General features: G+C 38.3%; 4 protein-coding genes across 17 annotated transcripts in view; 1 reads left to right on the forward strand and 3 right to left on the reverse strand.

Moving 5' to 3' along the window:
• amotl2a (angiomotin like 2a) overlaps positions 1-1,309 on the reverse strand; it is a 9,240-nt gene extending 7,931 nt beyond the window's left edge. Inside the window, exons 1-2 of the mRNA XM_081381123.1 lie at positions 1,089-1,309; positions 1-458 (exon numbers count right to left, since the gene is read on the reverse strand). The exon at positions 1-458 is cut by the window's left edge and continues 333 nt beyond it. Coding sequence (XP_081237249.1) covers positions 1-392 — 392 coding nt within the window. The 5' untranslated portion in view covers positions 393-458; positions 1,089-1,309. The remainder of the gene's footprint in view (positions 459-1,088) is intronic.
• A 39,497-nt stretch (positions 1,310-40,806) lies between these two features.
• cep63 (centrosomal protein 63) lies at positions 40,807-54,174 on the reverse strand. 14 transcript variants are annotated; one of them, XM_081381100.1, is made up of 16 exons: positions 54,029-54,174; positions 53,384-53,476; positions 53,049-53,226; positions 49,179-49,274; positions 48,092-48,187; positions 47,826-47,948; positions 47,596-47,709; positions 46,179-46,370; positions 45,058-45,203; positions 44,790-44,936; positions 44,580-44,682; positions 44,200-44,397; positions 44,004-44,090; positions 43,179-43,381; positions 41,765-42,065; positions 40,807-41,475 (listed from the first exon to the last, which is right to left on the reverse strand). In XM_081381100.1, the coding sequence occupies exons 2-16, from the start codon at positions 53,422-53,424 to the stop codon at positions 41,299-41,301; spliced, it is 2,202 nt and encodes a 733-aa protein (XP_081237226.1). In that variant the 5' UTR covers positions 53,425-53,476; positions 54,029-54,174; the 3' UTR covers positions 40,807-41,298. The 14 variants fall into 14 exon arrangements, with proteins under 14 accessions (XP_081237226.1, XP_081237228.1, XP_081237227.1 ...); XM_081381102.1 differs by having other exon boundaries at positions 46,215-46,370; positions 54,029-54,161; XM_081381101.1 differs by having other exon boundaries at positions 41,744-42,065; positions 46,215-46,370; positions 54,029-54,161.
• Positions 54,175-58,420: 4,246 nt separating this feature from the next.
• Positions 58,421-60,734, forward strand: LOC308699332 (uncharacterized protein). The gene is made up of 3 exons (XM_081380054.1): positions 58,421-58,843; positions 59,936-60,040; positions 60,248-60,734. The coding sequence occupies exons 1-3, from the start codon at positions 58,500-58,502 to the stop codon at positions 60,291-60,293; spliced, it is 495 nt and encodes a 164-aa protein (XP_081236180.1). The 5' UTR covers positions 58,421-58,499; the 3' UTR covers positions 60,294-60,734.
• A 5,860-nt stretch (positions 60,735-66,594) lies between these two features.
• rab6ba (RAB6B, member RAS oncogene family a) lies at positions 66,595-116,844 on the reverse strand. Its single transcript, XM_081380618.1, has 7 exons — positions 116,792-116,844; positions 95,151-95,204; positions 94,658-94,763; positions 89,197-89,308; positions 76,481-76,574; positions 71,507-71,573; positions 66,595-68,570 (listed from the first exon to the last, which is right to left on the reverse strand). The coding sequence occupies exons 1-7, from the start codon at positions 116,819-116,821 to the stop codon at positions 68,506-68,508; spliced, it is 528 nt and encodes a 175-aa protein (XP_081236744.1). The 5' UTR covers positions 116,822-116,844; the 3' UTR covers positions 66,595-68,505.
• Between the last annotated feature and the right edge of the window lie 27,335 nt (positions 116,845-144,179).

Genomic DNA, 144,179 nt, shown 5'->3' on the forward strand with positions numbered 1-144,179 from the left:
CCGGGGTTCTCCAGGCTGCAGTGCTGAAGCCCTACCTGACCTCTCTGGTAGGCCAGGTACTGTGAGTGTGCTTTTGCTTCCTCATAAGTTGGCAGCTCCTCTGTGTGGAGCTGATAGAGGTGGCAGACTGGACTCTCTAAATGCTGGTAGTCCCCCTGGTGCTCTTGGCCCTGGGGCTCCTGTCGGGTGGACAACTGGGGAGAAAGTGATTCCTCTTGCGTTAGGCTTTCCAGAGATGAACGAGGGCTTCCTGCACCTCCTCCACTGCTGCCTCCACGCAGTGCCTGCTGCTGGATAGCCAACAGAGTAGGGTCAGTAGGGTTCCCATAACGGAGCTGCTCTTGAATCAGTCGGTGCAGCACAGTGCCTGACGAATCCTCTGCTGTTCTCATTTCAGTCTATGTTTTGCAGACAACAATAAATGATAGTGTGTTATGAGACTTTTCTGGACTGTGAACCTGATGGAAAAAAAAGAGAGAATTAAATGACTTAAAATTCAAATCCTTTTAATTGCTCATCTATAGGGCAACACTCTACAACAGCAAACACTGAGTGTGGTGCCTCACTCCTCATGCTTCTAGGCTGACTGCCTTTACCCATAGCAACACCACGTTTACCCAAAATACCACTGGCACCATCCTACAACACCCACCATGCACTGTGTTTCTTCTTAAGTTTATAATCTTGATAAGAATTAGAAGTGAACAAAAATGGGGTAGGATCAAATAACTTTCCAAAGTTGCGAAAATGATTTCCTGACAGACACAAATTCCTTTCCAGTGGGTCACCTTTGTTTTACAACCACAACTGTAGCAATGCATTTAAACATGCCAAAGTGAGCATGGAAACAAAAAGATATTATGAATGTTAGAGCTAGTTCCTCATTCTTTTCTAGTTAAGCCACAATGCTACGTAGTTTATTCCACCAAAATATTCAAATTCATGTAAAACCTGTTGGATTAACAAATACAGCCTACAAAGAAAACCCTATCGTTCACATACAGTATCAAAAGCATCAAGAAACTAAGCATGTGACATAAAAATCAGTTTAAAACAACAAGATACTTTAAAACTCTTTAACAACTCACCGATTCACAGTAGCATTACGAATAAAAAATACGGACGATATATCTGTTTAACGATATAATCCTTAAGGAAATTCTTTGAGTACGGCTTTTATTTCCATGCGTATATTTGAGTTGCGTGCGCGTCTGGAGAGCTCCTCCAGCAGACTGAGATCAGGAGGGGAGGGGCTCTGCTAATAAATGACCGAGCTCCGATTGTTCACTGCCTTTGGAATGCGCGGAATGCGAAGGCTGCAGTCCCTCGGGGATCAAAAGCAGTTCCGCTTTTCGCTCGCCCCGCCCCCTCTCGGGGAGCGCAGGGAGAACCGCTCGACCCAAGCGGAGCGCGCTGCTGACAGGGGGCGGGGAGCGCGCTGCTAAAGGGGGCGGGCAGTGCGCGCGACCAGCGGAACTGCATTCACTCTCAGCCCCGTGCGCATTTGCCCTGCTTCTGGAAGGCGCTTTTGTTTTTAACGGTGAGAGGAATGCAGTAAAAGTCGCAGAGATCTGTAACCGTTGTTGTTCTGCTTTACTACACTTTCTTGTGAAGTTTCAGCGCGCTCAATTAAGCCAATAAATGCATAATGTACACAAAAACATGGGGAATTATTGGTTTTATAATAGTTTTTTGGATGTTTCTTTGACATAGAGATGATGTTCTACCGGCACTCACTTCCTATATTGTAATATTTGACTGATTTGCATTCACAATATAGTTCATTAAAGGGATAGCCTATATTATTTACTCACCCTCATGTTGTTCCAAACCTGTATGACTTTCTTCTGTGGAACACAAAAGATGTTAGGCAGAATTGTCGGAACTGACAGCCTCAGTCACAATTCACCTGCATTGTATCAAAAAAAAAGAAGAAAGAAAAATGTAAAGTGAATTGTGACCGAGGCTTTCATTCTCCTATTGTGTTCCATGGAAGAAAGAAAGTCATACATGAGCGTGTGTTTTTTTCTTCTTTTTATTTGGGGGTGGGTGCTGTGGTAATGTGTATGTGCTAAGCAGGAGAAAGAATCAAAAAGACAAATGCACAAGTGAAATATAGACCATGAGCCATTAGAGAATCGATTTGAAGGTCTTTTGTTTGCTCTGGGCTGGTGAATATTTAAGCCGTGGCCCGTGTCAGTTAATTGCTGAGTGTGTCTGTGTGGATGATGGGGAGGGGGTGTCCGTATGTGTGTTTGAGGCATGCTGCCAACCAGCTGTCCGTGGAGAGCAATCCTCTTCCACCCCTTAATCATGCCTCAGAAAGAGAGACGTATTGTTCTCTCTCAAGCAGACATTACAGGGGAGAGGTCTACCATCTGCTCGTATACCCTACACCTCCCTTACACACTTTGCACAAACACTCTATTCACAAACACACACGCCTGACCCCATCACACAACGCAAACCCTCGTTTTATCACACATCTGACACATTTATTAATCATAGCTCCTATTTTGGTGTACAGACAGATATTTACAGGCAATGAAAAAGCGGGATAAAGAAGACAGCCGTAATGCTGTAGATGACAGATCTGTTAATAAAGAAAGATATGTAAGGTTGCCAACTTTTGAAGAATTAATTGGATAAATCTATGACACACAGTTGTGCATTTATTATTGAAATGTCAGTTTGTTATTGTGAATTTGCAAATTTCAAGTTTCCAATATTTAGTTTGAATAGAGGTAGAGCTCACATTCAAGTGTTTTTTTGTTTAGAAACTTTTACTCTCTATTATTACAAAATGGTTTCTGTTCTACTGCTTTTTAATTTACTCTCATCTCTCATTATTCACTAAACAATAACAGTTTATTTTTTCTTTGATTTTATTTAAATAATGTTCGAAATGTATTTATTCAAACTCCATAGAATCAGCATTGATCTATGTTTGTTAAAAAGTATGAACATATAAATATTAAATATTCAGAAACCTATTGCGCATTTATAACACATTTGTTTCATTAGTAATATTTCACCTCAATCTTGTTTCATTTTTGTATGACAGACAGAATTTAGTTAATTAGTTTATGTTTATTAGTGTATGTTAAAACGAAATGAAAGGACATTTTTGAAAACACATAATCTTAAATATAATTTTTACGACTATGTATTGAATACACCACCTGCTCTGGAGAAGACGCATTGGAAAGTAAGAAAGTCCCTGCCTTTTGTGAGTGGCAGCTGTGTGTAGAAATCAAGCCTGCACTTGTTGAGCAGACATTTGGACTCATATCATCATATCATGTTCCTTTTTGTATGTCAGTATTCAAACACATATACAAACGTTTTATTTAGAAAGGTACAACTATAGTTAATTAGCATGGCAGTTATCTTTACATTTGCCATTCAGCTTATGTTGCAGATATCAATCTCCAATGAATTCTTTTGCAAGCTCCTGTATAAGTGCAGCTATAAAATGAGAATGCTTTGCTATTTTAAATCTTATATTTATAATAAGAAAACAAATAACTATTGAAGTTCCACTGTGGGCTTTTAATGTGAGCTATCACAGTTTCTTCTCTAATTATGCAATTAGGTTTTAAAAATAGCATTGCTTGTTCCATCATAAAGGTGAATGTGTAATATAGAGAGGCATTTTTCAGGAGAACAAGACTGAAGGTTATAAGGAGAGGGGGGAAGACCGTCTCTGCATTGATTCTCTTTGTCTTCCTAGAGAGGGAGGAAATGGCCGCATTCCACACATTAGCATGTGCATTGGGGCCAGTGTGGCGGCCAGTATGGGTGGGAAAAGAGGGTTGAGGAGGGGTTTTCTACTTCTACTTAATTAGCCTTTTCTTTAAAAACAACATGTCTACACACATGAGCTACTGCATGTACACAAGATAAAGTTAGCTCTGTGTGTGCCACTCAAAAATGTCCGTGTGTGCTTTTTTAGACTTTGAACAAATAGTATCAGGATCATGGGTTTTTCATTTTATTTTTAAAACATTAAACAGATTGACCTAAATTTCAGAAACACAAAATTGCTTTATTTGATTAGACATTTGCAGAAAATGACAGACAGACAGGTCTATAGACCCAAAATGCACTTGCCTAACATGCGATGCATGGGGATTCGAGGTGAGCTCATTTGTTTGAACTAATAGTTTAACATTATGCATGTATTATTAACAAACTTTATAACCTTTTTTTTGTGTTATGTACTTTACCCCACAGCCCCATATATAAGAAGTTTGTTTCTTTATTGTTCTCATAAACTACGGATAAAACAGACTCAGAAAGAAGTTTCCTCTCAAACTGAAGCAGTCAAAGAAAAAGAAAAAAAATCTGTTATCTATACAGCAAAATCAGCAGTTTTTCTGGATTTACTATTTATATTTATGTGTATAAGTTAAAATTATTTGAAGAATAATTGTTTTCAGACCTCGAATAATGCAAAAACAAGTTTATGTTAATTTTCAAAAAAACACAATACTAATGTTTTAATTTCAATTAAGTTCAGAAATCAATATTTTATAAACAATATGGAATAACTCTGATTTTCAAAAAAGTTCCTTTCCGTTCCGTAGCCTATAATACGGAATCGTCCCGTATTTGACACATAAAAGTCTTGTTCCGTATTGAACTGATACGGAACGCACTTTGTTCCAGAGCAAATCCATGACAGACACATAGCTTCTTATATATGTCAGACTATAAACAAAGACATTTGTAGGCGATGATAAGAAAAAAAAAAACGTTTTTAATAGCTTGGAACATCATCAGAGAATGCCCTTTTAATTGGTCGTTTCAGTCATTGTGAGTCACGTATCGTAGCAACGATGACGACAAGTGACAACAGCGGGAAATGTAAAAATGACTACCACCGAGCAGCCGGCGAAAAAGAAAAGAGCACAAAAATATAGAATTGAATGGGAAAATGACTACCATAGTAGTAATTGTATCATATGCTTCTGTTTGTCACGGCGGAGTGTGTGATATTGGGCACAGGAGGGAGTGACCGATGATAGCCTTTATATTTCACATCTATGTGGTTCAGTCTTGTATATTGATTAGGCTTTGCTATTCTATTCTATTTAGGCCTAATAAGTTGTATAATAATATGCTATAATGTATGAAATATATTCCCCCCGCTCACTGTTCCTTATTTACATTTCAGAAAGTTGGCAAACCTACTCGGCGGCCATCTTTGAAACGCCTCTCGGGCATCTATTTCAGTCATGCAAGTGCAGCTCTTTGAGTAGGAAAACATCAAATTCTCCAAAGCTGTACACCGAGCTTACGATTAAATTTCATATTTGAAATCATCAATGAAATCTGACAACCACTATCTCATAAATGTTGTTTATTATGCTCAAATAGCATTAAAAAAAAATATTTTTCAGGCTAGACCATGCAGCCGCGGCGCATGTGCGTCTCCGAAACTCTGACTGTTCTATAGCAACCGGAGATTCTAACGGCAGCTGCGGTGACACAGTGACTAATTCCGCCATATTGGGCGTTGCACTTTCTTCCATTCATAGTAACACGAGTGCACCATCTTTGTATATCTAAAGTCTTTGTTTCCAACCACAGCTTTCATGTGTCTAGGCATTCTCTCGAGCAGTCGGTCACATTGCTGTTGGGTGACTTTATGCCACTCCTGGCACAAAAATTCAAGCAGCTCGGCTTTGTTTGATGAATTGTGACATTGTGTGACATCCTTCCTCTTGATCACATTCCAGAGGTTTTCAATGAGGTTCAGGTCTGGAGTTTGGGCTGGCCATGACAAGAGTCTTGATCTGGTGGTCCTCCATCCAGTCTGGCTGTGTTGCATTGAGCATTGTCCTGTGGGAAAAAACAATCCTTCGAGTTGGGGAACATTGTCAGAGCAGAAGAAAGCTCATTTTCTTCCAGGATGACCTTGTACGTGGCTTGAGTCACACATCGGATGTGCCTGATTCTGATCTTCTGATGAGTTCAGTTTTCAGCTTTGCCCAACACTTGGTCCTCTAATAGATAGATAGAGACCTGGAGAAGCATACAACCCACTGTGAAATTTGGTGGAGGATTGGAGATGATCTGGTGGTTCTTCAGTAAGGCTGGAATCAGGCTAATCCGTTAATCTGTTTTATGCTTAATAAAATCACAATATTTCAATCAAAGCATCCCCTTAAACTGGGATTTCAGATAAAACAGCTAGAGGTAGTAAGCACATTTTTGCTTACTATATCTATAACCCAACACATAGATTATCTGGGTCTTTCTAATGTCGAAGTGCAGCTGCCGGGGCGGTGATCTCTATCTCTCTCATCACCTCTGCCATATTTCAACCAGCCCTTTTGGCCTTTCATTTGCCTAACCAAATCCATCCTGGCCTGAGGGCCAGTAGTCCACTAATGACCCCTTAACCCCTTTCAAAAAAATCCCTTCCTCATGCAAAGGACAGCTGCTCACATCTTAAAATTACTGTTGAAAATGTGTACTGTCCATGACCATTGGAATATTATCTACGACAGGTGAGGCCAGGCGCTCGTTTCAGCCCTCTGGGCGTCATCTAAATCTTCCCGTCGTTCACTGGAGTGACAGAGGTTTCTTTCAGGTGATTCTGTTGACATCAGGGAATGGATCTTTTTGGTATTTGATGACTAAATGTTCCACAACACATATTGAAAAGAATCACTTTTCTAGGTATCCAGGTGTGCATTGAGTGTAATAGTGGGGGTCAAGACCCAGGACGCTGTCACACGCTTGTGACGTCTGCTCTTTGACCGCTCCTTTGAGCTCCAAATGTCTCACTGACAGTGGCCTTCAAAGGCAGGTTGCAATTTTCTTCTCTACTTCACAGAACACAATGAAAGCTTTGGCCAGCACATCAGAGTCCACACAAAGAACAAAGGGCTGTTCATGTGCCTAAAGCACTGGACTACAATACAAACCTGACATTTACACACACACACACACACACACGAATCACTGTTTGATTTTAAATTTCACAGCACACTTCAGCAATTCCTTAATGTGTCACATTATAAAATGATGTTGAGGGATTAAAATAAATTAAAGGCAGTTTATTTTTAAAATGTGTATCAATGTATAATGGACACTATAACACACACAAATTTTGTTTTACCCTTTTGCCTTTATGTTCATTTTAAATTATCCTGCGTAGTGCTTTTTTATGATCATTTATATACTATTTATAAATATTTTTGAGATTTTCTCGCTATACTTTTAAAGTTTTCATTCATTTTAGTTCAAGATTGAGTAATTTTGTTTTTTTCATTTTCTATTAGTTTCTTTTAAATCATTAAATTATTTTTATTTCAGTTTTAGTAATTTTCAGTAATTTCTTCATTTATTTTATTTCAAACAGTTCCCATGGCAATATTTCTATTGTATTTACATTTTATATACATAAAATTAACAAAAACATTTTTAAAACGTTTTAGCAAGCAAAAACAGGGGACAAAAAGTAGTATCTCAATTAATATGAGGTTATAAACTACTCGGTTACTATCGTAACCTCAGTTCCCTGAGATAGGGAACGAGTATTGCGTAGCTATACGCAGTGGAAAACTCCTTTTCCTCGATTTACTGAAGCTTTTATTTAAAACGCATTTGCAGCTGCACAGCTAGCACATTGAGCATGGCTCGCTCATAGGCTGTGCTGCAGCAACTGCTTAAACCAATGGCGCGGGCGCCTCAGACAGGCCACCAATGAACAACATTGTACGTCAGAGCTCCCAAAGGGGGCGTGGCCTTAGTCTATATCAGAGCCCCGCATTCGCCATTATAGCAGGTTCCACGACTGAAGCGACAACTCACCAGGTTACTATAGTGCGGCCGGCTACGCAATACTCGTTCCCTATCTCAGGTTCCCTTTCGAACGCAGTGGGGACGCCATGCAAAACGCTGCACCAACAGTAACTGGTTGCCACTGAACTCAGGACCCCTGAGCTCAACAAGTCCGAACCATTATAATATATATTTTTATATATAGACCAGACACCGTCGGGCCTTATAAAATATATGTGTCAGTAACAATACCAACCCAATATACTAATGAACCCAGACACCGTCGGGGCTATTTAGTAAATTAGAAAATAACCAGCAAGCGGGTTTTATATATGTATGTGAATGATTATGCACAGTACACTGTAGAGAAGACCGGGCACTGCCGGGTCTTCATCATACTCAAAGCACCTTCGCATGCAGAGAAGGAACTTCCATATTATAAAATTTCATAAATGTGGAAGGCGAGGACCAGCCGGCCGCATCACAAATATCCTGAATAGGAAAACCAGATGACCAAGCCCACGATGAAGCCATGCCTCTAGTCGAGTGGGCTTTAATACCTATGGGGCAAACCTGACCCATTGAAGTATAAGCCATAGATATAGCATCCACAATCCATCTAGACAGCCTTTGCTTGGTGACTGGATCGCCTTTGGATCGGCCACCAAAGCAGACTGCCTGACTGTTCTGACTGCCTGAAAGACGCAGAACGCTCCAGATAAATTCTCAGTGCTCTGACAGGACACAGAAAATTCACCTCCCCATCCTCGGCAGAGGGGGGAAGGGCTAATAACGTAATGACCTGTGCTTTAAACGGAGTTGAAAGCACTTTAGGCACATAACCATGTCTGGGTTTGAGGACGACCTTAGAGTCACCTGGGCCAAACTCCAAACATGAAGGGCTCACTGAGAGCGCCTGCAGATCCCCTACTCGCTTGATAGATGCCAGTGCCAGCAGGAGAGCAGTCTTTAGCGAGAGAGGTTTCAAATCAACCGACTGTAGCGGTTCAAATGGTGGGCCCTTTAAGGCCCCCAGGACCCTGGAGAGGTCCCAGAGGGGCACAGAAGGGGGTCTGGAGGGGTTAATCCTCCTAGCACCCTTCAAAAACCGCACCACCAAATCATCCCTTCCTATCGACTGGCCAGCTATCAGGGCATGATGCGCTGCAATAGCTGCCACATACACTTTGAGCGTGGACGGGGAGCGGCCCGCATCCAACAGCTCCTGCAGGAAGGATAATATTGCATCTACCTCACATGACTCTGGGTCCAAACAGTTTTTCGAGCACCAGCTGGAAAACACTGACCATTTCAAAGCATATAGGCGCCTAGTAGACGGGGCCCTAGCTTCAGAGATAGTGTTTAGGACCTTCCTTGGAAGGTCCCCGGGTACCCGTTTAGGGGCCACACATGGAGGGCCCATAAATCGGGTCGCGGATGCCATATCGTTCCTTTCGCCTGGGAGAGGAGGTCTTTCCTCATCGGAACAGGCCAAGGGACTGTGTCTGATAGCTGAATCAGCTCCGGAAACCACGGTCTGGATCTCCAGAGAGGGGCCACCAGCAGGACTGGGCACCCGCTCTCCCTGACCCTCTTTATGACTTGTGGAATCATCGAGACAGGGGGAAAAGCATAGAGGGGGCGATTGGGCCAACGATGGGTCAACGCATCCCTGCTCTTCGAGAAGAACATCTTGCAATGAGTGTTGGATCTCGAGGCAAAAAGGTCTATTTCGGCCTCTCCGAACACACTCCATATCAGACGAACCGTCTGAGGGTTTAAGGACCACTCGCCTGGGGGAGTGTTGCCCCGTGAGAGCATATCCGCGCCCAGATTCTGAACGCCCGGGATATGCATTGCTCTCAAAGAGCGCAGATTGCTCTGTGCCCATATAAGGAGTTCTCTCGCTAGGGCATACAGGCTGCCTGACCTGATGCCGCCTTGGCGATTTATATAGGCCACCACTGACATGTTGTCCGTGCGGACCAGGACATGGTGGCCTTTTAGGTTTGTTAGTAATGCTTTCAGGGACAAACCAACCGCTTTCATTTCCAGACAGTTGATGTGTAAGCTCTGCTCCGTGCTCGACCAGAGGCCGGAGACAGGCTTGCCCTCGTGCAGAGCACCCCAACCTAGGTTGGATGCATCTGTAAACACTACTTTCCTTCTGGAAACTACTCCCATGGTCACACCCTTGATGTACCAGTCCTGAGCTCGCCAGGGAATCAGGGCTCTTATACAACCGTGATTCACCATGATGCGCAGGCTGCCGGACTGCCATGCATAGGTTGGCACACGGCGTTTCAGCCAGTGTTGCAGCGGCGCATGCACAGTAATCCCATACAGAGTACTGGCGATGCTGCTGCCATGAGGCCGAGAAGTTTCTGAAATTTTTTCAGGGGTGCGCGCTCGCGCGCTCTGAACGAGGCTGCTAGCGTCTGCACTGCGAGCGCGCGCTCTCGTGTGAGCCGCGCTGTCATCTCCACTGAGTCTAAAACTGTGCCCAGAAAAACTACAGTCTGGCTGGGTGTCAGTTTGCTTTTGGCAACATTGATTGTGAGACCCAGGCATTTCAAATGGCCGAGAATCAAATCTCTGTGAGCTATCAGCTCTGCTCTCGATTGTGCTAGCACCAGCCAGTCGTCGAGATAATTCAGCACGCGCACTCCCTGATGTCTCAGGGGAGAGAGCGCTGCCTCCATACACTTCGTGAATGTACGGGGTGCCAGGGACAGGCCGAAGGGCAGGACCGTGTACTGATAGGCTTGACCCTCGAAGGCGAATCTCAAAAATGGCCTGTGACGAGGGTTTATCTGAATATGAAAGTACGCGTCTTTCAGATCCATTGTTACAAACCAGTCTCCCGGGCGAATTTGCGCTAGGATGTGTTTGATAGTCAACATTTTGAACGGCCGTCTCATGAGAGCTTTGTTTAAATGTCTCAAATCTAGTATGGGTCTGAGACCGCCGTCTTTTTTCGGAATTAGAAAATAACGGCTGTAAAACCCTGAATATGTTTGCGCTGGAGGGATTAATTCTATCGCCCCTTTTGCTAACAAATTCTGTACTTCGGCGCGAAGCACGTGACCCACGCTGCTTCTCACTGAAGACTCGACTACCGCCTGAAATTTTGGGGGTCTGCGAGCGAATTGGAGCGAGTAACCTCGCTTTATAATGTTTATGACCCAACTCGACACACCGGGGATGGCTTGCCAGGCCTGCACCCGTGTGGCTAGGGATTGAACCACTGAATGGGATGAGTCGCCTACACTGTGGGGACTCACTACCTTTACATTGTGATTTGTGCACATATCGAGTGTTTGAGTGACTGTACCAGCTTTTGCCTGTGGGGAAGTCATTCTTACAACATGGAGGGGGCCACCTAGTGTAGGGGGACCGTGAAACCATGGGTTGTGTTTGTGAAACATGCTCTTTTTGTGCTTTATTTGGGTCGCCGTGAAAACGGCGTTTGTTTGTAGAGGCGCGCTCACTGCTGCGGGCCTGTTTACAGTAATAAAATCCCCAGCCGCCTGAACTAAACAGGGAGCTGCGGGAAGTATAGCGGGTCTTTTTGAGGGTGGTCCGGCTAGTGCGAGACACGAGCCCTCTCTCTTCATCCTTGCTAGGATGACTTCGGCAGAACCGGTTCACTCACACCGCTGGGCCGCGGGCCTTGGCGCCGGGGCATCGGGTAGCGCTTTGTCGGTCTCGGCTGGCGGAAGGTATCAGCCGCAGGGCGGGGCTGAGATACCTGCTTTGCCGGTCTGACCGGGTGCGGCGAAGAGGCTGGCTTGGTCTTGGACGCCGAGCTAGAGCGTTTCGGCAGGAAGTGTCGCATTGCCTGGGACGCCTTCTGTGCCTCGGTGAATCTCTCCGAAAACCCTTTGACCGCCGGGCCGAAGAGGCCGGAGCTGGACACGGGGGCGTCGAGAAAACGTGTCTTGTCCGTCTCCCTGATCTCCGTCAGATTCAGCCAAAGGTGGCGCTCTAACACTACCAAGCTAGCCATACTCTTACCTATGGCCTGTGCTGTAGCCTTCGTAGCACGCAAGGCTAGGTCCGTAGCGCTCCTCAGATCGCTGAAGGCTTCCGGATCCGGGCCAGTCTCGTCCATGGACTGGAGGAGCTTGGCCTGGTAAACTTGAAGCACGGCCATGGTGTGTAGAGCCGATGCAGCCTGGCCAGAGGCGGAATACGCGCGTCCGGCGAGGGCTGATGTAGCTTTACATAGGGCTGTTTTCGACTAAGGATTTTCATAGTCGAATCTGATTCGTTAGATTTTGCCGTAGTCGACTGATAGTCGAACCTTTTTTTTTTCTTTTTTTTTAGCAGCTAGATTTTTTCCATTTCAAACAAAAGAGCTAAAAAACACATATATATCACACATATATCATAACATTTCATAAACATGAGGAGCAATATGAGAGAGAAATTTGGTGATGGTTGTTTAGGTACATTAAACCACGTAAAGCTTTTTCACGCCCATGAGAACCGCGTGGAGTCAACTCACAGCCGCTCCGCTGCCCTGCTGAAAATGTGAAGCAGAAACGCTTAATATCAGATAACGTCCATGGACTCTGGGTTCGATTTTTTGACCATTTTCAGTGGTTATGAGGAGCAATATGAGAGGGAAATTTGGTAATCGTTGTTTAGGTACATTAAACAACGTAAAGCTTTTTAACGCACATGAGAACCGTGTGGAGTCAGCTTTTTAACGCACATGAGAACCGTGTGGAGTCAACTCACAGCCGCTCCGCAGCCCTGCTGAAAATGTGAAGCAGATTTTTGAATACATTTTTATTTATTTACATTAGTAAGCTACAGGACATCGTCTTTCAAAACATGACCTGAAAAAATAAAATAAAAATGGTACCCAGCCCTTCTGAAAATGCGAATGCGTCTCTGTCCCCAGCACATTTCAAACCAAACTGACGCCCATGTATTCGACTATGAGGTTCATAGTCGAATCAGACCTCTCCGAATCGAATCGTCGAATCCTCGACTATTAGAAGTCAGCCCTAGCTTTACACGGCTTGTTGGGGTGGGTAGCTCTAGCTCGCCAGCTAGCCGCCGTGTTCGGGCACAAATGAGCTGCCACAGCCTCCTCGAGGGGCGGCAAAGACTCATAGCCCTTTTCCGCTGCACCGTCCACTGAAGAGAGTGTCGCGGAAACAGATGAACCCACCCGTGCTGAGTAGGGTGCTCGCCACGCCTTAGTCAGCTCCTCGTGGACCTCGGGGAAAAATGGCGCTGGTTTGTGACGTGGGGCCTGTTGGCGCCCCGAGAGAAACCAGCCATCCAGCCGACTACGGGGCGGCTCCTCAGGCGAGGCCCACTCGAGGTCGAGGTCCGTGACAGCCTTTGTCAGGATCCGAAGCATTTCGGCGTCGGAGTTAGTCCTGGTCGCTGAAAAACTGCCTGATGCCTCAGAAGCTTTGGCGGGGTCGAGAGAGCCCGGCCATTCCTCCTCAGACGCAGTAATCGACAGGCTGTCGTCTTGTTCGCCCGATCCCCCGAAGGAGACAAGGCCCGCCACGTGGCGGGGGGGCTCAGTCTCCCTCGAAGAAAACCGGTGAGGGCGTTGTCTCCGGAGAAGGCGGGGTACGCGGGGACACGGCCGGCGTGCTTTCGCTTATCTCCATGGTCTCGGGGGGCCTTTGGCTGCGGCGCTTCTTCTTCCGCGGCTTAAGTAGTGCCGCGAAGGGAAGGGTGGGTGACGCGGCCTCGCCGTCTCGTAAGAGAGCTAGCCGGGTGCGCAACACGGAGATCGGCATGCTTTCGCAGGCCTCACATCCGCCGGCGGAGAGCGCATTTTCCGCGTGGGCAGCTCCCAGGCAAGAAATGCAGCTCGCGTGTCCATCAGCCTCGTGCAGCTTGAGTCCGCACGTGGCGCAGGATGAAACAGGCATAATTATTTAAAAGGAAATGTCGTCGTCGTCGCCGGATAGCCACAGGTGAGACGGCGTCAGGGGGAAAACGGCTTGAGTGCGTAGTCCGCTGAAAATGCTCGCTCAGGCTGAAGGGCTTGTTCTACGGCGAAGCTTGCAGTATCGGTCAGAGACATGCAGTTGTCGCTGAAGGAGTAAAATCTGCTATAATGGCGAATGCGGGGCTCTGATATAGACTAAGGCCACGCCCCCTTTGGGAGCTCTGACGTACAATGTTGTTCATTGGTGGCCTGTCTGAGGCGCCCGCGCCATTGGTTTAAGCAGTTGCTGCAGCACAGCCTATGAGCGAGCCACGCTCAATGTGCTAGCTGTGCAGCTGCAAATGCGTTTTAAATAAAAGCTTCAGTAAATCGAGGAAAAGGAGTTTCCCACTGCGTATAGCTACGCAATACGAAGTGACCGTTCGAAAGGGAACAGGGTCGCATATGCGTGGTAAAAATAAACAATGTGCACCAGAAAACGTGGGGAGGGGAGCGCTTTTGAGTACCAACATTTTTGAGGACAGGGACATGTTAACTTACTGGAGTAGGATTTTTCTCCATCTCTGGGGTAAGATAGCAGTCATGATGATAAGTGTGTTCATTAATGCCCCACCCCTTCCGTGATCCGTACGGAACAGGCCCCACGGTTCGGCACGCAACGCATGTGATTCGCGGATTAACTGCTAAGTTTAACCAAGACAGAGTGAAAGTTTATCATTTGGACATGTTTTGTCTCGCCAATTTACACATTCAAACGATTTTAAGCGCGGAAGAAGAGGCGAAAATCGGGACGGCCTGCACACAGCCTCACACACCTGAAGCGCGTGTACATAGAGAGAGAGAGAGAGAGAGAGAGAGAGAGAGAGAGAGAGAGAGAGAGAGGCGTTTCAGACAGTGCTCGAACACCGAATGATTCACCTTTTCGCTTTTACTTGTGCTTGAATGGACACATAGACACAAAATGATGTAAAAAAAAAAAAAAAAAAAATTATTCTCATGTCATAAGTGTACAGTTGAGAAAGAAACCGGATGTGTGTCAGTATATTCGGTCCGTGCATTCAGTCTTAAAGTGACAGCAGCCTAATATTCCTGCTGTTGTATGTGTCATTAATGCTAATAAAAAAAATAAAAAAAATCATCATCATCATCTACCATGTTAGAGAGAAAAGAAGATAGTAAGGAGAGCAGTCAGGAGGGAAGTGATGATGACAGCTTGTATAAGTGCACCACGTAAAGTGTGAGTAGCCTACCAAGCAGCAAAAAAAAAACCAGACCAAAAAAGCTGCACCCCTGCTTATAAGATCAGCTTGCCTAATAGGGAACACTTTAACCCCTTAGCTGTCACCCCCCTTTTTGAGAATGGACATTAAAATGCACTATTCAAGTTTAAATGGTTGTAATTCAAGAATGCTTTGGAGTATAGACCTAAGTTTGGTCTTGTATTAAAGGTAAAAAATAGCAGATTATATCAAATATAATTTATTTAATATTTTTATTTTATATAAAATATATATTTTACAAAATATGTTTTACAAAAAAATTACTATAAAATCAAAGCCAAATATCTAACCAAGTTGTGTTCCAAATTTGAAGTTGATATCACAAAAAATAAAGTTCCCATGAGATTTTGTTTAGGCGTATTACCAAAAATAGCCACCGGGTGTCATTGAATTCCATTGAATTTTACTGTATGCATTCTACCATAACAAATTAATAAATTTCTGTCCAAATATCACTTCTGTCACAAAATATGGAATCTTGAGACTCAGACCTTTCTGACAATATGTGTTTTGTCAAGATTAGAAAATATTCTGATCATAAATGATGAAACATAAGGATGCCCAAAAGGGGAGGAGCCTGATAAAATAATTTAGAGTACCGTTTCTATGGTAACACAATGTCCAATTTCAAAACAGTTTTCACGGGATGAATTCTGAGATCATAAGCTTTCAAATGATACCTTATTTATGATAACTAATAAAATATGTAATATAATAAAAAAGCGATAAAAAAATATAATACAATATTTTAGAGGATAATATATATATTATACTTTTTAGAAGATAATATTATTTTATATTTTTTTATTGACAAATACTAGATTATATATTTTCTAATGAAATTTTAGCATAAAAACCAACATATCAATTATTAAAAGTGTGTGCGTCAACTTTTTGTGACCAAGGTCAGAACTCCTGTTATTACGTCGATTTTTTGAGGTGCACTCTTGTCATAAATTCATCTATTTATGTTCCTACATAATTTATAACAAAAAAAAGTCCTAAATATCTATTTAGGAGTCTTAGAACTTTCCAACGATATATAGTTTGTCATAATTAGATTAGGATAAAATAGTAATATAGGGAAGTAAAGTTAGGCGTGCCGTATACGGTACGGTGACCGTTAAGGGGTTAAATAAAGTTCTGTTCGTTAGGTTTAATAACATTAGTTATCATGAACTAGCAATGAACAACAGCATTTATTAATCTAGGTCAATGTTTGTTTATAAATGTACTATTGTTCATTATTATTTTATGGTTAGTTCGTTATTTTTCTTTTAAACAAACTGAAATGATTAAATGTATTAGTATATGTGGAAATTAAAATTAACCAAGATTAATAAATGCTTCAAAAGCACTGTTCATTGTTATGTCACTATAGTATCAGAGTTACAGTGGAACAATCTAGAAAAAGGGTAAGAAAAAGCAATGTCAAAACCTGCCCTTGTGCCTAGCAGACGGTCAGACATTCCGTGATACCACTGTTGCGGAAAACTATTCCAATTTTCTGTGGACCCAATTCCCCTGTTTATGGCACTCAGAAGAAAAACAAAGCTTGTTTATACCATAAACACACTCTCTTTAGCATGCACCAGATTCCACTTCACTGTTTTTGCTGATAATATTTAACCCTCATCGTGCACTGTTTAGTAAACACGTGGGGCAATTTAAATTTTCTTTAACTTTTTATTGTATACTCTTAAAAATTATTATTATTTGATGGTTCCATGAATAACCTTTAAAATCCATGGAACATTTCCATTGCACAAAAGGTTCTTTATAGTGGGAAAAGATTTTTCATATTATTGAAATATTCTTCACACTAAGAATTTGTTATAACTTCTATTGCAAAAATCCCCTTTACTTTTAAGAGTGATAACGAAGGAGCATATCAATTAATCATGCAACATTTGTAGATATATATAAACATTTTATACATGAAAACAACTAGGCCTATATGATTAAATATGATTTCTGTTTGATTTTGCTGTTGCATGTAAACAAAGCCTGAGGAACTCAGTAGCAGATGCACCTGTCACACGAACACCATATGGCACATCTGAGAAGAGTGCATTCACTCTTCAAACCCCCTCTGCTTCCTTTCAAACACAAACACATACAGGGAAACACTCTCTAAATGTATTCACTTGTGCATGGAAAGACCCCCCCCCCCATGAAACCCATTGGACAAATATTACTGAAGCTTTTCCCCTCTGTTTTCACCAGTCACTTATACATGTTTTTCTTTTTTCAAGGAGGATATTTAAAAAGTTTCCAAAGCAACATCGTAATGCAATGTTACATATATTTTCTTACATATATAGATACACATATATCTTAAAAGTGAGTTTAAACACATTTTTCAGGAACTTCTTTTGATGGTGACTGTTTAGCAATCATCATGGCCTCTTCTGTTCCGAAATCCCTTAATGTGTTTACCAACAGTCCCGCCATGCGCTGAAAGGTCCCCCCCCCCCCCCCCCCGACAGCACCTGTCCCCCCTCAGAGCAGTTTTATGAATAAGAGGTATTCTCTTACTTTCTCTCCGCATTCCACACGGCTATTATGATGAGAGCAGGTGTAAACCAGTCTGGACTGGATAGCGTTTCAGCTTCACATCAGGAGAGTCTTTCAGCCATCATAAGGGGCAATTGTTAATGAGGTCTTCCACAGTGTGAACCTAACCTACCATATATATTATTTATTAGGTGGATGTATGTGTGTTTCTTTCTTTCACAGAAAAACATCTTACTGACACCACACATTAAAGCATATGTAATATGCATAAATGTTTCACATTGTTGGCAAATGATATATAATTCTGTACTTGTATTTCATTTGCCAACAATGATAGTATATATCATTTGCTAACAATGTCAAACCTTTATGCGTATTACATATGCGTTATAAATATCGGTTGTGGCAAATGAAGTTTACTTGGAGTACTTGACAATTATGAACGTACCATCGTTTGTCGCACATCGTCATTCTTGTAGGCTATTCATCGTCTATCCTTTTCTTATTTAGCGAAAAACATAGTTGTGTTTTAAATAAAACGAAACGTGTTGTAATGTTGTCGTTCACTCAAGCTCTTATTTAAGATTACAGCAAACGGCTTAAATTAAAACAATAACAAAATCAGCATTCCATACGTTTCTTCCGTATCCGGGAATCCCCCATTGACCCCAATGCCGAAGCAAAGGAAAATAACAGCAAATCACAACTATTATAACTATCAGTTTGACTGCGGCGATAAAGAGGCGGGGCTAAAGGGGCAATGACGTAGGCACTGATCTTCTGCAGAGGTGGTCTTTCGTCCCACTATGACATAATAATGTGACAAAATCTGAAACGACTCGTTTTTTAACTCTTTTTGGACTAATAAGGAAGATTGGAGCTTTTTTTAATACTATGACCTCTTATGTCAAAAGATCAAGGAAATTTGATTTCTCAATTCATGACCCCTTTAAACTGAATAAGAAATGTTCCTTCAGCACAAAATCAGATTAGAATGAGGAATCATGTGACTCTGAAGACTGCGGTGATGGCAGTTATTTTAAACTGTAATAAAAGTTCACAATACTACATTTTTTTACTGTATTTTTGATCAAATAAACAGCCTTGTTTAACATGAGAGATTTTTTTCAAAGACATTTTTACTGACCTCAAACTTTTCAATGGTGTATATATTACCTTTTACATGTTTGTCGTTTTATACAGTGAGCATTGAAACCTTCAGCAAGTTTTCAATCGGATCCTTTTCTGTTGTTTAATTAATCCCAGAGCTCATATATATGACAGTCGTAGTAAACTCAACGTTCATTGCTGATACAGCATTTAGCATTTTTTTCAGTATGTGATAACGATCTAAACGGATCAGGTCTCATGTACACCAGGACGCTAGAGCAGATGGTCTGGAAACCTCCCCCACCAGCTCTGATAAAGTTGTCTCTCTAGGCCATTTTGACTGGGGATCCATGGGTTGTCTCGTCAACCATTGAAATTAGATGGATGCTTCTAAGCCTGAAGCCTAGTGACAAGACTCACACACGGAGACACGCATAGGCCAGGTGGCGAAGAGCAGGACTAAAGGGATAGGGCTGGGCTGTGTATCTCACTGTCCAGCTGCTGAGTGGAATCTCACAGTATTGTTGCAGCATGATTGTTGTGGCGCCTTCTGCTTCTTTCTTTGTCTGCATATGGTGCCGGATGAAGTTATTTCCATAATTTGGCTTCAAAAGCTGTTTCCTTAAAAATGCTGAATGCTTATTTAAAAAAAACAAAAAAACAAAAAAAAAACAGATCTGTATTGATCTGTAGTGATTGTATAAATCTGTATGTTTTCTATGACTCCTTTTATGATACCAATATGTATATTTTCGGAGTAAACAATACTCATCTATAGAGTCTGTAAAGGTCAGTTTAGAATTTAAAGTTAAGATTCAAATATAGATAGATGATCAAGTGTCTCCATGAGAAAATTCCCATCCATACATTTCAACATGAATAAATCCTAAAATGTGACTCAGTAATTTTTTTAGTGTCATTAAATAATTAATAGATAGATGTGACAGAACACCAGTTCATAAAGCAAATATCAGTCAAACCTGTTCTTTATTAATTCAGTCAGTTTGGTTATATAATGTGGAATGTGGCACTGTAACAGTCAGAAGGCAAGTTAAAGTTGAACCCATGTACATCTTATTTTAATAAACATGAATAGATACAAATAAACAGAACCAGACAGTCACTTGACATAAACTTGACCATACATTGAAACAAAGACTCACCAACAGCAGGTTATTAACAAAGACCAGGCACAATGGAAACATGAGGGCTATATATATATATATATATATATATATATATATATATATATATATATATATATATATATATATATATATATATATATATATATATGAAGAGTTCAGATGCAAAAGCCTCTAAATGCCATCTGAAATTTTATTATAGAATGATCATTTTTATCAAGCTCGTATATTTAAATTCAATAATTTCACTTAAATGGCAATGAAGATTAATTGTCATTTAAGTGAAATTACTGAACTTAAATATACAAGCTTGATAAAAATGATCATTCTAGAAGAAAATTTCAGATGGCATTTAGAGGCTTTTGCATCTGAACTCTTCATATATGTATACTAACAAGATACAGATGTGAATAATTAAGACGATAAACCAATGACAAGACAGAACTGATGAAACAACCAAAAAGAATGTGACGCATGAAACAGGATAGCCAATCAGAACATGACACAAGAACAGGGGACGCACATGACAGGATCACACCAGCGAAACAGGGAATCACATGACATAACCAGGAACTAAGACTGTGAGCATGATTAACTAAATAAAATACACAAACAAAACCCAAAATCAATGTTACAGGCACTTTCTTTTTATTAGAAAGATGGTTCTGTTGTGTGTGAACAGAACCATGTTTAACACTCTAAAACGCATTCAACTGACACATTACATAGGAAACTGACAAGTTTGATCTTTTGCACAACAAAAGAGTAACACGACATTGCATACAACTGACAATGACAAAACCTTTTGTGTAAAGCAAAGAAGTGCATAGCTGCTTAGCTTAGTCATTTAGGGACCAATGAATTCTAAGCTGCATCAGATAATAGTACAGCATAATCTACAACAAAAGATGTTGCAACATGATAATGATCCAATAATATAAGGCCAAGTAAACAATAGATTGTAGACTGTTCATGCTAGACAACAAAAATACACATGAATACTTTAGAATTAGACTAAACCCTTCCCAAACGAATCTGATCAATTAAATCAAGTTTATTGCCATTACCCTTACCTAATTTAATTGAAGAAAGTTTTCTAAACATAATTTAATTCAGTTCATTCAAAATAAATCAGTTTAAATGAGTCAGCACAATTTAGTTGGCTTAGGTCAAATTAATTTACTAAGCCAGTTTCTTAGTATGTGTAACTTTTACATTTGTCAAACTAAATTTTCCTATGTTGGTCCAACTTTTTTAAAAATTAATTTACTGAAGTTCAAATAAGTTTCTTGTTTAAACAGGCAGTTTCATTCATCATTATACACAATGTGTTTTCAGCAGCCATTACTCCAGTCTATAGAGTCACATGTTCCTCCAGAAATAATTATTATATTCTAATTTGCTGATTTTGTGCTCAAGAAACATTTCTTATTATTATCAACGATGAACAGTTGTACTGCTTAATAGTTTTGTGGAAACGTGAAACATTTTTACAGGATACTTTAATGAGTTCAAAAGAACAACATTTATTTGATCTTTTTGATCTGAATTTAATCTGTCCTTGCTGAATAGATGTATTATTTTCTCTCTCGTTAATTTTGAATGGGAGTGTATTGAGTGTTTAAGGAATGACTTTAACAATTAACTAAAAAGACATGAGAAAAACAAATATCCAAGCAGAATGTGAGAGAATAGAATGGCTTTGAGTAGTTTTATTATAAAAAATAGCTTGTATATTTTTCCATGTAGGTGCATCATTATCAATTAATTATTTAATTTTTTTTGTAAGAGAGAAAATGTATTTTTCTATAAACAGACGGTTCCAAAAGTCTGGGATGACTAGTGTAAATTATTCTGAAAATGAAAATCTTAATGCAATACTTATTTGTAAAGACAACGTTTTTGGTATCGCCTGTAAATAACCACCATTGCTTGTGTTATGCAAGCATTGGTTTGTTGAATTAGGGTAGGAGGGCAAGGGGAATAGACTTTGGATACCCCTGGCTGCCCCCAGCTCTGTCCTGCCTGTCTGTCTGCCTGTTTCTGGCACTCTGCTCCCATTGTCAGGCACTTCCTGATGGGAGGTGCTTGGGGAGAGAGCGCTCAGTCAACTGCAAAGGAATGCAAGCAGAAATTACGGATGTTTCCTGGGATTTCAAAATGCAATTCCTGCTATTTTCCAGCCTGGCGTCTGGAGCGAGTGCTTCCGGCTATACACGCATTTAACACACAACACACAGAGCCTGAACCCTGAAACCGTGTCGCTGGAAGTGAAGCAGACGCCTTTTAAAAAGAGGACATGGGGGGGGGGGAGACTCATGGCAACAATGTACGTGCCTGGAACCTCACATGGAAGAGGAAGAGGAGGAGGGTACAAAACTCTTCAAAAAAGCATCAAAAATATAGTGTTGCAAAATTGTATGCTCAAACTAAGTGTGATTCATAAGCAACATTTATACACTAATGAAAGAAAAATGATTGTGTGTCACTGTGGGTTGTGTAACTGTTTTGAATATGTGGACTGCAAAATCCTAGTCATCCAACTTCATTCCATAATGACACTGGCATGAATATGACAATACATGACATACTTAAACACCCATCCAAGGGTAACATGAGACGCATGGACCCATTTAATAGCCCTCCTTTACTTCCTTCCATTATAGGCACATCACAAAAGTTGAAGTACGAAAGCCGACTCACCTTTTAACATTAAAGAGTGTAATTACCATTTGACTGGGCAAGAGGAAATGGGGCTCCATACCCAGAGGCTGTGTTAAACTAGCCCAGCCAAAACCACATAAAGCCAAAAAGGGGAATAAGAGAAGGAGCGTAATGGCCCCATACAGCAGCCATGGAAAGACTCAACAACCAGGCCTTCACTTCCACTCAGTTACCTGAGACCACAGCTCACTCCTACTGCCATTCCGAACAATGTGCTACCAAAGACACAAAGAGAGCGGGAGGAAATGTGTGGGAAAGAACGAACAGAAACGGTGAGAGAAACACGAGTTGGAATCAGAAAGTCATGTTCATTCCAGCACGCTGAAAAGCTTTCATCCAGTCTACAGTATGAGGCCACATTAAAGATCTGGGGGAAATTAAGCTGAAAATAAACGGTTTTATGATTTCGAAATGTTATGATCTTCAGTGGATCAAATGGAAAAATTCCTATGTAACATTCTTTATTCTCTACTGTTCTAAATTCAGCAAGATTTTGTAATGTTTTTAAAGAAGTCTCTTATGCTCACCAAGGCTGCAATTAAATCTTACTATAATTTAATATAACTGTTTTCTATTGTAATTCATTTTAAAATGTAATTTAATCCTGCGATGGCAAAGCAGTATATTCAGCAGCCATTACTCCAGTCTGATGCTGATTTACTGTTAAAGAAATATTTGTTTTTATTATCAATGTTGAAAACCGTTGTGCTGTTTAATGTTTTTGTGGAAACCGTGATACTTTTTTGGGGGATTTATTTAAATTTCAAAAGAACACCATTTATTTTTGTAACAATGTAATGCTACTTTGGATTTATTGCATCCTGGCTGGAAAATAAATAAATAAATAAATAAATCTTGCCAAGACAAGAATGCGGAAATTCAGGTTTGGAAATTCAACCAAAAAAACTACAACAACAAAAACAGTTCCAAAGAACTCTTTGTAAGTATACAGGTGATCGACTAATTCTTGCCAACATGAAGATCTCTGTTTCTCCCACTTTCTGGACTACCTTTATCCAAACCTGATTTTCCACATTCTTGTCTTGGCACCTATCTGTTGCTCTTCTACTTTAGCTAGTGTGTAAACTGAGACACGAGTGGAGCTCAGTTAGAGTGTGAATGCAAGAGAGACAAAAGAGAGAGAGAGAAAAAAGAAAGGAAACAGGAAAATAAGAAAAGGATAGATTAGAGAGAGAGAGAGAGAGAGAGAGAGAGACTTAGATTATATCTAATTTTCCTAACACTATTTTTATAGTGACTATTTCTGCATTTCCCAACATTCCAGTGAAGCATTACAGAGCTAAACAGGGAAGTCTGGAGTTGTAGACAAGAAGACTGCTTGTTTACTACCCTTTACTGGGTTCTGCTCCAGGGCATATAAAAAAAATGCAGAAAATTTGTCAGGTGAGCATCTTTACATAATCAAAATTCCTTTCCACATGTGATCTCAATGACATATGATAACATGTCAGTAAACATGGTGTAAGATCATATATTTTTCTAGCAGTATCTCAAATTCAGTCTTTTTATATGAGCTAATCAAGTAAATGCTGCACATATATACACACACTACACAAACAAATATATTGACATTTAAAAAAATTATAAGGTGAAATAAATAAAGAAGTGTGAATTAAGGGGGGAAAAAGAAAGCCATTTGAATTAATACATTTAAAAATACATTTGAATGAATCTATATAAATGAAAATAAAAATACATATATTTAAAATAAAATAAAATATGTCTACAAAAAAACTGAACAATCATGGCAACATGGGCAATCACATTCAATAATAAGAATAAAAAAAAACATTACTAGATGATAAAATTGGATTACTGTTTTCTTTTGTCAAAAATCAACAAACATTCATTGGCATGCTATTCATATACACCAAATATATGTATATTTGTATATGTAAACTAAATACAAATACAAATACATATATATATATATATATATATATATAGACACACACACACACACACACACACACACACACACACACACACACAAATTAAAATAAATAAAATAAAACTAAATATATTTCACTACAAATATAAAATAATATAAAACATTTTTTATAAATTATCCCCACAAACAAACATTGCCAGAATGGGCAATCAAATTTAGATAAAGAAAAAAATGATATTGCTAGATGATAAATTATTTCGATTTTAAGTTTGAGTATTGCAATGGTACTTTAGTTTGACAGTCTCTCTAAGCCACCTCTTTTTTTTCCTGATGAGTCTTTGACCCGCATAGCCATAGGTTACAGCCTGAGAAAACATATGGAGCCAACTGAACAAACATCTTACTACTGACCACGGGAATGCTCCGACTGACCCACCTCACCACGCTGCCAGTGCAGCTAAAGATGACATACCAGAGACACGGCGCAGATGAGCGGTCAGTGATGATCGGAATGAGGAAACACACACACACAGACACACACACATGTCTGGTTCACTATCTTTGTGGGGACTCTCCATAGACTTAATGGTTTTTATACTGTACAAACTGTATATTCTATCTCCTTACACTAACCCTACCCCTAAACCTACCCATCACAGAAAATTTTCTGCATTTTTACATTTTCAAAAAAATATAATTTAGTATGTTTATTAACCCATTTCCAGCCAGTGGTCCCCACAATGGTGGTGATCTCAGGTTTTACTATCCTTGTGGGGACATTTGGTTCCCACAATGTAATATAAACCAAACACACACACACACACACACACACACACACACACACACACACACACACACACACACACACACACACACACACACACACACACACACACGTAAGAGGACTCATGGTAGGGCAGGACCTGTTACATCCTCCCATTGTATGTGTGTGCTGATCATTAAGGATGGGAGGGACATTTGACCTGCCGATAGCCCTCGCCAGACGTGCAATGGAGCGGTTAATGTCATGCACAGACCCGGAGCTTTCTCAGGACATGGATGAGAGCAGACGAGATAAGATCGACCTCACACCTGCTCTTCAGACACGAGAAAGTCTTTATCACTAAACTTACGCTCATTATCACTATTTTTTGTCTTTTTCATCTTTGGTTAAGGTTTTTTCACAAGTAGTTAATCGTAGTAATTGCTACTTTCTTTTTACGTTTATTCTTAGTTTGTAGTCACTTTATTTTATACACTGCTGTTCAAAAGTTTGGGCTCAGTGATATATATTTTTAAAAGAATTAGTGACAGTAAAAACGGTCTTCTTTTGAACGGTTCTATTCATCAAAAAATGAACAGCATAAGTAACAACAGTTTTCAACTGTGAAAATATTAAGTGCTTGAGTAAATGACATTTTAAAACATTATATATCAATAAAAACTGCTTAAATGTAATAATATTAAATAATATTACTGTGTTTTCTAAATATCAAAAATACAGTAAAAACAGTAATATTCTGAAACAGAGCTATTTACTGATGCTAGCTCCGCTGCAAATGCTCTGGCAATACAAATGTACGGTTTTCATTGTTTCGGTGAAGCGCACTAAAATTAAACAATAAGAAGAAGACAAAAAGTCAGAGAGAACAAAACATGTCAGGAATGAGGCAACTTTGGAGAAGGGCCTCAAATATGAGGAAAAACACATCTCTGTCTCCTCAATGGAATGTGCTTCACCCCGCTGCTATTTTACAATGAGCGCTCTGAATTTCAAAACTGTGAATGGTATACGGATACAAGTATCAAGACGGCATGAAAAACACTGCATAAATTCAAATGAGCCCATCTGTTGTTGCATTATAAAAGATCAAACAAGGCTGAATGGAAGAGAATCTGATTGCCCATTAACTCAGTAGGAGTTCACAGGCTTTGCTCTATGCCTGTAAGCACACATTAACATTTTCACTCCTATTGTATGGCCTCCTGCTGTCATGCTGGATTCCACAAATGCCTCCATTTCTCCCTGTGGATCCACAGAGGCAGTGTTATCATTTCCTGCTTTTAGATGGATGAGATAAGAGTGCGTGTGAGCCCCTGACCTCTTTTCCATCATAACGGTGTAATTAATGAGGAGCGTCGATTCAGATCTGAGGGCCGATATGCTTTGCCAGATTCACTGTAATAGGCAACATTCTTGGTTTGTTTACCCATCGGTAGACCAAATCTTGCACAATTTTTTTTATTTTCTGCCAAGATTATGGGAATTCTGTGGACTTAAGTTAATTACGGTAAAATCTGATAAATGGAGCTTATTACTAGCTGAAAGTATTTTCAAAGTATCCACACTATTTCTCTATGCGCGCAGTATGGAAGAATATAGAATTTTGCAGAGCAGATTTTGTGAATAATTCCCAGGCTAAAAACAGAACAGGCAAAACTTTTTTTATTCCAGTTTTAACTGTTTACTATGCAGAACTTTTCTTTTTTCTTGCATTTCAAGCATATAATTCAGCATTAGCACAGTATCCTCCATAATTGTATTTATTTTTTAAATAGCTGCTGCAACAGTGATTGACCACATACCAGGTGTGACAATTCTACAGCAATAAAATACTGGGCAACAGGGCTGATTATGATTATAGGCTCACTCTGCTGTTTTCACAATAGTAATCCTATACTATTAAGGAAGTAACCCTCCAACATGGGAGACACCTTAAATAAATATCATCATAATGTGCTTGTACAACTTCTTGTGTTACTGTAACAACACCATTTACGGGAATTAAAGGGAGATTAGTTGGATTGTTTAACAAAAGAATTATATTTAACAAAAATTACTCTATCTGTAACTTGAGTTTTAATTGAGAGTTGGTTTACACCAGTTCCCTCACAACATGACGACTTTAAATTGAATTGTTAAACTAAACCATCGTAATGTTGGCTGGGTAAATAGCTGATGTGCTAGAACCTGCTACTAAACAGTCTTTGGATGCGTAGTCAGAGCCAGAAGTGGAGGGACTGTGACGTGAATGGCTTCACTTAAGAATTCTAACATCTCACTGTCCCACCACTGACTACCTTCGCAGCTGTCTTCCATATTCACTGAGTGGCCAAAGAACTACTGGTATGTAAAATCTTTGGAGTGCAAAATTTGGACGAATGTCAACGTTGATCAAGAGTGATACAAAAGATTGAATTCCGATTACATGACTGTTCAGACTGAAGGCCTGTTCACACCAAGACGAATTATTCGGGTCAAATATTTAATAATGAATGAATGCCTGTTAATGCATCTGTTCAGGCTGACACGAACATTCACATGCGGTGACATGAGGTGTTCCAATAAGCATTGCACTGTAAAGAAAACCGGTCAACTAATTTATACATTGGTCTTAACAGACAAAATCGCACGCGAAAATTGGATCAAATATCATTTGTGTTGGTCGCACTGCCGACAAACAGAACTGTATCTGATTTAGGACCACATATGAAAGTGGCCCACATCAGAATCCAAAAGATCAGATTGCATGTGGTTTGTGCTGTTCACACTGTTATGGGAAAACAAACTGGAGTCACAAAAATGTATTTGGGTCACTTTTGCCTGCAGGCTGAAGTAAAAAATGCAAAACAATTCATGAAAGAGCAAAACTGTAAAAGGTAAAGCATAAAAATATCAAACCAATGTTTGACTTACATTTATAAAATTTGAATGTGACAATTTACCCCCAACCTGACATTTATTAAAAATGATGATACTGTCATTTTATTTGGAGGAATTCCTAGCTACAGACCTGTGACAACTAGCCCCGGTCTCCCATAAGCTGAGAAAGCAAGTTGGGATGAGGATGAAAATTGCTATTTGTTTTCACATCACCGTCTGACTGCCTTGTGGAGTCAAGTCTACACCACAGGCCCAAATAAGAACAAATCTAGAGCAGTCATTTTCTCACACGCTGAAGCAAATCCACAAATTCTCAAAACACCCCTCAACAAATTTCTAAGGGGACTTCAAAACCCAAATATTTTCGGAGTTTGCGTCAATCCTCCAAGTAAGAATGTAAACAGGCAATCCCTCCTGAAAGACCCTGTCGTCAGTACAGCAAGAGCACATGAAGAAATCAGACTCCCGTATGTACAATGTGCCTCGGTTATGACCCTCCAAAGTTGGCACACCCTCTCCCTGCACATTTCACATTCCTTAAACACAATCACACTTCCCCTCCACCTCTGCAGTTCTAAGAAAACAGCAAACGAGAATCCAGCACAATCAACAGCTGAAAGGAATGTCAGCTTATGTTGGCAGGTCCAGATAAGAAGCACTAAGCTGCTACTGCATAATAATGTAAACCATTTAGAGGTAAAAAGGTCTATTTTGTCGATAAAAGCATGGAGTTGAATTCTCTACAGGAAAAAGCTGTGAAGAAAAACAGTCAAATACACTGATATGCAAAAGATAAAAATCGCTTCAAGGCCGTTAGCTATTGCGGTGCAAGAATTTAGGAATGAGGAATATTTCACAATCATAAACATCAACATAAACAAACATACACACACTAAGGGATAGTTCACCCAAAAGTGAAACTTCTGTCATTATTTACTCACCCTCATTACGTTCCATACCCATAATGTATTTCTTTCTTTTAAGAAGCACTAATGGAGATATTTAGAAAGAATTTATGGTTGCTCTTTTCTATGCACAATGAATGGAGCTTTCAAAAGACAAAAAAGGACACAAAAGCACTATTAAATTAGTCTACAAACTTTCGAAGAAAGAAAGTCATATGGGTTTGGAACGTCATGAGGGTGAGTAAATGATGCCAGGGCTAAGGCTTTTCGCACTGAGCTTAACCCCGGGCTAGCATAGTGTGAACGTAATGTAGAATCTGGGTTAGAACCCCTTTTTACCTGGGGTTATAAAACTCCAGAGCAGGGTTTGCATCGCGTTTGCGATGTTAACCCCGCACTGTGGTGTCAAACTTGTACAGTGTGAAACTATGCGGAGTTAGAATATGTGGTAGATGTTGGTGAGCCTGGGTCAGGTCTAATGGCCGTTATGTATCTGCGTATCCCCTTTTTGTGTTAAAGGAGAACTCCGGTCAATTTTAACATTGAGCTCATTTTTTTGTAAATTTGGAGTGCTGTCAGTACAGAGAACAACGACAAAAATCGGTGTTGCCTACACCGTGTTATCCTGTTTTTAAAATTTGCACCCTGTTGACTTTTGAAGTTTTAAACCTGCTTTTAGCCTCTTAATATCCTTGATGTGTCATTACAAGTGCACAGGTCATGTGAGTGATTCCTTCGGGGTGAACGCGGGTTAATCTGACTGCAGTAGATGTGTAAGATATGAATAAAAATTATGTTTATTCAGCCTGTATTTTCTTCCTGTTTTCGGTCGAAGGCCATAGTAATCGATTGTCGAGTTCACGCGCATAGGTTTAGTACCTATGATCACGCGCGTGAACTCGACAATCGACTACTGTGGACTTTGACCGAAAACAGGAAGAAAATACAGGTATGTGCGCTGGCTGAAATAAACATCATTTTTATTCATATCTTTCACATCTACTGCAGTCAGATTCACCCGTGTTCACTCTGAAGGAATCATCTAACATGGCTGTGCACTTGTAATGACACATCAAGGATGTTAACCCTTATGTGCTGTTGGAGATGTTTTCATCCACTATGGGGTATTTTTGAGTCTAAATTTGGCCATAACTTTTTCTGTGTTTCAGCAAATGGAATGATTTTTGGTGACAAATCTTATTTTGACACATATTTTGGGAAAATGCTTTGAAATTTTTCAAAAACTCAACAGTACACTGTGGGCAAATTTACTACCCTTTCGTTATGTTTGTGGCTGAAAACAGCCACTACTTTAAACTGCTGTAAAAATTTATCAGATAAATATTTTTTTCAAATTTCTTTGCATAAATCTATTAATCAACCTCAGTCCTGCTCAAAAATACTAAATGTTTAAAAAAAATTCAGGATTTTAACTCTTTAATTGCCAAATTTGTAAATGATGTCACTGATTTGGGAAAAAAACACACACAAAATGACTCATTTTCAATATAAAATGTGATTGTGGACTGGATTTTTTTTTACCTTTTATCACAGTCTTGGACATGTCAAAGATTAGAAACAACATTGGTTTTGATGCATTGTTAGTTTTTGTGCAGCATCAGATTTTAACTTTTTCTCCCTCATTTACTGTTCGTGGCTGTTTTTGCCCCATTGACTTCCATTATAACCACATTTTTTGATTGCAAAGCCATGACACCATATAATCATGCATTTTTGATTGTTGGTGGTTTTCCCTGTTGGGAAGAGGTAAAATTTGTAATTTTTACTGTTGATAACCGGGTGGCACCATTAACCCTTTAGATAGGCCTGTGCCAAAAAAAGCTTAGTTTCTGGCTTTTACATGGAGTTATATGGAGTATAACAGCATAATAAAGTGTGTGTGTGTGTGTGTGTGTGTGTGTGTGTGTGTGTGTGTGTGTGTGTGTGTGTGTGTGTGTGAACTCACCTTGATGCGTCTGAGAAAATCAAAATATGCACCTCAGCTCTCAGAACTGCATGGAGTAAACAAAAACAAAGTAAGTGTATTTATGCACCTGCTGCCTTTTGATGGTGAGAAATGCAGACTAAACAAAAACAAAGCAAGTGGATTTAAACGCGTGCATGCAAGCCTGCTGGTCATTTGATGGTGAGAAGAGCAGCAAGCAACATGAGAAAGGGCTTGACTTGTAGTGAAGTTTTAGAGATGATTATGCAGCCTGACCCTTCCAGCGAGCTGCAGGATGTATCGTGTTCTCCCTCTGACACCACAGACTCAGGAGAGTCAGATCCTGATTTGGATGTGGCACCCTCATCATCCTCTCTAGCTTCCACTGAAGGCGAGGAGGATTCGGAGGATCCTGGATCTGGGTGGATTGGGAGAAACGGCGAAGTGTGGTTTTCCACCAACGCGGAGACAACTCCCTTTCTTCAGCCTGCCAGAGGCGTGACTCCAGGGCCGACGCGCTATGCCATCACAAGGCATAGTCATACATGTTTGTATGACTGTACAAACATGTATGTGATAGAGAATATTATGGCTAAAATTGTTTTCACATGCTTTGGACAGTGATGGAAACACATTGCATGTATATATACACACAGTAATTTCAGCGTTTGAGGGGAAATGGAGAAAATGGCGAAAGAAAGCGTGAATTGGAGTGAAGAAGAGTTTTATGCTTATATTTATAGTCCAAAAAGTCTATTCAGGAAAGGTTTGCAGGTACAGGGCAATATATAGTAGGAGGATGCGCAATGCTAAAATGCAACTCTTATTTAAACGGGTCGCTTGGAATGTTCATTCAATCAATGACACTGACACTGCAAATATGAACGTTAACCCAAGGTGTAGAAATGTACAGTGTGAAACATTAGCTTATGAATAGCCAGGATTGATTATTAACCCCAGGTAAAGTACAATGTGAAAAAAAAAAAAAAAAAACAGTATTCCATTTACCCTATGTTTAGAATGACCCAGCTGTTTCAAGTGCGAAAAAAACGTTGTGTAAACTATTCCTTTAAAGAGCTTTAGAGTAACTAAGGGCGTTTTCACAACTGCCTCGTTTGGGCCGTTTGTTTTAAGACCTGGCATGTTTTCTCTCTTTGTTTGGTTAGTTAATATTTACATAAATGACACCAGAAATAGTTCTCAGATCCTCACCAAAATAATCAGCCCGAGATCGCCTGAATGAGGTGGTCTCTACCCAAATGAAAATGTGAATATATTTGCTCGCGTATCACTTGCTTTGACAAATTTTGCTACGCTACGCCTTGTGAAAGTGAACCGAACCAAGAAGAAAATGCAATATTGTATCTTTTAAGTCCCTGTTTTGTAACAAAGCAAATGACTTACAGGTCTGAAAACTCTTATTCTTGGACTTTACAGTTAAACCATTTACCAAAATATGACTTAAACTCAATAAAACTAAATAACAGGCTCAAACTTTTCAGTTTGATTTCTCCCTGGAAAGACAACAGTTATGAAAGGGTTTGAATATGAATGATTGTCTTCACCTCAGGCCCTAAGAGCTGCCATTGATTCACAAATGAAGGTGTTCTAATCCTCATCTTCTGCTTTTGTCATTCCTAAATGGGACAAAGGACACACACACAAGGACACACAAATTCAAGTCTATTGCTATACCAACACAACAGAATTACACCCAAAATGGATGCATACACACCCTGGGGTGTGTGTCCATTCTATTACATAAAATCTTAAGAGGTGGAAAAGCTGAAAGATGGGCAAAGCAGTGATTGAATGTTCCGCATACAGGGCAACCCAATCTAATTATGACCATTTTCCAAATGGCTGCCCTCATTAGTGGTTACACTATACGCTTATGGTGAGCCTACATCATAAAGTCCTACCTAAAGACAGAACGGAGGGAAGAAAATATTCTGCGATAAAATTAGAGCTTGGTGTTAATATTTCTGGATTCTTCTCTGTTCTGCTACTGACAAGTGAAGGCCAAGTATGGTAACCCATTCTCGGAATTTGTCTTCTGCATTTAACCAACCCATCCAAGTTGGTGCACACACATTAGGAGCAGTGAGTAATATTGTAACCTGAGTGTTTGTAGTTTGCGGCACTCGTCAAAAAATTTAAATAAGATTAATTTGTTGAGTCAAAATAGCCCAAGAGTTTTAGGATTTAATTAGACATTTATTCAATTTAAAGGTCAGCTTTATGTGAAAAAATGGCTTTTCTCAGCTGATCGCATGCTTAAAGCTGCAATCCGTAGTTTTTCCTCTTTGTCGCCATCTCTGTTTGAAATCTGCAATTGCAGTTATTCGCGGAATTATCAACTTAACGTGGGTTGTGCCTTGGCACGGCACAGCGAGGGTGAATTAATGTTTTGAGGAGAATGTGCGGCTGTCAGTCTCTGTGCCGGTATGGATACTGTCATTCGGAATCACAGATTCTACTTTTGGAAGTATGACCAACATAAGACTTTTCACCGGAAAATGTAGTCTGAACAAATAAGTAACATCCACTTTTGTTCTGACCAACTAAGGAAAAAAATAGCATTGCAGTAAATCGCACTGATTAAATCTAACGGTCACTTACCAGCAAAAAAAAAAGCCGTCTCTGTGTCTGTTTTGAACCGCTTCAAAACACAGAGTTCACGCCACCTGTCAAAAGCCCTTCCGTTATTTATCCTTGTTTTCGCATGGGCCCGGTTGCAGTCTCTTTTTTCCGTAGCCACTCCAAAGTCTGAAGTCTTTTGCATTTTACAACGGGTGAATCTCCAGTTGTCACTGGTGATTGTCGTTTGAACCTTTCTGGATCCGCCATCAAATTGATAAGTTTTAATTATATCAAGTGGTATGAGAAAAGGCTATAAATATCCACCTCCAACATCCTCACACGCAATATAGCCTACTGGCCGAGACACCTTCTTTATGTGTACAGATGTGACGAAATGACGCAAAGACATGCTCAAATTTCCCGCAGAAATCCACCAGTACCACTGGAATTAAAAACATTATTACAAGCTCACCGTTTTGAATACCGTTTTAGTTTCATTCATAAAAAATAAAATAATAATAATAATAATAACATTTTATATATATATATATATATATATATATATATATATATATATATATATATATATATATATATATATATATATATATATATATATATATAAATATGTAGGACGGGACTCGAGTTTGTTCATCATGGTTTACTATTGCTGCAATCTGACAGTGACAGGTTGTCCAGCCCTCATGCCAGTAAACACTTCATCAGTGTGTCGTTGCAAAGGGGAGGGGATATTATTTTTATTAAAAAAATTACGAGAGTACATGAATTTGATGTGCACAGAAACAAGTAATAAAAACTCTGTGAGTGTTTTAGCGCAATTTTCTCACCTCATGGGATCACAACACTAAGAGATAGTAAATCTTTTCTTGTTTTTTTTTTTGTGCGTTCCCGAGATTAGACCTTCCTTAACATAATGCCAAAAACCCGAAGTCTCTAGGTGGTCTGGTTGAGGAGTAGATAGAAGTGCAAGATTGGTGCGCACAGACGCACAGAACAGAAATCATGAGTTAACAAGCGCAATTTTGTCTGGTGGAAAATTGCGCTAAAAACATTTATAATAAATACATCAATATCTCATGAAAAATAAGAATAGTCAATTTTAATTTAATGGTGACTTTAAACAAAAAAAATACAAAAAGTGCCAAGACTTTTACTAGTGCCTCCTCCTTCTCCTAAACAACAACAACAACAACAACAACAACGAAAAAACCTTTACATATAAAGGTGCATGATGCCTCGGCCCCACACATGCCAGTCCCATTGCCATATTCATTATGTGCAGGCACCAAAATAACCCAGTTTCTTTCTACCTCACACACTGCTATACAGATACACATGCCACAGCCTGTTTCCACTGAATTTAGATCAGATAGTTGACCAATCGCATGAAAGTTTCCATCTGGCTGCTATATAAGACAGTGGCGGCCCTCTTTAAACACCTATCAGGTTGAGACGGCACCTCAGTGTGGCACCATATCAGGACCAAAACAGGAACTGGCTCTTTTCCATGAATGAATGCTAAATAGACATGTTTTAAACATGGCTAAAAATGTTTGATTGCTTTGTCCATTGACTGCTTTATGAAATGCGTAAAGAATTCACTATCTCTGTTACACGCTGAACCTAGATAAGAGCGAGCAGTCAGTGCTGAATAACTTCCCCATGGACAAACTGATAAGGCAAATATTGCTTTATTCAGGGCAAAGGAGACTAGTCTAGAATGAATTGACCATGGCACATGAATGCTTGAATGGAGGTGCTCATAAGCAAGCTGTTTGTTCAGAGGATCCTTGGCATTGTTCCTCGCACATTGAATCATGCTGATAAAACCCACCCCACATCTGTCCACGAGACATTCTGAGAATCCTGAGGGCGTTTGGAGCAGTTTAATGTGAGGCCTTGCCAGCCAGGCCTTTATTCACTTTTATGACAGAGATGAACAATGAGCTCCTCCATACACAATCATGTACACAAACACACAGACTGTGGGCTGGAAGTGAGGCACGCTGCCCCCCGGAGGTTTCACCAGACTCTGGAATGTTAGATAAAGGCGTAAGCACTGTATGGTCAGCAACAGCAATCGTGGGAAAGTGTCTCTTACTCCTCTTATCTAGTCTAGGAATGCAAGCTATCTGAGAACAGCAATGCAACAGATGCTTCCTGAAAAGAGAAAGGAAGAAAGAATCCTACTTTTGCAAGTAATTTTTACATGAAGGTTATTTCCAAGAACAAAAGCAAACAAGGGACGGTGAACTGGGTTTTATTCTAGTCATGCAGTTGTATTTTAGGAGGAAGTTTACTATCAAATACACTAGGCTAATTGGTGTAGAAACAATTTTACAGATTACCCCATATGGATCAATCCCAGAGATATGGAGATCTTAATGTGGTTCCATGAGTAAATTGGAAAATATGATATATTTTTTTATGGCCAAAAACCAAATGTGGGTCACTTTGCATACAACTGATACTTATTGCATTTAAAGGGGAATGCCTGAACAATAAATAATGTTGAAACTAGAAATGTATCTTGTTTCCCTCTATCAAAACAATTGCCTACAACACATCTCTCTGAGTGCCAAAATACACTGACATTGTCAAGTTGAGGCACATTAACTTGCTCTCAAAAGTTTATTTATAAGAATCTATATTTGAATCAGTTTGTAAGAAGAGATTTGTTCATTTTAACAGCTTCTGAAGCTACCAAGTGTTCTAATACGCAGTATCGTTACAACATGTTACAGCACTGACATCCCTATATCAATGAGATTGAACCATATAGGGCCTTAAAAATTAAGATTCCAAAAGAAAACTGTATTAATAATTAGAATCTAGAAGGATTAAGATATCTTTAATACTGTTAAACTTTGGAAAAATAATATTTATGGCACTCAAACCAAAAAAAAAAACAGATACATTGCTAGTTTCAACATTATTTGTTGTTCAAATATTCCTCTTTAAAGGCACACTATGCAGTTTCCGTTTTTCTCAAACAGAAACCCCTAGAGCCGTCTCTGCTTTTTCGTCGACTCAGCCATGATTCACGTCTGAAATGCGTGCTAGAGTCTTCCATAGAGGCTGCTTCATAGGTTGTTGATGTAGCCTATGTGACGTCGTGCCGTAAAGCAAGACGTGATTCTCGTGAGATTCGTCGGGGCGCCACCTCTCAAACTTGCATTGCTGGTTTTGCCAGTGGTGTCCTCTAATTAAATTTAAGTATTTCTTTCACCAGAAAAAACAATCAAATTCAAGAATTTTTAGCCGGGGACCTCTGGTTGAGTTGACACGGAATGACCCTATACATAATGCATATATTCTCTTGCATTTATATATAGTGGTAGCTCTGGTAGCTCTGTAGCTCTCCTTTTCACCTCTTCAGTTACAAAGCAATATCAAATCCTGTGCTGGCAGAAATGGCATTTCACTCCTTTAAAGAAGCTATTATTACACTAAATGTACGGAATGTGGTGTATGTATAAAGATACAACACATACACCTGTTAGTCACATTAGAAGCTCAGATATGCAAGCAAGCTACATTCAGGAATGAGATAAAGACGTCATGGTTCTAAACACTTTAAGTGGAGATGCTGCAAGCACATGAACAGTGTTGTTTGTCTGTTTGCTCTGGCTCCAGTTCTTATATTAAAGATTATCTGGCATTACGATATGTGCATTTTTAAGGCCAGCAATGACTTCACCTCTGCAGTTTTACAAGCCTATGGTTACACCTCTCATTTGCGCATGTTTGTCTATTGGAAGCTATGTAGTGGAACATTTTCTTGCTGAGGGTCAGGTCATGTTTGTAATACTTCTGCCTCTGAGGGCACATGGCTTCAACTGATCCAATAGCTTAGGAGAACATGCAATTGGTTGGAACATTCATGACATCTCTATCTCATTGCACAACAAAGCATGTTTCATGCAAACTGTTCTTAGTAACCAGGATGAATAATGGTTGGTGGAATATGCAGCGATTAAAGGCATAGTTCAGCCAAAAAATGTATTTACTCTCATGTCTTTTCAAACAACTATGCAGTTTTTTTTCTGTGGAATTCAAAAACTGATATTTTTGAAAAATGTCTCTTTTTTTTAAAATGTGTGTGTGTGTGTGTGTGTGTGTGTGTGTGTGTGTGTGTGTGTGTGTGTGTGTGTGTGTGTTTGAGTGTTTTTAGAATGGAACTCGATGAGGAGTAGTGATGTTTTGGACCCCAGTGGGTTTCATTGTACGAGCAAGATTAGAATATCTTCTTTTGTGTTCTGCAGAAGAAACAATGTCATAAAGGTTTGGAACGACATGACGGGGAGACAGAATTTTCATTTTTGGGTGAACTATCCCTTTACCACAACCACAATTTTTAAAATAAAATATTAATTAAAAAACAAACTATTTCACACTTAATGTGTAAATCCGAGAAGATTATGTGTGTTTTGTGGACTACTAGAGTGCATTGCGGATACCTTTAGCAAGTTTCTGTGTGTGTATGTATGCAAGACAAGTCTGTCTTATTTTGGAAGTGCTTGATGGAAAATGTTAGTGTTCTTGTTATTTAAAGAAGTGGATTGAACCACTAGTCACAACTGGTGCCATGAATTAGGCCTACAACTGAATCAGCCTCTTCACTATGGATAAGGGCCATTATGGTCTCGTGCAAAAGAATGAAAGAGATTAATACCATAACAGGCCTGCTGGGCTACAAATGCTAGTTTTAAAAGGGGTCCTATTATGCCCTTTTACGCAGTCTTGATTTTGGGGAGATTGATTGGGGTGTACTAGAATATGTTTTCATGCTTGATTGTTCAGAATTTTTACATTATTACAGCACCTCTCTCCCCAGTCTGGCTCAAACACGCAGATTTCGATGAAGCCCCTCCTTCCGAAATACAAAATGTGCTGTGATTGGTTACTGAGCCCAGTGTGCTGTGATTGGCAGCGCTTAACAAGTGTTCCGGAAATGTCCCTCCCCAGTCCCCTCAAAACAAGCTGTTCTCCATAAAATGTGAAGCGCACAGATAAATATTGGGGTTATAATGTTCAGGAACAGTGTTTAAAATAAATTTTAACCAAGTTCGTCAGCCTTAGGAAGGTCAAGCAAATGATTTTTGACACCGTTATGGAAAAAACAGTGTCTCTTTAACATAGCGACAACACTGTCTTCTCTAATGCAGCACAACCAGGCCTCGTTCCCTTTTAGCGTATTCCGTAGGCCCGATTATTGTTAAATGTTGTAGTCAAACGATTTTTACAGATTACACCTTTATAAAGTGTCGTTGTTACAGAGTAAATACAAATACTGTGTATCTAATAGGATTAAGGTTAAGAGTTTGGTTTAGGCTGGGTAAGTTGCGTATAATTATGCGCAAGTTTCTGTTATTATTAAACAAGTAACGTATAACAACAACAATGTAAAATAAAGTGCTACCATTGTAACTAACTTGTAAAAAAATACTCATTACAAATGTTACAGAATGAGAGTAAATACATTGAGAATCGTGCTTGCGCCATCTACTGGGTTGTAAAGGTAAAATGAATTTACTCACCCTTCCAATGTAGGTGTCTTTTTTCTTCAGAAGAATTGTAAAGGTTTTTAGCTAAACAGTGGTCCTATATATATATATATATATATATATATATATATATATATATATATATATATATATATATATATATATATATATATAACTCATATTGCAAGTCAACGGCTAACGTTACCGTCACTTTAAGAGTAAAAAAAAAAAAGCATAAACATATACAGTCAAAACAAAATTAAAACATGTGGCTGACGATACATTCAGGTCTTACGAAGAGAAACGAAACAGAAACAGAACATTATTTACAACATTATTACCTGTAATCCACAGCCTCAGCAAAACGGCCTGAACACGATCATGGAAGTCTTGAGCACGAGCTTCCTGTCGCATAATGACGTGACCAAACCTACTCACACGTGAGCCGATGCTGTGTTTGTTTACAAAGATATATTGTTCATCAAAGTGGCCCTTACTCGTGGTTTTCCTGAACGTCGCAACCTATATAAAAATTAAGATTACGTTCCCTCTGTCATCATTTCATCACCCTCCTTACGTTCCAAACCTGTATGAACTGCAGAACGTCGGGGGTCTAAACAACATTAAACTCCACAGAGTGCAATAACTGGACAAAAAACTTTTCAAGAAAGATTTTCTTTCAAATATTTTTTGTTTTCCACAGAAAAAAAAGTACATACAGATGGTGACAGAATTTTTGTCTTTAGGTTTGAAGCTAGTCTCACTTTACTAGGGTTTTATGGCTGGGTTCCATATTACATAGTCAAAAAGTCCATAAAGTAAAAAAGTAAAAAAAAAATAAAGTATTACATTCTGAAAGTTTTGACCTTTTAAAGTAACAGTTTCAAAACAAAATTATCTGATACATTCTTGGCCTCTGTTCAACCAGTCAAGCAAGTTAAGTGTTGATTAATCTCAGTTTGCCCTTGACTTTGTCCAGGGCCTCAAGATTCATAAGGCCCATGCAAATAAAAAAATGCTTTTCCTCTGCAAGCAAAAGAGTAAACTTCCACACTGCCAAATTCCTCAGCGCTGTTTGTTGAGCTTTGCAGGCCTGGTAACCAAGGTTATGGAATTCCGATCGCAAAACCGCTGGAACGGAGCCCGGCAAAACATATTTCCAGCACTTGGTAAGCTAAGGAAGGGAAGAAGGGGAGAGAGGGAGAGGGAGAGGGAGAGAGCGAGAGCGAGAGAGAGAGAGACATTCCAAAGCAAATTAGATTTAGGATATTCCTATTCCCCCCATTTTTTAAAGTGAGGGAGCACGTCTCCCACTCAGGATCACTCCGTTGGTAAAATATGAGTCTTTCCCCTCTGTGCTAAATAACAGCCTTTGGCTATTTCCATGTGCAGGAGGATGACATTAACATTCCATGAGCGTTCTCATGTCGAACGTGTGTGTTTGCTGTAGTTTGCATTCGTGTCTGTGTGTGTGCGCGCGCTGTAAACTGTCAGGCCTGGCACAGTCCGTGCATTCTTGGGGTGAAACTTTACTAAATCATTACAGCGGTCTGTTATAGGCCACTTAACATAGGTGGAGACTCGAGAGAAAGCTTGTGTGTTTGACGTCAATTTCATATCTCTGCTGTGCAACCCTGCTAAAGGATACGACCCCAGAGAATGTATCTGATCCCATCACATGTCCAAACAGCCTTTTGCTTGAAACACAAAATGACAAAGAAATAAAACCATTCACACAGACTCATCCACTCCCATAACAAACATGGCTATGAAAACAAGCTCTTTTAATTCAACCCTTAAAACACACGTTCTTCACAATCATGTCAGTTAGGTTTACAAAAAAGACACTGTATATAAATATTGATGATATAATAAAGCGAGAAAAAGGCACAGCAAAAACAGTATAGATATGTCTAAAGTGCTCAAACAGATGATAACGGTAGACGCAAGAGGCCATTTGAAAGATCAAAGGTCAAGGTACAGTGAAAAAGGGAGCGTGCACATGGTCTTTCCTTCACTAGTGCAATAAACTTGGGAGGTATTCAGCACTTTTGGGACTAAAGTTTTGGCACTGCTTTGGTATCATTTTTTTGTTGAGCTGCCCTGGTGTAACAAGGGTCTTGTCCAATCATCTCGCAGCAACTATGAATCCCAACTAGCTGCCAAAACCCATTCTCCCCCTCAAATAAAAATGGCCATGCGGAGATGTCCTCATGACCTGTATATATCTCCACAGGTACAGGTCAAGGCACTCCTGACTCAGTGATCGTTTTGAGGGCTGCTGTCCTCGCCCAGGTATTTGCAGACGGTGTTGGCGTTTTCCTGCTCCATGCTCTGAATGTGACCTTCCAGTTTCTGAAGCAGCTCTTGAGACCGTAGTGCTTCCTCCTCTAGAAACCGTTTGGTCACTGAGCCATTTGGAGATACAGTGGAGTCCTGGAGGAAGAGGGAGGAATTGACCGTTAAGGATGTTGTGCAGTGCCACAGTATTACACAGCTTGTCTTAAGAGAATGTAAAGGAGGGGTGACAGAAAAAGATTCGTGGGCCATGCCCCTCAAACGAGTTACTGTGCCAATTGCATCACCCTGACATTTTTGACATTATCCCCCAAAAACCATGCCAAATGAATTTTAATGTATACATTTTTTTAATAAATTAATAGATGGGGACAAAAAAAAAATGACCCATATCTCTACTACTGACCAAAGGCAGAAAGTTGTCTACCGAGCTGGAAGCTTGAGCGTCTTCTCCGTTAACCGCTGCACTGAGCAGAGCTGCCATCCTATGAGCTTTGCGAGTTGAAGATGAGGATGAGGCAGATGATGCAGACGAGTGGACTGGAGACACAGCCATCCTGGTCTCTTGTGATTGGCCATAGGGGTGATGAGGGGAAGTTCGTGCCAGGTTCTCAAGCTGTTTGAGGAGAGTCTGTATTTGGTCCTCGTATTGCAAGGCTCTTTCCTGCATCCGAGTCTCCATGGCCTGCAGCTCCTCCTGGTGTCTGCGCTGTACATCCTCATCAAATCTATGACAGCACATTACAGAACTGCATTATACACTTATACTCACTAGTGTTAAACACTATAAAGAAATATATACTTTTATTCAGCAAGGACACATTAAATCGATAATAAGAAGAAAGGTTTCTTGGGCACCAAATCAGAATATTAGAAATACTTTTGAAGGATCATGTGACACTGATAACTGGAGTAATGGCTGCTGAAAATGTAACTTTGCCATCACAGGAATAAATTACTTTTTATTACATTTATTTTAAATTATTATTATTATTTTTTTTTTACAATTTAGCAGTTTCACTAGCCTGGGTTTCCCCATTCTGCCTTGCGCGCAGCGCGATTTTATTCACGCTGCTAGGCAGCCTGGACATCATGAACCAGATTTTCCCCTCAAAAAGGGAACCAATCACAGAACGGGGAGGGAGCAGCAAGACGATGACGACGTCTATGCGACACACCGAAGCAGTTTGTTTATATCTATGGATCCAACATGGCAGCAGACGCGAAGTAACCTTTCGATGCAGCCTTAGATAGTGTTCTAAGTAGTTTAGAACGCAAGTTTATTTCGTCTTCTTCCTCGTCGAATTTCTGTCGCTCTACATACCTCATCTGGTATAATTGAAACGATTGGCTATGAGCTACGTACAGGCGCATTTGATAGACATTCGTAGTGCCCAATAAACGGCTCTGGGCATTCGTAAACCACGCCTCAAATACGAGAAAATGAACATGTGGTTCCAAGACCACGTCTCAATGAGAAAGAGGTCTGACGTTATCCAGGCTACAGTTTCACTGTATTTTTTAAAAAATGAAAAAATAAATACATAAATGCAGCCTTGGTGAGCATTAGAGACTTCTTTCAAAAACATTAAAAAGCCTTACCGACCCCAAACTTTTGTTTGACAGCATACTTGTTGCTATCAAAGGAAGCAAGGAAATCTGTATTTTTATACATGTGTATGATATGGTCAATGTCACATTTTTGCTTATTTGATGAATCAGAAATATTTCTCTTTAAAACTTTCTGTTCATCCCAAATTTTCAATGCGGTCTTAGACTTGTAATTCCTAGACTGTGTGAGTTTAGATGAGAGAACATTTTTATTTGGAAGTACTTTGTACCTGTTTTGGGCATTGTGCGAATGGTTCTTGTTCTGATTTTGTTGTAACGCTCTCTCATACTTGTCCTGCCAGGTCTGGTTGTTGGCCTCCATGCGAGCTCGTAGCTCAGTCATTTCCAGCCTCAGCTGCCTGTTCTCCTCCTCCAAACTGTTCAGAGATGACACGTAGCTGTCTCTAAGACTTGCCAGCTCTCCATTACCCCTCTAACAGAGAAACAAAGAGAAAATGAAAATGAATGAGCAACAATGACATGAAAAACAGAAAGGATGCAAAACAGCATTGCATCATAAATTCAAATACCAGTGGTATGGTACCATCACAGAGAGGGACAAAATCACTCTCAAAAACGTTTTTGTTCACTGTTCCTTGTTGGTGGAATGATCCTCCCAACCGAATCCCTGACAATTTAACTGCAGCCTGCTGAATAATATTAAAAGCGATTTCACTATTGGAAAAGTCTGGAGAGACATTAGAGAGTGGGAAGGTCTGAAAAAGGATTCTGAGGTTGCTTTGTTTCTGATCGATACATGAGTAACATTGGTTTTGCTGTTTCACAGAACCAAGAAACGCTGTTGCTGTTTTTGATTCACAGCCGATTCATCCATACTTGCGCAAGCTGTCTGATACGCCAGCTGTTTGTCATTACCTGTGTTGCATAGCATGTTCGGTATGTTGGGGATGAAGCAATGGAGGGAGGGGTGTGTTTGTTTGGGTTTGATTTCAAATATCAACAGTGTTGATGCACCTTTAATAAAGCCCAAAACATTACTTAAACGTGGACACATTATGAGTAAAATGAAGGTTTACTGAGCAAAGGATGGAAACCTTAGGTGATCTTGACTCGACTCTCTCTAGAAGATCATTTAGATGCTGATTCTCAAGCTTTAGAGTTTCAAGCTGGACCTGTGTCACCTACAAAAAGCAAAATGAGAACACAATCAGTTTATGCATGATTTAATAAACTAGTAATTCTCAACAGGTCTCTTAATAAAGGGTCATGAATAGCAGTTTTTTGTTGAACCTTGAGTTCTGATGCCCGACGCTCTGCTCTTTCCACTTCTGCCCGTAGCTGTCGCTCAATACTAGAGGCGGAGCCAGTGAGTGTGGCAATGGTGATGTCACGCTGATGAAGTTCACTGGTTAACTGAGACACCTCCTTCCTCATTCCCTCCAACTCCCCACAACGAGTCTGTTCGGCCCTCTCAATCTCTTCACGCAACTACAGGCACAAAGAGTTGTCAACATATGTTTGTCAGTAATTTGTACACATTAATAAATCGTTGGCAATCATTTCTCTCGTTATGAATGAGACGGCTCAGTGTGTTAAAATAAATAAAGCTGCCTAACCACACACTGATCATACATCAAAAACTCAAACTGTAAACACTCTATTGTTCATACACGTTTGATTTCAGCTGTACAGCGAGCGTGTTCCTCTTCCATCTGTTTCCACTCATTTTCTCGTCTGCTAATCTCTGCTTTATGCTTTCGCATGCTCTCCAACCTGACAAAACAGAATGGAATTCAAGGTTTATATTCCAGAATGAGCTTTTAATTATTAGTTGCTGTTGTTGTATATTCTCATGAAGAGACTTTTTAAAAACATCTCACTTGTCTCGGAGTCTGATAACCTCCGCTTTCAAGTGACTCTCACAGGCCTGGGAACTGTTCAGCTTGGCTGTGGCTTTCTCTAGATCTTGTCTAAGGGAGGCCAAGCTTGGAGAAGAACCGTGTGATGCTAAACATTCCTCTAGAGACCTAAACAAAAAGATAAGTGATTTGTAAATCATGGTTGCATACTTAGCTTGATACCTAGCGAGTTACTTTATGGACTGTGGTTAAATGATCATGGAACATTGAAATGATGATGATAACGTACCTTATGACTTGCTCTTTTGCTTGCAGAGTTTGGTTGAGTCGGGACACTTCCCGGCGTAACTGCTGCTGCTGGACTCCTGTGCTACGTACAAACTGATCCTGAGCGTTCAGTGTGGCCTTCAGCTCCTCTCGTTCTTCACTCAAAACCTGCAGAGAACAGCTTTACTATTATTCCTTCTATCACATATTTGATTTAAAACCACACTTTACAATAATAGTGATGCTGCAGCTATTAAACCAGCATTTAATGCTGCCTTCAAGTTATGTTGGAATGATGTGCTTTGAGCTTTTAAAATATTGCACCATAAAACTATCAGAGAATTGATCCATACAACTTGTGCACTATATAACAAAGTCATGTGTGAAAAATAACCGAAAATTTTAAATTACCCACTGATACCCTTCCCCTCCAACGAGCTGTTAACTGGTAAACTGCTGAGAAACATTGAATCAGTGAGTTGAACTCAAGATGCCAATCAAATTTATGAAAAATCATTCAAAAATAAAAGACATTTTTCAAGCTTCAAAAGTGATGAACATGTTTAATTCAGGCTTTTATTCACATAAAAACACTGAACAGTGCACATACATGGAGCACATCTGTAAACCTCATTTGTTCTTGTGCGTCAAACAAGCACGTTTAAGCTTTCTCTGACCATATTTGAAGAGCTTTTTTGTATTGATTTGTATTTGTATTGCTTTTTTGTATTGTATTGATCAATGTTCCCATGTGCATAAAAGCCTAATTTAAATCTGTTCATCAAATTAAGAAATTGTGTCTCTTTTCAGAAGTGTCTCTAGTTTACAAGGCCTTTGAATACTTTTTGAAGCTTGAAAATTTTCACGTAATGGATTGACAAAAATGATAATGTTAAGAATATTAAAAATATCTTTATATGTGTTCTGAAAATAAACAAAAATCGTATTGGATTTGGAATGACATGAGGGTGAATAAACCATGCCAGAACTTTCATTTTTGGTTGAATTAACCCTTAAGGTCTTAAGCAGGAACTCCCCAGGAGCATATGAAGGCATATACCTACTTTTCCAACAAGTACTACGCTATGTACTACACTCTAGAGGCCATTTCTAGCTCTACTTTTCTTGTGGATCAGCATCTACCTGTCCCCGTATGTGGGCTGCAGCGGGGCAGCTGACCTGCTGTTCCTTGATGGAGTCTCCCAGCTCATCCTGGAGCAGCCGAAGTCTCTCCAGTTCCAGTTCTTGCGTATGTAGGCTATCCTGAGCCCTCTGCAGCTGAGAGCGCAACCGCTGGAGTTCCCCCTGCTCCTGCGACCGGCCTACACCCTGAGACTGAGACACCCAAGATTTCACACATATTAGTATTAAATTCAAGTTTATCTATAAAACACATTTAAAAACAACAAAAGTTGTACCAAAGTGTAGTACAGTTAAGAAAAATGCAATACCAGAATTAACCAAAATTAGCAAAGTGTTACAAATAAAATAAACTTACCAGACTAGTAAAACAATATAAAACATACAAATAAAACCCTATATACCTCAAAAGCATCAAAGCTATGGATACTTTTTTTTTTTTTTGTGTAGATTTAAATATGGCCAGTGTAGAAGAGGACCTAACATAAAATGGAAGTGCATTCCACAACCTGGGGGCCACAACTACAAATGCCCGATCAATCACCATTGGTTTTCAAGCAGGAACAGAGAACAGAGAGAAGTAACTGATTTGATAAAGGAAGAGACCTAGATATAGGTCTGTTGAAGGAGATCAGCAATGTACTGTGGAGCTTGACCATGCAAGACCTTATAAACATATAGCAGAAACTTACATTTAACTCTGTAAGTAACTGGAAGCCAAAGTAGGCAAGCAAGAACGGGGTTGATATGTTCTCTTTTCCTGGTACTCGAAAAAAAAAAAAAGGAGTCTTGCTGCTGAATTTTGCACGAATTACAGATGTGAAATAGTAGACGACAAACCCACATACAAGGCTTTACAATAATCCAGCCGGAATGTAATAAGAATCATTATTTCCAAATCCTTCTGTGAGAGGAACTGTTTTAATTTGGCAATGGACCTGAGATGAAAAAAAGCCAAATCAAAGATGATACCCAAGTTCTTAACTCTACTGTGCAAGGTCAAAGATAGAGTACCTAACTGGTTTTCCATGCCAACGATACACAACAAAGAAGCAAATGCAATGACCTAATTTTTTAATCCTCGTTAAGCTTTAGGAAATGTAACTTCCTCAAGACAAGAGATGAGGATTATTACTGGAACAACAAACATTTGACCTGGCAGGAACGTATAGTAGTGTACCGTCAGCATAACAATGATAAGCAATACTGTACTTCTAGAAGAAGAATAGAAAAGCAGGGGGCCCAAAATGCCAAATCTTCCATGAAGGTATGAGAAAAACCATCTCAACGCAAGTGTTGAGCTCATAGCTCATTTGTGGGTTCTTGTACCAGAAACCTCAACCACTAAACCATACCAAAATGTCATGCTTGACTCAATTATCAAACCTGGTATAATAGTTAGGTTTCAAATAAAGTCCACCTGAATGAGGGAAAACTGCTCAGCCAGGTTCTTCCTTTGCTCCTCCAGTGAGCTCACTTGTCTTTGATACTGCATTCTCTGCTGTTCCCATTCTACTGAGCGCAGACGAAACTCCTGCATAAAAAAAATAAATTAAAAAGTTCAATGAACTTTAAATTATTGAACTAAAACTATTAAATGATTCTGATATAAACAATGAAGTCCACTTTATATTTAGCCAGTCTCTGTACCTCCATCTTGCTATTGAGGAGGGACATCTCAGCCCTGTCCTCCTCTCTGCTCAGAGCTCCTTCTCGTGCCTCCTTCAGATGTTTACGCTGTAGCTTTTCATAGCTGCGTTTCAATTTAGACAACTGTTGAAAGGAGTTATTGTTAACTATATTGATAAAAAAAAGAAATGTTTTGTAGAATCAGACCGCGTGTTTGAGAAAAATATTGTGTGTGTAACAATAATATGTACCACCACTACCATGGCTAAAATAAAAGCTGATCTTACCTCATCTTTTACATGCTGCAGCTGCTCTTCATACTTCACAACCAGCTCTTGTTTTCCAGCTTGCATCTCATCTAGCTGTTTCCTGAGCACCATGATCTGAAGAACATAAGATCATGCTTGTCAGAGCCTGTGTGAACTGCAGCTCAAACATGACACCTAGTGGAGTGTGATCTTCTTACAATGAAAGATGACCAGTCACTTTATTATAGCCTATAATGCATATCAAAGCAGTCAACACACATGTACATGATGCTGGGGTCTGAGACCACTAGTCAAAATGTTTTTGTTTTTTTCTGAAATATTTTTTTTTTCATTGCAAATTATATTATCAGCATAACAATTTTAGTTTTATTCAAATTTAATTAAAAAATAATATGAACTTTATGTAGTATTTGCAGTCTATTGTTTTTAATGACAGCAGAACTCACTGTCACAACTTTACTTATTTCTCCTTTTTAATTATTATTTTTTTGTTTAGTTTAAAATTAGATATTGAAGCATATCTCAGAATTTTGGAACCCATGGAATTATTAAATTATAATATAATATTTGAAGAGTTCAGATGCAAAAGCCTCTAAGTGCCATCTGAAATTTTCTTCTAGAATGATCATTTTTATCAAGCTCGTATATTTAAGTTCAGTAATTTCACTTAAATGACAATTAATAGGTAATCTTCATTGCCATTTAAGTGAAATTATTGCATTTAAATATATGAGCTTGATAAAAATGATCATTCTAGAAGAAAATTTAAGATGGCACTTAGAAGCTTTTGCATCTGAATTCTTCATTTATACTAATATAATATAACATTTTATTTAAAGCAACATTAGATGCATGTATCTACATTTTAAATCTAATTCATTAAGTCAGTTATACTGATATGATGCGTCATGTCTAGCTGATCTAACAAAACTAAAATATGTAATACCTTTAAAAATATAACAGACACATAACAGAATACTGCCTTGGCCTATATTACTCACAATATTACAGTAGTGGTGTCATGATCAAGATCATGCTCAAACAAAAGCACAGAGTCTAGTCTAGTCCAGTCATGCAGGAAGACCCACGCCTTCATGCAGATCACCTGCTGTATTCCCTTTTCCACTACCAACTTCAACATTCGGAAACCACCATCCTGGAGCTCCAGCAGGGACATCATCACTTCTCTCACCCTAAGCATCTGCCAGGGGTGAAGGCAGAGCATATGACGTATGTGATTTTGCTGAGCCATAATATTTACAAAGAGATCTCACCACTGAAAGTGTAAAACAAAACCATCACAACCATTTTAGTCCTTAAGAATAACTTGTGGCCTCATTTTACGTTTCATTGTGTTGAATGCAGTCTGGAACATTGTCTCATAAAGTATAGTAGTACTAATCACAAATCAGCCAACAAACAGTTGATCTACAACAAACTAGAGAGTGCTTTGGTGAGTAACTTAGCAAATACTAATTTCTAGCTACAAACGACATCAAACATGAAAAAGGTCGGTCAAAAACTTACATTAAGACACAAACTGACCACTACCCACAACTTTCAGATGGCATTTTTATTTTTTACAGGGCTCCAGACTAACTTTTCCACTGGTTGCGCTGGTCGCACCAGCATATGATTTGGTCGCACCTTTTTTTTTTTTTTTTTGCTACATACCATGGGATTAATCAATGCATGCTGATGAATAGTGGTCTTAATCTGCATAACCTAGTTTTGCACTGATGTAATAAGACTGACAGTGACACAAGACCTCATGTTAGCAAAATGTTTTAATCTTTTAACTCTAAAAAAAACTAATAAAAAACATATATGTTCTTTAATGTTTGATTATAATTTTACTGTCTTCACATAGGGATGGGAATTGATAAGATTTTATCAATAATAATGCCACTGACGATTCTGATTATCGATCCGATTCTTTAACAATTCTCTTCTCTTATTGATTCTTGATAGCACTGTGTGGAAAAATGTAGTCAAATGCTTTTCAAAAAAACAAGTGGTTTTATTTATTTTAAAGCTTAAGCTTGAGTAAGCAAACTGTACTTTTTATGTAATTTATGTAATAAATAGAACCTTATTGTAAAGTGTTACTGATTAGTTATACACCGATTCAGACGTCTCCTGAGTTCAGTGTTGGAAAGATCAGTTGTTTTAACCATTCATTAAAATGAATCGGTTCAAAGGAGTCATTAGTTCGCGAATTGGACGTGTCGTGCGCATTGTGTGATTATCCCAGCAGTTAGGACATGGACATCCAAGATTTGTGTCAACACAGAAAACATTTCATCACTGGATAGTTTTTTTCGTTTAATTAAAGTGTTTTTTTTTTTTATGTCAGCTGAATGCCCGGAACGCTTTTCAGAGAAGATAAGGCAACATATTTAGCACAATTCACACACCCAACGGTAATTCAGAAAAAAAAAAAAATCTCTGAATGCTCCACGGAAACTCTTCCGACCTTTTACCACTGTGTCGATTTATTTTGATTAATATGCACGCGGGAGAGAGAGCAAGACAGCGCTTAGTTTGGAGACGGTGAAGTCTTGTTTACACTTTCGCCTGGCTCCGAAGAGAGAGAGTGCGCGCGCGCGACCGGGGCTCTCTCTCTCTCTGCTCGTTCTTTCAGTTAAACATGCGCCCTGTCACAAGCACAGCAGTTCATCTACATTACTCACCGATCAAATAAGACTTTGGCGGGCGCTAAAACAAGCTCAATGCAGGAAAATTCATGCGTGAATTTAACTGAGTAGTACATGACCATGCACTCGCACAAATGCGACCACATCACATTGTTCCACATGAGGGCGCTCACATGACGAGTGCAGAATGAATGGAGGTCTATGGAGCTATACTCCTCAAAATCCACTTTTCTCAGGATATAATTTTTTGTCTAGTAATTTGAATGTTGTTTTCGAAAGGGGATGCAAAGAAATTACACATTGCTTGGTGTTAGATTTTTTAGAGTCACTTATTTGCTTTAAAAAGTCTTTCAAAATGTCAATGACGTCATACTAATCGTACGACCAGAGATACTGCTTCATGGCAATCCTTCAGTCACTCTGGTGCTTTCGCGCTCTGCACTTTCTTTTCTCTCGAGGCATCGACAACACAGCTGACACAAGTAAATACACGTGCTAGATGAGTTTTTGTTTTGTTTGTTTCTGGTCCCGCTTCGGAAGCCACGATGCCATCAAGCGGTATCTCTGGTCGTAATCAGTTCTTCACTGACCAATCAGCGTTCATTAGCAGAATGCTAGCGTGTTATGGGCAACAACAACTCAACCTGTACGAAATCGAAAGGACATGAGTATTCGTTCATTCAACTTTCGACCTATAACCCATGTTGAACTTGCAAAATCTACAATCAAATCTGAGATTTCTCAACGGCAATCGGGTGTAAGAGACAAATTTAGCCGTATAGCCCCATTGACTCCCATTCATTTTGCACTCATGGCAAGCGCCCCAGTGGAACTCTGATTGGAACTACAACCAATAGGACTTAATAGGGCGTTGGAGTGAACAGGCTTTCCGTAGACGGGCTTTGCTGGAACCCTGTTTTAGCTCAACTGTCATGGAATCGAACACAGAGGATTGTGGGATATCTTGTGGGCAACAATGCTGCCTTCAAAAATCGATCAGCTGCCGCGGGCCAATCACGGCCCAGGGATGAATTTCAAACAGCTCGCAGCTTATCAATTAAATATACAATATGTGGCCTGCCACACATAATTTACAAATCATGCAGTCTCACAATATCACCACAAGGTGGCAACACAAGATTTTACCCCAGGTAAACCGTGAGTGAGTGACCATTAATGTTAGGAGTCGGACACAGCTTGTTACCGGGAATTCGGGATAGCACCATGGCCACATCAAAGAAACGTTAAGTCAATTTTATGAGTGCTGGAAATCAGATAATTTTTTCACTGAGAGTCATAATTATTGCTTTTGTCTCATTTGCCAAAAGACAGTCTCTATCATATAGACTAAATTGATAATGCAGATGAATATGGAATACATAAAATTATAATGCACTTTTTCTATATGGAACTTCTCAACTTAACTGAACATAGGGTAAAATAATTGTGCTTTATTATTGATTAATTAATTATTATTGAACAATGAATTAGTCTGAGGCAGTTTGACTGTGACCTAACAATAAATAATACATACCTTAAATTAAGAGAAGCCTGTTATTGTTAATAAGCATGCTTATATATATATATATTATCCGGCCCCAGGTGTGTCCAAAACATTAAATCGGGCCTCCTTTAAGGGTGCTCTAAGCGATGTTGGGTGACGTCACTTCTTGTTGACGTTCGAAGTATTGTCAAACAAAACGGAGGCTAGCTCGACCCTCCCCCTCCTCATCCCGTCCCCTCCCCCTCCCTTCCGTGCTTTTCCGATGTAAATTCGTGACTTTGCGCGTTCCTTCCCCTTTTTCTCTCTTCTTTGCTATTTTTTCATCGGAACATCGTCTCTTTGGTTGTGTGTCGGCCATATCAAAATTCAAGAGAATATAATTCTAACGTTAGTCGTTGTCTAGGACATCTCACCTCTAGCTAACTTCCCTCTTCATGCTTCTCTCTCCTCCACCCCCCACACCCCACACCCCCCTTCATGTGCACACTGACTAACCCCCCAAACCCCACCCCCACCCCCAAATCACTCTTGTCGGTTATTGGCTGGAACACTGTTTGTTATGTTTCGTGGTCCAGGCTGGGCCAGTTGTGGAGCCCTTTTTTTTTTACAGTGTGTTGAGGGGACAGGCAGCTAGCGGACAGTGAGGAGATGTTTGCTGTATGTGACAAAAAATGTTTCGGCCCCCAAAAAAGTGTGACATCGCTTAGAGCACCTTTAAAAAAAATTGGACACCCTTTATTTAGTGTAACACAATAGCCTCAAACTCTAAACTTAAGTATGAACATAGACAGGTGATCAAGGTGTGATTTCGCACCTCCGAGCTCCTCTTGTCGAGCAGAGCCCTGGCTGACTGGAGTTCCTCCTGTGTATTCTGCAGTCGCAGCTCCATGGCTCGAACCTCAGCTTCCCACTCACGCCGCTTGTGCCCCACCATGATGTCAATCTGTCGCATCAACTCCTGTAATTCTGGCTCACAGGATGACAGGACAGAGCTGAGGAGATCAAGAGGAGATCAACAGCATGTAAACAATAGTGAATGCTGTATGCCTACATACATAAAAATGAATAACACAGCACACAATTTTTCAAGTCAGCATTTTTTTTTTTTATAATATGAGGATTGAGCAGAATTTGAATTCTCCCCTTTACCTGACATCATGATCACGGAGCGTGCTCAGAAATTCCTCCATTATTTCTCAGTGACCTTCCATGTACATAGTTATTACATGATCAAAATCTGGACTGCATGCATGAGAAAAAGAGAGATCATTCATGAGCAGAGATGATGGGTGTAAATCACAAAATCACATCTAGTATTGTATCTGCATTAGTTACCAAGGGCAACTGTGCTACAAATGCCATAGCTATGTGTGTGCTGTGGTAGAATGAACTATTCTGACATACTGTGATTTCAGGCTTTCGGAAATCGATAAAACAGTATTTCAGTGGTAACGTTAAACCATGTTAACAAAGAAATAGAATGAGCCAGTGGTGTTCCAATAACAAGGATGTATTACATGCTGAGCTATTATTGGAAGCTGAACAACTATATAATGTGATAAAATCACGTTGATAACTGGCCTCTCGGTATATTTGCACACCAGGTCTTATTAATGTACTACTATGTTAGTAACAAATCACTACTTGGCTAACATTAGCCTGTTAGCGTGGAGAAAAAGTTCGCGCATTGTCTACTTGTCAGTTTGCTGAGAAAATTAACGTACTCCACGACCTTTGAACTCAAGGTAAAGTTAGTGTTAACGTTTAAATTTCGAAATTACAAATCTCACTTACAACTCCAGGGACACTTGACATCATGCTTGTCAACTGGGGTTGTAGGGGTGACAGAAACTCAACAGTTGAAAGCGAACAACAACCAAGAACATCACAACGAGAGAACAGAACAGTAAGCCACTCTCCCTGTGCTTCCGCATTGTGTCACGTGTACAGTACTATGGAAGCCCATTTCCGACACATAAGGAGGGGAAAATCGTGCTTTTGTAAATAATAATTATGACATAAAAAGTCGCTTTTATATTTATGAGATGAAACGTCGAAATTAATGACAAGCTAAACCGAAATTATGACACTAAAATGGCAAAATTATGACGCAAAAAGACATAAATTTTACTTTTAACTCATAATTTCTACTTTTTAATCTCATAATTATTAAATTAATTAATTATTTACTGTAATTTTGAACTTTTATCTCATAACCTTTCATCTCACTGTTTATGTCATAATTACGATTTATCAAAGCATGTTTTTTTTTCTTATGTGCTAAAAATGGGCTTACATACAGTAGCCTACACTGGAGTCGTTTCTCATTGGAGTCGTTTTATATCGTGTAATAGTGTGGTGTCTTTTATTATAAATGATAACTTTAGAACTCATAAAATATAACAGACTGTAGGCTTATTTAGTTGTCGCAAGAAAGCACAATGATGATTTTTATGAGTTTTTGCACATTCATAAGCCATGATGAGCCATTTGCTTGTAACCCAATTTATATTTGTGGTATCAATATTCGGATCTAATGATAAACACAACAGAATATCAATCTTTTCATCCACTACGGTGACAGGCACAAGACTAGCAGCTGTATAAACACTCGACATTATCGTAAAGGACTATGGGTAATTTATTCTCCCATGTTGACATCAGAGATGCAGCAACAGCATAGATAGACTGTAAAAAATAGAGCAACAGTCAGCTTTAGCAGAGAATACGAGAGAGCTTCAAAACATTAGTTCACCCACCGAATATTGCATACGGATACCAAGGTGATTAGGTTTTAACAAAATGAAAATACTTCACACTTAGTAATAGGCCTACATGAGTGTTAACAAATACATGTGTTTTTGGTAAGTAGTTAGCTAACTAGTAATGGATACTAAGTATGCGGATTTTATGTAATTGTAATGTCAATAAATAAATGAGCTCATAGCATTATGCCTTCAAATAGGAACTGCATAACTTACATTCAAAAATGTAAAATGTGCTAAACAATTAACTATAGTGCAGTATTGCAATAATGAATGAGGATAATAAGGTGCGTTAATTATTATTTTGATGTGGCTCAGTTGACCACATTGCATTTGCATAGCGTAAGTACAGCAACAACATTAACGTTATAATGACCACAGTATATGATGGTGTCTGTTAAGGTTTATGTTCTCTCAGGTTACAATATACGTTGCACGTGGCTCGTTGGTCTAGGGGTATGATTCTCGCTTCGGGTGCGAGAGGTCCCGGGTTCAAATCCCGGACGAGCCCATTGTTTTTTCACTTCTTTATTTGTTACATGTTCCTGTCATTTATAGTGATAAAATACCATAGATATATGTGAAAATGACGATATGTTATGCAAGACGGGATGAACGTACTACGTACGTAGCAATAACGCAACTGAAAGAGTTAACACAGACCGACGCGTGTTCGCTTAGACGAATGCAGATGCGAACAATACGAAAACGAACAATATTTGCAGTCAAGGTCGAAGAATATATATGGGCCTATATTACTTAAGAAGAATTTATCCTCAGCATCATAAAAGTTACGTTAATTTTACAGAAATGCTTCATATAGTATTACAACTGCGCTCTTTACAAGCGGCTCGTTGGTCTAGGGGTATGATTCTCGCTTTGGGTGCGAGAGGTCCCGGGTTCAAATCCCGGACGAGCCCGTATTTTGTATTTTATTAGGCTATATTAAGATACTTTTGTGGGAAAATGTTATAATAACATTTAACAATAATAATCTATATACTGATATCGCCAATGTACATTTAAAGTTCAAGAAAATGGACAAAAATAATCAGGGAGAACACTGACTGATGTAACGTTACTATCAAGAAGACTAACATTAAGATAACAAGAAAAACAAGTTTTACAAAACTATTATGTTTCTCATTATTTCAGAATAGTCTATTATAATTTATAAATAGTATGACAACCTCCTTTCTAAGTTTAAGACACTGTAGCCTAAACCATCAAACATACTGATCAGTATTTTTTCCCCTCTTCTCTTTTCCTATCCAGCACTGTGTTGATATGAACCCTCACATCTCGATTGATTTGCTGAAGGCAGAAATATTAACTTGCATCCCTTAAATGGTGTCTGGAAAAAAGCCATTTGATAACCCTTTATTTGATAGTTCACTCTCAGATAAAAAGGTACAAAAGCTGTCACTGTGGCGGTACCTTTACAAAAGGTACACCTTTGTACCTAAAGAGTGCATTTAAGTCCCTCAAAGGTACATATTGGTACCAAACGTGTACATATTAGTGTCTAAATGGATCATATTAGAACCCTTTTGAAGGGTACTGTCCCAGTCCCAGTGTCAGCTTTTGTTCCTTTTTTTCTGAGAGTGTTGACTATATTTTTCAATTATCCATTTACAAATATTATAATCATTATATTCAAATTATTATCTAATTTTATCGGTTTCATTTCAAAATTTGCCACTGAAGTTCTCCTTCAGGAATTTTCCATGTCATGTTTTTCCAAGTTAGTCTACGTCATCTTTGAACATGGAATCTCTGAACTTAACGGATTTCTTGAGTTTTCCAGTAAGTAGCCAACTCCATTACACTGAAATTCTAAATAACTTAAGAGAGCTTCGCTTGAAGTGCCAATGGGGGAGGAGAAAGGCAGATATCACCTCCCCCACAACTCCACAGCCTCTTTAAAACACGCGGTGGTTATTCACACTGACAGCAGAGCCAGTTTTCTCTTATTCATATCACACACCCACTATTTCTCATTCAGATGAGTTAATCTTCTGACAAAGAGCTGCAACAGTCTATACAGAGAACTGAATTAGGATACTAGTCACTGTTCTGTAAGTATATTTTTTGATTTATTAGTTTATTTCTTAAACTATAAGGTTGGTTTACATGTGTGTGTGTGTGTATGTGTGTGTTTCATTAAATGGATTTAAAATCATTTTAATATTACACAACGAGATATATTAAGCCTGGTTTCAGAGACAGGGCTTAGATTAAGCCATGAGTAGACTTTAGTTAAATTAGGACATTTAAGTATAGCTTTTATAAACGTGCCTTAGGAAAAAACATTACTGGTGGTCATCTTGAGGCATAAACAATGCCATTGACATATTTTAAGATATCTCAGTGCAAGTTGCTTTCAGTTAAAACAGCTCAAACATGCATTTTAGTCTCTGGTTAAGTCTCTTAATCAGTATTTTGTCTTGTTTTCCAGTAAAATATCCAAACATCCTTAAAAAAAAAAAATTACTTTATAAACAAAACTGCGTACGATATTAAGACTTTTAAAAAAAACACAACTTGAGTTTGATATTTTTCTTACAACATCATTGTAAAGTGTTTATCTAACAGTTTAGTGAGATATAAGCTTAATTCTAACTATGCAATATTGCTTCTCATCTATATTAATTTTGTTTAATATGTTTTCTCTGGAAATAGGACATAAACGTTCATTAATTTAGTGATTTTTGCAGTGTGCTGTCTTACACAATAAAGGAAGAACATACTGTTCAAATGGTTTACAAGTTACAGTTTGACTAGAGATGTTTCTCATATAATCTTTTACCTGACCTGATCAGGGAAATCTAACTAAACATGTAATATTATATAAGAGCAATGTTACGGAATATTCTGTCAATTGAATATTGGCGAACTGAAATAGATGTTCTCATGGCTGCAGAAACCAGAGATCTAGTCACTCTTCTTTTTCATGCAGTATTGTAAGCCTGTTGTCTGATTTGGTCAGAGGTCAACACTGAGAGGTCAAATTAAATAATATAATATTCTAGACTAACAGGTGGTCTGCAGCATTAGAGTTGAATACTATAAGGATGAATGCTTGGTGAGAGTGATGGCTTTGCCATCTGCTTCAAGATTTGAACTGTCATTTTAATGTGCTTAACGGGATAGTTAACCCAAATATGAAAATTCTGTCATTGTTTACACGTCATTACAAATCTGTATGCATTTCTTTCTAATGAGGAATACAAAAAAGCGATGTCCTAACAACTTTGGACCCCATTGACATTCATTGAATGGGCAAATAATCCAAAACAATAAAATATCCTCTTTTGAGTTTCAAGAAAGTATTTTTTGGGTGAACTCTGCCTTTACACAACAGTTATGTCCATATGCACGAAGTACGCCTGAGAGTTCCATCTTTTTTTGGTTTTTGCAGAGTACGCTAAACACTTTCCAGAAGACCGAGCTACAGAAACATTATATCAGCAACTGTATAAAAGTTCCAGTTTTCAGCCATGGCGCTGTTTGAGGATCAGGAATGTGGGGTCTGTTACCTGCGTTACTCTCGCACCGACCGTGTTCCCAGGACTCTCCACTGTAACCACACATTCTGCACCACCTGTCTGGAGACAATGGGGCTGCATTACAGCGGCCTGCGCACCATTCGCTGTCCCCTCTGTCGCCAGGTGACCTGTCTGGACCGAGGGCTCAGCTTGCAGAACGCTCTTTTTGTCAATAGCCAACTGTGGGACAACATTTGTGATGAACAGGAGGAGGAAGAGAACGAGAGAGAGCAGGAAAAGGAGGAAGAGGAGAAAAACTCTAAAATACAGGTTCTACCCTCGTCACAGGCTAAATGGTGAGTGACAACATGATCTATTCATACAGTGACTTGAGTGTGTTTTTAATTTCTGAATTAAATTTATGTTTTGGTTGAGGGGCATTAAGTAAAAACTGATCCTGATGATGAAATTCTCAAAAAGAAAACAGTAATTCACCCCGAAAAATGAAACCTGTATGGATTTCTTTTCTTCTGCTGAACACAAAAGAAGATATTGTGAATAATGTCAGTAACCAAACAGTTGATGGGCCCTATGGACGTCCACAGTATTCTTTTCTATACTATGGAAAAACCATATTCTTCAAAATATCTTTTGTGTTGAGCAGATGAAAGACATTCACTCAGGTTGGGGGGAGAGTAAATGATTTTTGGGTGAACTATCCCTTTAAGTAGTTCGGCATGAGCTATTATTATTTCTTATGGAAAAAAGCAGTAAAGCAGTTATAAATAAAATATTAGGCTAACAAAAAAAAAAGTTCCTCCTGTGGTGCGAACAGGTATTATATTCATATTTATAATAATTAGATCAATTATGTTAATACTTCTCTTAAAATATCAGATTATTTGACCTTTTCAGGTTAGTTCAGGTTCTAAAATGTCATGTTTTGTGAAACATAATTATATTTGTATTGAAAAATATGTTCTAAAACTTTGAAAAACGCTCAAATACATTCAAGTTATAAAGACAATCTGTTATTAATTTTTTATTTGATGACATTTTAAGAGTCATTAAACGTAAATGTTTGTTAAAAATGGAATTTGGAACGTGTTTTAAACTTGAAGTCTTTTTCTTTTACTTCATTGACTCTTCAAGTACCTTAGTGACTGGTTACTAATGTGTAACATGCAACCAGATGCTGAAATTAATTTACAGAGTCAAGTGAGCCTTTTGAATCAGCAACCTCAATATCCCCAGATTCTGTTTATAAGTAGCCAGAAAAAAAAAAGTACATCCGTTGTTACGTATGGTCTTGTTAGTAGAGCATTTTGTTCTTAAATCTCTGATCACGTTTTATGCTTAAAGTAGAAACCTCAGAGCATTTGTGTTATAATAACTCTGTTGTGACAAAAAAATGCAAAAAACGTTCTTCCTCTTGTCTCTGGTTTTAGTTCGGTGCCAAAACAATGCAGACCTAAACTCCGACTCCCATCTTTCCTGAAGAGAATTTGTTTTTCCAGACATCCTGAAGAGAGGATTGTTCCCACTTGCAATGTGTGAGTCTTCCGTCTACTGTAATGAATGACAGCAGTTTAAATATGTCATTTTGCATTTTATATCTAGTTCATCCACCCACAAATGAAAATTCATGTTCATTTCTTTTTAACATTATTGTGGCAGCTAGATTTATCAAAATTATAGGATAAAGAAAAAATTGTATCATTTTCAGTTTAACTAACTTTTAGCTTTGTCTTTCAACACAGAGAAATTATGTCATGGCGAAGGATTTCATCAGAAGAGATATTCTGAAAAGCAGGACAGACATCATGAACAATGGACGTTCGCCGTCTGTTTTGCTGCTGTCCTTAAAAGTGTTTGCCATGTGCTTATTACGACTGGCGTACTGAAAAAGCAGGAGCAATGGAAAAGGTCGTTTAAACAAACACAATCCCCTTCATATGCTTCTCCGACTGCATTTTCCACTTGAATAGCCACAAGCCTGCATCCCGCTCTTCCATCTCAGGGGAACTTCTCATTAGATATTCCACCCTTAATCCATCCCAGCTGCTGAGGCCGGATTTGTTTCAGCCGTCCCCGAGAGGGTTAGGGTCCCAGATGCCAAACAGGACTTTTGGAGCAGATGGCATCTTGTGAAAGATTCTGATCCCCTCAAATCTCAAATAGACTCTTTAAGATATTTTGTTTTTTATATAATTTATTAATTATTGTGCATTAAACATTTTGATTGCTAAATGTTGTTGGTGTCTTTCTCTCTGACTTTCTGTTTGACATGACTAGCTACAACAAGGGGCTTCAAACGTTTTGATACCAAGGACCCCAAAATTAGGGACTCCCTTCCTAACATTCTTTTTTGATATATAAAGACCCATGTATGAGATAAATCTTAAAGGGCTGGTGTAATTCCCCTATTTACAAGATGTAAAATACCGTAGAAGGATGATTGAGATCATTGGGTATGTGCTTTAAATAAGACTTTAAATAATGCTTTCATCTTTATCAAGAAAAACAGGCTGGTCGCATAAGTATTGTCCATACTGTTTGGCATATGGCGATATTTCAGTGTAGTGAGTTTGCAACGGACCATAAACAAAGAAAGAAATCACTCAACCGTGTAAACAGATTATTCATGCTTTTCATTAAACATCTGTCACCTGAAAGATTTCTGAAAGAATTATATAATGTTTCATTATATACACACTTGCATGTGTTTTTTCTGAGAAAAACTTTTATAATCTTGTCTTTCTTGTTCTCCAGACAAAATGTCACAGATTTAGTCTTGAAAAACTTATATGGAGCTGAACTTTCACTTTCTGTGAAATCTTGAGCTGATAATATGATTGGCCTATCCTTATCTTTCCTTGGAAGCTTATTATGTTTACAAGCACAGATAACTCCAACAAAGTCAAAATAAAGATGTAAATGTTATCACATTCCACAACAAACAGATTCTACAACAGAATCCACGTGCCTTTATGGTTACACTGTCACAAAAAAAAGAAGATTTTTTTACTCTCATCTGACACAGTTTTGTTGTTTTTGTAAATAAACTGTTAAAGCTACAGTACACACACACACACACTCTCTCTCTCTCTCTCTCTCTCTCTCTCTCTCTCTCTCTCTCTCTCTGCACTACTAAAATAATAAACGAAAACTATCAGTTAAAGTTTATAAACAAACTTTGATTTTGGCTTGAGAAAGCCGTGTCCTTGAAACGGGACTCGAACTCGGCTTGCCTTGTGCAAAGCTGTATTATTTTGGCAGCTTTGGAATTCCATACCACAGTATTGCTCTGACATTATAGCTCTCTTTCATCAGTTATTTGCATTTTACAATGTAGCAGTGCATTAGTTTAGAACAGCGATTAACGATTAGCGATAAACATGCATTCACCCCATCAATATTGAGTATTCAGACGGAATAAACAAACGTAACATACATGGGGCTCCCTCCTCAGACAGCAATATACACTGTAAAAATAAAAGGTGCCTGGAGGAACCTTTTGGGGTTCTTCACTTCGCCACACCGGCGGAACCGTCTGAAGATCCTCTAGGCACCCTTTAAAAAGGGCCGGTTCTCTGAGGAACCACACAGGTTTCCTGAGGAACTCTTATATTAGGCACTGTGTGGAACCACTTTGGGTGCCTCCAGGAACCAAATTTCATTTTTTTTTAAATATTTAATTTCATGTTACTATGGTTACCTTTGACTTCTATTATAATAAACAAATTGAACCAAATACAAAATAAGAATTGTTTATTACATATTTGATATTCATTTTTATACATACACTTCCATGCACATGGGGAAAAAAAGCTAACTACAGATTAATATCAATGAATACACAAAAAAATAGTATAATACATAAGCAACATGAATAATCAACCATGTATATACAATAGATAAACAAGAAAAGACATCAACAAAATGCATGGAAACACATATGTTCCACTAAATAAATCAATGTAAAAAAATTACATTTGAACTAATTAAAAATGTCCATCATACTTAACTTTAAAACATTTGTGTTTCAGTCCGATGGTAAGTCTGACATCACTGTTTCCAAGTCCAAAAGCTCTATCAGATGCCAAAAACAAACAACAGTGCTAATATACACTCATTGTGCTGTAACCTTTATCTCTATACTGAAATCTCTGATGGTTAGTTATTCAGCTATTTTGAATCATAAAATGTTGAAGTCTGGTATGCCGTTAGACTGGAGACTGTAATGTACAATATGGCTTTTGAAAAGCTTAAATGTGTGACTTGAATCAACAGTGTTCATAAATGGTTGTTGAGTATTCTCATGAAACAAGATAGAGGAAGTAGAAGTAGAGGCTTCGACCCGAAACAGAGTTAAGGTGCAGTAAAATGATCTGTTGTTCTGTGAATGTTCACTGGTGAATTCAGTCATTTCAATATGAATTCACACGATCAGCAATTTCGTTTGTGGTCAAAAATGTCACTATGGGACCAAGTTGGTGTGAGGTACTTAACGAGTTAGAAAAGTGAAAAGGTACAGCATCGTTTTCCGTTTGTTTTTCCTCTTTTCTGGTGGATGGTCCAGGCACTTCAATGATTTTTCTACAGGAGGATTTTTATTCTTGATCAAACTTGTATTTCAGCTTTCCGAGATCCCTGCAAAGTACAAAATTTACTGTTAGTAATGTTATTAAAGTGATAGTTGTGAAATTTAAATAATTTCCTCAGCCTTGTGACGTTCCAAACCTGTTTGACTTTCTGTCTGTGGAACCGAAAAGCAGATCTCAGGCATAATGCAACCCCAGTCACCGATCACTTACACTGCATGAAACACAAGCAGAAAACAATTGTGTAAATCATTCATGAAACCATTCTTATGCACACTTGTCTAGTTCAATTCAATGCAACAATTTATGTAAAAATGGTTAAGCTCCAAAAATGTCCCAGAAAAGATCCTAAAAATAATCAATGAGTTCACAACTCATGTGTTATGGGTTGTGTTGCAAGTCTTCTGAAGCCTAATTGCTTTTTCATATTTATTTATTTTTTTGTCGAAAAAGACTAAACTTGAAGTTATAATTCAGAGTTAAAATGTCTATAGCATTTTTTGTGAATCAAACCTGTGATATTATTTTTCTGAGTAACATGAATGAGATTTGAGATCATGAGAAAAGATTTTCAGAGAGTAACTGATTAAAAAACACAAGTACACAGTCAAACAATACAATTTCACACAGAGAAAGTTCATAGTAATAAAGTACTTGCATGTGGTGCAGGTACTTACTGTAATTCAATGTTGCCACTGAAATGTTCAGATTATTTTAGAAATGTAATGGTTGTTCTGGGGAAACAAAAGAACAAAGCTGATTATTCTCAACATAATATTTATTGACCAGTAAATGGCTTTAAAATGGTATTTGAGAGAATGAGGGCACCTGTAGTAAGTAAAGTTAACGTTAGGCTAAACAAAAACAGAGCAAACTACAACCTGTTTTTGTTATTCATAACAAACGCCAAGAATCAGAGAATTTTCTAAATTAGTTAGGCTATATCAGCAATTTGAAGACACAGTTGTACAAAATATGTTGAATTGAATGACTAAATCAATCTAAGACAATAAGTCAATCATTTCCATTTGTTCATTAGATCAACGTAGTTAGCATCGCGGCTAAAACCTTCATACCAGATACTGTGCAATAAACGAGTGGTAAACACTGTAAAAACGTAGTAATGTATAATAAATTTAGTTTATATATGTGTGTGTTTAAATATATAGTGAATAGACTCTGTATTTATATTTATTTGGCGAGTTTACAAACCTTGTAATGGAGAGCCGAACAAACGGCGGAAGCTTTGATGAGAGGAGCCGTTACTTTCTGACGTCGATCAGCTGAGCTTTGTTGCGCGCGAGCAGCGCGAGGATCACTGAAGCGACGACAGCAGAGGAATAGCAGCAGTTTCGTGACAGAATAATACTTCTCTCCTCCTGCTTCTTCTTCTTCATATAATATTATTATTATTTAGTGTTGTTGTTTAAGGTTTAAATGACTTAATAAAATAGGCCTATACTAAATATATGTAAGCTACCCAAGTAAAAAAGACTATAGTTACTGTTAAATGTATTAAAAATGCATTAAAGTATATTTGTATTGTAGGTCTACTAAAAACACACTCAAGTACATTTTTAATACATTTAATAGTACATCTTTTTCACCTGGGTATGTATACTGAATCAAACTTGCCTATAATAATAATAATAATAAAAATGCATTAAAGTAGGCTATATTTGTATTGTAGGTCTACTAAAAACACACTCAAGTACATTTTTAATACATTTAATAGTACGTCTTTTTCACCTGGGTATGTATACTGAATCAAACTTAAGTAGCCTATAATAATAATAATAATAGGATAATAATAATAATAATAGAATAATAATCTAATTCGGGCCTCACTGAACCATTGGGTTCCTCCAGATGCTGGCTTTAACATAAGAGATCTTCCAGGAACCACTTAAATGTTAAAAGATCTTCCAATAACCCTTTTATCGCATTTAAGTTCCTCTATTTTCCCCCAAAGCACTTCGAGGTCTCATGGTAATGAAAAGGTGACTCCAGAACCTCTGAAGTAAATACAAAGTGCTTAAAGGATCCCATAAGTTCCAGCAAGAACCTCAAAGATTGTCAATGCTCTTCCAGTTACCCTTCTATAGGAAAAAGAGCTTTGAGGCACCAAAATTACATTTTGAAGTTCCTTGAGTATCCAACAGGATACTTGAGGCTCCTTTAGTTTTTACAGTGTAGTGTCGCCCCAGATCCGGCCCACATCTGGTACACGTGGATTCCACACGTACCAGATGTGGGCCGGATCTGGGCAGACACTACGTTGCTGTCTGGGTCTGGTGGACAGTACTGCTCCACTAAGTTTTTTTTTTTTTTTTCTTGCTCAGCCAATGTAAGTCATCATTTATATAAAAACCGTAAGTCGGATCAGTTAGAAAAGATATAGCAACAAACTTCAGAACAGGCCCAAGGTCTGTGGCGAGTTTTTTGCTTGTAGCATTAAAGCTCTAGGAGGAGTAGCAGTTAGAAAATGTTGTCTCAGAAGAATAATAAGTTAGTATTTCAATATGTTGGCTTCAAATCCAACATAATTACCATTATTTTCTATATCCTTTCAGTCATGACACCTTTTAACTTATCCTTACTGGCAAATAATCATGGCCACCTAAAGTGAATTATAAAATAATTTTAGTAAAGCGATATAATAAAGCGATCAGTAAAGCGATTATTACAGATTAAGGGAATGTAAACAGGTGGGACAAAAATTCAGATGTAGTCAAAGGTAACTGCTAATTTGATAACTGCTAATGACTTTGTGACAGTTGATAAAAAAAAAGTGTAAATAGTTTCACCTACACCCATGCAATCCTGTTTGCCGAGAAACTGTGGATTAATCTTTGACATGTTTTGACAAGTCTTGCAAAGCTTTCACAGTTAAAATGTTATTGCTTAATTTGACAGTTCTAACTAAAGGCTAATTTCCACGTTTACAATCTCTTGAGAAGATATAAATAAACATTAACTTCCCCTACACTGTAAATGATTGATGATTGATATATATGTTTTTTTGTTTTGTTTTTTGTTTTTTACAGTGTATGAATATTATAGTCAATTTACATTTCAAAGTAAAGAGTTATACTGGATAAACACAACTAGGATATACAATGTTTTAAAAGAATATAATTCATATAAAATATTGTAATATTATAAAGTATTATTATAATTTAAAATAATGTTTTCTATTTTAATATATTTAAAAATGTAATTTATTTCTGTGACGGCAAAGCTGGATTTTCAGCAGCCATTATCCCAGTCTTCAGTGTTACATAATCCTTTATGTAGGAATTTCAGCAGAAATCATTCCAATATTGACTAATTAATAATGCTATTTTAACATTATAATATGGAAAAAGTCATAAGTGTACTTTAAATAGAAAGAAGTCTCATATTCATTCTTTACCTTTTTCTATTTCTTTGGTGTGTTTATGTTTTTAACTGAGAGAAGTATACGAAAAAAAGAAATGGTCAATATTCACTTTTTTTTTTTTGGTAATAAGACACTTTTATTGATTTTACTGATTTGGACCAACATGCTAGATTTCTATACAGTGTAAATGGTAAAGCTAGCTCTGAATCAATCAGGCTTGCTCCACTGAGCTAAAACATATACACAGGGAATGGTTGCACCCTTAAAAGCATAACTCAACTCACGCACAGACATTCACCCAAGGCTGATGTAGCGTTGTGTCAATCACAATTACTACTGATATTACAGGTACACTTATGATATGATTCCATACAGGGGGCATATCTGCACCCTATTCAATTCAAATGAGAACTTCCTTTCAGAAGTGAAGAAAACAAAATGTAAACAAAACTTCATAAGTCATTAAACAACCAATAAATACCTCTGTACCTCTCTGTGATCTGAGAAGTTAACACAGACAAATCTGTTTTTCCCTTTACATTTCCAAAGTATCCATAAACAGAAAGCAAAGGTCAGTGTCCGTGCTGAATGAGTCAGTCAATTACAGTGTAGTAGTACTCAATGTACTCCAACTAAAAGCTGCTGGATTGAATAAGGATAAACTGGCATTTTAACATTTCACTTGCTTTCTGACACTTCTTGTCATGTGCTCATACTCATTTCTTCTACGGTACAAATAGCTAGACATGACTTGTATCTGGCGGTATGTGAAGCAACTTTACAAATAGTTTGTCTGTACAGTGACCCTCGAGAGATTTACGCTACAGTTTGAACTCTAAAGTGGTTTCAAAGACAGACATTTGACAGCAATTTTGAAACATTTACATCTTTCTTTCTTGAAAAAGTGCATTAAGGATTCACATGAAATACATTTCAAATAAATTGATATAGCCTACTACACAATGTGTCTCCTCCTGGTCAGTGCACTGGCCCAAAGAGCAGCTGTAGACATGAGTGGGTTCCTACACAAGGCAAACACTATAATGCTGCATAATGCTAATTCTTAAAAGTGAACTATAGTTATTTTTGGAGGAACGTCCCATCTTTGCATTCTGATATTAAAGCCAGTTTGAAAATGACAGCTGATATATTTACAATAGAATTGGACTGTTTGATCAATCCGCGTGGAAACGAATTATTCTAATCAATTAAACATGTGCATGATTTGCTCTTCTGTCACGTTCATAGTCTTCCGACTATCTGCAATACGCTATAAATGTCCTAAGATAACATTCTACAGAAGGGGATCCTTCCTTGTTATCAGTTTGTTTCCACGAGCCGTTTGCTTTCATTGAGAACAGGAAATTATAAAGAAAACTATGCCGTAAACATTCAATAAACTGTGATGACACAATTGACACATTATCACAAACACACAGACAGAATAAAAATTTCAAGTTATGTGTCACAGAAAAAGAAAAAGAAAAAAAGTTAAAACAAGTTGCTGTAATGAATTGCGTATGCATTCACAATCTTGTGCACAGTAGCCAGCAGGATTGAGATGATACTTTTAAAAATAGCTAACATGCATGTTTGCCGTATTTTCTGGGCTATTTGTTGTTTGAATTTCCCTCTTGCTTTTGAACTCTTTGCTCTAATCCTGCTTTTTATGGCAAAATTATAGAATTTCTTGTCTGCATCTGATTTAGTGCTCATCCTTGTATACAAAAATACAAAACAAAGAAAAAAACCTACGTCTCTACATTTTCAAAAAAGTATACATGTTAGACATAGTCGACATTTTTGTTGATTTTTGCCCTTTACTTTTCGAATTTTTAGGATTTTTGGCAATTTTGTTACTAAAGTATACTATTTTACAATTGAAACTGATATAACACTGATTCCAACCAGTTACTAAAAGTCAGATGGGAAGGCCAAATATCCAATCTGAAAACACAACTGGAAGCTAACCAAGAGGAAGCAACACAACAAGCATGTGGTGTAGATGACGCTGTAAATCAGATGTGAGCTATTAACAGGAACAGCCGCCCTCAGTAGTTGGAGGTTCCTGTGGTTTGTCCAATTTAATGTCAATCACTGGAGAATGCTGTTAAGGAATAAAAACTTCAGAAGTTTTACATCAAACAAATGTGAATAAGGTGAAAATAATCCAACCATAAAGGCCTAAGATCACAGGACATTATATTTATATCTTTTTAATGCAACTTTTTTCTGTGTAACTTAAAAATATGCCTCAATACTGACCCCTCCAGGTATTCGGAGTAATTGCAGCCATAAATGCTGCAGAATAGGATATGTTTGACCAACGGCATCTTTAATTACAGCCTGTAAACAAAAGGCTTTATACATAGCAAAAACTATGTTTTCTTTGTTACGTTACGCTATTTTAGCAGATAAGAGCAACATATTTTGTCAGCACTTATATTTCCCCACTTTTTCATTTTATTTATTGTGTGCTGACGTCCATCAGCAAAAAGAGAACGGGTGCCATCTAGTGGTCGTTATCGAAAACCCAAATCCAAAGTCTCTTTTCTTGCCAACATAAAACATAATCTCATGTGTTGTTGTAGTGGGGCTTTTACGCTTGTTCAGTCACAACAGCTGCTCATGGCTGCGGACGACCCTCTCAAATGAAATGAGCTCATGTTTGCATTCATGAACAAATGTTGAAGTCGTGAGTAGTGTGATGTGAGTGTGTGTGCGCGCGCGCGCGTGTGTGTAGTTTGGTTAATAGCGTCCTTGTAAAATTATATTTTGAATTAATTTCACTAAATCTGTCACATAAGTCTCATTCATATAGCCTACTTAAAATATACAAATAAATGTTTTGGGAAAGCAAAGTGAGTAGGCTACAAAGCTATCATAACGTTTAATGCCACTATGAAATCAAAATGGACTTTTTTTGTTGTTGAATATTGCAGTGTTTTTTATTTAGCTACACTGTATTTACAGCTGATGATACATATTACACCTGATTAATTTGAACTTCATTTAAACATGTGTCCTCAAAGTGAATCATTCCAGTTACAAGTTTTAGAGCTTTGATAAAAACAAAGTTATAACTGCAGGAAACCAATTGGCCTTGTTTGGGAGTGAGGGGTTTGCATACTGCATACTGTCAGGCCAGATGATCAGATCGCCTTTCAAGCTCTAACATTCTCTTCAAATTATAACACAGCTGTATTTATGAAATGATCAAAAGTAGCCTACCACTACTCCGATCCAATGCTATGCCTCCCTGTGCTATTATGACTGCACACATGCAAACATACATGCTATGCAGAGAGCACACAATTAACACATCCCACACCTCTGTCAGTCACACAAAACAAACAGAAAGACGACACTTTGTCATTCAAACTTACTGGATATGAAATCTATCCTATTCTGCTGCCAACCTATTCTCACAAATGAAGAGGAAAATGTTTTTTGTTACCATAGCAATAGACTTTCCACTGCCACTAATGAGTGACTGAATGCGGCAGAAAATGCAATGAGAGGAAAATAAATTAGCCTCAGAGTGAAGCAAGGCCAGTATTTGAATTTCATGGTGTAAATGACATGAATCATGAAAATCAAGAAATATATCACCCACCAAAACCTCACCTCGGTAAATGAGACTCTACACTGTCAAAAAAAAAGAAAGAAAAGTGGCTAAATCACTCACTCAGAATACTACAGCACTATGCTGATGAACAGCTGTTGTACAACGACCACTGCATACTTTCATTACTCTGGAACTTTCTAATATCAAAAAAGGAAGGTGACAACACAACAAAATATTTTGCTATTGATGTCAAAGGCTGTACATCCCATCGAACTACAGTATTTTCACGCAGAAGCTCAACATGGACAGGTTGTATTGCATGCACTTGTTCTCAAAAGCTGTTACCAAAACTATGCACATTAAAGTCACCATGAAATCATGGAATAGTGAAAGAATGGGCAATTTTTTTTTCTCAGTGGAATATTGCAGTGTTTATTTATTAATGAATCATCCGTGCACATCATTATTTTTTTAAATGGTGTATCCTCGTAATCATAAATCAAAATGAATCTTCCCCTCCCTTTTTCAACAACATCTCTTCTCTGATGACACTCTTCTCTTCTCGATTTACTGGTTCGAGGGCGGGACAACCTGCCACTAACATGAGATCAAAGCAACCTGGACTATTCAGACGGCACAAGTTCTATAAATGTTTGAGTTACAATTCTTATCATTCAACGTCTGTGATTTCATGTACCAATTCGGACGGGACTAACATCTCAGTGTTTCCGCGATTTGGCTCTATTTATTCATTTTATAATGTTATTTTCGGATGCTTAATACAAATAACTGTAATGTTGTTTGTAGTTAGACGAAAAAATTGTTGGGCTAACCTTTAATTGTAAGGGTAAGACATATTTTGTTTTTGATGTCAGAGGCTAAACATTTTAGTGCAAATTTATCTGTCATATGGTAGAAACAGCCAAACTAGACACATGCAAATGGGTTTTGACACACCTCGATCCTCAAAAATCATACACAAAACTATGCAAGCCAAAACTAATTTGGAAAGATTTTGCTTTTGCTTTGTTAAATCTATAAAACAGACTTTTAAGAATAATATTTAAAAGTATTATTATAAGTAAAAAATGATTTTTCAGTCGCTTTTTAAGTGAAGTAAAACAATAAAATGTGGCAAGTTTTATCCATTTGTGTTTATATGTGTGCTATTTTGGTCTATTTTTCATCCACAATGTTGATTGATTGATTTTTAGAGACTTTAATAATATTAATGATATGAGATAAAAGTAACAGGTGTCTGGTTTGGGGTTGTGGGAGTACATAAGACAAAAATAGTAGGGAAACATTGCCCTAGAGGTCATAATAGTACTGAAACAAAGCCAATCAGTTTTTCGCTTGTTTATGCCTTATTGAATGTTAAGTAGAATGCAGCAGAGTAACCCGATTACAGAAATCCGTTCTGAATTGTTGAATTGTTTTTGTTTTGAGCTCACTGAAAGGATACTGCCTTCTTTGCTTGTCTCCTGCATGCTCTCCATTCCTGGAAGGGCAGCTGCCACACGTCGAAACAGCTGCGGGAGAGAAGAGACGACACGGTTAGAGATTTTAGCTGTGTTGGTTTCAGTTGGTTCATGTGAATTGGGGAATGGATTCCCCAAAGTATCACGATTCTCTCTTCAATGGCTCGAAACCTTGAGAAAAAAACCCTTTTTTTCTTGCAAATATGCGAAGGCACTTGTGTGCTATAGAGACAACCGCATTCTGCTTGCAGCCAATTAAACACAAACTCACACAAAACCACTGAACAACTGCATAAACATGCCTAAGGTTTCATGGTTGAAGCAAAATACAAGGGCAATTGCAGGCTTCACTGTACATGATTCTCATGGGCGTTTGCGGCATACGCCTGTGCATGACTCAATGTAAGTGATTAAATGCACTAACATCCCCAAATGCTTTTCTAATGTGAAATTAATGTAAATAGTTATGTTTCAACTCAGTTATCTCTTAAGAACAGGACAAAACATGTATTAATATGTTAAAATTGATCTGTGCATAAGTAAATGCAGCCAATTAGACCTGCGGCTGTCAAAAATTGCTTTGATTTCCATAATTATAATTTGGATCGGATCGTGAGGAGCCTAAAGACCCCCACCCCTAGTTTGTCCAACAAAACATTGTATGGGTCAAAATTATAGATTTTTCTTTTATGCCAAAAATCATTAGGATATTAAGTAAAGATCATGATCCATGAAGATATTTTGTAAATTCCCACCTTAAATATATAAAACATTTATTTTTGTGAGTGAATGCGGCTCTATCGCCAATAGAAATGGACAACTTTAAAGGCGATTTTCTCAATATTTCAATTTTTCTGTACCCTCAGATTCCAGATTTTCAAATAGTTGTATCCCGGCCAAATATTGTCCTATCCTAACAAACCATATATCAATGGAAAGATTATGTATTCAGCTTCCAGATGATGTATAAATCTCAATTAAAAAAACAATACACACAAGACTGGTTTTGTGGTCCAGGGTCACAGAGTCAAAAATACTTAAAATAGTCTAGCGACCACCACTGTCATGCATAATGTACAGCTTTCTGGCAGAAAATATGATCTGAACAATTTTTAAACCAGTAAAAAAGGGACCTGGAGCAAAGTGGACTTTCTCATGTGTATTGAAGCAGACCTGTCTAGTAATATACTGTATATATATTAATAGAAATGAAGATCCCATGCAACCAGTTCTTTTCAGAATCATAAATGTCACCGACTAAAACACCTGCTGACCTTTAAAGTGGACTCTATGTAGAAGATGATAAAGGAACAGCAAAAAGCACTTAGTCTGGTTCTGCCTTCTGAAACTTGCAATGCATTGCTAGCGTCCCGCTCCAAGCTGGGCAATTAATGGCCCACCGCACACCTCCATTACAACCATCCTCTAGAAAGGGCCGTTCCCAGAAGCTATATGAGGCTATACAGCAATGATAAATAGCCCCACTCACTCCCAATCATATCAAACAGGGCAGTTAGCTTATGTAGCCAACACCGCCCCTCTCATTTCATGTCTTCAATCACAATAGACAAGCCATAGAGAAATGGGGCACACTGGACCATTAGGCAGAGAGGGTCAGAAAAAAACCCCACTCATTTTTTTAACTACCTTCAGGCCATTGTTTTTGACAGGAGAGAGCTATAAAAATGTTGTAATGTAGCTGGGACAAAAACAAAGGCACACAAAATCATTCCATTTAAGAAAAACAGAGACAGACCCTGTCCCAAATAGAGCACTTAATGTTGACTTGCAGGCTTCACGCATCCGTGAACTCATACAAGATCATACGGTGTCACATTTTTCATTTTACGTTTCAGAAGGATGAATACGTGTTCCCGCTTTGTAGCTGCTAGCATAACACAAATGTAAAAGAGTTAGCTAACATTTTTTTAGCTACTGTTGTTAGTTACAACATATTTGACCATTTTAAATTCTCATTCAGGTCTCTGCCTCTTTTCAGTTCAAATTTCAGTGTTCAATGTTTTTGCTCACTTGTGGATTCCTGATCTGTAAAGAGACAAATATCCATTTTATTAGTCTTAAATTTTCACCTATCAATGAAAACTCTGTCATCATGTACTCAGTCTCATGTTGTTCCAAACCTGTAGGCATTCTTTCTTCTGCAAAACACAAAAGAAGACATTCTGAAGAATGTAGGTAGCCAACATTGTGAACACTGACAATGAAAGAAAAAACAACAACATTTCTCAAAATATCGTATTTAGTGTTCCACATTCAATCATACAGGTTTGGAATGACATGAGAATAAGAAAATGATGACAGAATTTACATTTTTGTACCATCCCTTTATGCACAAATGTTTGACAGCTCAGTGTCACTGACCAATCAAAATCAAGTATTCCAGAGAGACGTGTAATAATAGACAACATTGTAGAAACGCACACATTCCATAGACATTTACTGTTTTTAAATAGAGCTAGTTATAAATACTACAACGCAGCCTTAACCAACAGAATTTTTTTATACATTTTTACAATTTAAAAATAAAACAGCTGTAGAACTGAAGAAAACTAATTGCTTTATTATACACTAAAGCACAAATTGAATGTTCTTGCTATGCAAAATGAAACTTCATATTCTTACAAATTATAGCAATGAAAGACTGTTAAACAACAAATTACTCTGTTATAATTATTATCCAAACATGTTGAATATTGTATTATTTACACAAGAGTTCAATTTCATCTTGGAAAGAACTTGACGCCCTGCAATTCTTCAATCAATATTTGAGTCATTATTTTGCAATTACCTCTTCGAGGTAATCAGTTTATCTAATGTTGCTGTTATTGGAGAAATAAATAAGAAAATTTCAGTATTGACCGTAATCTCAGATGAATGCAGCTCCCTGCTGTAGAGCTCACAGAATCAAAAGTGCAAACAAACATGTGCTCCAGTCAGCCACACACACATACATGTCTAACAATGTAAAGGCTTGGAAATTGTCTCAATTTGTAATGGAGACTGGAACAAGTCAGCTCCACATCTGATGCCATTAATATGTTGTGTCAGAGATTTATTGTGTCTTTTAGTGTTGTACTGTCAGTACTGAGCTCATGTGAAACAGTGATACTGTACATGGCTTTAAGAAGAATGAAGGCTCAGTGTCCAATACAGCTGATGGAACAATGTACAATAATATAACTCACTCTTGGTTTTGAAGAATGACAGTATAAACCTCATTTTCAAGTTGCAAACTATAATTGTAAAATGGAGAGACTCTAAATTCTGATTGGATGACTTGTGTTCAAAGCAGTTTTAAAATAAACACACACCTGTGGCTATACATTCAATATGAATGCACAGTAGTAGTATAGTTCAATATTAGGACAATGCAGTAAAAGTTATGATTACTGCCAACCTGTCTTAAATACCCAAATGTAAGATGCTTAATGAATTTATTGGGTTTTTACCTGCCACCCGCCAAATGCGGGCGGATTTCAGCAGTGCCGTGTATGGCAGTCACTCCGGGCTGAATTTTAGCCTATAATATATACATATTTCAATTGTAGTCTTTCAAAAAGGCATCTGAAATAATAAACTAAGTTCAATGTAGTGTTGTCAAAACAATACATATTGATACTGAAATATCTGAAACGCTTCAAAGTAGAATCAAAGTGTATGCACGTTGTGCACACGCTACATTGATTATGGCCAAGCATGCGCCCTTAAAATAGCATATGAATAACATGCGCAACGCGCCACTGACTTTAAACTATTTTTTCCTGGTTAGTAGCGCAATTGTTTTCTAAACCTGCAAAATAGCATGAAGGAACGTTTGCGCCGGAACACGCCTCCTTTTTTGCGCTGAACCGCCCAGGGAGCGCAAGTTCATTCCCTAGTTTAGCGACGTGCTTCTGTGGAGGGAAAAGCGCGCTTTGCGCGGGTGCAAAATAGGAATGATACATGCGTCGGTGTACAAAGTCAATTGCGCTTGGTGCAAGATAGGGCCCGTAAAGTTTATGTGATAATACTTTATTTTTTTCCTTTTCGTCAGCTGATTTTTTTTGTTTTTATTTATTTATGTTTTTGCCATTATTGACACAAAAACATTATATGCTCTCATTGTGCATAATTTTAACTCTTTATTGAATTTTGATATCTATTATCAAAGTACAGGGGTTTTCAAACTGGGGTCCAGAGACCCCCAGGGGGCCACAAGATGAGGTGTTGAATTGTGTGGAAAAAAATGACATCATTTTTTTTTAAAGATGCTTTCAATTAATTAAATGTTTTTAATATTTAATATTTTTTCATATTTACTGAAAACATTTTTTAATGACATATTTATTTCTTTATGGAAAAATATGTTTCCGTTTTTATTAACAATCATTGTTTCAATTTGATAATTAGAATTTTACTTTTTATTTTTTTCATGTCAGACATTCCTTACCTGCACTAAAATCACTTTAGTGCCGTTAGTGGCTTACTGCTTTATTTTAAAGATTGTTGAAATTAGAAATCTCATAAAATAAATGTGATCTTACTCTATGTCACTAAAAATGTACTAAAAGAGACACAATAAGAACTTTTGTACTTGAATAATTACATGACACTTGACAAAAAGAAGCAAAGCTTGATCATTCTAACAGAAGAGAGACAAAACGACTATCACAGTCTGTGATCCAGTCAGACAGAGCTGATGCTAACACACACAAACACACACACCTTAGCCCACACAACACACACAGTGTGCTGTACGCACTTCCGGCTCTCAGAGAGAGAGAGAGCTCTGCGTCACATCTGATCTCTCCCACCTCGGCGCTTAGTCATCCTGAATTATGCTTTCAACTGCACCTCAGAAGAGAAATCCGAAAGAATGAGAGCGTTTCTCACACCTACACACCGTGCCTGTGCCCGCTCTTTCCTCTGACAGAACAAAGTGGTGAGGTAAAACTTACCTGTTTGACGTTGTAGCCCGTTTTGGCACTGGTCTCGATAAACATCACACTCAGCTCTTTGGCCCGCTGCTCGCCTTCCTCAATCGTGATTTGCCTGTGAAAAGGTTGAAGATTTTAATTCATTTATTTAAGTTAAATACGTTTATTTATAAAATATTATTGAACTGTGATGACCCCTGCTGAAAAAACATGAATTTCTATGCTGGTTTGGAGCTGGTCTGGATGCTGGCCCAGCATAGCCATACTGATCCATTTATTACAATCCATATATTACAAAACAGCCATTAAGATAAATGGGGAAGGGCTAAAGTATACTTTCTCCAGGCCTCCACGGTGGGGACACCAGCATCAAAAACACAACGCTTGCTGGTGACTAGCTATACTGGTCTTGGCCAGAGGGATTCCATGAAGAACAATAGCGAAGAAACGGAGGCTACATTTCCAGGACTACACATGAAGGCAAATAATCATTCTGCCAATAATGGCAACCAATATCACGAAACTGCCCAGCCCTGACAGTAGCCCAACAAGATTTATGAAAACAGCAATAATGGAAATGTGGTATTTGATAAAGTGGTTAGAGGGTCACAGATTATGGGTGAAGGATTATCAGACAGCACAGGCTCTGAGACAACAGCATCAGTCATTGCCTCCCTCACTCATCTACTAACTCTAATTAATTGATGTTGAAACTGATTAATTGCACAAAGGGAAGGTCAATTAATTAAGCCTCATTTGTATGACACACTTGTGACATTAATCCATATCTGTGGCTCTGATGCATGTTGGTGTGTGTATGTGACAGAGTTTGTGAGGTGGTTGAGAGAAATGAGTAGGCTGAAGAGGAGACTAGCTGTATCTCAGAGCAGGGGGAAGTGAATAGGACATGCTGTATTTAAGCCACTGAGCTCTGTCTGCTGGGACAACATTGATGTAACCACCCAAACTCCTTTGTTCTCTCCACAGACAGGAGCACAGAGACGTGTGTGAGTTTATTTAACCCGTGAATTGCATTCCTGACTCTCTGCTTCTCAAATAATACAGCTTATTCTCTGTAAATGGTGCCATTTATGCCCCTATAAGACATAATTTAAATGAAACGTAATTACATTAGTTGATTAGATTTAATGTTATTTAGTGTGTTTTTCATCTAAATATCAGCCATTTTGCATAACCCTGCTGATTAACATTACATTTTACTTTTACATTGTTACAAAAAAAATCTATATTTCAATGAAATGCTGTGCTTTTGAAGTTTCTAGTCATCAAAGAATCCTGAAAAGAAATGTATCACAGTTTCCACAAACATATTAATCATCACAACCATTTTCAACATTGATAATAATAAGAAATGTTTCTTGAGCATCAAATCAGCATATTAGAATGATTTATGAAGGCACTGAAGACTGGAGTAATGATGCTGAAAGTTCAGCTTTGCCATCACAGAAATAAATGACATTTTAAAATATATTAAAACAGTTATTTTACATTTTTATAATAATTCAAAATACTTAAAAAAATAACTGTGTTTGATATCACACACACTTCATTTATAATACTTTAAGAACTAAGCGTGTGTGATAATTTAAGAAACACACACACACAAACACATTAAATGTATGATAGTCACTACAAATGTGACAGGATTGAAAACTTTACCAGGTATAATAAACAACTGTTGCTATACTGTACAATACTGAATATTTAGGATTGAATGGGGTAATAGTTTTGGAATCATTGACAACCCATATGTGTTGAACACTAATCTGAATATTATCACTCCATAAATGAAATCCCTGAATCTGACAAAAGAGCTGGGTTTCCATCCAAAAAAAAAAAGAAAGAAAAAAAGTGAATTAGGTGATTTCCATCAAGTTGTTCGAGCAGATGATGGTGCTGTGGGTTACCCAGTAACCAACACTCATTTCTGATGTGAAACTTCAAAATGCACATAAAAACAGGGTGATGGAAATATGAGAAGGGTTTAACTCTTTTGCCATTTATGCAAAAAATACATGTCAATATGCCTTCTGTCTGTCCACGTCACCCATTGCTCAGTAATTTCACATACTACCAGCTAAATTTACAACACTAGTTTGATCATTAAGGATATGCCACCGTGACTTCCTTCCATTTCAGAGTCTCAGAGATTTCATGGTCTCTTCTAGCCTGGCTAACGTCAGACCTCTTTCTCATTGAGACGTGGTCTGTAAATTTTTTCGTATTTGAGGCGTGGTTTACGAATGCCCAGAGCTGTTTATTGGGCGCTACGAATGTCTATCAAATGCGCCTGTACGTAGCTCATAGCCAACCGTTTCAATTATACCAGATGACGTATGTAGAGCGACAGAAATTCGAAAACTACTTAGAACACTATCTAAGGCTGCATCGAAAGGTAACTTCGCGTCTGCTGCCATGTTGGACCCATAGATATAAACAAACTGCTTCGGTGTGTCGCATAGACGTCGTCATTGTCTTGCTGCTCCCTCCCCGTTCTGTGATTGGTTCCCTTTTTCAGGGGAAAATCTGGTCCATGGTATCCAGGCTGCCTAGCAGCGTGAATAAAATCGCGCTGCGTGCAAGGCAGCATGGGGAAACCCAGGCTGGGTCTCTTCAGAGATACAGTCCTCAGTTTCCAATTCAGGTTCATCTATGACATATCTATGAAGGGTTGTCAAAGCTACTGTGACAATTAAAGAACTTGAGTGATATGAACATCAGATATGGTTTGATGTAGCTTTGTTTCATGATCAAAGTCTACCCAAACTGCGCAGATATGTTTTCGTGCCCCTTTCTTGTCTATTAAAGAGTGTGCTTTAAACTGCTTTTCACTTTTCAATTGAAACCCTCAGGGAAGGCAAAGGGTGAAAGCAAAAAAAGTGATGAAACATAACAGACATTATTCTTTATGTCTAATTATTACATGGCTTGGTTGAATTCCAATGTAGAATGCGGTCTGTTATTTCTTGATAACAGACCGCTGCGAAGTATAACACACCGTTGCCATGAAAAACAGAGCGTTGCTATGGACGCGGAACAGACTATTTTCTTTAGCGGAAACAATATAATCATTTTTAAATCAATAAGCTCCTTTTAAAATCAATAATTTGTGTCAAATTATTGATTTATTTGGTAGGTAGCCGTGTAATAAGTGGGAAAATGTAGAACGAGGCGGTTGTTATAGAGAATACAACCCCTTCAGGCTGATTCAAGAATTCCTAATCAGCCTGTTGGGGTTGTATTCGCTATAACAAGCGCCTGGCTCTACATTATCCCTTACATAAAATAAGTGACTTGAAAAAAACAAAAGGACTCCAAACCTGACCCTGAATCGATCGCTGACTGATGACTGTGCTTTTGAAGTTTTACAGTATGCCACAAACTAAATATTTTGATATTCATGTCACAAAAAGAAAGATGAAATTAAGCAGAAGTTATAAATGTTGATGGAGCAGAATGTCTGGTCAGCTTAAATAAATCATAAATGTTTTATCCGGTGCTATCTTAAGCTCACAGAAACAGCACACACAGGTGTAGCATGTGTCACTGCCTCTATTCAAAAAGCTGTTGTGATTACATTCAGGAGTTTTAAAGTACATTCATTCTATCAAACTCTATGAATTGGTGAATATTTAGTTAAATCTCGGTCATTCTTTTCTTTTAAAAGCATTCAGCACTGCTCTCTATATGGTACATATTGACCTTGAAATTTGATTACCTGTGCTTCTGCACACATTATTTTCTTTTTTCTATTTTCTTTCAAGTGGATATTAAATTGATTGTGTATGACATTTTAGATGGATGTATACTAGGTTGGGCTCAATGTGTCTCTTTTTGTTTGGTATTGGCTCAAGGGTATGTAATCTCAGCTGACATCATGTAGGGTGTCTGGAAGAGCGCAGTACCATCTGTTCCTCTGACAGAACATACATCCTCTGGACTGAAATTCATGCAATACATCCCACACTGATTTTAGATCTGAATATTCCAATAATATCACAGTATAAGGTGTTTTGTTGTCTGGTTAAAGACACACACATGCATACGCACGCACGCACGCACGCACGCATGCACACAGCTATCCAAATGGAGACATTCCATAGACTTCTATTGTTTGTATATACAGCTAGTTATACCAGTGTTTCTCAACCGGTGGGTCAAGACCAAAAAGTGGGTCACAAGAGTGTGTAGTCAAAGAAACATCAACAACAAAAATGTTAAATGTTTTTCTGATGCAACACTTATTTTGAAAGACGTATGTGAAAGCTGCCGACTCTTCAGTCAGACACAGTTTGAGTAAACTGAGAAAAGTGTGTTGTCCTGATTCAGTATTTGCTGTAGATGAGGTGATGTTTTCAGACTATGGGCCCTATCATACACTCGGCGCAATGGAGCACCAAGCGTGACGCAAGGGTTTTTTGCTAGTTTCAGCCTGACGCAGTCATCATTTTACACACACAGGGACACGCGCAGCAGCACACAAACTAGCCAAAAATGTGAAATAAAAGGATTACAATGTAAAAGATTAATATTGTGTACTTAAAGATATGGTGGAATCCGGCTTGTCCCGTAGATGGTCTGCTCTCGCGCTTTAACCTTCCGCACAAATTCTTAAAAATTTGGTCGAGGCTTAATGACCTTGGGAAAATGTCCTATGGCCAAACCAATTGAGAACCACTGCTATATACACACACACACACTGCTGAAATACATAAATTATATATACACACATACAGTGACAAATGTTCTGACAGGTTGCTCAGTCCTGATTTATTACTGGGCGCCATGGCAACAGTCTGACCCAAGGTTTTTAATATCTTCCCTTTGCACGGACACACTCACTACACTTTGACAGAGGATCCGCCTTCAATCATTTAACTTTAACTTCAACCTCAGCCGTCCAGTCGTAGTTGCAGATCCAGAGTTACAACAATAGAAGTTAGAAAGTGTACCTATAGTACACTACTAGCATTGTGAACGAAGTGCACATGAAGTTAACACATTGTCAACACTGCCATAAAGGCAGTAGTACAGTAGTTTGTCTCTATTATAGAGAGTGCACAAGATGTCTTCAAGTTCCAGGTACAGAACTAACATTCAAGATGATGACTGGCAGACTCTGCATAACCTTTCACTTCCTCTGGCACAAAAATTACTTGACACTTTCTGCCATGCCACAAACACTTTAGTCCTCTCCAGGGCATTTAGCCACCATTAGAGAAATCTTTTTTTTTTTTTTTTTTTTTTCAGTTTCATCTACTGCTCTAAATCCAATATTATCTACTGTTCTGAAATGGCTTCAACCTAGTCTCACAAGACAGTTAATAGTATTCCACTATCATGCAACAGAACAAGGAGTGTGTTGTCTAACATCATGAAAAGTATCATTGAAAGTAATCTAATCTCACAGGCTTCACTTACCCTCCATGGCGTGATGGGAAATAAGTAATGTTATTGATTTGTCATTATTTACTTAATTGGAAATAGTGCACAAATTGTATGAACTACTTTTATTGTGCTTTTTGTCCTTTTTTGGAGCTTGAATGTCACCAATTACTTTCATTTTATGAAAAAGAGCAGCTCTGAAATTTTACTAAAGGTGTGATTTAAAATTCCACGAATCAAAGAAAGGCTTGCAGGTTTATATTATATCAAACATTTGCGGTTGGTACGTTTTTTCAGTTCTTCTTCTGAATGTTCATAAAAGATGCATTTATGTGATCAAAAAACTTTAAAACAGTAATATTGTGAAAATATAATTAAATTTAAAAGAATTTGTTAAATTTGTTTTAAAATGTAATTTATTCATGTGATAAGCTGAATTTTCAGCGACAAATCATCAGAAATCATTCTATGTTGAGTTGGTGCTCAAGAAACATTTCTATATATTATAACAGTGAAAACAGTTATGCTGATATATATTTTTTGTGGATATTGATAAAAAATCAGGATTTTTCTTGATGAATACAAAGTTAAAAAGATTTTTTAAATATATATATATATTTGTAACAATATAAAAGTCTTTACTGTAACATTTGATCAATTTAATGCATCTGTGCTAAAAAAATGTAATTTATAAAATATGTATTGATAAAAGAATTTCTTAATTTTTAATATTATATTATATTATGGTTCAATGAAAGCAAGGAAATCTGATCTTTTTACAAAAATGTTCAAATGATCAGCATCACAAATTTGTTTGCATTTGTAACTTTGATTAGTGAATAGTGCAGAATCTTAAATATTTTTTTTACATTAGTCTGATGTCTTAATGGAATGAAAATCTCTTACATGTTTAAAAAGAAACATGAGGGTCAGTCAAAGATGCCAAAATGTTAGTTTCTGGGTGAACTGTTCCCTTAAAATGCCAGAAAGTGCCTCTTGTTTGCTACCTCAGAAATGGGCTGTGGAGACTGTGTCTGTCTGTGTCTCAGTCTGTGTTAGAGAGAAGGGAGAGACACTGTGATTTGACTGGACATTAGCTGCCCGTCAAAAGACTCAAGACGAAATGGCACACTGACGTTAACTAAAAAACTGAGGGGAATGCCACCTTTGAACCACATTAACACAGTAATTGAATTCTTGATAGGCAATGGCATGTCACCATACTAAACTCAAAGTTGAGAAAATTAAAGTTGATGAGTCTCTCCTTTCTCTTCCAGCAGTGTTTCATGTTAGCACACAGCTAACTGGCTCCATTCTCAGCCTGTTTGGGTTTGTTCACACAGAACGCATTTTTGCTTTGAAAAACGCAAGACATGCATGGGCTGTGGAATGGGGAAAAAATGCAAGGTGTCGAGATGTGTTTTTTAAAAGAGCTTGAGCGCTGCGTTTTTAGAACGCTGTGCCACGACTGAGATGCTGCAAAAGACGCAATACTCTCCAAAAAAATAGTGCGTTTACATAGAAAAACTATGGAAAAGTAACGTATTGGAATGGAAAAATGTGTTCTGTGTGAACGGTCCCTTATTTTATTACTGCAGCCACCTCCACCTGCCACATTCCATCACATCATCACAGTCGTCATGGAAATAAGCCTGCATTGCGCTCAAACACATTGCAATAGTGAGTTGAGTTGAGTTCAGCTCTATCTCTGCATGCAGTATTGATCACCATGGTGACATTACAAACAATTCAAATTTCTAAGTATATAAGTATATCATGAAACAAATGACAAAGTGAATCATTTACAAACTTAAAATAAATTTTCAAGAAATGAAAGAAAATCTAAAGAATAAATCCACTCAAATAGGGTTGCAAAGGGGCGAAAAATTTCCGGAAAGTTTCCGGTAAGTTTCCATGGGAAGTTAAGCTGGGGAATTTTGGAAATATTCATTACCACGGCAACCGCTTGCGCGTCCACTCTGAAAGTAACTGTACACATAAGAGACGGATAGATACATTATTTAAGGTTATTTCTATTCGTTAGAATATTGATATATGAACTTGTCGCCAAGTAAGCAAGTAAGCCCCGTTGCGAGCATGTGTGTCTCTCTAAACTTTCAGTGTGCTGCACTGCTCTAGTTGACTTCTGCGCCTTCCCCCCTGAAAATATCACGTTAATTTTGAAAACGTAATTCCTTTTGTGGATCCTCTTGGTCTTTCTTCATGTTTCTTTGACAAATATCAGTGTCTCAGTCTCATGCACGCTGCACATGAGTTAACCACGCGATAACGGTATATACCGTCATAACGCCCAGCCCTACTTATGTGGTAAAGTTATGCTAGCTTATTTAGCATCTAACTTATCAGCTTGCTATCTACTAGATGAATACATTTGTATGTGATATTTGCAATTTAAACATTTAATAAATATATTTCCCATAATATCATCAAAACTTAAAGACTTTGTTTAATCCACAGACTCAAATGTGTGCCTTCAATAGTCTTGTGCTTTGGGCTTCTGTACATGTGATGGAGGCATGCACAGTGCCAGTAGGGGGTGTGGTCTCAATAGCCATGCAGTAAGCAGTGTGTTATGTGCATGCGATTGAGGAATGGCATGGATATTCAAGTGTATTTGAATGGCATCTGTTTGTTTTAGTCAAGATTATGCTAAAATATACTTTTCTCAACTATATTTAAGTTCCCTATGAAGAGCCAACCTTCAACTTTGAAAATTCCCAATTTATTCCTGTTTATTCCCATAAATTCCTGTTAATTCCCTTAAATTCCCATTAATTCCCATGGAAAGTTTAAATCTTTGAAAATTCCCAGAAATTTGCAACCCTACACTCAAATGACTTCTAAGTGCATAAGTTGCAAATTCCTCATATGATAGCAGATTGGATTAGATTAGATTTAACTTTAAGTACAACAATGAAATTATCAAATTAGAACTGCAAATTGTACTATATCATATAAAAATATTAGGTATATAGTAAAACGCAAATGAAACATGACTTACAAATGTTAGTATCATGGAAATGAACACTGCAGTGCAGAATACCTGTTATAATGTGGTTCAGTAAAACATGTTTTATTTTAAAATAAATTCAAACTTTTACTTAGCAATGCAATAAAAATGACAAGTTAACAAGAGTTAAGACATTTACATTGTTACAAAAGAGTTCTATTTCTATTCTAATAAGTCCGGTTCTTTTAAACTTTCTATTCATCCAAGAATAATGAAATAGTGTATCACAGTTTCCACAAAAAAGTTAAGCAGCACAACTGTTTTCAACAGAACAATAGGAAATGTTTCTTCAGCAGCAAATCAGTATATTAGAAAGATTTCTGAAGGATCGTGTGACACTGAAGATGGGAGAAAAATATAAAATAACTTTTAAAATGCAAAAGCAGCCGTTTAAAATGGTATTTTTTCATAATATTACTGTTTTTACTGTAGTATAGAGAGCATAAGAGACTTAAGCCTGTTTTATACTTCTGCGTCGAACTGCCGCCGTAGCTACGTCGTAGGCTGTGTGTAGCGCGCGTACCCTACGGCGTACCCTGACGTGCACCTCTCCAAAAATGTAACAACGCGTCAATTCTATGCGGACACAAGCGCGGTGATTGGTCTGCCAGAACCCCTCCCTCGGGGTTTCACATGCTCCCTAGGTGCGCGTCAACGCGGACAACAACGCAGAAGTATAAATTAAAACCAACACGTTGCCTACGGCGTAGAGGCTCCGGTATGGAGCGAATTATGTGCCATAATTTAACAAACAAATCCAGCATTTTGCAAACAAACTCAATCTACTTCGCAAAGGAAAACTCGACTCGCAAACAAACTCAATCTACTTCGCAAAGGAAAACTAAACTCGCAAACAAACTCAATCTACTTAACAAAGGAAAACTCGACTCGCAAACAAACTCGATCCGCTTTGCAAAGGAAATCTCGACTCGCAAACAAACAGAAAGCAATGTGCAAGCACAAAGGTCACAAATGCGCCCAGGCAGATTTTCTCACAAATGCGCCCAGGCAGATTTTCTCACAAATGCGCCCAGGCAGATTTTCTCACAAATGCAGTTGAGCAACTTCCTCCTCTAAAACAGTAGATGGCGCTAAACTATAGGCTAATTTAGCGCTAGTCTCCCGGGAGAAGCACTGATTTGAAACTTGCCTTTGCCTACTACAGCTGAGGAAAATGACCGGTGAACGGGTGTGTTTCTGTCTTATTTGATCTAAAATGAACTTTTTTGAGGTTTTCTTTTGCCAAACGTTTATTGCATATCTAGACAGAAATCCACATTAGCACTTAGTACTTCACTCTCTCTAGGATCGGGGAATCTATAAGCTGAAAGCTCTGCCATCTTGTTGCTTTTTGTCATTTTTTTCTGCATCGGACTCATGCGAAATTACTAAATTAGTGATTATGTCTACACTTGAACGAATCTATTTCTTTCGTTCTCCATAAATTAATGAGAACATTTCATTTAATTGAAAGGAGGCTCCCACTTATTTATTTATTTAGTTAGTTGGAATTCAGTCAGAATAACAGTTAATGTAATAAAATAATTAATGGAAAAAATATATATATATATACAATTGTTTCTTATCTTGCCTGTGACGTAGCCTATGCAGTGCCCAAATTATTATTTTGGACACACAAATGAAACCCGCCTCTCAATTAAATGAAATGTTCTCATTCATTTATGGAGAACGAAAGAAATAGATTCGATCATAAGAAGTGCTACTAAGTGCTAATGTGGATTTCTGTCTAGATATGCAATAAACGTTTGGCAAGAGAAAACCTCAAAAAGGTTAATTATAGATCAAATAAGACAGAAACACACCCGTTCACCGGTCATTTTCCTCAGCTGTAGTAGGCAAAGGCAAGTTTCAAATCAGTGCTTCTCCCGGGAGACTAGCGCTAAATTAGCCTATAGTTTAGCGCCATCTACTGTTTTAGAGGAGGAAGTTGCTCAACTGCATTTGTGAGAAAATCTGCCTGGGCGCATTTGTGAGAAAATCTGCCTGGGCGCATTTGTGAGAAAATCTGCCTGCACGTATTTGTGACCTTTGTGCTTGCACATTGCTTTCTGTTTGTTTGCGAGTCGAGATTTCCTTTGCAAAGCGGATCGAGTTTGTTTGCGAGTCGAGTTTTCCTTTGCGAAGTAGATTGAGTTTGTTTGCAAAATGCTGGATTTGTTTGTTAAATTATGGCACATAATTCGCTCCATACTCCGGCGTAGGTCCGACGCAGAAGTATAATGAGGCCTTTATTTCAAACAACTTCTTCAACTGTGCCAACCCAAAAATTAGTGTATAAGTAATTTATATTTAAGCAATACATACAGTGTCCTCAAAAGTATAGACATGTGGACTCCTAAGCTACACTTAAAAATTAGAAAATTCATTGCATTAGATAAAATATAAAACTAAAGTGTAGCCTATCTGCAAACAGATAAACAATCAGGTTCTGTTTGTAATTGTAACTGTAATGTCTCTTGTTTCTAAATCTGTTGTTTCAATGCCTCCTAAGACTAAGAGCTGTAAATATGTATGCATAACCTGGTCTTTGCTGAGATGAAAACTACAGAGGCAAGTTATTATTGAAGAAAATCAAGGAAAAAAATGACCTCCCTTCGGGATGCACACAGTTAGAGAGAGGAAAATGACTAGGGAGAAAGCGACTGAGCTGTATTTACCCTGAGCTCCCACGTCTCTGAAGAACTAGTGAAGCATAAAATGTCCATTTCATACAAACGTTTAATTCGTTTAATAGCATGTTTCTCTGATCTTTTGGCTGTGGTGAAGCATTTGACAAAGAAATTTCATTTTTAAGAAAGTGATTTTAGACAGGCCAGGTCCCATCCGTATGTTTTTACTAATGTTAGGGCCGATGACTATAAATTCAAGCTTTGTATTGACTAAGTGGAAGTGTTTCAAACAAGAGTGCAACAAGCTATACTACAGTCAAGTTATGAAAAAAGCAATTTTCTGGCTAAGTAACCTGCTAGTAACAAAACAAGTAACAAAAAGTAACTAACTACATAACTACACTTTTTAAATATACAAACTAAGCGATTATGACATTTATTTTTCAAAGCGATAGTATTAAACTTCATAACTGCTTTCTATTTTAAGACATTTTAAAATGTGATTTTTTCCTTTGATGGCAAAAAAACATTTCCAGCAGTCTTGAGTCACGCGATCCTTCAGATATTATTCTAATATGCTGATTTGTTACTTAAGAAACATCTCTTATTATTATCAATGTTGAAAACAGTTATATTAATAACTTATAAGCTATTAATATAATATAAATATTAATATAATCTTTATATTTTTGTGGAAACTGATACAGTTTTCAAGATTCTTTTATGAATTGAAAGTTAACAAGAACAGTATTTATTTTAAATTAATTGTATATTAAATTGATCAAAAGTAACAGATATATTTATAATTTAATATATATATATATATATATATATATATATATATATATATATATATATTAAATTATAAATATATCTGTTACTTTTGATCAATTTAATATACCCTTGGAAAAAAGTATAAAAAAAAAATTTGAACTAACCTCAAACTTGTAGTGTATATGTGTATATGTTTCCACTTAATACCATATATAATAATAATACGCTATGCTCAGTTATACAGTATAATTGAGTCAAAACATGGTTATGAACAGTAGCATCTATATCTAAATCTCAAATGGAGAGATTTAAATGGATGGTGAAAATATATTTTTGTCAACAAGTTAATTCACATTCACTAAAAATAATAACACTTCCCAACACTACAGTACATCGAATTTTTCCTCAAATAACTCAGCCCTGTGGACAAATAGGCTACATATCAGTGAAATAGCGTTTTGTCTCACTGTACAGGTATTACTTCATAAAGGATGGAAGAAAGAAGCTTGTTGTATGCTAAAGAAAAATGTAGAAAATTTGTAATAGTTAAGTTTAAGTTAATGCTAGTTATCATAGTTAAGCGGCATTACTTTGACCTAGTTATTCCCCAACACTGTCAGGGTGAGATCATTTTAGGGCAAGCCTTCTCTAAACAATGTGTTATTTTTACATTGCTTCTTTACCTCTCTTTCACACAAATACAAGGGGCTGCTCTCAAAGAATCCGTCAGACTTTATTCCCAGAAGTCTAAAGTGGGAATAAAGGCTCCCTCCTTGTTTTTCAGAGAATCTCTTTAATGAAACTGTCAACTTCGATTCACACTCTGGTGAGTGAAACAGCCTTGTTAAGCAGCTTAATAAAATCGTGTGAGAAAGAATGAGAGTGAGAGAACTCACCTCTTATCTGCCAGATCTGTTTTATTTCCCACCAGCATTATGATGACATCACTTCCTCTCTCCGTTCTCACATCATCGATCCATTTGGTAGTTTGTTGGAATGAATTCACATCTTTATAGAAAAAAAACAGAGAATGAATTCACATCTTTAGAAAAACAGAAACAGAGAGTGGTAAGTAGGGAAAACAGTGAAATAATCTAGGTTGCGATTGATATTTTCTGTTTAATGCGTTAAAAAGAATTACCACAACTAATGCTGTTTTCGTTTTTTCAATTCCTTAAATATATCCTATGCTTTACCACGTCTTTTAAAGTGTTATGTTATAAATGTTTTTTAAAGATTAACTTTAAGTGAGCATTAGATGATGACAAAAGTTAATATAAATATACAAATAACGAAAATGAACATGCAAAGTTACTGTAAATATCCAATATTAGCCATGTTTAATTTTTTTTTAATTCCTAATTTTGTTTTAGAGGTCTCCTACATCAGGTTTAAATCATAGACTGTAAAAAATATGGACAAAGCGTCTGTGACGTCACCCATAGACTTTCTGAAGAACGGGTTTGAAGCATAGACTGTAAAAAAAGATGGACGACGTCCCTTCGCTCTCTTCCATTGATGAGAACTGAAGCCGCCAGCGTCCCGATATGGCGCTGACATATTGGAACTTGAGTCTGCGCAGTAGCGATCTCGGGACCAGACCTGCGCAGTAGCGAGCAGGAAGTAAGGCCGCGAAATCAGCGCTCCGCCCTCACTCTCGCAGAATACACTCAGTGAGAGTGGATTCTGCACACTTTTTTAAAAATTGATTGCAGTACGACAAGAGGCTTGTTAAAATAAATTAAATACAATCTCCTCAGTCCTCCGAAGATCCCGAAAAAAATGTCCGTTGGTGCTTCAGTGACTACTTTGCTCAGAGAACCTGTCAATCACAGCTGTCAATCATGACGTTACACCACCGCATCACGTAACTAACTAAAAAACAACTTATTTTTGAAACAGACACTTGAACTTACATCAGCGTGATAAAAACGACAGCAAATGAAAGAAACCGCATTTGGAAAAAAGATATTTGAAGTGTAATTTAATTGTTTAGTTGGTCTCACGTCCCGTTGAATAACACAGGGAGGCGGGGCTTATGACCTATACTAGGATCAGTCACCGGGGGGCGATCGAGACGTTTTGGCTTCACTTTTCAGGGCTTGTGCGGCACGCTTGGTTTGAAGCATAGACTGTAAAAAAAGATGGACGACGCCCCTTCGCTCTCTTCCATTGGCGAGAACTGGAACTTGAGTCTGCGCAGTAGCGATTTCGGGACCAGACCTGCGCAGTAGTGAGCAGGAAGTAAAGCCGCGAAATCAACGCTCCACCAGAGCTCCACCCTCACTCTCGCAGGGAAAGTGCATTCTGCACACTTTTTTAAAAAATTGATTGCAGTACGACAAGAGGTTTGTTAAAATAAAGTAAATACAATCTCCTCAGTCCTCCGAAGATCCCGAAAAAAATGTCCGTTGGTGCTTCAGTGACTACTCCGCTCGGAGAACCTGTCAATCACAGCTGTCAATCATGACGTTACAACACCGCATCACGTAACTAACTAAAAACCAACTTATTTTGGAAACAGATACTAGAACTTACATCAGCGTGATAAAAACGACAGCAAATGAAAGAAACCACCTTTGGAAAAAAGATATTTGAAGTGTAATTTAATTGTTTAGTTGGTCTCGCGTCCCGTTGAATAACATGGGGAGGCGGGGCTTATGACCTATACTAGGACCAGTCACCGGGGGGCGATCGAGACGTTTTGGCTTCACTTTTCAGGGCTTGTGCGGCACGCTTGGTTTGAAGCCATTTATGGGGGGTATGGGCGGCGCCATCTTGGAAAATCTTGGGAAATGCTAACCCCGCCCACCTTCTAACGCAGCGCGCGTCACTCAGCTCACTCTGCTACTCCGGTTATATTTCAGGCAATGAACTATTTTTTTACAGTCTATGGCAACGAAATATGTTATAAAACACCATACTAACTCTTTTCGTTTTCATTTAAAGAAATCTTAAACATTATAGCCACAAATGTGGTTCAGGCAACGCATATTGATTATATTCAACTGCACATAACGTTTGCCTATTTATGAAAAACAAAACAAAATATAACACAAATCTGCCTCTTTTCATTTTAAATATAATATAAAAATATTAAACATTTTATGGTCCAGGCAATATGTGCATTTGTACTAAACAACAGATTTTGCAGTAAACAACATTACATATCATCTTCGTTGTATTAAAATGACAAAACTCAACCCAGTCTCTTTTTGTTAAATTTCAGTTTTATCAATGTTAGCCATTATAAAAGTATAAGTAAAAGGTATAAGAAGCTATACAAATAAAGCAAACAATTCAATCAAACATACAAAGTCAGCGCGAGTTTAACCATACATTGGTAAAGTTAAATAGCTTATAAAGTTATGAAACTTCCCCTCAGCCAAAACGATTGCCCAGGGAAAAAAATATAGATTCACGAGACCAAAAATCGCCCATTAGATATACACAAGACGAATTATATCTCATGTTTAACCACTACAGAAGCCTCAGAACGTCAAGCCGATGAAAGACCGTTCCAGGCGGGGTACATCTCGCCGAGCACCCGGTCATCGCTGGATCAACTGGATAAAATTTTCATAAATCTTTAAATAAACCACAGATTTGAGCTTTAAACAACTACATTCTCGCCTGAAAAACTCTTAAAACTACATTTCATGATACAGAAACAGTAGTATTATATGTCAACTGTATTAAAAAATGGCGCTTCTTATGTTGTCATTCTCCGTGGCGCTGCCTTTCAGCTGTCAATCAAGCTGTCAATCAAAGTTAACCACGCCCTTATTGTCATATATTTTATATCTAAATACGATCTAAACTAACGAGTTAGAAAAAAAATCACTACCCTCGCCGTTGTCAGGCACTCGGAACCTATCGAAAAATACAATAAAAGTCCATGGGACCAACCTGTAAAGACATGAATTTATGCTCTGAAAACGGACATTTTAACATGGGGGCTATGGACATTTGCTCCCTTTTGGGACCTTCCCCTAGCGGATTTTCGATGTATTGCAGTTTTTCGCACTTCCGGGTAGGCTTCATTTTTCAGATCAGAATGTTGCCGCTTGGTTTAAATGCATCAAAGGTCAAAAAAACACTTTGATTTATAATGTACATTGCACATCATGAGCGTCAAGTGTTTACATCACCATATTTCTCAAAGAGTCTGAAAACGACTCGTTCGAAGATTCAATCTCTCTAAGCCCCGCCTTTCCAAAAGACAACGTGAGTTAGCCGGAGACCTAACGTTACACATTATAAAACACAAAACTACATATTTTGAACACTCTATTTAAAATATACACATCAATAATCAATCATACTTATAGGTTGTGATTAAGTGCAAGTTGGTTTAAATAAAATGGCCACTGTTCCATCTGCGTTGACCTCGCCGAGATTTGAGAAGCTATTGTCAGTAAATTACGGGAATACAACAAAAGGTTATACTGCTGTTGTATCGGTGTGGTAATTTTAACCACTGACTCTTCACATCTTCATCCTTCGAATGTGTATACAGAGAGAATTTGCTTTTGCAGTGCAGAAAAAAGCATCTTGTCGAACCAGCTACAGTGTTTGAGGGTGGGTCAAAGTAGACGTTGTTCATGTCAGCCAATTGTAAAAAAAGATGGACGATGCCCCTTCACTCTCTTCCATCGGTGAAAAGTGAAGCCGACAAAGTCCTGATATGGCGGTGACATCTTGGGTAGATTTGGGACCTGATACTGAGCAGTAGTGAGCCGGAAGTGGAGCCACGATATCAAAGTCCCACCCTCACTCTCACAGAAACCGTTGATTGCAGAACAATACAATGTGAAATAAACAGTTATGAACATATAGAAATTAAAGCTGAAGCTCCAATCTCCTCCCGAAAATCCCCCAAAATGTCCGTTGGTGCGTCAGTGACTAATTAGTTTAGTGAAGCTGTCAATCACAGCTGTCAATCATGAAATCACATTCTCGTTTTTAATAACTAACAAAGACCAAACTTATTTAAAAAAACGAACTCTTAAACTTACATCAGCGTGATAAAAACTACCTAAAATGTCAGAAAACACCTTCGGAAAGAAATTATTTGAAGTGTAATTTAATTGTTTAGTTTCCATCGCGTCCATTAGACTTCATGGGGAGGGCGGGGTTTATGACCTATCCTGAGACCAGCCACCGGGGGGCGATCGCTTGGTGTCAGCCAATGAAGACTATAGGTTGGCATTATGCAAATTTGTTACATTGTTACGTATGAGGTAACGGAAGTAAGACTGGAATTACTGACGACTCGTTTTGGCAGTTCAGATCAGAATTGGTTCTTTCTCTTGAGAGAGAATAACTCCATTTATCGTGCACTTTGCTCTTTGAAACTTTGCAGACCTTTTACATTCACAAACAGCTATTACACTACATGAAAGGCAATATGAAAAATTGCTGAAAAAGCGTAATAGGGGCACTTCAAATAATAATAACTTATTAGCCCATAGAGGAAAAAAGACTGGCACAACTTTGTGTGTGTGTGTGTGTGTGTGTGTGTGTGTGTACCTACTTAACTATATTTTGGGGACAAATTTATACCCAGAAGTGACCAAAACCTGACAAAATCTCCAAAAACCTCCCTTTAGGAACGTCATCATTTTGTGTGATAGGTAGGTTTAGGGGTAGGGTTAGTGTAAGGGGATAGAATATACAGTTTGTACAGTATAAAAAACCTACTAAGGCAGCTAAGTAAACGTGTGTGTGTGTGTGTGTGTGTGTGTGTGTGTGTGTGTGTGTGTTTATTTATTGATTAAATTTATATGTAATTTCTCCTCATTTTAAAATACAATAAACATATTCTAGCTATTGTGCACCATAAATTAATATATACCAAAACTTTTCAACTACGATGGCAGCTGGGTAGAGGTTCTTATGGTTTTATTATGGCATTTATGCCTGCTCATGTGCAGCCTGACATCAGTGAACTTGCTTCTGCTTCAAGGTGAAACTGACTGCTTTACCTATAAAATCAGGGTTTATATTTTCTGGTCATATCAATACAGTCGTGTGCACCGCTAACTCTGGCTCTAGAAGTCACACTGGGGCTTATGGATAGATAAAACTGTCATATTTTTATTGTGAAAAATGACCAACAGCTGCTTCTTACATCTTCGGGGATGAATCTATCTGGTGATAGTGTTAAAGACAGACCTGTAACACATACTTTCCTGATAGAAAATGCATGTCATTGATCACATCTCAAAATGGCAAATCGGACAGATGTAATCATATTAACTGCTTTAAAAAAAAATCCTCTTGGAAATATATTATAGCTAAAGAAGGTTTGATCACTGAATTGTGTGTGTGTGTGTGTGTGTGTGTTACACTCACTTGTGATGTCATACACCACCACAGCTACAGTGGAGTCTCTTATATAGCTCGGGATAAGGCTCCTAAAACGTTCCTGGCCTGCAGTGTCCCACAACTGCAACCGAACCTGCAAGTCAGAGATCCCCAACTGAACAGTCAAATTATTTTGCCTCTCAAACACACATATACACACAATTACATAAACATACGCAGAGCCAAGCAAGAAGGTGGATCGATATGACCTCATAAAACCATACCAAACTGCCCCGTTGAAGGTCATGAAATCATTTCTGGGTTATAAACTCACAGAAATCTCTAGACGATACAATCCATTTTCTTAATACATGAGCTTCCAGCTATATGCTGAAACTGTCAGCAACCCAACTGGTATAATAAAAAAAAGCTTTTTGAGATTCAATATGGTGTTATTAAAACTTTTCTCATTTGACGCTGAATAGACAGAACACTAGTGCATTTGATTTACTGCTGCGTTAGAACATAGTAGACTGCTTACCGTTCTGTCCTCCAAATACATGGTTTTTGACAGGAAGTCGATTCCAATTGTCGCCTGTTATGACAGAAGAAAAACATCATGTAAGAACAAAATGAAATCAGATGCTGAAATTGAGTGGAAATACGGCTGTTTCTGTGCATGGCAAACATAAATGCGTTCTTGATATCATCCTGAGAATCCGAAAATGTGGTTTAGATTAGAACAGACAGCCGCTACGTTCTGCCTGTCAGTTTGATGAGGGTAATAACTGCTATACTGTACATGATAACTCTGTTCTGGGACCTGCCTCTCTTTATGATATATTACACATATTTACACTGTCAGAGTGTGAATCCTGACCATCAATTAAGAAAACAACATACATATATTAAAAAATAAATAATAATGATAATAAAAAACAAACAAAAAAACAATTATCTGATGAGGAACTAGTTAATAACAGATTACATTTATATCTGTTCCTCACATAAAAATTAGGGACGGGCAATAAATCAGTACCATATTGTTTATTTGCCAATTTTAACCATTATTTTATGTAGGCCTATCGCTGTTGGTCTATACTGGATGAATATTGGCTAATATTGGATATTTACAGTAATATTTTAATTTACAGTCAAATTACAGTGTTCATTTTCATTATTTGTACATTTATATTACTTTTGTCATAATCTAATGCTCTCTTAAAGGTAATCTTTATAAAACATTAATAACAACACTATTGTTAAGCAAACCTCAAACTGAATATCCATTTTTTTCATTCTGTACATTAAGTTTCTTTTTGCCTAAATTCACTCATTTCACTTATTTAAATTCACTCATTTCCAATTAATTACATTGATGGTATTTGTTATGGAATTCTGTCCTTTTGGCACTCGACAGCCCCTGTAATGAAGCATTTGAATAATTCTTCTAAATAACTTAATTTGAGTAGCAGACAAATCGTACATGTTCTGAACAACATCAGGGTGAGAAATTAAAAATAAATAAAAATAAATCCCACAACAACAGACCCAGCAATTTCCTGAATACTGTTAGAATATTTGTTTTAATAGAATATTTGTTATTTTACTAGATATCCTCGTCCAACTATCACACATAATTGAAATGTATATGGGTTGCCAACAATATTGTAAGATAAAATGATGCATTGGCTCAGGTCACCTCACAACTGCAATGTTGAAATTACTTAAACACTGATGGCAAGAAAGTGCCTTCTGATGTTGAAAGCAAATTCATTCTCCACTGGTGCTTTTATTGCAATAGGAGTGCAGTCAATTGTGTCGATTACGTTTGTAAAACCAGCTAATGCTGAAAATTGCCTTTTGAGTGTAACTGTTGAATTCAACATAAAACATGTTTTTAAAACCATTTGTTCAATTCACTTCAGATGCCAAATGCCAACTATAGCAATTGTATGTACGCTTGTGAGAACATTTGCATAATGGTATGTGCACTAATAAGTTTGTTATTTATCATTCCAGATGTGTACGTAGCAAATTACATACAACTTTTTCGTATGAATTTTGTGTGCGCTTTTCTCCAGGAGACCCTGGTCTTCTCAGTTGTAGCAGAAGTTGATGGATCAATATAGGTCCACAGATCAGTGGGATCTGAGGAACACATCATGGACATCTGTAGTACAGAGGATTGGCCTTTTTATGTGTGATTCAGTTTGTCTGTGATAGTGTAAATTTTCTAGCACAAAAGAGCAGATCGGAAAGATAGTCAGCCTTTAGAAAGAAGCTTATGTAATGACCTGTCTCTGGCACACTTTCAAAGATTCAGTTTAAATTGATTATAGATTAGATATAATTTATTAGTCAAGTCAAATTTAGTTGTATAGCACTTTTCACAACACAAATTTTCAATGCAGCTTTACAGAAAACCATGATGTTGATGTTTATTGTATATTAATATCTTGGTGAAGGTGATTTCAACAAGTAACCTATAATTTTTCTATGATAAACAATCAAGCAGTTGAGATATGCTAACGTGAGTGTTTATATCTGGGTAAGGTTGGATATACTGTACAGTAGTCCAATAATTTGTTATTAATTATTAACTGATTAATTAATTCCAGTTATTAATTTACTTGATGATATTAATAATTATAAAACCAATGAAACCTGTTACTCCTGATTTGCTTGGCTGAGTTGTTATTTTTATTATATTTCAGTTTCCAAAGGACATTCATATGCCCACAATGCAACAAGCCCCTAAAGGCAAACATGATGGATAGCATGAAACCAATCACTCAGCTGTGCATATTTTAATTCACCTACAGAAAGCAGCAGTTTTGCATCATAACACCATTTTTTATGATATGGCCGATATGGCTGACTAAGGCTCATTCATATCAGCTGGACCAATAATTGACAAGGTTTCATACAAAACACAAATTCATTTGTTTGTGCATGTTTATCTGACCATGTGTGAGACTAAAAGGTGGATTGTCAGTGGACTGTTACTCTGTTTCTTTGTTGTGTTTTGTGCAAACCTGCTCCTCCCTCACCTATTTTACTCAAATTGTGAGCTTTCAGTCCGAATCAAATGTAATTGTAATGCTTTACTTCCAAAGATGTTGAAGATAGGCAGGGTAGTTCCAAATAGCAGCGAGGTTTATTTAATAAAGACAAACAGAGACCCAAAAGGGTTCAAACACAACGCAACAGCGTGCTAAGCACAACCAAGAACTGAATGAACTGAAGGACTTAAATAGACAGGATGAATGAATTCAATAATGAACAGGTGACAACTAATTATTCAATAACAATGTAAACAAATGAAGAGCGAAAGGGAATGGAACAGAGGGAACAGGTAACTGAAGAGAAACAAACTAAAAGTACATGAAAATTAAACTAAACAGACAGAATGTGACAGTAATAAGTGATGAAAAGTGCTGCAAAATAAAATAAAAAACAACTGTACTTGCTGTTGCTCTTCATTAGAGTCTGATTCATTTTCCAATGACTTTTATGAGCTGGTTCTTTTAGGTAAAGAGTTACAAATTCACAGTTTATCGGTCTGAATCATACTCTAAGTAATTAATCATTTATTGCATATGTCAGAGTGATTACTGAATAAACATTAGATATACTTACTAAACTGCAAGTCATCTTTACTCACTCGTACCCCAATAAATGAACTGAGAACTCACTTACTCTTATTATATGCACTCTTTATTATTACCATTAAGACCTTAATGATTTGAAACGCAAGTATCAAGCGCGAAACGCAAGTAACTTTGTGGGCGGATCTCGGGCGCTGTTGCTATTATACCGGCGGGATAAATGACTCTTGCGCCCGACGCAATCTAAAATGGGTTGGTCTGAAGTAGCTTCATTATTCATAGGTGTGGTTTGGGCGTAACGTGAAATAAACCAATCAGAGCGACATCTCACATTCCCTTTAAGAGCAGGCGCGCTTGTTCCATGGCGGATTGCTATTATAACGGTGGATTTGTCAGGCGCACGCCAGGAGCGGTTCACATCCGAGGAGACCGACGTTCTCGTCAGGGCCGTAAAAGACAGAGAAGTGACATTGTATGGGGATGGGAGAAACCCACCCAAATTAGCTTTGGTTAAACAGGCGTATAAAAATTTGGGTAAATGTGTAAGCTAGATTTATGCCTATTTTTTCACATCTTCATGGACACAACAATGATTTCCCTCGTGTGTTAATATTTTTCCTTGTAATAATGTATGATTTGCAAAAATGAAAACTGCTGCTTCTGTGTAGATTGTTGTGCACACGCTACATTGATTATGGCCAAGCATGCGCCCTTACAATAGCATATGAATAACATGCGCAACGCACCACTGACTTTAGACTAGGTTTTTCCTGGTCAGTGGTGGAATTGTTTTCTAAACCTGCAAAATAGCATCAGGGAACGTTTGCGCCGGAACACGCCTCCTCTTTTCGCTGCACCGCCCCCGGGAGTGCATGTTCATTCCCTAGTTTACCGGCGTGCGTCTGTGGAGAGAAAGTCCAAAATAAAGGTGCAAAATAGGAATGATACATGTGTCGGTGTACAATTCAATTGCGCTGGGTGCAAGATAGGGCCGCTAATGTCTTTCCAAACCTGACTTTCTTCCTTCTGTGTGACAAAATAAAAGAATATCTTCTTCTGTGTTGAAACTATGGAACTATATTCATTTCTATAAGAACAAAATTCTGGTTTGTGCTTAGTGCAGACTTTAAAGGATATATATAAAAAGGGGTTTCTGTGACAAAAATAAAAAGAAACCTCCTGTGTTAAACAGTGTCAAGATGAAAACCCAAAGGTGTTGAGCTTTTCAAGGAAAGAAGGCGAGAAAGAGAGAGGAAAAGTGACGCCGATGTTAAATATAGAAACTTGCACAGCTAGAGGAGTGCTCGCACAAAGAGATCCAGAATGAATTATTCATAAACATTTTAATTATTAAGCTTCACACACATCAGTTTTAAAACACAGAGCGTGGCTTCCAACACAGCTTCCCAAAAGCCTCAAGAAAAAAGGTGTTCTGATAAGAAAAGAAAAAATTTAATTCCTGTAGCTACTAAAATCCCTATAAATAAAGTGGAACTGGCAAATAAAACTGTGACAGACACACAAACAAAAGTTGTTGCTTTAGGTACCAAATGAGGACGCAGCTAATTACGAGTCTTCATTTATGCTTCCGATACACTGTTCAGACAATACTGACATACAGTCTGTGACCTAAATTATGCCCATTGAGAATATTAGACTATAATGAACATATGAATGTAAAAACACTATCAAAAAAGCAAGCATCAAAGCCGATCTCGCACAGCAGACAGAACATGCCCTTTAGACACAGTGCACCAGTAGTGGTGCCCCAAGGGAGGATGGCACGAGTTTGATTAGAATCGACCGCCAATTGAAACTCCACCAGAAGAGAAATTAGCCACACTAATCTGCTTCACAAAGCACCACCTTGAGTGAATGTCAGGCCGGATCCTGTTTATCTGTTTATCTTTCTATTTGCATTTAATCAAAGCATACATTTTAAGAATGCAACATGCCCCAGGTGAGCAGACTCAAAGCATGCTGGGAGCTTCGCTGCTTACAAAGTGCCTGTCTGTGATTGTACAGTCACACAATCCAAATCATATTACGAAGAATGGAATGCTGACCTGTATAGATGAACATTTGTCAAATTCAACAGAATCAAATCCTGTCCTATGATTAAGCTGGTACTTATCCATTGTTTTAGACCTTGGCGAGTTTTCCATTTGGCATCGATACCACTGTACCCTGAAGACAAATGACATGCAGTGTTCCACAGCATTTCATTAAGGCATATTGATTGGAATGTAACAGCTCAATGCGGGACATGAAGGTACAGTATGACGTCATTCAATCGGCTTGGTGAATAATCTGAGACATGTTAAGCGATCGCGTGGGCTAATGCTATGACATCTGGTCAATATCAGGAAGGCTTTAACGTGTTTACATTATACAGCTACATTTATTTCCTTTAACATGTGACAGGACTCTCAAGGCTACACTAATCATTTTCTTGGCAACACAGACAAGATGTCTGTGATGGTTTTTAGTGATCCAGGTCATCATAGAATGTCAGGTAAGATTTATTCAGAAGCATCTGGGCTTGTTTATCTATTTACTGAAGACAACTTCAATGCAGAAAAAACAGATGCTACTGAATAAATCTTGCCTGCAACAGCAAAATCAACTGAAGTCAACCATAATGTAAATCTCAGAATGCATTTTATACGTGTTGCAGACCTCGCCCTGGAGGCCAACTCAACATATGAGAATGCGTCTTTTTCAATAAGAGTGAGAGAGACAAGAGTTTGCTGTTAGTCAAGCGGTCCTCTGTGTTGTCAGATGAAGACGCGCCATGGTTGTCATGGCAACTCAAGCTCTAAACTGCCACCCAGAACTTAGAAAATGCAGCTCTATTCTCTCATTATAACACATTTTTGTAATAAATCTAAAATACATAAAAATATATGTGAATAATAGTACACATATATAGGACTCTCACATGCGTAGCAGGCCTTAACCTCAGAGTGCCACAAAAGAAACGAGTTACAAGATGGTGTCTCCACAAAGAACCATAGTACGGTGCATAGTAAGCAGCCATGGCACCAATTAGACCTTAAGCGTGGATGGGGATAGAAAAGAAAGAAAGAAAAAATATTGTGAAGGAACTCCAGCACAGAGCCAACTAAGTGAAGACTCTCCCCTTCAGGGCATAACGTTTCCTTGTGGAGGGAGCTCTAGAGTTTAGGATTCTAGAGTTCACGAGTTGGTCCCCCTCAGGGGCCAGATCCACAGTTCCACTTCTCTAGCCGGGGATGCTTGCGACAGAAGGTCCCTCCTAAATGGAATCTCCCAAGGGGAGCCATCCAGGAGAGACAGAACATCCGAGAAACAAACTCAGGCCGGCCAGAACGGGTTTACTAGCAGCAGACGAACCCCATCCTGGTGAATCCTCTCTAGAACTCCCAGGACCAGAGAAATCGGGGGAAATGCATACAGACGCAAGGCATCCAGCCCTAGTGGAGAACCAGAGCAGACAGAGGATGCCATTTCCAGAAGTCCACTTCCACCTGCCCAAACTCCTTCCAAATCAACTCCAGTAGCATAGTACTGGATCCTTGAATCGAGGTGGACAATAATCAAATTCTGTTCCCTATCTCTATAATCCCTATCTAAACCCATTGAGAAACATTTGACAGAAGCTTCCATGCTGACAAAAATTCTACTAAGGGAATCAGCCCCTTGAGACTGACCTCTAGTGCTCTCTGAGTAGTGTGTTGGTGCCCTGAAATGGATGACCGGCAGGGAACAACTGAGCGCTCTTTTCTGTTACCCTCCTCGGAGGGGGCAAGCCTCCCAGTGCCATAATGGGTTTAGGTTTAGACACTGAGCAATGGTCTCACTGGAACCGCTGCTCCCGAGGGTGCCAGGGGTAGTAGACCGATTTTCTGAGGGCACCACAGAGAGGTGGGCACACTTTGTGATGGTGTAGACCACTTCCCCTCGGAGGGGTCTCCCCTCAAAGGCCTGAACAAACTGGCATCAGAAGAACCTCTTTCCCAAAGCCTTTCTCGGGAGTATAACAGTCGTCAGATCCGTCATGGAGCAGTCGATGGTGCGGGCTGTCTCCTTGGTGATATGGAGAGACAAATCTGTGGCCAGACATAACTCTTTCACAGTGTCAGGCCCTGCCCCCTCACCATTGCCAGGTCTCTTAGCAGGTCAGCCTGGTATGCCTACAAGATGGCCATACGTCCCAGCCTAACACGCTGCCACATACGCTTAGTGGAAAACGGCATATTCCAGGACCTCAATTCCTCAGTGTTTAGTTTCGGAAAGAATAGCAGGCCCTGACGCAAAGGCTGTGATTTACTAAGGAAACGTTTGTCTAGCTTGCTTGTCTTGGAACTTTCTGCTTCTTGAACAGCCAATCTATGTTCAACTTGGCCATAGCACGAGTCACAACCTCCACTAGCTCCTCTTATGCAGGGAGAGACCTACTCAGAGCTATATAACGGCAACATCGGGCCCTCACTCGGGGCGGAAGAAGCCATGGAGTGTGCTTCCGGATCTCGAGTGAATGTGCTAGAGCCCGCAGAGAAAGGGGCAGGCCAGTCTCAAGCTCCTCTGCGAGCTCCATTTGCGACCCCTATGATCTGAGCCGCTGCACCGCATTGGCATTCCCACGAGGGAAATGAGCCTGACCACTTTCCTCAAAATGCAATCAGATACGTAGCACAAGCATATAACATAAATATCACGTGTATACCGACCAGTAAGACAACAAGAGCAAGGGGGAACAGAGTACTTAAACTGCTTTGTCGCCATGATAATATTATTATTTTGTTCCTACGGGACAAACAAACAATAAATAGACAAGGACAAAGGCACAAAAATTGACACTGTGTTGTTCCCTCGAAAGGGAATCAACCTTTATACACATACATTTGGAAAGAGGCTAGCTTTTTTCGACGAATGTCCAAAGTAAAGATAAAGAGTACATTTAATACACTTTTGTTAACAGTCTAGACACAAAGATAAAGCATTTAACCTGCATTTGAAATCTGATTGAAATATATTAATATGTAAACAATATGATTTGCACACTAAATCAACAGAAACTCCAGCACTATTGGCATATTTTGAAATGCTCATGACAGACGCATCCGCACCTCACAACGACTGGCTGCCACACAATGTTTCTACCAGACATTTGCATTTCTCAACTTTTAGATGCTCTTGACTGCTCTCAACACTTTCTCCAATCTGCTGTCAGTTCCACAATGCCCTGCGTGGTTGTTTCGCACAGTTACAATGAATTGAAAAGCAATAGAATGTTACATATGGTGCTTTAATCACTAGCAAAAGTGTCTGAATTTAGTATTTGGCAAATTATTAAATTTTTTGTAGGATTTCCTGCACTGCTATTGAAAAGCGATCATTTTTTCATTAAGTTATTGAATTTGTCAATAATAGCATGCAAACAGTGTAATCTGTGTAGTCCAATTCACTAAAGAATGACTGAACTGAATTTATTCTTTTGAATGAATCTGACAAAAAGAAATTTATCAGTTTGAATTAGCTTAATGACTCACTAATTCAGTTAAAGGGATGTTTGAAAGTACATTTGACTCACTCAAAAATAATAACTTTCAGTTAAATCCATTTCAGTCTGAGAACTGATACAGTATTATTTGTAATTTGTAAGGTTTGCGAGACTGAAATGGCTAACTTTATATGACAATGTGCAGCTAAAGAGAAACCTTAACAGCAGAGTTTAATTTGAATAAACTGTATTTTACCTAACAAAAAATAAATAAATAAATAAATAAATAAATAAATAAATAGACAAATAGATTTGTTTTTGTTGGGAATGAAGTTATGACAAATTATGGTGCTGCTAAAATAAATCCATTAGGAGAAACTGCTTTGTGCTTCAATATGCTTTAATACTTGGGTGAATAAACATTAACAAAGCATTTTGTCATTTAATTCTCTCACTCTGTTCCAAAACCTAGGCTGCATTTAAGTAAAAAAAAAAATGTATTGTGCATGCATTGTGGTCTGTGGATCTGCCTGAAATGTACATGTTGAGTAGACTCGCTCTCTCTGTCCAAATCGAGGGGTCGAGGGTCTGTCCAAATAAACTTCCCTTGTCCACTTGACGAAGTTTAACGCACTTAAAAATGGTGGTGGGGATTACCCCAAGAGGAAGTACTTAGTGAAATTTGCGTCTTAAAAGTGGAGTTAAACTCAGCCCTAGTGTGCTGCCTCGTCGGCAACTGCCTCGACAGCTGGTTACTAAGCATTCTAACTGAAATGGAATCTCAATGGCAGATTTGGAATGTGACACATAAGCTGGAACTCCATTTGTCATAATGATAGCTCCTCTCACATGAAAGTGACATGAGAAGAACTAAAAACAAATATAGATAACACACAAATTTTGGCTAAAATAGTCTCTAATTGTTATTTGAAACAAGCCAATCGCAATGCATGATAGGACTGCATTATTTTTAGAAGATATATTTAATGCCACCTTAGAATTTGGACAAAAAACAAAAGGTATATTAGGAGGTGCTTAATTTTTGGAATAGCCTTCATGTCAAGAGTGTGCCTATGATGCTGTCTACAGAAGCAGCTCACTAGATTTTGAAATGAAGATTCTGTGTCTTGTCTGCTCCCTGGTTGTGCTGAGCAGAAAACAGTCACACTCCAGTGCACCGTGTTGAGTGGCAACTCAGTCAGGCAGGACAGCAGAGTTCTCTCAATGGACCCTAGTAGCATGTCCAAATCTCACATATGCAGCCAATGCATGTTCCCCTTGTCTTGTGTGGACTTTAATGTTATTTCCTGTTCTGTGCCATGTTTTGTAGTCATTTGTAGTTTTTCTTGTTTATTAGTTCATGATTGTTCCCAGGTGTGTCTTGTTCACCAATCTCCCCTTGAGTGTATTTATACCCAAGTGTTTCTCATGTTCTTTGTCTGGTGTTGTCCTTAGTGGATGTTTTGTTTTACCCTGTGTTTGGATTTACTCTGGTTTTTGCCTGTCCCCTGGATGTTTTTGTGTCATAAACTGCCATACTGCACTTGGATCCTCCTCTTCCTTGTTTCTGAAACACTCCACGTTACAGAACACCAGACCACCTGACCACAGATGAATCCAGCAGTCACCCTGGTCCGACTACGCCAAGGGACTCACTCACTCGAGGACCACATCCAAGACTTTTTGAACATTGCAAACATACTGACCTCCTGGACTTGGCTTTGATTTCTTTTGCTATGGATTCAACCAGTTACAACCCAAACTCATCCATGATGGTCCTCGAGTGTCACTGAGTGAGTTCCTGGATTATGCCCTTCGGGTAAGCGGCTCTGCTTTTACTGTGGGTGTCGTGGAGGAGGAACATGACAGTCACACTGTACCCGCCACACCAGAGTCTCGTCCCGTCCTGCCGCAGTCTCCAGGCCCACTTCCTCTCCATGGATCCGGCCCTCCATCCCTTTCCCATTCCACCTCTGCTCCACCACCCTCCTGGACTTTTTTTTTTATTTTTTATTTGGAGTGTCTGGAATCCACACCTCTGTCATGATGTGTGGACTTTTGTTATTTCCTGTTCTGTGCCATGTTTTGTAGTCCTTTTGTAGCTTTTCTTGTTGATTAGTTCATGATTGTTCCCAGGTGTGTCTTGTTCGCCAATCTTGAGTGTGTAGATACCCAAGTGTTTCTCATGTTCTTTGTCTGGTGTTGTCCTTAGTGGATGTTTCTGGTTTTTGCCTGTCCCCTGTTGCCTGGACGTTTTTGTTATTTAGTTAATAAACTGCCATAATGCACTTGGATCCTCCTCTTCCTTGTTTCTGAAACACTCCACGTTACACAAACCGCCATCATAGCAAAACAACTACAAACTCAGCAAGTCAAGCTAATTTTTGACAGGCAGTCAATGCTCTTCCTTTTCATTTGCTTAATTCTCTTCTAAATTTGTTGCTCTGTTTCTTGCCCACACTTTTTTTTTTGTACTCAAATCAATTATAAGATAAAGTTGGAAAGAAAAACTATGCTAGAACCAGGGCAGAATGTGTCATTCTGGAATTTTCTGGATGACTTAAAGCCCCAGTGAAACATGTAGTGTGTGTTTAATACAGCTGACTGTTCAGCCCTTTCTGATGAAAAGTCTCACAGGCCCTACTAAAGAAAAAAGAACTGAAACCTCCTGCTGTGCTTCTCCTCTCTCTCTCTCTCTCTCTCTCTCTCTCTCTCTCTCTCTCTCTCTCTCTCTCTCTCTCTCTCTCTCTCTCTCTCTCTCTCTCTCTCTCTCTCTCTCTCTCTCTCTCTCTCTCTCTCTCTCTCTCTCTCTCTCTCTCTCTCTCTCTCTCTCTCTCTCTCTCTCAATATATATATATATAATAATTTCAACAGCTATTAGTTTTAAAGGGGCAAAAAATAGACTTTTCCCCCATCTGCAGCAATGAGTTCTACAATAAAATGTTTCTGGAATTTTACTCATGACCAAGCAAAGTCATATTTACCAAAAGTTGGCAGGTGGAACGTAAGGAGATGGCCGAAAATATGGTTTTGTTGAGTTGTTTACATTTTGTTGGGCACAACCTAACACATTTTGGTTTTGGCTCAATTATTAAGAAAATAATTAAGTTAGATTAATCTTTTTTTTTACACAAACAACATACACATCTCTGCTACAAATGAACACTTAAAGTTTTTTTTCTAGGACCTAGCATTTTCGTACAGTTGCACTGAAAGTGACAGAAGTGCAAATGTTACAGCTTACCCCATATGCGGGGTTAATTGTAACAGACAGAGGGGTTAGTTGTAACACTTGTGTGTAACACACATACTTCAGTACTATTTTATCTGTATAGTTTTATATTGTTTGTGCAACTGTATAGATAGATATACATACATACATACATCCATCCCTCATCCAATCATCCTATTATGGATCAATATCATGGATAGAGATATAGGAAAGGGCTACAGTTTTGCAATAAATAAATAAATAAAATCATCAAATATTGTAATTGAAATTGAATTATATTTGTGTGTGGCAGCTGCATGCAAAATTATTATTATTAATAATAATAACAGTAATAATAATAAAAACGAGCTTAAGATCCAATTTTAAAGGGTTTATTGCATGAAAAACATTCTTAATAAATAAACAAGTGATCAATGCATAGTAAACAAATGTGAAAAAAATCATACTTTTTTAAATTTAAATTCCATCATTGTTTGTGAAAGTCCAACAAAGTTAAATGTGGCAGAATAAATATATAAATAAATACTCAAACCAAAATTTGTGTGGGTCCCCTGTTTTCATTTCATTATCGTTACACACTTGGCGGCTTAGTTGTAACACTGTGCTACAACTAACCCCGCTGTGTAAAAAACTATAAGGTTATAAAAAACAGGAACTAGCAGCACAAAACTAAGCCAAAACAGAACATAAACGTAACAGTAGTCTCCCCCTCCCGGAAGGCGCGTCCTGGCAACGTAACTGAATATCCAACAGTGGAGGGAAGGAGGGGGCTTTGGAGGAGGACAAGGGGTTTTGCAAAGAGTAACAGGAGGAGATGACGGCAGGAGAAACCATGGGGGAGAAGAAGGTGGGAGGAGCCAGGGCGGAGACAGGAGGAGGATCCAAAGCCCAGCCAGGACGAATGCACACGGCTGAGCTGAAGGGATTGAGGACTGAGGTGTAGCCAGGGGCCTGGAATCGCATGGCGAGACTAGGGGGACATCAAACCAAGGCAGAGCCAGAGGGACGAGGGAGCCCGGCAGAGCCAGTAGGATGATGGTCCACGATGGAGATGAGGATGCATGGAGCCAAGGTGGAACCGATGGGTCGGAGGGCGGAGATGGAGTCCGGGGCTCTGAGGCCAGAGCCCGAGCTGGGGGATCATCACACCAAGGCGGAGCTGGGGACTGAGAGGCCCAAGGCAGATCCAAACCATTGTATGGTGCCACTGAAGGAGGAGCTGAGGAGTTAACGCGAGCCAGTGGAGGTGGGGGAGTGGGACGCTGGGTGGGACCATCTGAGATGCAGGAATCTCTGGGCGGGCCCATCTGAGACGCAGGAAACTTTTGGATCTGGTGGGCCCAGCGGAGACGCAGGAAACTCTTGGATCTGGTGGGGCCAGTGGAGACACCGGAAACTCTTGGATCTGGTGGGGCCAGTGGAGACGCAGGAAACTCTTGGATCTGGTGGGGCCAGCGGAGACGCTGGAAACTCTTGGATCTGGTGGGGCCAGCGGAGACGCTGGAAACTCTTGGATCTGGTGGGGCCAGCGGAGACGCAGGAAACTCTTGGATCTGGTGGGGCCAGCGGAGACGCAGGAAACTCTTGGATCTGGTGGGGCCAGCGGAGATGCAGGAAACTCTTGGATCTGGTGGGGCCAGCGGAGACGCAGGAAACTCTTGGATCTGGTGGGGCCAGCGGAGACGCAGGAAACTCTTGGATCTGGTGGGGCCAGCGGAGACGCAGGAAACTCTTGGATCTGGTGGGCCCAGCGGAGACGCAGGAAACTCTTGGATCTGGTGGGGCCAGTGGAGACGCCGGAAACTCTTGGATCTGGTGGGGCCAGTGGAGACGCAGGAAACTCTTGGATCTGGTGGGGCCAGCGGAGACGCTGGAAACTCTTGGATCTGGTGGGGCCAGCGGAGACGCTGGAAACTCTTGGATCTGGTGGGGCCAGCAGAGACGCAGGAAACTCTTGGATCTGGTGGGGCCAGCGGAGACGCAGGAAACTCTTGGATCTGGTGGGGCCAGCGGAGACGCAGGAAACTCTTGGATCTGGTGGGCCCAGCGGAGACGCAGGAAACTCTTGGATCTGGTGGGGCCAGTGGAGACGCCGGAAACTCTTGGATCTGGTGGGGCCAGTGGAGACGCAGGAAACTCTTGGATCTGGTGGGGCCAGCGGAGACGCTGGAAACTCTTGGATCTGGTGGGGCCAGCGGAGACGCTGGAAACTCTTGGATCTGGTGGGGCCAGCGGAGACGCAGGAAACTCTTGGATCTGGTGGGGCCAGCGGAGACGCAGGAAACTCTTGGATCTGGTGGGGCCAGCGGAGATGCAGGAAACTCTTGGATCTGGTGGGGCCAGCGGAGATGCTGGAAACTCTTGGATCTGGTGGGGCCAGTGGAGACGCAGGAAACTCTTGGATCTGGTGGGGCCAGGGGAGACGCAGGAAACTCTTGGATCTGGTGGGGCCAGCGGAGACGCAGGAAACTCTTGGATCTGGTGGGGCCAGCGGAGACGCAGGAAACTCTTGGATCTGGTGGGGCCAGCGGAGATGCAGGAAACTCTTGGATCTGGTGGGGCCAGCGGAGATGCTGGAAACTCTTGGATCTGGTGGGGCCAGGGGAGACGCAGGAAACTCTTGGATCTGGTGGGGCCAGCGGAGACGCTGGAAACTCTTGGATCTGGTGGGGCCAGTGGAGACGCAGGAAACTCTTGGATCTGGTGGGGCCAGCGGAGAGGCTGGAAACTCTTGGATCTGGTGGGGCCAGGGGAGACGCAGGAAACTCTTGGATCTGGTGGGGCCAGCGGAGACGCAGGAAACTCTTGGATCTGGTGGGGCCAGTGGAGACGCAGGAAACTCTTGGATCTGGTGGGGCCAGCGGAGACGCTGGAAACTCTTGGATCTGGTGGGGCCAGAGGAGACGCTGGAAACTCTTGGATCTGGTGGGGCCAGCGGAGACGCAAGAGACTTGGAGCTGGTTGGGACCAGCAGAGGAGACAGGACTTGGGAATAGGAGGGAACCTGGCTAAATGAATAACCCAACAATTGTTTAATTTCTTTATAAGAAATTCTAGGAGAAGAGCGGATACATGAATATAACTGAGAACACATAACTGATATACGACAGAGCAACCTCTGAGCAAAGCAATTTTCCTCTGGGCTATTTTGTTATGATTCTTTGATGGTTTTATATATCATCAACATAAATTGCAAGCAACAATTTCGGAAGAATGACTTTTATTTTCCAAATAGAGTATCTGGTAGCTGAGGTCTAAAGGGAAAAACAGGAGCTTTTGTTCTAAATGGTAATTTTCTGCTCACATTTCTCTCCAAATGCTGATTTAACAACGACTCAGACAGCGATGAATCCACATCAGGTGGAAAGGCATAAATATGCAGATGTGTCTCTCTCATTTTGCATAGAGAAGAAGACTGACAGATGATAGGAGTCGGGGGTGATGCTCTCTGCTCTTCTGGCATATGTTATCATGAAAGCCCACTGCCAGACATCTTAAGGTCAGTCTCAATGTTGAGGATCAGCTTGATTTGAACTTATTCAAGAATATGCAAATTAGAAAAGAGCTAGTATCCCTTCCTCTCTCCGGTGTAACCGTAGAGAGTAACAGCTCATTAAGATGCCTTTTACTTCTCAAAGGTGACACTGATGAGGCAATATATTTTATTCATATGCAGATGACAAAAGGAACTGTTTGGTTTCAGTCAGATTCAATTGTCATCAATGAACCTCCTTAAACAATGAATATGACAGCATGGCCACAGTCATTGGTCTGAAACAAGATTCTGGAATCTCAGCTTCACTGAATGCCTGTGATCCCTCCTGCGTTTGAGGAATAGATTTGACAATGAAAATAGTTCAAGTTGATGTGTGACATTTCTCAATTGTAAAGAATTTTCTCCTATCCCAGTTTAATGTGATGAAACAACTAAAAGTAAAAGGTTTATTTTCTAAGAAGGCTATTCAAAATACATAGCATGACCTACAGAAAAGTATGGGGTCTGTTAGATTTTTTAATGTTATTGAAAGCAGTCTTATATGCTCACAAAGACTGCATTTATGTGATCACCAATACAGAAAAAAGTAATATTGTGAAATATTATTATAATTTGATATAATTGTTTTCTATTGTAATGTATTTATGTTTTGTATGTATTTTTATGTATATTAATGTATTGTAATGTATTTTGTGTTTTTATGCGTAATTTATTAATGTGATGCAAAGCTGAATTTTCAGCAGTCGTTACTCCAGTCTTCAGTGCCACATGGTCCTTCCGAAATCATTCTAATATGCTGATTTTGCTGCTTAAGGAACATTTATTATATTCATTATATTACATGTTGAATACAGTTGTGCTGTTACTTTTGTGGAAACTGATATTTTTTCCAGGATTTTTTGATGAATAGAAAGTTCAAAAGAACAGCATTTATTTGAAATAGCAATCTTTTGTAGCATTATAAATTCCTTTACTGTCACTTTTGATCAACTTAATGCATACTTGCTGAATAAAAGTACTTCTTAAAAAAACCTACTTTCCCCAAACTTTTGACTTTATATAATATAATTTAGATTTATATAATATAGTGGGGCTTTGAGCTATATTTATCTTCCAGAACAGTGGTCACTATGGTCACTATGTGATGCTGGTGGAGGAAAATATTTTCTGACTTGCCCCAAAGTGGCTACAGCATATTTAGATCTGGTGACTGTGCAGGCCATGGGAGATGTTCAACTCAACTTTCATGTTCATCAGTGTGTGCATTTGTGCATTATCATGCAGATACATGGCACTCCCTTCAGGGTACAATGATTGAACCATTAGGTGTACATGGTCTTCCAGAATGGTTTGGTAGTCCTTTGCAGTGATGCGCCCTTCAAGCACAGTAGGGAATGCCATGATACTGAAGCCCAAAACATCACTGATTCACCCCTGTGCTTCACTCTGGGCAAGCAACAGTCCGGGTGTTAATACTCTTTGGGGCTTCTCCACATCGTAACTCCCACGGATGTGGGAAAGACAGTGAAGGTGGACTCAGAGAACAATACATGTTTCAAATTGTCCACAGCCCAAGATTTACACTGTTGGCACCAATGAAACCGACATTTGGCATTGGCACGAGAGACCAAAGGTTTGGCTATAGCAGCCCAACCATGAATATTGACTGTGGACTGTGAACTGTGAAGCTCAACAGTTTTGGTGGAAACAGGAGAGTCAAGGTGCGCATTTAATTCAGCAGTGAGTTGGGCAGCTGTTTTATAGCTCTTATATGTCTCCCATTATGTTGTGTGGATTGCAATATTTTATGTACAGCTGTGCTATTGCTCTGCTAATTCAACCTTCACACTCTGCTCATACTGATGGAATGTAAAATCAGTGAAGATTGGCCAAGCATATATAGGCATGAAACCTCCAACACTACTGTATATTGGCTTTTGTATTAATGTTGTGTTTATTTGGTTTTGGAAAAACATTGATCCGTGTAGAAGTAAAAGTTAAACTGTCATGTGGTGTAACCAAGCAAAAATGTGAGCGTGCACTCCTTAATCATTATTTTCAAAAAAGTTATTGTTCAAGGTAGAAAATATTTTTTTGTACATTATAAATGTATAAAATCTTTTGTGGAGTTGCACCACATTACATGTTACAGCTTGAACTATACTTGCGTTGCTCTATAAAGATCAAATTATCTGACAATTTAAAAGACTTCATCCTTATCATAAAAGATGTGTATTCGAGGTAGTGAATAATTACAGTTTATTACATAATTTTTTGTTACATTATTATCTTAATTTATATTTGAACAAATGAATAGATTCTGACAAAAAAAAAATGCATCAGGTCATTAACTCAGATATAATATCTCTTTACAATAGGTCTATACAGAAACATCTGTTTACAATGGGTAAACACAAATCAGTTTAGTAAGAACAAACACATGGTGTGAAACAGCGCTCTGGATTTGAGATTCCAGAATCTATCATCTCGTCAGAAAGCACAACACAGTCTGTTCACAAAGCACTCATGTAATCGTATTACAGTTTGACACTAGCAGCGCAGCATGCTTAGTTTGGTGTATGACACTAACATCGTATTATCGTTACACACATTGTGAGAGTGAAAATCAGGGGGCTGGTTAGAGCTTAACTCCAAATTCAGTGTTTCTTTCAATATTAAGCTATTGGTACAGTGTCAGTGTGGATGAAAACTGTAAGGGTCAATTATTTAATTGTTTACACAGCACATATGTATAACAAAACATTAACAATAGATTGGATAAATAACAAATATTAATCCATATTTGTTTGCTGAAGAGGTTTTCTTTTGGCATAGAAATGTAAAAAAAAAAATACTCTATGTCCTACTAAACTTTAAATGCAGAGCCCACAATTGGTGGTGCAACAGAATGGAGAGGATATAAGAGAGAGAGAAAGGCTATATCAAGGCCAGAGAGACTTCAGAGAGCTTTCATCATGCATATGTCTCAGACGGTTGAAGTATTGTGACAGGTAGAACCTGTAGTGCACTAAAGCTGCGACTCAGCTCAAACACAAAGACATCTAAATAGACACAAGCCAACAGAGCATTTCAGCCTGAAAAAACACAACACTTTCACATCATTTCAACGTCCTTCAGGTTTTATGGGTTATAAACCATGCAGATAAGTGGAATGGAAACATTCCATGTTAATACAGATGTCTTAGACATTTGGACAGAACAGTACTGTGACAGAATGCCATAGACTCATGGGTGATTTTTCAATGAAGGGCACTTTGGACTACTTGAAATACTCTTGACGACTTGGAGAAAAGTCAATTGTCCTCTAAAATCCTTGGTGTGACGGTAATGACAGCATTATTAGGAACAGTGATTCTTTGTTATGAAACACTGAAAACTGTACACAATAATACTAAATTAATTCATGCAACAATGATCCGAGTAATCGCATCACAAAGCAGAAATGGCATCCAAGATGTCTATTAAGGACCTACTGAATTGACTTGAAACACACAGCGTTATTCAATGTGTTGGCGTAATTTTCACTGAAACAGGAAGACAGGGTGGGACATATGGAGTAGCTCCTCCCCTTTTTAAAAATGGCCGCGTTTTGCTTATATCTTAAGTTTGGGAAATTTGGCATTTAGCAGCTTATGACAGCCACAGTCAGCCACAGTAGATTTCCCATTTAGAACTTAAAGGGGTCATATAATGGTACATGGACTTTTACAAGTTGATTGTACTGAAATGTGTGTAGGCAGTGCCTGTACACAACCATCATAAAATGATAAAAATTCATCCAGTGTTTTTTTTTTTATCTTCTTATGTTTTCCCCTCTCTCAAATCAAGCCGTTCGACCGTGTGATGTCACACGGTCGGACGCCCCTCCCACGATTGTTGATTGACAGCAGCGTTTCAACACAGACCCGCCCTCGCTCGTGAGCGAGCTGTCAATCATAGTCCGCGCGTCATTGTTGATACGCTGGAGCACTGTCTATGAGCAGAATGGCGTCTCGATTGTGGTGTTCTGTTCTTGGGTGTAATAACGAACACAGCAGTCATTTTGATGTTCCTAAATCCGTACAGCTGAAGACGCAGTGGCTGAGTTTGTTTTCGAAGGGAATATTCCCCACGATCAACGTCAATGCTTTCATGTTTGCGCGAATCATTTCACACACCAGACTATTTTACAAACGAGGGTCAGTATAAAGCTGGTTTTGCTAAGAAGCTGCTCCTGAAAAAAGGATCGGTACCAACTATTCGTGTTCCTGCTGCACCTCCAGAAGAAGAAGTGAGTGTAACGTTTTATTAACCTTTATATTAATATTTATATTAATCTTTGAAAAATCGCTTGCTGCACGCTTCACGATGAATGCGGCTGTTTACACTCAGGGTACATTACGGCATGTTTTCTATGTGCGACGTTCTCAATATAATTCATAATCCCACGTTTATAATGAACAACGCCTTATGGTTATTGTGTTATTAAAACTGTGTACGCACAGAACAGAGGGGCGGGGTGAGCAAAGCTCATTATCATTTAAAGACGCATGCACTTAAACGGCGTGCTGAAAACAGAGCTGTTTTTGACCAGGTAAAATGAGTGTTTTCTTACAATACTAATGAGAAATTTTAATTAAAGTATATTACAAACTTTTAATTTAGACCCTAAAGAATCATATTAGCTTGTACAAAAATGGCATTATATGACCCCTTTAATATGAAACTGTTACTAAAGCAAAACAGTGAACATAATCATGCTGAGGATGTGTAGTTTGAAAAGTGTGTAATGTAATGTTATCTCTTCTACTCTTCAGTGCTGTTTCTAATGCCAAGTCTGTCTAACCATTTCTCCACCCTTTCGCTTTAAAATATAGCATTCTGTGTAGAATTCAAATGGGTCTGATACATTTTGTGGTCTACGCCGACTCGTGCATATGATCCGCTCTGTGCTATCATGTTTCTGGACTGGAGCAGAATTTGTGCGCGCTGCGGCGGTTCGCGTGACACTAACGTGAAACCAGGCATAATTCTCCCCAATGGAAAGCATATTTACTCTGTCTGAATTGTTTCCTATCCCCTATTTAGTGCACTATGTGCCATTCACCATATAGAAAATAGTAATTGTGTGACCGGTTTCAGCTGCAGCTTCAGCATCTATTTGGGGGCGGGGCCCTTTAGATTCTTGAGAGCATTTGACTGGACAGAAAATCTGATGAAAAGGAAAAGCTCACTCCGACTTGTAAACACCTTCAAACTACCATCGGTCTGTGGCGATTACGTAATAGGTAGGTGTGTGCTGAGGCTCCACCTACTTTGACGTGGAAATTTTCTCTGGCTCATTTCATTTGTTCAGACCGTCAAGGTCAGACGCAAGTAAAAGCAAGAACACACTCGAGAACAAGGAAGTTCAAATTTTAAAGTCGTGATGAAAAATAATACAAATATATCTTTTTATGTATTGTGATGTACAGTATATCAAAGTGTAACATTATTGAAAAAGTTCAAAATGTAGGGTGGACACTTGGTTCTATCCATAGGTTGTTGATTGGATTTTAAAATGTTGGTGTAAAATGAATGTAAAGTACAGTCAATTGTGGATTCAATAATTGAGAGAAGTCTGTTGTTTGCACAGGATGATGGAGTTATGACATTTTCATAAAACATTACAAGGTAAGAAAAAAAAATAACATTCATGAATAAATCGAATTTTCATTGCATGATGACTTTAAAAATCATCCTAGGGGATAAAAATAGTTCCTGTAATTAAACAATCACCCATTTACATATACAAGCAAATCAGTCTCACAGATGGATTCCTTTCCGCTATACTCGCTTTCTCACAGGTTTAATTGAAAAATATGAACCTCATCATATAGACGACACTTTGATGTTTCAAACAGCATGCTTTTTTCCACCAACACATTATTCAACAACAACAGTATATCTATATGTCTGTAGAGTGCTTCCGCTGAATCTACATCTGGCTCACCATTCACCAAGAGTTTCACTGAACAGTATAGATAAAATCAGTTCCTATGAAAGTGACCGTACATGTTTATTCATCTCTGCTGCTGCTGATTCAGAGTAGATTGGAGATGAATATAAGGGAGATGAATAATAAAATTTCGCAAAGCATTTATGTGAATCAATAACCACACAACATTACAATAATGTTGAACATTTATAATCAATTTGAAAGAATTGTCCTCACAACTGAAAGACTGAACTTGGCCCATTGTGTTTTATGAAGATTGTGCGAAATGACTCTTTGATGTTGCACAATAAGGGGAGGAATTCTTTGAGCTCTCTGAGTGACGGAATGACAAGGACGTCAAGCGGTCCGCCAGCTGCCTACCTGATATGTGTTGTCAAAGCTGTCGTACATGAAGCGTGTGATCAGGGAAGTCTTCCCCACTGTAAGAGAACAAAGAGAAGAGAAACATTAAAATAGAAGCCATTTGAAAGCAGACGGCAACTGAGGAAGCCAGTGAAGCCTGCCTGGGCTTACTGGATTGATTTGCAAGCCGTGGGCTGCCAACTGTGCTAATTGAAACCTCTGCCAAGAGATCTAATCATTCAATAGGAGACTTATCCAGAAGGTCGTCAGTGAATTTATGGAACCATTGAAAATCATTGCATTAGGACTAGGGCAGAGTTACCATCCTAAACCATCTCAGTCTTAGATTTGAAAGATTAAAAAGGATTTCTTTTGTGTAAGAATAGACTCGATTTGTCATCGGCTGTCATATGAGACATTGAAATTGCTACATTTTCCAGGGCACCACATAACGGTGTTTTATTTTCACATCTACATAAAATGAATGTAATATCCTCATTCTTTTTTTGAAGCCCCAAGCAATACATTTTTTATTAAAAAGGTAGATTATTTAGATTTTTACTTCTATTGGGGTAGGTTTATTAAATCTAGGGTAGAAAACGGTTTAAAATAACAGCATCACAGAACCTAAACTCAGACTGCAATAAAAACATCAGCACAACTTCATCTGCCCTGCTGACCTGAGATTCCCCTGAGAAAAAAGAGAAAAACACAAGAAAATATACCTGAGTAGATAAAAGGATGAATTTACCCACATCCACACACAGAAAATAACTCTGAGCTACAGATCAAACAAAGGAGAGAGCAGGATTTCTCATGGCTGAGAAGTCTTTGCAGCAAGTAGACTGGAGGCTGCAGGTCACAAGTCATTTAAATGCTAATTCTCCCTAAGACACTGATCTGTCCCCGTTTAAAAGAGAGGAGGATCTAAATTAATGGGGCTCATAAAGCTTTATCTAATGCTTTTGAGTAAATACTGAATTATGGTTTGGGCAATGCCCCTTTCCCTCCCCATTTAACAAACCATAATTATTGAGTGCACACTAAACCGTTGGATGGAAGATAACCAGCCATCCCTGCTATAGCCGACGCTGAGAGGCAGCCGCTAAAGCACAACGTCACATACATAAACCATCAGCTCCTACTGCAGTGAGACCAGTGGGAATAAAACATCCACTTAGATTTGCTTTGCTAAAGCAGCAAATGTGAGTTGAAATATTGGACATTTTATTTTTTTCTATAGGATTCTCAATACAACAGTTAGGGGCGGTACAATTTTTTTTCCAGTCTTGTCTTTAGTGTCAGTCTTTAGTGTCACATGATCCTCAGAAATCATTCTAATATGCTGATTTGATGCTCAAAAAACATTTCTTATTGTTTTTGTGCCGTTTCATATTTTTGTGAAACTGAGCTAAATTGTTTTATTTGATTAACAGAAAGTTCAAAAGAACTGTATTTATTTGAAATAGATTTTTTTAGCAGCAAGTTTTCACTGTCACTTTTGATCAAATCAATGAATTCTTGCTGAAAAAGGGTATTCATTTCTTTCAAAAAACAAACAAAAATATTTCTGACCCCAAACTTTTGAAACAGTAGTGTACAGACATCAGTTTATAGCAAATAATCTTTTCCATTCTGCTATCTTTCTCCTTTAGAATCCACCAAAACGAACAGCTCAAGCTCTGTTACTAATAGATAGAGTGGTGGGCATCTAATTTTAGTCCTGATAAATATTTAATATCATGTCATTTAGCAGAGCAGAGGGCATCCGACATTTTTCAGTTAATAACTTATGCCAGACACCAAAGCAATAGCTGGACACAGGACTTAGTGCTTAGCCCTTACTGTGATAGATTGGATTTGGTGCTTTGACTCCACTAAGAGCGCCCATTAGATGCACAATCAGATAATGGATACAGGATAAGGAAACGGGAAGGAAGAGACTTAAATAACTAAAGTATGTTGAAAAATATAAGGGTACGCAGGCAGATTAATGGGAGAAGCTACAGATAGAATAGATTAGACATTTAATTTTGTCTTAAATGAAACACCACATATATACCACTAAAGGTACATTACACAGACTGATCAATCACAGTGTGCCTCATACAGTACATACATTTACACAGAAATTACACTACCGTTTAAAAGTTCAGGAACAGTACGATTTTTTTGAAAGAAATTTAAAAAAATGTTTAGGATTAAATTGGTCAAAAGTGACAATAAAAAGCTTTACACTGTTAAAAAAGATTTCTATTTCAAACCAATGCTGTTCTTTTAAACTTTCTATTCATCAAAGAATCCTGAAAAAGTTACAGTTTCCACAAAAATGATGATCATAATAAATGTTTCTTGAACACTAAATCAGCATATTAGAATAATTTCTGAAGGATCATGTGACACTGAAGACTGGATTAATGATGCTGAAAATATAGCTTTGATCACAGGAATAAATGACATTCTAAAATATATTAAAATAGAAAACAGTTTTTTTAATGTAATAATGTCAAAATATTTCTGTTTTTACTGTATTTTTTAATAAAATACAGTAACTGAAACAAATGCAAAATGATAAATGGTAGATGTACACTTGAAGAAATAAGGAAAAATTAATAGTACAAAATTAATGTTTTAAATATTAAATATAGAAGCATGAAATCAATGAAAATGAAAATGTTAAATGATAAAACATTACAAATAACACATTATAAATAATTGTGTAATAAAATATACTCCATTATGGCAACTGCTGAGGCTGCTCTGATGCTGCATTTCATTTACACAAAACTAAAGCAGCATCAGACCACCCCAGTATGCTGTCACACATTTTGAAACCATGAAACCAAGTAAATTAATTGAATTTGTATTATATGTTGCATACACATGCAATGTCTAAAATAAACACTTGACAAGCAAAATGTAAGTAAAAAAATGGCTTTGGCAACAGCAATAAAATACAACATTATAAGTCAAACTATGAGAAAGATATTCTGACTCTCGCTGATATAAGTGATGTGTGTGATTCAAATGAAAAAAATTAAAAAAAAAAAATTCTACTAAATCTACTAAAGAAAATTGTGTGCAACATTAACATTTTTCTACAGAACTGCTTGTGATGACACGTGCAAAATATTAATTGCATAGCCACACCACAATGTCTCTAGACATTTTTGTGACAGGTGCAGTTTATGAGAAACAGACTACCTCACCTCAAGTGACACAATGACCTGTTATATTTGTATGATATTTTTCATTATAAATAAGTCTAAAGCTGATGATACACAGGGCAACTTTTTGAGCAATGTTGCTGGGCAATGTTACAGTCAACGGGAAACCAGATGAGACACAGGGCCCACCACCGATCTAAAGTATTCAGATAGAAATTTATTTCCCATTTTCAATGGGAAAGAGCCCAGGCAACAATCGCTCGGCAATACTGCCCAGCAACATTGCTCAAAAAGTTGCCCTGTGCATCATCACCTTAAGAAATGAAATCAAACACAAGTGTGAAAGCTTTCACAAAACGAAACGATCCAAAGTGTTCGACACTCCTTAAGACATAGCGTAAATTTTGAATGGATAGTTCACCCAAAAATTTAAAAAGAAAGAAAAAAAAACAAAACAAGTAAGGGACTTTGACTTTCATTGTGAACTATGAAAAAAGACAGACACATTTTTAAAAATATCTGGGTTATTTTTTGTTCAGCATAAGAAAGAAAGCCATGCATGTTTGAAGCGACATGGAGATGAGAACATGAAGATGAGTACATGCTGAAAAAACTAGGCAACGTAATGGCAGGTATTGACAACTAAGCACTGTATAATAAATACAGTGACAATGTGCCACAAAAGATCTATGTGTGCTTAATGAATATTATTTCTTGGGCAATAACAGTGGAAATAACACTCCAAATGCTTTTCTTTTAGCCAAGACTATAAAGAATGCTTGTACTGAAATTGACTTGAAAAATAAGCCCACCCTGAGAAATAGTTTTAAATCCAAATCTTATTAAAGAAATATACTGATAAAACATGGACACAACCGACAGCAGAGTCTTCTGGTACAGAGATTCGGGTCTTTGATATCTCTTTAATACATACTCGAGGCGCTGCCTGATAAATGTTAGCAGACACACCATGAACTCCAAGAACTGAATTTAAAACAGCTTTATTTCATCACTATTATATATTCATGACAAATCCACTCATGTATGCTGATAAAATCCTCAGTACTTAATGTTGTCAAACCAAGTTTCAGGACAGAAACACTCTGAAGAACTATGCGAAATGCCACAGACAATCCATCAGCAATTTCAATAATGAAAGCATATAATTTCAGCTAATGAACTTCATTTTAGGCAAGTTTTTGTATCTTATCATGCAGGAATCATTTAACTGTAATTAGTGCTTCTGATAATTAGCATACACTATTCAGCAGCATTAAAATACAGGGCTCATGTAGGGCTCTGTGAAATGTTTTATTTTTATTTATTTGAAAGACATAACAGGTTTACTGAATAATTGAATGAAAAAAATCTGTTATTCCACACAAATAATGTTTTACTAAATTATTATTATTATTTTATTAGTTTGAGAAGTATACATTTTACTATACAATGGTAATAAAACCAAACCAAACTTTTATTTTAGAGAGCTGTAGTGAGCTGAGACACACAGAACATGCAGACTTCATATTTATTTTAGCAGTTAAATCAGACACTTGTCCATATTACAATTTGTTTTTGAGTAATTTTACCACCAATTTTGATATATTAGCCCAAATTCTGTGGCATTCTTCATTAAACAGTGAATTCCATTTTTATGACTGATTTCCATGATTCCGTCCGTCGGTTTCCTGTCCATAATCATAGGGCCCTAATCATTGCTCAAGCCATCACATTTCAGGTATGCAATGAAATCAAACTACATACAGAGACAAGGGACGCAAGAAGTGCAGTGGAAAGCAAACAAACAGTAATGTTGCTGATCTGTCTGCACACCTGCACAGCTCCCCTTAATGCATCTCTGTCCATCTGCTATTCACTGTTTTTCATTAGATTCCCAGGGAAGTATCTGATTCATCACACTCAGCACAGACTGAGGGGCATAAAAACACATGGAGAACAATTAGAGGGCCATTAGCTAGATTCTGTAGTAAAAGGCACAGGGTATGAGGCCTGATAAAGTGGGAACTGAACATCTTTTCCAACTTGAGAACTATATACAGCCACAAAGAATTGTTCTCTAAAGGGGGGGTGAAATGCTATTTCATGCATACTGAGTTTTTTACACTGTAAAGAGTTGGATTCCCATGCTATACATGGACAAAGTTTCAAAAAATAAGTATTTCTGTTCCAAAAATGCTCCTTCCGGTTTGTCACAAGTTTCGGAAAGTTTTTTTCGAGTATGGGCATTTGTGACGTCAGATGTAGCAGAATTTCCTTATATGGGTCCTAAGGGCACTTCTCCGAGAGAAGAGCGAGAGAGCGAAAGCAGTACGCCCATCAAAGCGCTATGCTCGGCTTTAGGGAAGTCAATGTCACCAAAGAAGTGTGTTTTTGGTTGCCAGGGCAAGACAACCCTGCACAGATTCCCAAAGAACCCGGCGTTAAGGGACCAGTGGATGGAGTTTGTTTTTTCAGAGCATCAACGGAGGTTGTGCAAGACTGTTTGTTCCCTGCATTTCGACGATGCTTGTTTTATAAACAAAGCCCAGATCTACGGATTTGCAGATCGTCTAATGCTTAAGGATCGAGCAGTCACAATGATAAAGGTTCGCGGTCGGTCGTGCGTTGGAACCGGGCGGTGAATAAAACTGCTTCAAATGCTTCTCTGTGTTGTTAGCTCGGCGCGTTAGCACAGCTTTAGCTCCGCCCACACGGCCCGCCTTCAGCCGCTCGTTTTTTCCGGAAAGACTCGGTTCAGCCTATCTTTCTTTTGTAAATATAATAAAACTAAAGACTTTTTGGAGATATGAAGGATGCAATCCTACTCTATTGGTACTCAAGATTAACAGGAGATTGAGTGAAAATGAGCATTTCACCCCCCCTTTAAACAGAATCTGAGCCAGCATCATGGACCATAAGGGCTTCCCTAGCAAGTGGTTTGGCCTCCTCCTCCATGCATCCTTGTCATATGTCTTGCACACATCCAGTCCATTTTTCCTCATTAGTAATATCTGAGAGGTTAATTTGGTGAGAGGCAGCTCTTGACATGCAATCATATAGGCAGTGTTGAATTCTATTTTTAGCTCCTTCCATTCTTTCTAATCATGCAGGTTAAGTAAAAATATAATGAATTTGTAATATAGTGCATATTTATTAAAATGCTCCTCTCTAGAGTTAATTTTTCTAGAGTTTATGGACATTGAATGTGATGTTACGTGACATTGTTCTCAAACTGTTTTATTGACGTCTTTCTGCGGTTGAAACACTGATTGACATGAGCCATGATTCATTTTGGTAAGTTGTACTGTATCTTTAAACATTCCTTCTAAAGTTTATTCATGTTTACTTTGTGCTGTAACTAATAGTAAAGAGGTAGAGGTGGTCGGTTCAAATGGCGCTTGGACTTCAGCGATCTGTCATGCAACATTAAAGAGCCACAAAACCACATTTATTGTTTAAATCTTGTTATCAAATTTACAGAATTTGAATGTTGTTTATTAAAAGTAAGAGACATGTTAAAAGTAACAAAGCACAAAGCTTGTGATCATTGGATGGCAGTTGCACTACAAATAATGTGAAGTTCATGCATCAACAGAAAACAGCATAGACTAAAATATCTTGACATTTTAGAATCCATATCAATATTGATGAAAACAAGAATTGAAAACAAAGCTGACATGTTTACCTGTTTTAGTTTATCCACATTGTGTGTAAAATACTTTCTGCACTTTTACTTGGGTGTTCATTTATTGACAAGGAAAGATGATCTTCGGTGTCTCTGTCGTTTACTCTCTCATGCTGACACATGACTGGAGCCTGCTTTCCAGGCTGCTGCTTTCTTATTAGCAGGTGTGCTGTCAGCATTGGCGTTCAAAAAGTCTGTTTGAAAAAGTCTGATATTTTTAATTTGACATGTTTTTCTGATGCGGAAAGCGGATCCTCGCTTTCCCCATGCGTATTTTGGCGCTTAAACGTTTTGTTTTTTTCCACTGAAACTTTGTCTAATTTTATTATGTCAGCACAACAAAAGATGTGATAGGCTTCTTATCACAGAACACCCAATGTAAAAAAAGCATTTGATGCTAATTTTTTAAATCATAACATGTACATTTATATTGTTGTCGCCACTGGCGAAAATACCATTGGTCTACCATTTTAGCCGCAAAAGAACAAACTGCCTATAGGTTTGGAATGACATGAGGCTAACTAAATTGTGAAAGAATTTGTAGTATTCTGTGCATGATCATGTATAGATAAAGCTTTATGATTTATAGGTTATTCAGTATAGGGGAGATGATGGATGGTTGTAACACTGGTTGCTTGAAATGTCAGCTCAGTGTTTTTTCATTCACAATTTATAAAAAAAAAAAAAAAAATCACTTTCCCACATCTGTCGGATACAAATCAAAGTTGTTACTTAAGTAACACTTAAACTAGGTCTGGGTGTCACGTTGTGGGTGTTGTTTCTTGTTCCTTGTTTGTCATGTGATCACCTGTTCTAGTCATGGGATCCTGCCATGTGTTTCCTTGTCTGTTGTGTCATGTTGTCATTGGGTCATTGTTTAATTGTTCACAGGTGTCCCTTGTCTTGTCATTTGTCTTGTGTATTTAGCCCTCATGTTTGCCCTGTGTCTTTGTTTAGTATTGAATGTTTCCTGTTATGTCCTGTAAGTTTATGTTCTTGGTTTGAGTTTCATGCCTTTGTTTTATGGTTGTTATGTATGTTTTATCACGGTTTGGAAAAAATTGCATTTTGCATATCATGATTAGACGAGTAATGTTATTTCTTGATAATCCAACAGATATTTTTGTTAAAATGAGGCTGTAACCATACCAAAATTTTGAATACCATTGAAATTTCATAATTCTTAGTACCAATTTCTATATCACACTAAAACTATCTCCCTTTTAAACTTTTATGCAAATGTAACATAATCACATTAAACAAAATATTCTGCTGATTCAGATGACATCAGTTCTGTCATTTAAAATATGTATGTAAATATTTGCACACAGAGACAACTTCTACTAAACAGACTCCTTACTTTTGTGTTGTGTGAGTGTACATATACATTAAATTCAGTTTGTTTTCTGCTAGCACATGTGTTTTTACATGGCAAATGAAGGCCTCTGGATTGTGGAAATCAATGTACTCTAAAAACCATCTAACCTTAGCACCCCATGATCCATATTCAGCCCAGCTTCCACCCACCTTTTGTGCAAAACTGTTTCATCTTGACATTTGAACAAATCAATATTTTTTTTCTTCAGGGCCTGAGACCTATCGATTGCCATTAAACTCTAATTAATGTGGAGAGGTACGCTGGTCTCCCTCAGACACTGAGAACAAAGAGCGGCCCTTTGAACACTTCTCCCTGGATACCAGCCCCTACATGAGACTGAGTAGAAGCCCCAGTCACTGGCTGATCTAGCCCTGCTATGTACAAAACCTTAGTTGTAAAGAGCCATCGATAAATCAACATCAAAGCCGCTCGCATCTAATGCTTCCTAACATGGTTGTGAAATTTGCATATGCAAATGTATCTCCCTTGGAACTCTATTAATTAGGCTTGGGTGTTGCCACGATGAGGCCAGGCTTTGTTTATTGTGATTTGTTGGTATTCACAGTACAGCATAATGGCACACTCTTCTAATCCCCCGCTGTTAAACGTCAACCATAAAGACCAGTGGATAGACTTCTAATTTGCTTATGTTACAAGCCAGCTTTAGCAACAATACGAGGTGCAGTAATTACCTTGATCTAAAACCTCTCTAGAGGTAACATTTTTTTTGTAATGCAAAAGCTCATCTATTTTCGGGAGGGTGGCTTTATAATGTGTGTACGCTTTCAAATTCAGGTTAGCAGAATGTCCTTTGTATGCTGTAACAACAAAAAAGTAATTTAATGGCCACTATGAGAAGCTTCTGCTGAATGCACTGAGCCAAACACTCCCTGGGAGGTCACTAGCTATCAATTATACAGTGATGTCATAGACAGCTTCATATGCATAAGTGCTGTGCTCGAAGTCACACAATCGAGCAATTAACAGGTTTCTCCTTTAATCAGTGGTGCCCCCTATCTGTCCGTTCAAAGGCACTGTGGTGAGGGTTGCCATCATGAGGCCCAATTAAAACCAGTACAGGAACATCTGCTGCCCCTAAAAAGCTGTTACTCGGCATCTTAACCTGCAGAGCCCATACCCCTCTAGACTGCCAGATTAAAGGTTTGCTCACTGCGGCTCGAATGAGGAGATGGAAAGGAACAGAAACCACATGCTAAAGGTCAAACTTGCACCTTCTGGATAAGCAGCCACACAGGGAGAACACAGATATACACTGTGTGGGGAGGGAAAAAAACACTTTATGAGCTTTTAAATTACTGTAATGATGTTTTTGGGTCAATGAAAAATCTGTGCCAAGTTTTTTTTTTTTTTTTTATATATATATATAATGCATTCCTACTGGTTATATGGTTTCGAAAAATAGTCAAACCTTAAAAAAAAAAGTTTAAATTTAATGACTATAAATGAATATCAAGTAAAAGTATTAACATAATTCTTTAAATGTTGAATATTTGTAAGGCACACTATGCAGTTTCCGTTTTTCTCAAATAGTGACCCCTAGAGTAGCTGTGGAGTACTTGTATTTAACGTTACTGTTGTAAATACCACTGTCTCTGCACTCTTCCGACCGCGCTTTCTTCGTTTTCTTCGTCGACTCAGCCATGATTCACGTCTGAAATGCGTGCTAGAGTCTTCCATAGAGGCTGCTTCATAGGTTGTTGATGTATGTGACGTCGTGACGTAAAGCAAGTCGTGATTCTCGCGAGATTTGGCGTGGCGCCACCACTCAAACTTGCATTGCTGGTTTTGCCAGCCGCGTCCCCCCGCCCCCTGCTTTACTACCGGGATGATTCTCCCCACGAGTTCGTTTACCATCGAAATGATTTCAAAGCTGTTATATTAAGGTACAAATCTTGCATAGTGTGCCTTTAATTATTATTATTACAAAAGGTAAAGTTAAAACTTTTTTTATGATTATAATTATCATGTTTTATTAATATCATGAATTACTCATGTATAAATTTCATTATGTTTTGGGGGAGTCACACCACATGACGTTTTACAACCTCAACCAACCTAGCCCTGTCATAATAAATCTGAAATTTAAAGACACTTGACAGTCATGGGGATCTGTAGCTTTCCTGTTATGTTTTTTTTTTCTTCATTTATTCCTATATGTTGGTTGCATGCCTTTTTCTAAGAATAAGACCTAAGAATGAACAATGAACAATGCAATTTAAAGCATTTTTGAATACATTATTAGACAAAAAGAGTGTCATGTCATTGGCTCTTTTACTTCTATGATTCAAGTTACAATAAGAAAACTAAGGAATGTGCCTATTTAAAGCATGGTTATTGACTAATAAAGAGATTGTGTCTGGGTTATTTCTTCAGAGTTTTAGGTTGTATAGTGTAGGTGACAGGCTGAACAGCATCAGCCCACACATTTTTTTACTATGGCCTGCTGGAGAAAAACCCAATAAGTTTTATTTTAGGCTATTACATTTTCAGGTTTTCTGTAGCTATTCCTTAGCCAGCAGATGGATAAATGGTAAAGGTAATTGGAGAAGCTAATTAAAAAGATTCTGCGCATAAGGGGATGGGTAAACCCAAGAGGATGGGTTTAATTTTTTTTATTCATGAATGAATTAAAAAATGTTCAGCTTTACCTTTTTTCTTATGTGACTTTTAACTGCGTCATACTGAACTGGATATTGTTCTTATCAACTTGGCCTTTTTTCTATAACACAAAATGAACATCTGTTTTGAAGTATATTGATCTACAAAGAGGTCAGAGCTCTAGCTTTACCTTCCAGCAATTCAGTGGAAAAGATGCTTTTAGTGTAGCTAGGCTGTTGCTGTGCATGTAAAAGGTTGCTCACACAAGATGTGTTCTTGCGTTCAAAGGTAACTATATGTGGAGGAATGGAACGGGTGGTCTCAAGATGCGTTTTTCACATTTTTAATGCAAGTTTCACATTTTTCTAATGTGACACATGGTCTTAAAAGCTTAAAACAGTGTTTCACATTGCAATGGTCAAAGACGTAAAAGAATGAATCATGTGTGAACGGACACAATGTAAACATAGACTGGATGAGGGTCAATTAAATAAGAGTAATTAAAAAAAATCTCTTCAAAGTGTACTCTTTGTATTAAACTTAGTTTCACATGGTTTTTAAGAACTTTTACACTTTTTTGTTAATAATGTCTCTAAAAATGTCATATGATGCAACCATCAAGTAAAACTTAATAACGTATTATCTTAAAACATTATTTTTCCAATAAGTATTTCGTTTTTTTTCCACAAATATTATTAATTATTAATTCATAAATATCATTAAATTTTCAATAATATCATTGGTCAAAAAATGAACAGAGCCGTAATGACTCTGCAAGCTGGTTTATGATGAAAAGGCATCTAAAGCTGATTTGGCCAGTCCAGAAAAAACAGATGCACGTTCTCTCTGAAGGTGGTGCTTACCATCTCCAAAACAATGATATCTCTCAGCAGTGATCCCTCACTACAGCGTGCCAAAGAAAAATGGCTCCTGCCTTACCCTCTGGGGCATTGCCATCATGCAATCCCACTGAGACTGAGAGCCAATCAGAGTCCTGCACCACGCCCTAGGACTGTTTCCCACTTGCGTAAAGAAGGATAAAAATAAACGACAGCCGGGTGGCCATCTTGGCCCTGCCTCCTCCACACGACACTGGGACGTGAGCCCAACCCACCGGAAAGAAACATACAGCATCAAAAATTCATTAGAGACAGAGAACAGGAGAGCTGAGAAAGAAAAGAGTGATGGAGCTGAGGGATGCAGAGGGGGTGAAAGTGGGATGGCAGTAGAGATAGTAGATATGGATGTTTGTTCTGTCTGGCGTTGGCTTGAGAAGTGTGAATGTGCAGATAGAAAAAAAAACATGGTAAATTTCTGCTCCAACGAAAAAGTGTACTTCTATTTATTTTGCTGTTTCTCTAACTTGCAAAGCAATTATTTTTGCCTACAATAGTTAATTAAATATAAAAAAGATGCCTACAATAGTTAATTAAATATAACTAATATGAATTTTACAACTAGCAATGACAGCATGTGTCATATGATTACAGAACAATTGTGTGATTGCTTGAATACAACATTCAATAACATTTTAGCACTTCTGGTTCCATCATCTTTAAGTCAATAGGTTTTTTTTTAATGGGTTTTTGGTTAAATGCCTGAAATAAGCTCAAGATATTTTCATGTTTTATTCTACAACACAAAATACATCACATCAGTGATATCCCCTTGTGGTTTTTGGAAACCTTACTAACAAGTGGCTAAATGGGATCACAGGGGTTGTTGGGGACATTAAACGTCATCACGCAGAAAAGTAACTCATCTACTTATTAGTCCACTTTTTAGAATCGTGCTATTGTAAACTATTCTAACTCAAACTTTCAGGGCCAATATTTATTTAAAAGAGTTGTCAGAATTATATATATATATACACATTTATATACACGTGTATAATTATATATATATTTTATTTCAAAAGTATAGTTTCAAAAGGTTTATTTTATGCCACACAGAAACTGAGAAAATATTGTGCACCTGTTCACCTTCATTGGCTTGCCAGTGAGAAGACTCAATATCCTCCAAAGAAAAATGTATCTGACTGTAAAGACAGCAGACATTCATTAACCTCAGATGAAGAAGAGAAAAGACATGAGATTGGGATTCGGCAGTGCAGTGCAGTTTGCTTTTAAAAGCAAGTCATGTTTGCATAATTACTGTAACTCAGCAATCAGGAAGCTCACAGTATGTTCTTCTGAAATTATCTTTACCATCCAGTCAGGCAAGAACAAATGTACATAGACAATGAGCTGTTTCCTATTCTTCTAGAATACAAAAATATATGATTTTTATAAGAATTTTTTATAAGCATCCATTGTCAGCTCCTTATAATTTTTTTTTTTTAAGTGAAACGTGTCATTTTTTTGCATGTTAAAATAGAGGCAACTGTATTGGTTGGTTGATTCCCAACCAGGCCAACATAGTCATATCTGTTTGTTGGATGGGTCAGTATTTGACAAATTCAATTGCATTTGGTGATGCTTGTGGCACAGAAATTACACACTTCAATTTTAAAGCAACATTAAGGAACTTTTCCTCTTCGGTCGCCCTACAGGTTGAAAGCGGAATTGTCCATTACCGCTGTCGTAAATAATTTCGCCGCCTGCAGCCTACCGTCGCACGCACGCTCGCTGTTTATCCAGCACCGGCTTTGAATGAACGATGTCCACAGACAAGGTAGAGTATGTTGCATGATTTCGTGAAAGCATGATGTATTGCGACATCAGAAATGAAGAAAACCTAAATAATGACTATTGCAACGCTTGACGTAAAACAAGTCAAATTTGTAGTTTTCTTATGTCTCATTTGAACTACAGAAACGCGACCCAGTTTGGCAAACTTGCATAGCGCGATTAGCAGATATAGGGCTGCAAAGCGAATCCAGAAGTGCCTTTCACCCTGTTACGACTTGAACCACTGAAACCATTTTGGAAAATACCTCATTTTTTAAGGTAAAAAATGTTACTTAGTGTTGCTTTAACTGTGGCATTTAAGCAGATTAAGTATCATTGCTATGTTTCCTTCCTAACTAATAATAAATGTCCACCCACTACTTGCTTTCTGGACTTTAGTCCCATCACCTCATTCCCTTTGTCCCAGAAATAATCCCAGATTTTCAAGTTCGTTTGATGTACTGTGAGGATATCGTTGAGCGGGATTTAGAAGACTACTATATGTAATCCTCTTTCTGCAAAAGGAATGAAAGGAATGAGTAAGCAGTATCTTCATCCATGCCCCTTAATGGTCCTCTCAGAACTCAAATGAAGCCTGAAAACACATCTTTAGAAGATCCCTCTCCTGTCAAATTCACAAAATTCTTGTTTTAAATGAAAGAGAAAAAAATCACTATATACAGCACTTAAAGTTGTCAATACTTGTACTTTGACAGTATCTGGATTGTAATTGTTGCAGGATTCTCTATGCCTAAGCTCAGTATTTTAGAGCTAAAATATGTAGAGCTAAAATCCTAATGCCAGGGCAAGACATTGTTTTACAGTCCCTTGCTATTTGAGTTTGTTATAGATGGCTAGTCCTTGCTGAGAAGACCTCTTTTTTTCTCCTGTGAGTGCAAGTGTTATTCCTGTGTGTGTTAGCCCTGTGATGGACAAGCCATCCATCCAAGTGTGTTTCCTTGTCAATGGTTCAATTCGCTGGGAGAGGCTTTAGCATTCCTGTGACCCTACATAGGACAAACAGTTTGTAAAATGGATTAATGGATGGATGCTGGTTGACCAAGGAAATTTTGCCGGTTAATCTTGTAAAGAGGCCTTACTGGAATCCCTGTTAAAAAAAAACATATTAAACCAGACTAAAATGACATGCTGGTTTTAGAAAACAGGAATTACAGTTGAGTTTAATCAAAGCAGAATTAAAATGAAAATTAATAACTATAACAAGATATAATTTTTAACAAGAAAAATTAATGTTTGCAAAATTGCAAATCAGCTACACATGCCATTTCAAGTAGCCAAATCAACTTATATTCCAACTGTCACCATTGACCCTCATGTCATTCCAATTTCATTTGTTCTGTGGATCATGAAAGAAGATATTCGGAGAAATGTCTCAGTGTCTCTGTTTTTTGTTGTTTTTTTCCCCCCATACAATGGAAGAAAATGGTCACCAAAATTGTCTGGTTAGGATAGCAACATTCTTCAAAGTATTTTCTTTTGTGTTCTGCAGGAACAAGGACAAGAATGTCAGAGAGGCCTGGAACAATATGAGGGTGAGTATGACATCATTTTTTTTTTTCATCTAGTCAAGATGCCTTGTTGGAATCTTTGCTGAAAAAAAATCTTAAACCACCCTAAGATGCCTAGTTGGTTTTGTCTGGTTTAGTTAGGACAAACTTTGAATGTTCTTTAAGTTCTTAAATCTTAAAGTTTGTTGAATTTATGTGTATTAAAGACACTTTTCCAGTAAATTTCCTGTCATTTAAAGTCCAATTCAAATTTAGGAAGTGGACAAATCAAGTGAAATTTCAACTAATGAATTAAAAGTCTATTCTTATTTTAAAAATTTTTACCAAACCTGCTGACCAGGGGTGTGTTTCCCAAAAGCATCGTTGGCCAACTATGATCGCAATTTCCATTGTGTGAGACGATAACCATAGTTGGCTTTGGGAAACACACCCCTGAGTGGGAGACCATCTAAGAGCAACAAGCCTGCATAGGGTGTGACTGTCAATGACTTGCATATATTTTTCGTAATGCGTAATGCTCTTCTGTTATTTGTATTTTTTATTACATGTTATTTGTATGTGTTATTTCTGTTATTTGTTTCTGTTATCTCCATCAACGTCAGTACACTGCCATTCAAATTACGGGTAAACATTGTACAGTACAGTCAGCAATAGACATCAGGCATTGATTGACCTCTATAATGGGCAAACACTGTATTTTTCCCTCTTGCTAAAAAAAAAAGAGATCAGGACCCTTCACTCAACTACAAATGAATCTCAGATGAACCATTCACTCTCTACTAGCAGAGTGTAATGAAGCGTTTTGCTTCATGGTATAATGTCAATGTGCTGCACACCAACAAACACACACCAAAGTAGTGACAATGGATTTAAAATATATGACTCCAGAGGGGGTTGTGATTGCCTTGAAAGAGAAGATGGGAGTCATATGTCTGCCTTTTGAGGCCAGTCAGCCAGGAGAGGCTGGTTTAATGTTTCAATGTTTAAATTAGATTCTCTCCAACCACGGCGACTGCCAGACTGGAAACTGAAAGACTCAAAAATGTCTAACCCTTGAAGCATGTCCAATGAGATCAGGTGAGCATGAAACTTTCCTGCTGACACCAGTGGCACTCTGCTGAAGCAAAGTGGCAACAACATGCATATTACATCACAAAGACAGCACACGTCAGTGCGTCACTGTTTGGAACAGAACTTTCATTGTTGTACAAGTGTACAGATGTAATCGAAATTATTCAACCCCCATTGCAAATCAGGTTTATTGGTGAAATGTACAGACTTTCAGCTGTTTGCAATGAACAAATCAAACAAAAGTAATTGAAATAGCCCAACACAACAAATGTTTCAAGTGGTTTCCCCGAATTTAACTGAAAATGCCACTTTTAATGACTTCTGCAGTTTAAAATTATTCAACCCCCTGAATAGAATCTCTCACAACAGCACAAATCTGAAAAACAGGTGTTGTCTCAAGCACACCTGATGCAACTAATCAAGGGCTTCATTAGCTGCACCAGGTGTGCTTGAGCTAGAACACATGAAATATCTGAACTTGCTAGGTTTGTTAAGTGTCACGTTTGACTGCTTGTTAGAAATATGGCTATCAAGTCAAAAGAATGGTTCAAAAAGTTAAAAGAAGATATCATCGCCCTTCAGAAACAAGAAACATGATACAAAAATATAGCGAAGGCACAAAATGTTCCTAGAGACACCGTTGGAAGCATAGTTTGCAAAAGGAACAGTGGTTACACTACCTGGATGGGGCAGAAAATGGAGGCTATCAATGGCTGCGACCAGATTTCTGAGAAGGCAGGTTCAGAAAAACCCTTTGAATGACTGCAAAAGACCTGCAGCAAGACTTGGTGGCATCAGGCACTGAGGTTTCAGCTTGCACAGTAAGGCGCATACTAAACGCATGCCAGAACTCCAAGAGGTACACCAATACTGACCCAAAAGCACAAGAAACGTCAGCTCTAATTTATTCAAAAACATATAAATAAGCCACAGAAGTTTTGGGATTCTGTTCTGTGGAGCGATGAAACAAAACTGGAACTTTTTGGCCCTATGAATCAGCGGTATGTCTGGAGGAAGAAGAATGAAACATATGCTGAAAAGAACACTCTGTCTACAGTTAAGCATGGTGGTGCTCAGTGATGCTCTGGGGCTGCTTTGCATCTGGCACTGGAAACCTGCAGCGTGTGGAAGGCAAGATGGATTCATTGAAGTATCAGGAAATCCTAGGAGAAAATGTCATGTGAGAAAGCTGATGCTTTGGTGTCATTGGACCTTCACCTTCCAACAGGACAACGATCCCAAGCATACCTCAAATTCCACCAAGGCTTGGTTGCAGAAGAAGTCCTGGAAGATTCTACAGTGGCTATCACAGTCACCTGACTTGAACTCCATAGACAATCTCTGGTGGGATTTGAAGAAGGTTGCAGTACACAAACCCAAAAATATTACTAAACTGGAGGCCATTGCTCATGAGGAATGGGCTAAGATTCCTCAGAAATGCTGCCAGAAGCTGATTTCTGGTTATACTCATTTGCAGATGCTAAGATGCTTGCCATGAAGGGGTAAAATAACTTTGAGACTGCAGAAGTAATTAAAAGTGGCATTTTCAGTTTAATTTGGGGAAACCACTTGAAACATTTTTTGTGTTGAGCTATTTCAATTGCTTTTGTTTGATTTGTTCATTGCAAGCAGCTGAACGTCTGTAAATGTTGCCAATAAACCTGAATAGCAATGGGTGTTGAATAATTTCATTTACAACTGTAAATGATGAAGCCCAAGTTCTGACCATAAAACTAAAAACAACTAAAATGAGGATTTTCTATTACAATACATTTAATACAATACAATACAATTAGTCCCCCAAATCAAATCTCATGCTGTACAAAGATCTTGCTGATTAGCCTTAGTAGTTAACCCAGACTGTAACGTAGATGCTATAACCATAACGGCAGTTTCTACGGGCCGATATACGTAAGCCATTTGACATATTGGAACCGGCAAAGCTGGTCTGTTGACTCTGTTGAACACAAGTTGACTGTGTTTGCAACCATAGTTATTCACATGTATAAATATCTAGTAGACTTGTCAATATTGATTACTCGATTTTAATCTATCTTATTTTGATGAACCGTCGCCGATATTGTTTCTTAAATCCCAAAATCCATCTTTTAGTTAATGCAGGTTTTTTTTCTAGTTAGCTAGAAAAAATAACTATAGAGGGGAGCATTTTTCTAAATATATGCACTATATTGCATATTCATTGTATTTGTGTGAATAAATTTGTCCTGAATTTTTTTTTATTACAGGCACTTTTTTTACATTTCAACAAAGAATTGGAGTAGAATTGGAGTATTTTGACTTGTAGCTCTGTTGCTTGAGAAGTATCTCGCTGTATGTATCAAATATGAACAAATTAAATAAGATTGTTAATATGGCTATAAGATTCAGGTAAACAGCAATATGGTATGACAACATTATGTGAATCTCGAGTTGTGAGGAAAAGCCATGTAATTCTTCAGGATGAATTACACCCTCTTTGTGGGGCATATAAGTTGTTACCATCTGGTCGAAGGTATAGGGTCCAGGTATAGGTTATTGGATAGTATAGGTACATGGATGGCCCATGCACAAATATCTTTTATATCCTCCAGTATAGCTCTGTTACATAAATTCTTGTGATATCACAGTTGTCGTGACTTTGCTGCTGCGAGAGGGATGTTGTTGATGTCTGTTGTATTTTGTAAGGTACTTTTGTATTTTTGCTGTTTGTTTGTGTTAGTCATTTGGTGTTGGTGATGACTGAAGGGTGCCACAGAATTTCCGAAAGGATTTGAGCGTGCTACAGCTGAGCAACTTTCATGAGGTGAATTGAAATTCTCTTATTTTAGAAAGATTTTACAGTTTTTAGAGTTTACAGTTTTATAGACCTCCTTGAATGGCAGTTCTAAAAGCCAATCCTTAAGACACAACACTCTCATTAAACGGATATGAACAAATGTTAACCTTCTTTGTGTTTAAAGAGACTGAGAGTTGTGAGAGAAGAGAGGAGAATTTATACTCCCACTGAAGCTGAATTATTGATCTTTGCTATTTTAATATGGCAGCAGAGGTGGAAACACATTTAATAAACATGGGCAAACTGATCTGTAGAGATCTGAGCAAAAGAACACCTAAACTGAGCACAGCTCAACCCCGCTGAGTGTGTCATATTATAAAGGGCATATTCCAAGGGCAAGAGACAAGAATGATTAGATATGAGAGGCATTTTTTTGTCCTTCTTTCTTTATAATAAGACTCAAAATGTTAATGTCCTTTCTCATTCTTCCCAAACTGACGTCAGCAACATTTCTGACAGGTTTTTTGACATGAATCAAATTACAGGATACATCCTAGACAGGGTGGTAATTATAAAAGGAACTTGCGCCATGCTCTGCGGAGAGATTCTAGTCCTCCTCCATATCTCTGGAGACCGTGCGTCATAGAAAGTGATGTACCATTCAGTGCAGCAGTGCTGAATATTGCATCTCTGTCTCCTACTGTTTTTTTCTTCTTCCACCAACTTGTATGTGTTTCTTATACTTTCTCTCTGAGCGCTCTTCCCAGCCTGTTATCTGATTTTCTAACTCTATAGTCTTTGTCTAGTTTGTGTCTAGTTAATGCAGTGACTCACTGCTGTTGAACTAAGCTCCGTCTGTTAGAATTAGCCCCGCAGCCAAGACCCTATAAATGGCTTCCTTGTGGTACGTTGGCCTTCTCGCCCCTAGCGGAGCTTCCCTTTCTGTGCTGAACCCATTTCCGTCTGCAGCCAGACAGCTCTCTGACCAGGGCACACCACCTACAGCTCATTATCTAGGTAACAAGGTGGATGAAGGTCAGTCAGAACGCTCCGAGCTTTCCTCTCTCACTGACTAAGAGTGAGTATCATTTATTATACATATTGGGCACCACTTTAAAATGGTTTGTGTCAACAAATGTAAATAATCAAAAAGTAAATAATTTGCTAGTGAATATTTGTTTCTAGCACTCTATTATTATTATTATTATAGTAATATTAGACTACATTAGACTTACATTTATTATGGCTCATTTCTATTATTATACTAATCAAACATAATTTTCTGCTTTCACTAAAGCAGGGTGCTAATACACATAATAGCCTAATTTTTTCTGCAATTAAATGTTTCTCATCTTTATTTGCATCCACAGCTGTCATTACAATAGTTTATTGCTATTATAATATTGTACAAACACATATTTAATGTATTTAAGCAGGCTGAAAATACACATTACTTTTTTATGTATATATATTGTAGCTTGTTTAGTTGATGACCGTCTGATAAGAGCCCAAAATCCCTCTAAAATCAGCAAATCAGACCAGTCTGACCAGGAAAACCATCTTATGATGGTTCAAGCTATTTTTCCGCCCAGCAGGGTAAGATGGTTTGCTGGTCTTTGCTTGATTAAGCTGGTCCAGGTGGCCACCCAGTCTAGCCAATCTGGTGTTTAGCTGGTTTATTTGGTCCAAAACACACCCAGCACAGGATGATCACCATCTTGTGTTCAGGCTTCATGCGATCCGCACTAGTTGTGCTATGAGCAACAGAATTACCAAACAGCAAGTCAATTCAACTAATTATTCAGCTGTAATTGGTGTCAGAGGCCCGTCAATATCAGCAGACAGCAGAAGCAGCAGAGTCATGCCTCACATTAATCATGTGTACGTGGCTAATGACTGCTGCTCTGAGAACCATAAACCCTCAGAGTACTGACAGACAAGGCTGCCAACTTCTGCCATCGCACAGATCCTAGTTTGAGATGGAAATCACCCAGGTAGCGTTTTAATTAGTTATGCAAAGTCTGGGCTGAAAGACAGCCCACTTGTGGATGTGGCTAGCCTGACGTCGTCATACTCAGATTCTAGTCAGAATATGAGTCTGATACGGTTCCATTGGGCTGTGATTATGGGGCGTGTTTCAACCGAACCAGGAAAGAAAATACCTCTGCACTCAATTGGATAGACCTACAACCAATCAGAGCAACGGAGTAAGTGACGTATGTTCTTCATTCATCTTTCCGATTGACAAATGCCTTGATCGCGGTTCTCTGTTCCTCTTTTAAAATGAATGCGCTGTCGATATCTTCTATAACAGACGCGATGGCGGAATCTACACATCTCAATTCTCCAGCGGCAGCCATCTTTGTTGTAAACGAATTCAACCCAAGCGCTCTTTGGTGACGTGGATGATTACGTTACTGTTGATCATCTGTCCATCATCGTATAAAGCCCGCCCTGACAATTTGATTGGTCCGAACAGCTCTGGTTCGAGCATAGTTGCTCCACAACGGATCAACTTCCCGACCTCAAATGTTGTGGGCGGGGCTAAGTTCAGCTGGCATCCAGGCTAGGATGTGGCACTAATTTAAACAACTCCTGTCTCTAAATTTATTATAGTTTGTAAGGTTACACTTTATTTTGATAGTCCATTTGAGACATTCTACTAACTATAAGTAACTTAGCAACTATATACCAATTAATTCTCAGTAGACTGGTTATAAGGGGTTAGTAGAATAAATTGGCATGTACTTGCAAAGTTAGAAAGAAGAATGTCTGTTGGGGAGCATCAAAATAAAGTGTTATCAGATATCAGACGGTCTACTACTCTAACAACTGGTAGTTGCAAAGTTATTTAGTAGAATGTCTAAAGTGAACTATTGAAATAAAGTGTTACCTTTTGTGAAAAGGTCATTCATATCCTTACTTTATGACCCTGATTACAGTTTATATTATAATCCAGATAGAACTAAATGCAGTCATAAATAGGGGCTCCAAAATGTTTCATGATCCGATCAATAAAACTACATTTCCGAGGTGAAGAAACGCATGTGACCACATTGCAGTGCAAACACAAACCTAATGGATTCCAGATAACATCAAAGAACCACTTACTTACCTCTCAAATATGGACTGCACTAAAACAAGTGGCTTTCAAAGAAAATAGGTGGCCGATCAAAAAATCTGGATAAGCTCACACATGCACAAAACAACACTGAACTTCTCTGACGTGATGAGTTCTTCTATTTCAGTTCCACGTTTCTGTCTAAACTTGTTTAGAAAAAAAAAAGTCACGTTTAAAAAGAAGAGGTGCAGGCAGTTCTCTTTTATGGGTCACTGCTAAAAAGCAGCTCACTAAAAGGCACATCAGTCTATGCCAGTGCTGCATGAGTACACAATTTGTCATTGAGGTACAAAAAACTGAACAGCACTCTCAAAGTTATAGATAACCAGCACACTGATACGGGTATCAATTAAATAATCAGGTATATTGAAAGAATAAAGGCCAGCCTATTAACCTCACTAATAAAAGAAGAAAAACACCTACAGACTAAGTAATTGCTGCCATTCAGTTCTTTCTTCATTAGGCCTGAGGAAAAATGCACCACCAAGACAAATGAAAAGAGAAGAAAACCCCCACTTTAAAAACAAGACTCTAAGGGAGGGATGCAAGGAATCCATTATCATGGATAAAAAGGAAGGGAAATGAAGGCTGAGGGAGATGTGGATGCTTGCTTTGATATTCAGCTTCAAGTGAAGAAATAATAAACCTTTTTCTTTCCAGGCGTCTCTAGTTGATTCCTTGCTAACTGTCCCAGTTGGTTTTAGAGTATGTTATTATTACCCATAGAGTCAATCTGAGCCATTGAGGCAGTTTAGCACAGCTGTGACTCAATCTTACACACACTTTCTGAGGCACATCTGATTGTAAATGCAAACACAGAATGAGACGATGATTTTTTTTTTTCTTCAACCACAGATTAAACATTCCCAGAGGAATACTGTTCTTTCAAATATCAGGTTTCAAAATGTTTGTTCATATTAGTATTAACTTCGTTTCAAATGTTTAAAATAAAATGTGACCCTGGATCACAAAACCAGTCACAAGCACGGGTATATTTGTGGCAATAGCCAACAATACATTGTATGGGTCAAAATTATCGATTTTTCTTTTATGGCAAAAATCATTAGGCTATTAAGTAAAGATCATGTTCCACGAATAAATTTTGTAAATTTCCTACCGTAAATATATAAAACATTTATTTCTGTGAGTGAATGCGGCACATAAATTGACAACTTTAAAGGCAATTTTCTCAATGTTTACATTATTTTGCACCCTCAGATTCCAGATTTTCAAATAATTGTGTCTCGACCAAATATTGTCCTATAACAAACCATACATCAATGGAAAGCTTATTTATTCAGCTTTCAGGTGATATATAAATCTCAATTTCAAAAATTTTACCCATGTGACACAACAGAGACAAATGTTGGCAGTAAAAGAACAGAGATATGAATTAATAAATACTGCATAGCTCAGATATTTTGATATTGCAAGAATGTAATGAGTTTATATTGTGAGATGTTATGTGATTACCATGGCATCCCCCCCCCCAAAAAAAAAAAAAAAATCCAAGAAAAATTATTTAAATTATTTTTCAATTAGGTCTCCATTTGATATATCATGATTAATTATTAGACCACAGTTTAAAAGTTTGAGGTTAGTTATATTTTTTAATGTCTTTGCATTTTTTTATCACAAAAAAGGAATATTTCGTAATAGTTAATGAAAATAGTTTATGCTTATAACAAAAAAATAATAGTTAATGCTTATAACAATGTAAAAGTCTTTACTGTTACCTTTGATCAATTTAATGAATCTTTGGTGAATTAAAGTATTTATTTCTTTAAAAGAGTCTTACTGGCCTTAAACTTTTGAACAGTTGATCCTTAAATTGGATCTATAGAGTAAGCAAGCAAACATACAATTTTCCCCCTATAACAGTCATGATATATGTTAATCAACAAATGGTCAATTTAAACTCATCTGATTTCTAATCTATCAGCAATTCTTTCGATTCTGAGGTTCAAATGAAAAGTACACGGTTGGAAACTCCACTGTAGCAGTGCACCTCCCTGTGCACGGAATGAGGAAAAGAGAGTTCATCAGACTATCTGGAGTGTCAGAGAAAGAAAACAAAGGAGGTGAGCACAGGACAGGCCCCGCTGACTCACTGATGGAGGGCTGATCTAGAGAAGCCAGATTAACGAGAAACTAAACATCAGCGGCCTGCTGGATTCACTGGAGTGAGACAGAGCTCCATACTGGGAAAATGGCACTTTTCCTCAACAATGACAGCAGCTCTGGGATACTGTTCAGCCATCTGAATAGTCCTCATTTTGACAATGCCTGTCCAAGAGCTATGCTGTAAATGGCTAAAATTCTGTCCATTTTGCAAGCAAAAACGTGCATAGTGCACCGGTTTGTTTTATTATCATTTTAATATGTTGCCTTATTACTTTGTCTCTTTACAAAACTGTCTCAAAATATCCCAAGACAGAACAACCTTTTAAATGTATTTGCTATTAGCTTTTAAAGTACCCAAACAGCTTGCAGTGAACTCCACATGAACTCCATATCCTTAAGTGCTGTGGGTTTGGGTTTATAATGTGTATTTGAAAACACCTTACCATAAGCCAAACCCTCTCTGAATTTGTTTCGCCAAAATAAAAGCACTATGTTAACATTTGAAGGCAAAGCAATTAGACAGACACAAATATTATTATTATTATTATTATGTCATATTGAATGGGTTCCATAAAAACAAAAGAATGTGGCCTGAGACAACTGACATGAACAGAGAGAGATAATAAATAAATAATTAGCGATATGATTTTGGGTTGAACGCTACAATGCTATAACACACGATCCTACACACAAGCATAGACCTAGACAAGCAACTAAAGTTAATTAAATTCACACAAAAAATGGTTTGAGATCAAACAATAATTGGCAGACCCCCTGCAGTCGTCACCACAACCCCGTTTAAAAGACCCTTGATCTGAAAAATATTTTGAAAAACATCAAATATTGGACCATCGTGGACCAAACCATCAGTGTTTATCCACTAAAAGAGAAGAAGAGAGGTTGATCCATGACATTCGCTGATTTGCACATTGGCATATGGCAGCTCATTTTAATTATGTTTCATAAATTCACTCGCCTCTTCCTATATTGTACATTCCTGCAATTACATTATGAAGATGGTGATTTATGAGCCCGAGCAATATCCAGCTTTCCAGCAAAGATTTTAATAAATGCTTGCTTATCAGTCTTAAACGATGAAACAACACTGTGTTAAATCAACACAGTTTAATCCAGCACTTATTGCTGACTTTATTGAAATGTAATACTACAAGAAATCATCAAACATTAATGTTTTTTTACATTCATATTTTGATAAACTATTTAAATATAACCAGTCGTATAACCAGTCGCCACGTCTGTCTTCAGACAGAAGCACCAGTACTGTGGCATAAAAGAAAAGAAGAAAGCTTGGGATCAATTACCGGCCATTACTTGGCAGCTGAGTCAATCGATAGCAGATCAAAGCTGCCAGGGAGCCGCTTCCTCCAATCCACCAGACAGTGAGACAACGGCAGGATGGAGCAATGAGATGTGAAATGAAGAAGACAGTTATCTCTAGATCCAGCCCATGTGAAACATAGCCTCCAAGTGGTTTTTAACTTCCCGTGGCACAAAAAAAACAAACAAAAAAAAAAACATGCATGCACACATGCATTCCCTCTGCTTTCATGAGCCGAGAGCACTTTCACAATGCAGGTGTATTGATAAAACATTTAAAGTCTTCATTATTTGTACTGTAGAAGGGATAGCTCTTTAAACTCGGCATCTCGCCAAACTGGCCTTCCAAGTTCACTTTAAAAGTGAAGTGTAGCCAAGTATGGTATCCCGGACTCGGAATTCGTGCTCTGCATTTCACCTATCCAAATTAGTGCACACAGCAGTGAGTATTGAACACACACACACAAACCCGTGAACAGTGAGCGATTGGTGGTTAGGTGCCCTGCTCGAACTCTCGGGTCACAAGTCCGACTCTCTAACCATTAGGCCACAACTGCCCTCTTTCTACTGCAGAGTAAAATGTAAGAGCTCATTCACAATAAAATAATCTTGGCATACAGTGATATATTTGCACCACCAGGATAATTAAGTGTTGAACAAATTATATAGACACAACAAAAGAATAACAACCACATCTTGCCTGAGGATCCGCAGGTCTGTCTAACCCTCTCTTCTTCTCCCTAACATACAAAATCTCAACACTCCGTTGTGCCCTTGCAGTCATTTCAGTTTTAAGGAGCAGGTTGGTGAATTATTGCCGGCAGTGAGCTGGGAGTTCTTCTCGTTCGGGCTAACAGTCCAGCAGCACTGCGCTGCTTTATCAGCACTACCTAAGCAGTGTCTCCAGGGCCCCTGATAGGACTTACATACTGACCCCATAATGTATCACTGAGTTTGGGGGGAGTTTGTCACATGGCTTGAATGTAAGTTCCGACTGCATTGCTCCAGGCTTATATAGACTTCTGACTTCACTGCACCAGCTAGGGCTGATGTGAATGCAAAAGAAGTTAAAAGAAAGTCCAAAGCACTATGAGCAAATAACTTTCAACGACAAACAGTTTAATACTGTAGATTAAAGATATATACTATTAATTTAGATGCTATTATTTAGCTACTGTCAATTTTGATCAATTTAAAGCACCCTTGCTAAATAAAAGTATTAATTTATATTCAAAGAATTACTGCGGCCAAACCTTTGAACAGTGATAGATAGATAGATAGATAGATAGATAGATAGATAGATAGATAGATAGATAGATAGATAGATAGATAGATAGATAGATAGATAGATAGATAGATAGATAGATAGATAGATAGATAGATAGATAGATAGATAGATAGATGGATGGATGGATGGATGGATGGATGGATGGATGGATGGATGGATGGATGGATGGATGGATGGATGGATGGATGGATGGATGGATGGATGGATGGATGGATGGATGGATGGATGGATGGATGGATGGATGGATGGATGGATGGATGGATGGATGGATGGATGGATGGATGGATGGATGGATGCATTTGTAAATATCTTGTGCAAATAAATGACACCAAGGATTTTTATGCATTTATGCAGTGCTTATATAAACCAAAATATATCAGACATAGGGAATTACAAACCCCAAATCAGTCTCTTTAATACTCCCTATTACTAAGGCATGATATTAAATCAATATTGGCCATTAAACAGCATTTGGTTTATTATATGTGGACTGGGAATGCTAAAATACACACATACACGTCACACATTTGTTCAAGCACATAACAAGAAGAAGGTAAATTTGTATTTATTTCTTCCAAATTGAAATTAAGCACAGACCCAAATTTGTCCTAAAAATGTTTGACTGATCCAGTAAAGCAATG

This window comes from Scardinius erythrophthalmus (assembly GCF_964197995.2).
Source record: "Scardinius erythrophthalmus genome assembly, chromosome: 12".
NCBI classification, from domain to species: domain Eukaryota; kingdom Metazoa; phylum Chordata; class Actinopteri; order Cypriniformes; family Leuciscidae; genus Scardinius; species Scardinius erythrophthalmus.

Coding starts and splice junctions, on each gene's coding strand:
- LOC308699332 (XM_081380054.1), top strand. CDS start 58,500: ATGGCGCTGTTTGAGGATCAGGAATGTGGGGTCTGTTACCTGCGTTAC. Junction 58,844..59,935: donor CCCTCGTCACAGGCTAAATG/GTGAGTGACAAC, acceptor CTCTGGTTTTAG/TTCGGTGCCAAAACAATGCA. Junction 60,041..60,247: donor ATTGTTCCCACTTGCAATGT/GTGAGTCTTCCG, acceptor CTTTCAACACAG/AGAAATTATGTCATGGCGAA.
- cep63 (XM_081381091.1), bottom strand. CDS start 53,424: ATGGAGGAATTTCTGAGCACGCTCCGTGATCATGATGTCAG. Junction 49,275..53,048: donor TCGACAAGAGGAGCTCGGAG/GTGCGAAATCAC, acceptor CACCCCTGGCAG/ATGCTTAGGGTGAGAGAAGT. Junction 41,476..41,724: donor GGTCAGTAGTAGAGATATGG/GTCATTTTTTTT, acceptor CTCTTCCTCCAG/GACTCCACTGTATCTCCAAA.
- rab6ba (XM_081380618.1), bottom strand. CDS start 116,821: ATGTACGACAGCTTTGACAACACATATCAG. Junction 95,205..116,791: donor GCTTTGACAACACATATCAG/GTAGGCAGCTGG, acceptor CTGTCATAACAG/GCGACAATTGGAATCGACTT. Junction 89,309..94,657: donor GGTGGTGTATGACATCACAA/GTGAGTGTAACA, acceptor TTTTCTATAAAG/ATGTGAATTCATTCCAACAA.